This window comes from Lontra canadensis, unplaced genomic scaffold (genome assembly GCF_010015895.1).
Source record: "Lontra canadensis isolate GAN:19392208 unplaced genomic scaffold, GSC_riverotter_1.0 scaffold74, whole genome shotgun sequence".
NCBI classification, from domain to species: Eukaryota; Metazoa; Chordata; class Mammalia; order Carnivora; family Mustelidae; genus Lontra; species Lontra canadensis.
In genome coordinates this window covers 9,980,009-10,124,187 of record NW_022631068.1, presented here as the reverse complement: position 1 = coordinate 10,124,187, position 144,179 = coordinate 9,980,009, and the positions used below count along the sequence as shown (strand labels likewise).

The 144,179-nt window shown below is 38.2% G+C and overlaps 1 protein-coding gene and 1 pseudogene across 1 annotated transcript; both read right to left on the bottom strand.

Moving 5' to 3' along the window:
- Positions 1-44,349: 44,349 nt before the first annotated feature.
- On the bottom strand, positions 44,350-104,753 carry BBOX1 (gamma-butyrobetaine hydroxylase 1). Its single transcript, XM_032881239.1, has 8 exons — positions 104,499-104,753; positions 96,131-96,558; positions 94,759-94,873; positions 77,660-77,858; positions 57,768-57,873; positions 53,762-53,958; positions 46,612-46,778; positions 44,350-44,898 (listed from the first exon to the last, which is right to left on the bottom strand). The coding sequence occupies exons 2-8, from the start codon at positions 96,347-96,349 to the stop codon at positions 44,738-44,740; spliced, it is 1,164 nt and encodes a 387-aa protein (XP_032737130.1). The 5' UTR covers positions 96,350-96,558; positions 104,499-104,753; the 3' UTR covers positions 44,350-44,737.
- LOC116881470 lies at positions 82,225-82,336 on the bottom strand (annotated as a pseudogene).
- Positions 104,754-144,179: the final 39,426 nt, after the last annotated feature.

Below are 144,179 nucleotides of genomic sequence, written 5' to 3'. Positions count from 1 at the left end.
CCTTGATGGCTAGCACTGCCTGTGTCAGCATTCTGACTGACACACAAAGCTCGCGGATAGCACATTCTGGTAGCAGAAGAGGGAAACATGTGAAGCAGCTCGTTCACAATTAAAAATGAGAAAAAACAGGAAAACAAGTGAATGCACAAGTAGGCCAAAGATGAGTTCCTTCCCGATGAGTTCCTCCTGCTCCTGGCAAAGTGGTTTCCATTCATGCTTCAGAGGACTACAAGATGTCCAATGCCCCTGGAATTTCTAACACTGGGTTCTTTAACAATTCAACCTGATCACCAATATACGTACTGGTCAAGCAGTATACACACACACACACACACACACACACACACACACAATTGTTCTTTACAAACAACAGATGCATTACATATAATAATTATATTATATTATATTATATTATATTATATTATATTATATAGTAATATAAATAAAGGTTCCGATTGGGTTTATTGGGACGTTATTGGGCTCCTACATTGTGATGTGTCATTGTGCAGTAGTGGTTTGCAAAGCACAGTGGTAGAGGCTGACTGGTATCAGGAATGACTAAACCAGGCTCCATGCTTTTGAATTGCTTCCAGTCTCGTGGGAAAGACTGAACTGCTGTAAACAATTTTTTGGAATATGAGGCAGAATGAAGTAAGTGCTATAATGAAAAATTAAGTGTTGTGTGAGCCAGAGGAGGGAGAACTTTTTCCAACAGGATAATGGAAGACTTCAGGTAGAGGAGGGATTTGTGGTTAGCCTTGAAGGATAGTAAGATTTAGACAGAAAAAAGCCAGGAAAGGCATCTTGGGTTCAGGGCTAGGAGGAGGATAGGCTGGGATGTCTAAAATGTTCTGTTTCACCAGATGATGGCTATATGGTGAGGGACCTGTGAATGGCTGAGAGCAGAGCAAAGGGGCCAGGCATAAAAAACGAAGGTCATGGGGTGCCTAGGTGGCCCAGTGGGTTAAAGCCTCTGCCTTCAGCTTAGGTCATGGTCTCAGGGTCCTGGGATCGAGCCCTACATCGGACTCTCTGCTCCGCAGGGAGCCTGCTTCCCCCTCTCTCTCTGCCTGCCTCTCTGCCCACTTGTGATCTCTGTCTGTCAAATAAATAAATAAAATCTTTTTTTTTTTTTTTTTAAAGAAAAGGAAGGTCATAGAGGTGTTAGGAATTAAGGTGGGCTTTTTAATAGTTTCATGTCCAGGGACCTGGAAAAGTTTAGATCTGCTCTACCAGTCACTTCTCCCAATTGATTTTCCAGTGGAAATAGAGTCAAGAAATAACAGTTAAGTAGGAATCTAATTAGCCCTGGGAGTACCCAATAACCTTCAATGTGGAGGTCTTAGAAGAGTACCGACTTAGCCTGAAGAATAAGTTTTAGTCTCACGGAGTTGAGTCTGGATCCTTCTGACCAGCTCAGTTATATAGAGAGACAAGGGCCAGCATGCTTAGGCATGCATCTGGAGATACAGTTGATCTGCCTGGATCTATGCTTCCAACCACATGGAGGAGGTAATGGGTTTGTACCTTTAACATACAGTAATCTGATCTCAAAAAACATGTGACATGAAAAAATGATCTAGAATTTTGATCAGATTAGTAACTCTTCCTCTCTTGAAAGGTGAGAGAAGGAGCTAGAAGGGGTGGCAGAAGTTTGCATGGAATGAGGAGAGGGACAGAAACACTGCCCCTTTTATAGGCAGGGAGGAGGATGGATCTCCATGACAGGCAGACACATTCTGGTTGGCAGAACATAATGGGAAGGGGTGTGGTCCTAGCAAACAGTCAGGAACTGGAAGAATGGATGGAGTTCATGAGCCAGAAAAAGGTGATGGTCAAAGGACCAAGGGAAATAGGAAATGAGGAGCAGGGCAAGACCAATAGGAAGAGGCAAAAATGATACTAACAAGGCAAATGGAAACATTATTGTCCCAATGCCCTTTTCAGTCTTTGAGATCAAGTCACTGGTGAACTCAGGGGATGATGAGGGCAAGCAGCCCACTTGGTAGTGATGGAGTGGGATTATGGAGAAATCTCTGTGTAGCAGGCAGTAGAGACTTCAGCCCTTGTCCCCCTCCAACTCCTGAAAGAGCTGTTCTGCTATACTACACACTCACATGCCTATTTTCCAAAAGGGGTATTTCCATGCTTTGCCATGTTGGAAACCATTGTATGGCATAAATATTAGATTGGAATTCAGCAAACAAGGGTTTTAGACCTAATTCTGCTATTTCAGCTCCATGGCTTTGAGGAAGAACAACAACAACAAAAAACAAAACTATAATAAGACCATGATGATCTCTAACGGACAGTGTGTTAAGCCGTGTGTTAGGGACTGTATGTAATAAATACCTGACCATGTTCTACTTCACTGAATCCTCACGGCAATTCTATGAGGTAGGTATATTATTCCCATTTCACAGAGGAGGGAATGAGATGCAGAAAGGTAACTTGCTCAAGGAGATACATAGCTGGTAACAGACCCAGGCCTCAAACCCAGGTTTGTCTGATATTGACGTCTCTGATCTTATAGAACTCCTGCTAGTGTTCTCTATGATTTTCACTCCCACCTATAAGAGGTAAACAAGGATCCCCATCTACTCCCATAGAGTATGATCAAGGATCAAATGAAAGAATCTTGGTGAAAAAAAAAAAAGTTAAAAGTGCTTCAAAAATAAGTAATTATTACCCTACTCAAAGACTGGTGCCTTTAAATGCTTATTGAATGAATACATCCTTAACTGGGAATGTAATTTCTCTGTATATGTACAGCCCCAAATATGTCCCACTATTGAAAATTTTTTTGGTTCTAATTGTGTCAACATGAGGTATTTCCTAAGCCATGAGAAAATGATCTTTTAGAAAATCTTTTAGTAGAAGAGCTTACTTTCTCCCAAAATTTGATTGGTTTTGGAGGATCAAAAACTGATTGACCTGAGGGTGCTCTTTCATGAAAGGAATCACAAGAGAGCTCATCTTCTTGAGTGTACTACATACTAGGTGTACTTGTTATCTCATGGAATCTTCGAATGTGGACACTATTATTTTCATCTTATAGGTGAGGGAACTCAACTTTTAAGAAGTTGAGAGATTCACCCAAATTGATCTAGCTTGAAGTGAGATCATGAAGCCTGAAAACACTGGATGCCTTGGAATAGAAATATGGCCTTGGAGCCACAGCTTTAAAAGGACTTTCACTCCCTACAAAGCCAAAGGAAAAAAAAGAAAACAAGAAAAAGAAAATGGGTACCACTGCCTGTCAGAAAAGCACTTCCCAAAGGTTTGGATGACTACGAATATGGTTTCAGCAGCCCTGTGACCCTGAAGAGTGTGGATTGGTTCCTCCCCGTAGCCCTGGCAAGTATCTCCAGGTCTTCTCAGTAGCCTTGGCGAACACCCATCTGGCAAGGATCTTGTTTTCCTCCCCAGTATAGCTGGGCTGGAGTGTTTCTGATCGTGTTTAACTTCAGCAAGTCTCTGCCTGTGCCTCTGATCTAGTGTTGGAACAAAGCAACGGTGAGGGAGGCCTCGTTTAGAATGAGTCAGTCTGATGCCCTGTTTCTTGTTAAGCACTATTCCCCCTCCAGGTATGTACTTTTCCCCACCAGTCAAACTCTGTCCACACAAGTCTGGGCTTCCCTCTCCCCACGAAGGCAAACACTGTCAATAGCAGGAAAGGAAAAGAAGTCCATGGCTGGAATTAAAGAACTGTGCTTTTAGGAGGAGGATCAAGAGCCCTTCACCTTGCCAAACATTATTTGAATTTTGTAGAGCAAACACTGGAGTTTAAGTTACATCCTCGAATTCAATATTTGGCATATGGTACTAATCACTCCTGATTGTTTCCACTTGGTGTACCAGTTAATTGCTTTGAGATAACGTGACAGACCCTATCAGAGGATTTTAAGCATTTATTTTCATTGAATCACCTTTTTTTTTTTTAAACTAGTGAAAAGAAACTGTTTAATTTCTTCATCCAGGACTTCATAGCTACTTGAAGAGTTGGCTCTGTCAAACTGAGGGCACCTTTTCAACTATGTTAGACTTAATTGTTTTTGTTGGTATCAATATCCACTGAAATAAAGCTATTTGTTTTGGACCAGCTTGAAAACACATTCTTAAGAACTGATCTGCTAGTAACTAATAGTGTTTACTATTGCTACATATTCTGATTCCATTTACCAGCACCTCTAATGCTGTGGAAAGTCCTCTGGAGTCGGCTTGGGTTTACATCTGGGTTGTGCCATTTTTGGCTCTATTATCTGAGGAAATTTCACTGATGACTTTGCACCTCAGTTTCCCTCTCCATAAAATAAGGATACTAATCACTCCCACCTAACAGAGTTTTTGAGAGAGTCAGGTGAGACTGCACATATACAGAGGTCAGAACAGTGCCAGGCACATAGTAAATACCAAGTAAACATCAGGTGTCACTATAACATGGGGCTTTAGGAAATTTTAGTTTTGGCCCCATCATTAGCCTCTTATTCTCTGTGCCTCAGTTTCCTTATCTGTGAGATAAAATCTTTGTTGCTTCACCATTCAAGATTGAATGAATTAACTTGTGTGCTGTGGAATGGAGGTACTTATTCATTTGCTAATTTATTCCCTGATTAATGAATATTCATCGAGCACCAACTATGCCGGGCAAAGTAAGCCAAGAGAGAGGAGTTCTCTGTTTCCAAGGACTTTTTAGCCTGTGGGGAAGACAGAAAATTATACGAGCCATGAAAGTAAGGGCGATAACTGCTGGGAGAGTTGGGGTATCAATGCTGGAGACCCCTGTGTAGCAGGGAGTAGCGCAATCGTTAGAGGGTAGGAGTGGGGAGGTTAAGGAAGACTTCATGGGAATGATAAACTAAAACCCAGAGGATGAGTAGGAGTTAACCAGGTAAAGAGAGAGTGTTCTGGAAAGTAAGAGCAGAACACATGAGAGTCCAGAGAACAGAGAAAGCAACAGAATAAAGTGGTCCCACTGCATCTCATCTACTTTGAGACACCATTGATTTTAAGATGTGCCCTTATTTTATATATCCCCGAGAAAGAGAAAAATACTGCCAATTAACTATGGCATTAAGTTTTCTTATAACTTAGGGTTTAAATACTATTTGAAAGAGCATTTTTTTTTTTTAATTTTTAGGACCCTCTTAGTCCACCATCTTCCCAGCCTCCACGTTTTTAAAGTTCTTAATTGTATATACATTTTATCAAATAACATTCTATCAAACATAGCAAAATAATATATATGTAAAATACTTTGCTCTCAGTATTCCTAAACTTCACTTTTAGAGTCAGATTCTTTTGAAAGGTGTTTTCTTTTTTTTTTTTTTAATTTAATTTTATTTTTTCAGTGTTCCAAGATTCACTGTTTCTGTACCACATCCAGGGCTCCATGAAAGGTGTTTTGCATTCCAAAGCATTGACTACAAGCTTTTGCGCACAATATGGTGAAGAGCATTGGTGATAGAGCATTGGTGATAACAGCATTTCTTGAAAGAACTCATGGAAGAACTGAGCCATTGGGGCTGAGCCCTTAGGCTGGGTTTGCACATTTGAAAGTAGCCTCCTTTTGATTCCTCCTTGGATAATGTTGCTAAATGCGTCTGATTCACTACCTCCCCCACAACCTCCTCATAACAGTTAGTACTTAAGTGTTAAAGGGGTGGTCCACTGTTGTTTCTGGGATTTTCTTCCAAGCTAACACCCATTCTGATGGTTTTGAAACTGGTGCTTTTCATGCTTGTCCATACAAAGCCAGAACTATGAACTTTTCCTGCTTTACAATGATTTTCAGATGTGTCCCAACCTCAGGGGGATTATCATGTGAGAAAAAAATGTGAATCTCCAAGGACGATGAAATAGGGCTGAGGCAGTCTCGTGTGTGTGTGCGTGTGCGCGCGCGCGCGTGTGCTTGTGTGCACGCATGTACGTGTTGCAGGGAGCAGAGTGAGATGAGCAAATGGTAGCCTGTGGTCAGACGAAGGCATTTTGACTTAGTCTTAAAAGTCTTAGTTAATAAGGATGTCAAGCAGAAGATTGATAACCCTTGCTGCCAAGCGTAGAGCGCAATGGACAGGAGCAGATCCAGGGAAAAGGCTGGCTATAGAGGACTCCTGCTTTGTAGGTTACTGTAATAAAAAGAGTAAGAATGAACCTCATCATCTTGGAATCTTCTGGTGGGGGCTTCAGATGACTAATTTATCATAGCCAGCAAGTCCCCAATTCCCCAGAAAAGGAGGCATCCCAGGGAAAGGATCAAACACAGAAAGACTCTTAGCTTTTGACCTTGAATGAATAGCCCAGATAACAGAAACTTATCTCCTTAAGAAGTAAATTCTCTTTTAGATGAGACTCTCTTTCAATTCAATACAAATTTAGGTGCTTTCTTACCTGGGGATTATTTAATCTAATCTAATCTTTTCAAGCTGAGTGCTATCACTAAGAATATCAATATTCTTTGAACAGCAACAAAAAGAATATCAATATTAATAAATGAATGAAGCAGTGATGCAATGAGTTCTAAAATGCAGAGAAATTTGCCCCTGAATTTCTTTTTTAAGTGATAATACCTAATACTTAGTCTTCTTGCTATGGTTTTCAAAGGCTATTTGCATCCATGATCTCACTGATCCTCACAACATTCCATGTGTCAAGACAGGTCCTCCTGGGAGCAGAGGGAAAGATGAAATTAGAATTGTAAGGAATTTACTGAGGGGAATGCCTGCAAACAATGAAGGCGAGAGAGAATAGGGGTAGAGCCTTCAAGTGCAATGCAGGTCTGACAGCCCTGGAAGGACCAGAGGAGGAAGGAGATAAGTAGGAAGAGGTTCAGACTGTAATGTAGCTTTGGGTATGTCTCTACTGGGCTGATGGGGAGCTCTTGAAGAGAATGCTTGCTAGAGAATCCTGTGACAAAGCAGAAATGGTCTGGTTCTAGCTCCACTGCCATACTCAGTCATTGGCTAGGAAGAGCCAGGGGAGGGTGTGGTCCCAGAATGAATGCAATCACAGATGACCAAAATGCAGCATCTGGAAGTTGCTAGCTAACTGTACTCTCCCTGGCTGTTTTTCCTCTTTAATAAGGGAGATCTTCCCAGCAATCATCCATGGCTACCACACCCTGTGAAGTACACAAAGCAGCTGCCAGTAATCCTATTTTGAAGAAATTTCAGATAATTAGAAATGTTCAGTATGAGAGTGACAGATTCCCAGGATTCATGATTATCTTGTTAAGTAGATTTTTAAAGTATTTCTGAAAACCCAGTTGTGGTAGATGGTCTTCAAAATAGCCACCATCTGTTACTTCCGTTCCTGTAGGTCAGTCCTGCTCCTCACATTCAGAGGTGGACTCTCTTGCCCCTCTCCTTGAACCTCACTGGCTCACTATCTTGCCTTGACCAATAGAAGCTTCGATGTGGCTCTGCAGGCTTTCAGAAGACAAGCAGTTTCCTCTTTTCCCTCCTTGAAGCCAGACACCATGTAAGTAGTTTGACCACAGTCTCATTCCAGTTACAGAACTGGAGAAAACACCATACAGAACAAAAATGAGAAGTGTCCTATCAAATAACTGATGAGTACTTGTCAAAAGTGTCAAGACCGGGGCACCTGGGTGGCTCAGTGGGTTAAGCCTCTGCCTTCGGCTCAGGTCATGATCCCAGAGTCCTGGGATAGAGCCCCACATCAGGCTCTCTGCTCAGCAGGAAGCCTGCTTCCTCCCTCTCTCTCTGCCTGCTTCTCTGCCTACTTGTGATCTCTGTCTGTCAATAAAATAAATAAAATATTTTTTAAAAAAAGTGTCAATACTATGAAAGACAAGGCTGATGAAGTGTTACAGATTAGAAGAGAGTAAGGGGAAACAAGTAAGTACAATACAGGATCCTGGATAAGATCTTGGGTAGAAAAAGATCATTAGTAGATCACCCAGTAAAGTTTAGTAGTGTCTGTAATTTAGTTAAGATTATAATACTATGTTAACATCGCTTTGATGATGTATTAAGGTTATGTAGGAATTAAATATTGGTGGAACCTGGGTAATACGTATATAGGAATTCTCCATACTGTTTGTGTAACACAGTTTCAGGGTGATTTGCGGTGTATCAGTAGATACGTGGAACATCAGAACAGAGGCAGCAGCTCAGATATTCCCAACAGGATATTCCCAGATATTTCCTGTTGGAAAAAAGGTCTGATCTCAAGACTGAGGAGCTGATGTCTTTCTCTGTGATGTGATCTGAAGGGGCCAAATGAACTTTGGTTTCCAAACAACCTCTTCCTTCACCTATCTTGAAGCTGAAATTCCCATTCTTCTGGTAATTCATTAATTTAAGGCAAGTACCATAAAAGGTATCTTGTGTAACAATAATTCTTAGAGAGCAACCACACAAGAAGAACATTTGGCTAAATGTTTGGGAAATAATTGCACAGTTTATCTACTTCTTAAAGATTATCTATGAACCTTAGTAAATGAAAGACTCTGAGAAATTATCCAGGAAAGAAATCTATGTACTTTATTTAACGTAGCATTTATTCTCCACATTTATTCAACCACAGAATCCTAAATGTATGCATGCACAAATTTCCAGCAAAAGACACTTTAGGGAATGCCAGATGAAGTCATCATGAACTGCAAAGGATTTTAAGTGGTCAAGATAAATCCCCTTTCCCTAGATGGAAAAAAAAAAGAAAAAAAGGAGGCTCAATGTCAAAATTACTGTTAAAAGTTCTCTTACATTAGGAGGTAGTTCAAACTCAAGAACCTCTATTCTCTCCCACTTCTAAAGTCCGTCAGGTAGTGGAAGGGTGTATTAGCCAAGATTCTTAATGATAAATAACGGAATCCACTTTAGGAAAGGGATTTATTATAGGGCATTAATAAGTTTATTAAATTTAAATGAGAACCAGGGAGCTTGTATTGATGCTTCATAGCTAGAACATACTGAGTGGAAGCACCCCGCTACTATAGAAAGCCATCTAGAAGAAATTTTGTTGCCAGAGATGCCCCACTCTTAACACCTGTGATGCTGGAAACTTAATCGTAGCTACCCAGAAGAGCCAGGTACCTCAGAAGATCCTGTCTTGTGGAGTGTGACCACTATGTTATGTTGTGTCTTGTGTCATCTTGTCATCTGTGTCACTTCTGCTTCCCAAGGATTGAGAGAAGCTGTTTCTTCACAGACTGTAAATAATGAGTATCCCAGCCACAGAAGATTCTGGGAAATGTAGTTTTCCCCCATTTTCTAGCCCTTATGGTACAGGAAGGCACACAAAAAAAGGTTTTTGAACAGGTGATGGGTAAACCAATTTGTAGCATTAACCACAAGGTGCTGCATTTACTCATTTTTTTCACTTGACATATGAAACCATGAGATTGTTTTAATATCATGATTTACATTTTTTCCATCTCTACCCAGACCATTAAACTATTGCTAAAACACTAAACATGGCAGCAATGATAAAATCTAGAACTGTAATAATGATTAAATCATCACTGTAAAACCCAGTACTAAAATAATACACGCAACATTTGTATTAATGACCAGCCAACTATTGTAGTTAAACTAAACTTTAAAACTACAGTAATGAAATTCAATGCTAATAGAATTCATTATCAAAGTAAAGTAAAATTCAGTATTATAAAGTCAATAATACTTAATATTCTAAATAGATTAATTAATATGGGTAGAACTTCAGTATTTGAACTTTGTTCTTTTCTTTTAGTGGTTAAGAAAGTGGGTTCTAGAATCAGAGTGTCTGGCTCTACCTTGACTTTTTGACATTAGTTTAGTTGGTTAAAAAATTTAGTTTTCAGTTTCTCATTATGAATTAGAAGTAATGATGGTATCTCCCTCATAGAGATGATTGTGAGAATTAAATGAGAAAAAGCAGGACAGTATCCTGCCCACAGTAAGCAATCTATAAATGTTAGGTTGTAGTCAGGGAGAATGTGGGGAATGTCAATGAAACTCATTCTCTGCTTTCCCAGAGATAGGAAGCCTGCCTCTGTAATCTAGTCTTCTATGACAGATTCCCTGACATTTCCCTATTTAGCTATTTTCTGATGAGTTATCCATCACTACCATACTAGTGGGATGGCCACCCACTTCCAGTTGTGGATTGATCCCTACTTGCAAACATGGAGTTTGGGACCTACATTCTGTCTAGAGCCTTGTGGTACTTTCTGTGTCTCTGGCTTTAGGGAGTAGCCTTCCCTAGAGCTCAGGGTTCTGCATATACAAGGGCTTTGGAGCCAGTCATAGTTGGACTCAAATACTATATTCATCTCTTATTAATTGTGTGACCTTAAGCAAATTATTTCACCTCTCTGAACCTTGTGTTCACATGCGAAGTGATATTAATAATACTTTTCTCCAAGGTTTGCTATGAAAAAACAATTAAGTGATGGTGCCTGGCATAGGTCTTAGCACATAGCCGGTGCTTTGTAGTGAATATTCCACTCCCTGTGCACTGTATTGTCTGTTCTGTCCCACAGTGCCATTATTCTTTGTTTTAATAATGCTTGTGTGGTGGTAGGGGCTGGATGCTGGACCTTGAATTTGTTATGACCCCAGAAAACACCTAGATCTTGTTGTGATTTTTCTTCTAGTTCAAGAAAAAAATTCAGCTTTTTCCGTTGTGCGTTTCTTTCTCCAGAAGTGGAACTCAGCTGAAATTCTGGGAACAGAGAGTTCAGGTTGACTGGGTTCTGCTTGAGAGGTTTTGCTGTGTCTTTCCATTGAGCAGGTCATTCCAGATCTCTTGCTTGGTTGGGCAAGTACTTTACTTACTTTTTACTTAATAGGTTAATGTCTACATTTTCCTTAGGGCCCACAGAGACTTTGTACAACTTCTGAGACTATACGATGAAGTTTGGTATAATGGTACGATCTTGGTACAATCTCAGTATAATTATTATTACAGTGCTGACATTTACTATTTTGATTGTGAGGCAGAGAACAGAGATTGTAGAGTATTAGATCTAGGCTTAAGTCCTAGGCTGTAGGACACAGAGCAAATTATAGCCGAGCCTCTTGGTATGCCTTAGGAGAACAGTGCCCCTAGCTTTTGGGTGGCTGGACAGGGCCTATGGTGGCCAGTCTCCCAAAGATAATTTCTTATGGTTGCCTGCAATGTGCTATACAAATGGTATCCTTTTCTACTTGTGGTTTGATATGAAAAACTTTGAGTTCTTCATTTGTAAAATGGTTTCAATGACACAATCTATCTCAGAGGATGCTAAAAGGATTAAAATAATATTTACAAAATGTTTTGAACAGGACCCATGACATAGTAAGTAATACATGTAAACAATTATTATATGTATTATATATAATGTAACTATTATCTGTAAAAGGGGATTCATCAATATTTATTTTGTACTTCAGATAATGATCAGATACAGGTGTATCTCAAACATATTGAGGGTTTGATTCCAGACCATCACAATAAAGCAAATATTGCAATAAAACAAGTCAAATGAACTTTTTAGTTTCTCAGTGCATGTAAAAGTTATGTTTATGCTATACTGTAGTTTATTAAGTATGTATAGCGTTATGTCTTTAAAAACTATGTATATACCTCAATTTAAAAAATTTATTTCTAAAAAATGATAACCATCATCTGAGCTTTTAGGCAATCCTAATCACCAATCACAGATCACCATAACAAATTTAATAAAAATGAAAAAAACTTGAAATATTGCAAGAATTACCAAAATGTGACACAGAGACACAAAATGAGCCTGTTGTTGGAAAAATGGCACAGAGGGGCCACACACCTTCAATATATGAAAAAGACAATAGACTGTCAAACACAAAAGTGAAGGGCAGTAAGATGAGGTATGCCTGTGCTATGTTACTTTGTTACTCAAATTTTTCTGGCTCCACTGGGAACTTTTTCAAGTTGACTTCTGTTTACCTTTCGTGTGCCTCCATTCTTTTGTTTGAGCCCTTCTTTACTTTTTGGCTTTGCAAGATTCTCCAGACTTAACTTTGTATTTTCCCTGTACTAGCTCTTGAATTGTCCATTCCACCAAGGAATGCTAGTTTCTTTTATTGAAGAATGGAATTAGAAACTAACAAGCATTCACAATTGCACCCCAAACCATAAGATAACAAAGAATAAATCTAACCAAAGAAGCAAAGAATCTGTACTCAGAAAACTATAAAACACTCATAAAATAAATTGAAGAAGATGCAAAGAAATGGAAAAACTTTCCATGCTTGTGGATTGGAAGAACAAGTACTGTGAAAATGTCTGTGCTACCTAGAGCCATCTACACATTTAATGCAATCCCAATCAAAGTACCATCAACTTTTTTCAAAGAAATGGAACAAATAATCCTAAAATTTGTATGGAACCAGAAAAGACCCCAAATAGCCAGAGGAATGTTGAAAAAGAAAATCAAAGTTGGTGGCATAACAATTCTGGACTTCACTCTGTTACAAAAGAATAATCATCAAGACAGTATGGTACTGGCACAAAAACACATAGATCAATGGAACAGAATAGAGAGCCAAGAAATGGACCCTTAACTCTATGGTCAACTAATCTTTGACAAAGCAGGTAAGAATGTCCAATGGAAAAAAGACAGTCTCTTCAACAAATGGTGTTGGGAAAAGTGCACAGCCACATGCAGAAGAATGAAACTGGACCATTTCCTTATATCACACATACAAATAGACTCAAAATGGATGAAAGAACTAAATGTGAGACAGGAATCCATCAAAATCCTAGAGGAGAACAGAGGCAGCAATCTTTTCGACCTCAGCCACAGCAACTTCTTGGTAGACACATCTCAAAGGCAAGGGAAACAAAGGCAAAAATGAACTATTGGGACTTCATCAAGATCAAAAGCTTTTGCACAGCAAAGGAAACAGTCAACAAAACCAAAAGACAACTGACAGAATAGGAAAAGATACTTGCAAATGACATATCAGATTGAGGGCTAGTATCCAAAATCTATAAAGAAGTCATCAAATTCTACACCCAAGGAGTAATCAATTCAATCAAGAAATGGGCAGAAGACATGAACAGACATTTCTCCAAAGAAGACATACAAATGGACAACAGACACATGAAAAAATGTTCCATTTCACTTGGCATCAGGGAAATACAAATCCAAACTATAATGAGATACCACTTCACACTAGTCAGAATAGCTAAAATTAACAAAAGAGGGAACAACAAATGTTGGCAAGGATGTGGAGAAAGGGGAACCTTCTTACACTGTTGGTGGGAATGCAAACTGGTGCAGCCACTCTGGAAAACAGTATGGAGGTTCCTCAAAAAGTTGGAAATAGAGCTACCCCACTGACTCAGCAATTGTGCTACTGGGCATTTACCCCAAAGATACAGATGTAGTGATTGGAAGGGGCACGTGCATTGTTTAAGTAGCAATGTCCACAATAGTCAAACTATGGAAAGAGCCTGATGACAGATGAATGGATAAAGAAGATGTGGCATATATACAATGGAATATTATGCAGTCATCAAAAATTTGAAATCTTGCCATTTGCAACAACATGAATGGAACTAGAGGGCATTATGCTAAGATAAATAAGTCAATTAGAGAAAGACAATTATCATATGATCTGACTGATATGAGGAATTTGAGAAACAAGACAGAGGAAGGGAGGGAAAAATAAAAGAAGATGAAACCAGAGAGGGAGACAAACCATATGAGCCTCTTAATCTCAGGAAACAAACTGAGGATCACTGGAGTGGAGGGGGGTGGGAGGGATGGGGTGGTAGGGTGTTGGACATTGGGGAGGGTATGTGTTATGCTGAGCACTGTGAATTGTGTTAAGACTGATGAATCACAGACCTGTACCCCTGAAACAAATAATACATTATATGTTATTTAAAAAAAAAATAAATAGAAAAACAAACAAACAAACAAACCAATAAACACTTGCCGAAAGAAGACATCCAGATGGCCAACAGGACATGAAAAGATGCTCAACATCACTCATCATCAGGGATGCAAATCAAAACCACAATGAGATCTCATCTCATGCTTATTACAATCAAGAAGACAAGAAACGGTCAGTACTGGCCAGGTAGTGGAGAAAAAGGAACCCTCCTGCACTGTTTGTGGGAATGTAAATTGGAACAGCCACTATGGAAGACAGTATGGAGGCTTCTCAAAAAATTGAAAATAGAAATATCGTATTATCCAATAATTCCACTACTGGGTACTTACCCAGGGAAAATGAAAACACTAACCTGAAAAGATGCCTGCACCTCTCCATTTATTGGAGTGTTATTTACAGTATCCAAACACATGGAAACAACCTAAATTTCCATCAATAGAAGAATGGATAAGAAAAATGTGAGATGTGTGCGTGTGTATTTGTGTGTGTGTGTATATACATATATATGCGCCATATATATTATATATAAAAAAGGATGTGTGTATATTATACATAATACATATACATATACATGTTATACATACAAAATACATATTTAAAATACACATTTTAAATACATAATATATACATTACGTATTATGTATTTTTGTTATAACTTGTATAAGCCACATAACTACATTAACTTTAATAGAAAATTTGAGAAGGAAGGTATTTAAAAAAAAGGAAGAAGAAGAAGAAGAAACCAAGGTGGGGGTGATGGGTGAGCCACTAGATTTTGATCCAAATATGTCTGGTGTTATGTTAACGTCTATTAAATGTAACAGAATTGAGTTGGTTAGGGAGGCCTTGTAGGCCAGGGTATAGGATCATAATATCAAGCCAGGGTCAAAGAAAAGAGAGTGTTTCCTGGAGCTTGAGAAGACCCCAAAGGGAGCCCTGCTTCGGGGAGCTGGTAGAAGAAATTGAGCATGTGTTTATTGACCGCACGAGATGTGGCAATTCTGCAGTTGTGCTCCCATTTGAATGATTCCTGGCTTGTTCTGTATTGTTTTAAGCCTTTAATTCTGTTACACTTTCTACTGCTATGCAACAAATTCCTCCAAAACTCAGTGGTTCAAAGGGATAATTATTTTATTATCATTTCTGGTTTCTGTGGGTTAATGATTTGGGGAACTGCTCTGACGGATGATTCTGGAGTCTTTCATCCACTTTTAATCAATTGGTGGCTGCAGCTAGAGCAGTAGGTGTCTATAGCATCTGGGGGCCTGCCAGATCTCTCTCTTTTTATAACCTCAGGGCTTCTCTGTGTGAACTAGCTTGGGTTCCTCACAGCATGGCAGCTTCCGAACTGGTGTGCTGCTTACATGGCCACTGAGGGCTCCAGGGCACGCACTTCAGGGCACAAGGCAGGGGGAGCCTCCCCCTTTCTGATCTAGCTTTGGAACTTCCTTGCACTCCATTCTGTTGGTGCTAAGTGAGTCCTAGACCACTCAGATTCAAGGAAAGGGACACAGACCCACCTTTCAATGGGTGGAGAGCCAAAGTTATATTTAAGAAGAGTCTGTGGAATGAGAGAGATTGTTTTGGTCATCTTCGGGGAAAGAATCTTGCCACACAATCACCACAGCTATGCTACCAAGATTTCTAGCATTTGGAAATGTGTCATAAGCCCACAAAAATTGGAATCTGCTGCCTTAAAACTGATGGGCCTTTAATTGGTGTTTTTCTGAATCTCTCTCCATCCATTTTCACACTCTTGTGACTTCTTAGAACTCCTTTGCCACCCACTATCCTTCATCTGCTTTCCTGGGTTATGTTTTCTGATACTCCCCTGAGGGGCATAAAGATTTCCTTTAAAAACACCGTTTGCTCTCAGTGAGGCTGAAAGGAAACATGTCAAGTGAAAGAAGCTTATACAGGGAAAGACACCAGTGAATAATGGAAATACCAGTGGGAATGAACAATGATGAGGAAGCAGAGTCAGTGGCATGGCAAGATGTGTGGGCGCATGCAAAGAGGGGACTGAAAAACTCTGAAGAGTGCATGTGAGGAAATTTTAAAGAATGGGGAAGACCCTACCAGTGCTAAGAATTGTCATAGGCCTAGTATATATGGAATAATGAACTTAGAGGTCAGGGATGGGTTTTGGGGACATCCTTAAACCATCAAAATTGTGGGGGCACCTGGGTGGCTCAGTCATTAAGTGGCTGCCTTCCCCTCGGGTCATGAACCCAGGGTCCTAGATTAAGCCCCGCATCAGGCTCCCTGCTCAGCGGAAAGCCTACTTCTCCCTTTCCCACTCCCCCTACTTGTGTTCCCTCTCTTGCTGTGTCTCTCTGTCAAATAAATAAAATCTTAAAAAAAAAAAAAATCAAAATTGAGAATAAAAAGAAGTTCCACAGCACTTATCAGAACAACAAAGAGGTATGGGGGCAAAGCAGCTTTAAAATACCTTGGTAATGACGTCAGAAGCTCATAGGGAGAGGTACTTAATCAAAGTCACATGTTGATAAGAGCAGGGGAACTCTGGCCACCTGAGGTCGCTTGTTGAGGGCCAGAAACTAAATATCCTCTTAGATAATGTGTCTCATTTTGGTCACACTCTACCTCCAAGTCCCATGAGACACCATGCTTGCAAGTTTATATATTGTTGTTCTTGTTGTGCATTCATTCATTCTCCTGTTGTCTGACTTGTATCCCATTATCTCCAATTTTAGCAAATGCCTTTGTCTACTCTATTCCACAACTGGGTTCTTTCTCACCATACCCGAACCCAACACACATACACTGTACACTACACAATACACACTCACCCCCTTCTCCCACACAGACAGCTTTGTTCCTTTTGGTCATCAGGAATCATTTTTTTTTCTGTATGCAACAGGATAAACTAGATGTAAGACTTCCATGAGTGGAGAGGACCCAGCAAAATCTAGGGGCTAAGAAATCTACAGTGACAAAGGCACGGGATTCCGTGGGCTCAGGGAAAACTTTGCTGGGCAACAAGAGGAAACGGTTTCTCTATCTTCATGGAGTCTGTGAAAGGAAATTGTGTGTGTGTGTGTGTGTGTGTGTGTGTCTGTGTGTGCGCGCGCGCGCACATACCCGTAGAATAAAGACTGTGGGGTAATTTCTAGTGCACACCACTAGATGGAGTTCCTGCCTAAAGAACACGCTTGGATCCAGGACTCCAATCTGCGTATTTTCTCCTCTAGATGAAAACATGAATTGGGGGCACCAGGTGAAACCCCAATCTGTCTGAAAGGCTCTGTAATCTTGTTTTGTTGTGGAACACGCTGTCTCTCAAACTGCTTTCTCCATTTCTTCTCAAGAATTGCCCCAAATATGGGTCATTCGGTGCCACATGGCTTATTAAGCTTAGACCACTACTGCAGTGTTTACTTTTCCAATGGTTCTTTCCCTTTGAATGCCTGAACAGTTTTGTCTTTTTTTCCCCCTCCATTTCATGAGCTTTAAGGTCTGCCTGTCCTGTGAAGAGCTCTTGGTTCCTTGAAAGGAAACCCTGCAAACACAGGTAATTCTCCCAGTATGGATTTTGCATGCAAACGGGACAGTAAATAAACTCAAATCTGGGGCTAGCCAGCTTCTCTTTCTGGGGGTTGAGTTGAGTTTTTCTGACTGATACCAATTACCGCATAGCTAAAGAACTTGGGACAACTTTATTTTTATTACAAGGATTACTAGAAGCAAGTGTGCATTTATTCTACAAATAAAACTCCATTAATTTAAACACACGATAGATCGATTTAATGAGCTATGAACTCACAAATATTTGACATTTTTGCCAACAAAAAGCTTCACGCCTGAGATTTATGAGTGAACTGACAATTCCCAGGGTTTGCCTGTTTCCCATTTGTGGGTAAGAAAGCAACAACTTTGCACTTGACAAAGAATGATTTGTTTTCTAGCTAAACCAGATGGAGAATTAGGTTACATGATGTTAGCCTTGGGAAATCTTGATACCAAGTAGCCTCTGAATCCCTCTTGGCTAGGCTGACCAAGGTCAAGGTGGCTGAAGGAAAACTGGGGGCTGAAGATGTTTCTCTCCAGTGTCTTTGATGCTCAGTTTGCACCTTGCCCCTCTTTACCTCTGCATTTCTTGCAGTCCGTAGCAGGCACCATGTTTATCGCTCTGCCTGCTTGCTTCTACCCCTTGGTGAGGACTGGGAAGAGGGCAACATTATCCTACCATTCCAAACGACTAGACCAGGTGATTCCTGCAGGGTCTCCCAGGATAGCCTCAAGTACTCTGAGTATTTAAAACATAGGAAATTTAATGCGCATAATTGGTTATACAAGTGAGAGCCTGGCTGCGAAGACTAAGAGGGCAGGAAGGCAACCCAGTATGAACAACAGCAGGAAGTCATTGCTGCCTCTGGGCTTGAAGGGACAAAGGAAGGAGGTGTGACCTGAACCCAGGGGCTAGGATCACCAGTCGGAACTTGGAACTGTAGAAGTGCCCACAGCAGGACTTGGAGCCATGGGGAAGATGCATTCCCTACCTGGGATGCCACCCTGGCAGAGTAATAGGGGGAAATACTCTGGCATTCCCCTTCATTGGCTTTCCAGTCTTTCCGTAAAGGCTTCCATTGTCTAAACTCACCAGAAGCCAGCTGACAGGGATCTTGGGAAATACTTTCTACGGGGACCAGGCCCCTGGCTATAGAGCAAAGCAGAGAAAGGGCAAATGGTTCCAGGAAAAGTGCAACAGGCAAACATCCATACCAAGTGAGACCAATCCAACATTTTCATCCGGGAATCACGAGGGGCTATGGAAACTAGTGTCAGTTGCTTTTGAGTATTGTAGCTAGGAGGTCCTACAGGCTGGACTGTGGTCTCCTATTATGTTTATGTTTTTGCTAAAAGGGAGAAAACTAGCATGGGAAAAGTAAGGGAGAGAAGGGGAGAGGGCCGAGTGAGGGGGACATAATAGAAAGGTGTTTCTAAGAGGATGAGGCAGAAACAGAGCTGTTGGTGGTCTTAAGTTACCTGGAGATAAAAGTAGGAAGTCAGGGCCTGCCAAAGGACTAAATACTTCAAATAAAAGACAAAGCACAGGAGGAAGTAAATAATGCTTGGACTATCTCTATTGCAGAGAAGGGTCTTTTGATGGGACTTCTAATTTGAATTGAGTATGGTTATATTCTGTTCTAAAATGGAGTGAAAACAAGAAGGCCAACAGTTTTGTAGTATCTAAATCTGGTGACACATTTCAAAGAATTATACAATTTTTCGATCACTGTTGCCTTCTAATAAAATACTTATTAAATCAAGATATTTAATTAATTAATTTATTTAAAGATTTCATTTATTTATTTGACACAGAGAGAGAGAGAGATCACAAGTAGGCAGAGAGGCAGGCAGAGAGAGAGGGGGAAGGAGGCTCCCCGCTGAGCAGAGAGCCCGATGCGGAGCTCGATCCCAGGACCCTGGGACCATGACCCGAGCTGAAGGCAGAGGCTTTAACCCACTGAGCCACCCAGGTACCCCGATCAAGATATTTTAAATAAGAGCAAAAAGGGAGTATCTTTGGACACATTTGGCTGAATTTTTGTCCATTTAATAAAAAAAATATAGAAAAAAGCTAATATCTTCTATACAGCAGATTTTGTTCTGAGTTTTCTAGGAAACTCAGCACTTGTAGAGAAAGTATTTTTTAATTCAATATATGAGTCTACTGAGAAAAGTCAATTAAAGGTGCCAAGTTATTAACTAGAAAATGCAATTGTGAAGTTTCCAGACAATTTTATGAAAAAATTAAAGATAACATTACGTAACACAAGGCATTCAGTAGCACTCCAGTAACACGGTATTAGACACAGGTATATGTTCCAAAAATATTCTGCTCATTTTTCTAATTTTCATATTGTCAACTTAAGGAAGCTTTAAAAATTACTCAATGTACATGGACATATGTCATCTTAACTTTTTAAAATGAATTAAAAATAGTTTTAAAACAAATCTATTCTATAGATCCAGTAATGCAATAAAAGCAGTTTGTTGATCAGTAAATAAGTATTGAAATAAATAATCAGAACCACTTTTGCCAAGGGGCTGTCAGGCTCAGCGTGCTCTTTGTGGACTCTGAGCTCCCCAGCAGCATCTCTGAAGGGAGGACAGAGCCTCTCACCCCCTACTCCCCTTAATACATCCTTAGGGACACATTATCTTCCTGGTAGGAGGGCTTAAACCCCTATTTCTCATTGAGACTCTATATTGTACTTCATGTTCATTCTTCACCCTGACAGCAGACTGCTGATAGTTCTTCTTAAAGTTTCAGAAATTACTCATAGAACAAATTGGTTGGTCCCCTGAGGAGAAAATACTGTATTTTTTCTTGCTTTGATTACAGGTTATTCCTGCAGATGATATCCTTATGCTTTCCAATTATATGTTAGATAACCAGAACAGATAAAACAAACAAATAAAATAACTCCAGGTAGGAAACAAAAAAGAATGTGAAAGCATGAAAATTATGACAAAAACAGCGAGGATCAAACAATCAAATAAAATAAAACCATGATCAGGCCCTAAAAAGAATGAAGACAAGAAAGCTGTATAAATAATAACAAAAACACAGAGTAGACCAAGGACCATGAAAATATGGTAAAGAGTAAAAATGAAAGGAACAAAAGATTCAAAGGATAAATCAAGCCAAAAAAGAGGTGAAAGTAAGTTCAGGTTTTGATTTATAAAAACTAAATCAGTTGAAGACTGGGTGAGGAGTTAGCCGCATTAAGAGCTCTTTGTCTCACCCTGTCACGTGAAAATAATCTTGGCCTTACTGGCTAAACCAGACCTGGAAATTCTAGAGCAAAACTGCAGATAGAATGCTAATGCAGAGGACCTTCAGTGCTACGGGGTGAATTCCAGAATGCAGCTTAAATCTATAAAGAGAAACCTCTGAAGTTTCCATCAAAAGAGACATAGGGGACCTTTCTTGGCAATACCATCTGGCTAGCTAGCCTGTCCAATTGAAGATCCTACTCTCAGCACCCTTTCAAATAATCCTTTTTCTTGCATCTGAAATTTTAGGAATTGACACAAGTTTGCTTGATATGCCTGACGGTCCATCAGCCTACTTGACATCCATTCCCTGGGCTGACTATATTTGTGGGAGGGAGCTGAGCTGCACAGCTGAGATGTGTCCAAGAACAGTGGTTTCCCATCAAGGGCACAGAAAGCCCTGCTGGCCTTGGTGAGTCAAGGCTGATGCAGAGGAAGTGGGTAGAGGAGGATAGCCCTGCAGAAGCCTTGGCTGGATTTGGTGGAGCAGATGGAGAAAGCTTGGAAAAGGGGAAAAGGTTGCAGAGTAGACTGTGATCCTGGGCCAGCCCCAGCTTGGCTCAGCCACTCAGGTTGCGCCAGGGCTCTCTGCACAGCTGCCTCTGGTTAAGGGGCCCCACGAACAGACCCGTCGGGGTCAGAACATCTACCGTAAGACCCAGCTCTTACTTGCGCCGGTTCTGGAGTGAGGGGCTGTATTCATTCCCTATTACTGCTGCGACAAATCACCACACACTGAGTGGCTTAAGACAACACAAATTTGTGCTCTTACAGTTCTGGAGGTCGCAAGTGTGAAATGAATCTTATGGGTCTAAATTCAAGGTGTAGGCAGGGTGAATTCCTTTTGGAGATTCTAGGGGAAAATATGTTTTTTGCCTTTTCTAGCTTCTAGAGACTGCCTGCCTTTCTTGGTTTCTGGCACTGTTCTCCATCTTCCAGCAAGATCATGTCTTCAAAGCACCCCCCAACAGGTTCCCCTGCTTCTCCTTTTCCATTTCCCATGAGGACTTCCTACTCTAACCCCCCTACTTTGCTCTTATAAAGGCCTTCGTGATTACACTGGGCCAACTTGGACAATCCAGAATAATCTCCTTAACACAAAATCCTTAATTTATCAGAGCTAAATCTGGAAAATCCCCTTTGACATGCAAGATAACACATGCACAGAGTCAGGGGTTTAAGATGTGGATGTTTTTGGGGAGTAATTATTCAATCTATCACGAGAGCTTCTATCCCTCACCATGTCAGGAGATGGCACAGTGTCCTTGCAGAAACGCCCACATTGAAGATGCCTGGTGGTCAGCTCCTGGTCCTCACCACTCTCCTGGTGGGAGCTGAAAGCAGACAGAGCCTCAAGACTTGAGTAAATGGTAAGTGATTGAGACAGCTGTTTAAGTCTTAGCCTAGGACTCCACTTTCTCTTGCAGTTCTCTGCAGCTTAGGGCTCTGGTTGTTTAGGAGAACAGAGCGAAAAGTTGGTTGCAAACTTTTTAGTACCAGACACGTTCATTGAGCAAGGCTATAATCAGTACTTATTGGGTACTGAACAGTAGGCTAGAGAACAGAACTGGTGAATAAGACCAATTGCTCTCAGATTTTATTGATTTTGCTTATTGTCTCCACACATGCTAGAATCTAAGCTACAATAGGGCACAAATTTTGTATTATTTACTACTAAATGCTGATGCCAACTTTTCAGGGGTTTTGATGGCAAATTCTCAACAAATTTTTGCTGAAAGATGTGATTTTGACCTTAGTGAATGTATAATTCAATATACTGGACAAGAGGTTGGCAAGTTCTGGCCCTTGGGCCAAATCTCATCTACTACTTCTGTTTGTAAATAAGATTTTATTGAATCACTGCCATACCCATTTATTCAGATATTGTCTTTGACTGTTTTGTGCTACAATGGTGGAGTTGAAAGGCTACAACAGACTGCATAGTTTGCAACTTGGGGCTAAAATATTTACTAACTTGCCCTCTACAAATCAAGTTTGCCATCCCCTGGGCTGGTAAATGGTAATTGTGTTGAGTATAAGATCCATGATGGGAAATATACTATAGGATGCCTTTGGTTATTTTGGAGTGTCTCATGTTCCCAAGGTTGTGTCTTTAGAGAGGCCCTTTAGGGTATCAGTCATCTGTCCATGGTGGTTGTCATGAAAAACCCATGGCTTCAGTCTTCATGGTCCCTGCGGGTTTGTGATTTCATTACTCAAGAGAATCTTTGTTGAGGTGGGAACCCTAACACTTAGAACCTAGATTCCCTGGATAGGCCATTCTCCCTTCCTGTCCAAGGTCTCTCCACCTTCCTGCTATAAGGTGGGGGAGTAGGGCTTGGATTATTACTCTTCACAAACTTCTCCCTTCCCTGAAATGTCTTATGATTTTTTTGCTATGACCTCATCATTTCTCTCCCTTACCTTCCAGACAGTCTAACATAATCTAATGTCTTCAAAAGGTTTAGATATTTACAGAAAACTTAAGCTTCTCATTTTTTTCTCATCAGAATTCCCAAGGCAAGAAATTGCAAAGTTTGGTTACTGGCCTGGAAAAGGTATGGGTGGATATGGTGATAACAAACAAATACTGCTATTTTGCAGAATTATCCTGCCTTATTTGCATTGCTAAGTGGTTGGACTATACCCTGAAGGCAATACATTTTAAAGAGAATCAAAAGAGAATGGTTTTAAGGAAGAGAGTGACAGATGAGCAAAGGGCATGATGCTCAATATTTAACAAGTAGTGTATGTAATAACTATTCCCACAACTGTTATGGCAAGATGGGTACATAATGGCTGAGGATCAGCTGGATTTGTATGTTGGAAATTGATTTAGTTGTCAAGGGCAGAATAGATGAGTGGCATCCCTCCAAGATTAGAGGGAGGCTAGGGAGGACTGTATTACAGTAGTGTAGGAAGCAGGTGATGAGGCTTCTACTTGGAGGGTTGCAATGGGAATGGAGGGGGAGTGTACAGCATCTAACTTGATTTTAGATGTGGAAGCAAGGGGCTTAGGTGAGATAGATGCTGAGACTGAGGGAGGGGGAAAGGCATGGATTGCTCATAGGGCTTGGGTGAGGGGGCAGGTGATGGAGGGGAATATGTGAACATACCCTATATGTAGGACTCAGGCTAGAGAAGCAAGTGTGAATGGAAGGGAAGATGTGAAATTAACTTGCCTGGGGGATCGCACCTTCTGGCTGACCTCTGGAGTCCTTCCTTTAAATGCTTAGTGAATGACTTAGGCATCCCAGGAAAGAGAAGACCCCTTATGCAGGAATGGCAGACATCTCTGCCTCAAGGGAACCGTTTTGTTCTGGGCAAGCCCAGGCCAGGGGGGCTGGAAGGGGAACATAAATGTTTACTAAGTCTTTTTTTTTTTTTTTTTTTTTTTTTGCCATCCTGCCAGAATTTCTGTATATAGAGTTTATTTTATTAAATATGGAGTCCTCCAGTCTGATCTCTTTCTTCTCTATTTTAGGTCCAGATAGTGCTATGTAGCATTTCAGATCACATGAAATCATACACGCACACACACAAAAAAACCTTTTCACTCTGATTCTATTAGGAACTATGTTTCCTTTATTTGTCCCCCCTTCAAAATAAGTTTTGCAAACCCCATAAAGTACAACACACAATACAAAATGGTTTCATTTACTGTGATTCTACAGAAAGATCTCCTGGCAGGACAATGCAGATAAGGCACATAGCAAAATTGACATTTGGCCTGTATTTTATTCTAAACCTAAACATCATGAATAATCTCTCTCCCATAAGAGAGGATCTGACAATAGTAAAATGGCCGTTTTTAGGCTATCAAAGTATGATCTGCCGTGGAAGCAGAGGGCAAAGTAATAAAAAGGGAATATTTAAAAGTACTTTCTCCTCCCTCAGTTCTCCCACTTCTCCATTCTGTCCTTCTCTTCCTCCCTCTGTTCCTCCTCCTCCTCCTCCTCCTCCTCTTCCTTATTCTCATGGGAGTAAGCACTGATGACCATACAATAGCCTAAACACCCTTCTTGGCCTACCGTTCCCAAAATAGAAAATAAGGAGAGGTTAAGGTTTGCATTTACAATGGAAACTATTCAAAAATTTTCCAAGTAAAATTTAGTTTTTCATTCAGTCCAAATTCTTTTTAACTTAAGTGGTTGGATCCAACTTAGGATCTCTTCAGAGAGTAAAGTAAAATATTAAAAAGTAAAATACTTCTGGTGATTTAGCAATACTAGAGCCTGCTGTCTTTGTCTTTCTATTAGATCCATAGCCAGTGGATAGATGTGCTGAATGTGTAAATGTGCTTATTTTATAATGTGGTCTTTTATAATAAGACCACTTATTTTCATTTTTTATTTTTTAAATTAATAGCCTAATTTTTTAAAGAGAAGTTTTAGGTTCACAGAAAAATGGAGCTGAAAGTACATAGAATTACTGTCATGCCACGTACTTACACGTGAACAACTTCTGATACCATGAGTGGTACATTTGTTATAATCCATGAATTGACATGGACTCATCATCCCCCAAAGTCTGTAACAGATTCCAGGAGCATTCAGTCCTGGTGTTGTACATTCTGTGGGTCTGACAAATGTATAAGGACGTGTATCCACCACTGGACTATCACACAGAAAATTTTGCTGCCCCGAAAATCCTCTTCCAGAAACACCTTCACAAACTCACCTAGAAATAATATTTTACTAGTTGTCTGGACATCCCGAGCCCAGTCAAGTTGAGAAATAAAATCTATGATCACAACAATATTTGCTTTAAACATTTATGTGTGTTTTAAAGACATTAAGAAAAGAAGCTTATTTTTTAGTTTACTCTTTTTACAATTTTGGATACTTTTTGCTCATTCTTAAACACCTGTATTTACCTATGCTACAAAATCCTTTCAGTCAGAAGAACTTTAGTATTCTTTGTATAGATTTGCTGGCAATCTTATTATAAAATTATAATTATTATATCTTATTATAAAATTATAACTTATTATAAAATCTTTTTTTTATGTTCAGTTAGCCAGCATCTAGTAGTACATCATAAGTTTCTGTTGTAGTGTTCAACGATTCATTAGTTGTGTATAACCCCCAGTGCTCATTCCAACACGTGCCTTCCTTAGTACCCATCACCCCTCCCTTCCATAACCCTAAGTTTGTTTCCTGAAGTCCAGAGTCTCTCATGGTTTGACTCCCTCTCTGATTTCTTTCCATTCAGTTTTCCCTCTCTTCCGCTGTGGTCCTCCACACTAAGTGAAATAAGTCAGGCAATCTATTCTCTTAGTTTATTTTACATGAAAGCAGCTTTTTTCACTTTCATTCTTGAAGATAAGTTCAGTGTATCTGTATTCTAGATTGATGGTTTAAGCAATTGAAAGATGTGATTCTACTGTTTTTTTGGTCCCTATAATTCTTGATAAGAAGTTCATGGTTATTTGAGTCCTCGTGTCCCTCTGTGTAATATGTTTATCTGTGGTTGCTTTCAGTGTTTTCTCTTCATCTTTAGTTTCTGCAGTTTGATTATAGTATGCCAAGATATTATTTTTATTCATGCTTTTCCTGTTCAGTGTTTGCTGAGGTTCTTCAGCCTGTGGATCGATTGATCTATATCTATCTATCTCCTCTACTATATTTAGGAATTTTTCAGTATTCTTTCTCCAAATAGATCTTTCTTTCCATTCTCTCGTTTTTCCTTTTGGACTTAAATGACCCATATGCTCTCCATTTCCTTGTTCTTCACATTTGAATGATTTTGGATTGTGAGTTTATGTTTCAGGACTCTGTATACTGTTTTAATGCTCCAAAGAGTGTTGATATTTTTGTTCTAGTGGGCAGCTGCCTTGGTGAAACTCAAACTGGAAAGTCTGTCTTAACTGTGGTGAAGTTTAAATCTCAGACTAATTCTCTTGGTTATAGGTGAGTTGTCTGAATGTGTCCAGCACATAAAGTTCAGTGTTTTTATGCAAAACTTGGGGCCCCTCTTTCTTTAGACTTCTCCCATCTGAGATCTCCTCTTCCCTTTCTGGTGCCTGTGGTTTCTCTGGGCTCCACTACTCAGTTTGTCTAGGGAACAGGATAGAGGGGTTTCTATGAGTGGGCTAGTCACCCTGCATCATGTTGTGACTGCAGCTGGTCCACAGGCCAAAGAAGCAAAAATGGAAACACTCATCCTATTCCAGTCTCTCCTCCCAGGCTCTGATATCCTTTCAAAATTTGCCTGTCTTTTTCCTTCTGCAGACATCTCCGGTAGGTTGGTTGGTTTTCTTTCTTTCTTTCTTTCTTTCTTTCTTTCTTTCTTTCTTTCTTTTTCTTTCTTCTTTCTTTCTTCTTTCTTTCTTTCAAGATTTTATTTATTTATTTGACAGAGAGAGATCACAAGCAGGCAGAGAGGCAGGCAGAGAGAGAGGGGGAAGCAGACTCCCCACTGAGCAGAGAGCCTGATGTGGGGCTTGATCCCAGGACCCTGAGATCATGATCTGAGTGGAAGGCAGGGGCTGAACCCACTGAGCCACTCAGGCGCCCGGTTTTCTTTTTGACTCCTGTGTTTTCCCATGTTTATGGTCATCTGTTAGAGAACTGTTTTATTAGGGGCTTACTCTACCATAGAGAAATGTCTCTTCCCTCCATTTGACTACATTATGTTTTTCATTCCTTCAAGGATTCACTAAATCCTGTAGCAGTTTCTTAGAGCACCAAGAATCAAAAGGCATAGGAATTAAAATACAGACTTCGGAGTAGAAAGACTAGATTTGTACAGTGACTCTCCACCTTAGTCACCAATGACCTTGGGCAAAATATTTACCATCCGTTTCTTAACCACATTTTCCATTAATAATTTCCATTCCAAATAATTTCCATTAATGATGGAAAAACGGTGTGAAATGCTAAGCAGTGCCTTTCACATTGGAGGTACTCAGTAAATGCTAGTGTCTCTCAGTTTGGGTAACTTCATCAACTAGAAGAGATTAAGTATATCAGATAAATATAATGCAAAGTGAAATAACTTTTGATAGAGGGCTGTATAGGGGAGCTATACAGGGGACCATCTCCCATAGCATGAAAAGAAATGGGAGAGCTTTCTGAAGCTAAGTTGTAATTTAAAAACTAATTTGTAGCTTTTCATTTTTTCTCTGTAATATCATTTGTTAAATATTTTTACAAATATTTTCTTTCAGTCCATCATTTACTTTTTTGTCTTTATTTATGTTGGTGTTTGTTGTATAGAAGTTTTACATTTTTGTGAGGTCCAGTCCTCCCCTTATCTTCTAGGCTTTATATCTTGTCTATGAAGTCTTCCCTACTCCTTGATTATAAAACATTCTCTGATAGTTCGTATTTGTACATATATAATAACTCCAAAATCTGTTTGAAGGGCTTTTCTGAGTATGTGTGTGTGTGTGTGTGTGTGTGTGTGTGTGTAGAGAGAGTGAGGTCTTGTGATAGAGATGGTCTGAATTTAATGCTTTCAAAATGGATGGCCAATAGTTTTCCATTGGAAAGAACATCTTTCTGTACTGACATAAAATATCACTTTTATAATAAATAAAACTGTGGATATGTTTCTGGGCTCTACATTATACCATGAAGGAGTCTTCTATTCTTGTGCCAACATCATGGTTTCTGTTATTACAACATAGTTCTCTTTGACATCTGGTAGGGTAGAAGACCCTTGTTCTTCCTTTACTCTATTTTTAATGTTCTTTGTTATTCTTACACATTTTATCTTTTATGTGAATTTTAGAATAGCTTGTCAGAGTTCATAAATGATCCAGATGGAGGGGCACCTGGGTGGCTCAGTTGGATAAGGGTCTGCCTGTGGCTCAGTGCCTGTTCCCAGTGTCCTGGGATCAGCCCTGCATGGGGCTCCCTGCTCAGCAGGGAGTCTGCTTTTCCTTTCTCTCTCCTTCTGCCCCACCCTCCTGCTCATGTGCGTGCTCTCTCTCAAATAAATAAATAAAACAAATAAAAATGAATTATGGAATTATGACTCTAACTTCATTTTATTATGAATTAATTAACTGAAACAGAACTGACATATTTACCACATGGAACTTTTATACCAAAGACCATGGTTTATCTCTATACTCTTTAGGTCTTTCAAAGTATGTTAGTAAGGTTAACATTGCTTTTTGTTTGAATCTTTTACATTTGTTGCTAGATTTATTTATTCCTATATATTCCAGGTTTCCTTTTAAATTGCTTCCTCTAATCAGTATTGCCAATCTTGTTTTGGCAAGATTTTATTTGTCTTTGAGAAGCTGATTTGAGTCATATAAGATTCTGTTATGGTGAATAATATGGTAATATTAATTCTAACTAGAAAAAAATGTACTAGATTTACAATCACAAAAAACGGGATTGTGCCCCACTATTTATTATATATAAATCATTGAACATTTTTATTGTTCTCTGTTCTCATCTGTAAAATGGAAGTAATCATTTTAACTTCATACAGGGTGATCGTAAGAATCCAATAAGTATCCATTTGGGAACATGCTTTATAATCAATGTAGGTTATCAGTAGAATTCTTACTTTTACTAAAATCCTAAGATAAAAGGTAAGAGTCAACACATTTGTGGATTTAAGAAGCTCTGGGAGATTCCTATAACTGAAATATCCCTACATGCTACAATATCCTTGTAAGTTAAAGAGAAATAAAAAATTGTCTGAAAACTTTTTAAAAAAACCCATTAGATCCACTGCAGAGATATATTTTGAGAGCTCTAGGTTGTGAATAGCTCTCCTTTATTGGACACCTTCTATGCTTGAGTTACAGCCCTAAATGCTTTACACATATTATTTAAATCTATAAGGTAGACATTATTACCTCCATTTTAAAGATTCTTTCCTTTCTCCTTTAAACTTACTGAAAAGTTGCAAGAATAATAAAAAGGATTTTTATATAATCTTAACTCAGATTCTCTAAAAGTTAAAATTATATATTTATATAAATATTTTATTTATTATATTTGCCTTTTCATTCTTCCCCTCCACATACTTAACCTTAATTGTTATGATTGTATTATTATTTCTCAAACTTTAGAGAAAGAACAAACTGAAGATAAAATGCCTTATCGCTCTTTAGAACTTGAAGAACCCTCTCCTGCAAAATCCCTGGACAGCTGTTAGAGGCAAATAATATCGATATAATACCATTTTTCAAACCCAGAGCCCACTTAAATTTTGGCCCATTGTCTCAATAATGTCCTTGTAAACATATCCATTTCTTTTTCTCTAGGAAAAAGAAATGGATGTTTCTCTGTTGCATTAAATTGTCATATCTTTTTAGTCTGCTTAAATCAGGAAGAGTTTTTCATTTTTTTCTCTTTGTTCATGACCTTGACATTTTTGAGAAGTATAGGCAATTTGCTTTGTAGAATGTTCTTCAGTTTGGGTTATCTGATGTTTTCTCATGTTTGAATTAATGTTATACACTTTCTTCCTTTGGCAAGAATAGCACAATGATACTGTGTTCTTCCTAGTTCTTCCTAAGGAAGCAGATGGTGTCTATTTGAACCATCACTTCGGATGCTGACTTTCATTAGTTAGTTAAGATGGTGTCTGCAAGATTTCTCTACATTAAAGTCCACTTACTGTGTTTTTTACTTTTGTACTTGTTAATACATAATTATATTAATAAGTAATAGTTTTATGGGCAGCTACTTTGAGACTATGCAAATATTCTTTTCCTCAACAAATTTTCACCTACTAGTTTCTTTCTGTTTTTGTTTTTTTTTTTAAGATTTTATTTATTTATTTGACACAGAGAGAGAGAGATGACAAGTAGGCAGAGAGGCAGGCAGAGACAGAGGAAGAAGCAGGCTCCCTGCTGAGCAGAGAGCCTGATGCGGGGCTCCATCCTAGGACCCTGGGATCATGACCTGAGCTGAAGGCAGGGGCTTTAACCTCCTGAGCCACCCAGGCGCCCCTATCATGGCATTTTAATTCCATTATCTCTTCCACACGATTAATGAGCATTCTACTGAAAGGTGGAGCTTTTCATTCACCTCCATCCATTTATTTATGTTAGTTTGGACTCTGGAATGACTCTTTATGCAATCTGTAGCCATAGTCATTTATTTGAGATTCAAATTGTCCCACATTTGGCCAGTCGAATACCTTCAAGGTGGCTCTCATTTATTTATAGAATGTCAGTTATATTGGGATTATTTTTGCCATCCTATTTTATTAAAAAAATTTACTCTATTGTCTTTTTAGCTTGCTCTAATCTCCCTAATGATGAATTTCCTAATCCATTCTTAGCTGAACTCATCCTGCTATTTGTCTCATATATTTTACTCTTTATTTCAACATTTTTTATGTTATTTTCCCTAACTTTTTAAATAAATATTTATTGTTGCTTCATATTACTATTGTCTTTTCTTATCTCCTTAACAATATGTTTTCATGTTTATTCTAAGTTATTGGCCCCTCTGCTCTGGCTGGTTCTTTAGTTGTTTCTTTGCTTCTCTTTCACAGTGGTCATATCCTTAGGTGAATTGTTATTTTGTCTTGTGAGATCACATTGCCCTAAAGGTAACAATTACTCTGGAAATGAGTGTTAATTAAGGGCCAAGGCCAGGCCTTCATCTCTGTCTACCTCAGTGAGTTTGAGGAGGAAAGAATGAGGACTTGTACCACTTTTAACTCTTAGGAAAAAAATAGCATCGTGAAGAGGTGAAGGCTATAGGTTGTAATATTGCCAATCTTGGGGATTTTGGAAGTAGAGGGTAGGATCTGGGCAGTGGTACCCATTTTCAATTATTCTTCACCTTGTTAAGGCTTTTGAGCTGACGCCTGTTGCTCTGGCTATCGTTGATTTGGGTGCTGAAGGAACAAGCCATGATTTCCCCAGGGTTAACAAGGCTGAGACAAGAAGAAAATTAAAAAAGATTTTCCCGAATGGATCTCCTCACTGCCTTCCAGACCATTCAGTGCATGCTGCATTTACCCATTTCCTACCCAACCCTGGTCAAGATAATCATTTTTCTCTCCAGGGCTTCTTGCATTTTCTTGATGGTTTTGGGAACCCATATTTCCCCACTTATGTCTATGGTTTCATCAGGATTGACATTTGGCAGGGAGCCAGCAGCAGCCCCTGCTGGTTTGTATTCAGACAAAAAAGTTGCAAAAATTTGTTCCATATAGTCTAATGGTTATAATTTCTATTTTACAACTTCAAATTTTCAATGTAGATTATACATGCATCTCCTAGGTATATCTTCAAGATTTTATTCTTTAAAAAAAAATTGAAGTCATTCATCTCTCTATAAGTTATTTTTGTGGATGGTATAAAATTGGGATGGGGAAATTTCTTTTTCTTTTCTGGGATGGGGAAACTTCTGTTTATTTTTCCAGAAAGATAGCCTGCTATGTCATTCTCAATAAATAACCCATCCTTTTACTTAAGAATTGAACTACAGTATTTGTCAATACAATAAGGTCTTTTACATGGTAGGTTTTATTTCTGGATTCCCTATTACATTTCACTGGTCAGTTTGGCTATTTCAGTACCAATACCATAACAAATAGATTAAAGAGGATTTGTTATTAAGGTCTTGAACCACTAGTGGCGCAACTGTAGTTACTTTCAGGACTCATTCTGTCACAAAGAATGAGACACATACCCAGAGTCACCAATGATGGCTATGGCTCCCTATCTTAATTGGAAATATTTGTTGAATCACTTTTTGTGTGTGCCAAAATATAGAGGGTAAAATTTGCCAAAAATTAGCATTCAGTGTAGGGGCGGTCTGGTTTGGTTGGTTTACTAAATAAGTAAATCATGTTTTTTCCTATTTTTTTTTGTAAATACCACACCGTTTTTCAAATTTATTTTAAAAGGCTACATAACTGGTGGTTGCTGCTTAAGGAAAGCAAATGGCATCTTAGTTTTCCTTATGAGGGTTCCACTTGGATCTTGGTTCAGTTTCTTCAGCAGATAATGCCAGGGGGAAACAATTTCGTGGTGGTATCAGATGTAGTCTTCAGACTTGAGATCAGGTTTCCCTTGGTTCCTGGGAAAAAGGTACATTATTCCTCACCAATACTTCCCATTGTGCCCAAGAAAAAATACAAGACTTTTGGTGGATTGTTAAATGTTAGCTTTCACCAGAGTTCCATTTGAATTTTTGTTGAATCCAGCATTTCAAAGACATTGCTTAAAATTTAAAAGCAAATTGTATAGGGGAAAAATAGAAACCACTAAATGAGATTACTTTAATATGCATAGCTATATTCATTGCTTCTTTTTTTTCTCCCATCTGGTCCTGCCCCACCACTGGTCCAAGAATTAGGTCTCTTTCTGCATGACTTAACTCAAAACAACTAGGATTGCAATTTTGCCCCAGTGTATTAGAAAGGAAATGCTGTGATTTATGTCTCACAATAAAACCACATATCTATATGCATTGCATCTTCTTTACCCTGCTTCCCCACCGCTAGCCGAAGGATTAGGTCTCTCTATGTATGATTTAACCCAGGACAACTCTGGTGGTAAGATCTGTAATTTTGCACAAATGTATTAAAAGGGAAACCTTGTGACTTATGTCTTTAAATATATAATGGACACTATGCAGCTCAGTCAGCATTCTGATATTTCTTGGAGAGAAATCATAGCAGTGTTTGGGTTTATCAAGCATCATTGACAGTGATTGTTTCCATATGGCTTCCTGAGAATGTAAAGCTCAGGCAGGGCCACTGCTTACATCATACAAAAATAAGCCAAAAACACCCTTTATGCACTCAGTGTAAGTGTTTTCTCATTATATTCATTTCAGTAATTTGAGAACATTTACCACCAGCATCTTCCTGGGCACATTACAGTATGACCATTGGAAAAGCCACTTTCTCCAAAAATAAAAGGAAGGAAAACATTTCTTCTCTTCTACCAAATGTAAAATTTGAATTATTTTTAAAAGAAAAAAAAAATCTATGCCCAAAGGTGATACTTTGCCTCTTTAATCAGCAACTATTCATGGAGTATGTCCTGCCTCCCAAATGTACTGCATATTGTGAATCTAACAATGTCCAGGGCAAAAAAGAGACCCTGGTTAATTAATTACCCAAAAAACCCTTTGATTTCAGTTTGTAGGGAGAGTTGGTGACCCCTAATAATATACAGTAGTGTAAGGAGACCCTCTCTAGGATGTCTCCCTTTGCTACTCCTGTACCAAAGGAAAAGAAGGGATGTCTTGAGCAAGGAGAACAGAGCAAGTTTAGACAATACATGGCTTAAAGATTCCAGAGGCTTTTTTGGTCAGGACTGGAATGCTTCTTTGGGATCATGTGATCAGAACACTGTTTCTGAAAGTGTGGTCCGTAGGCCACCTACATCCCTATCCCTGGGATACCTGTTAAATGTCAAGATTTGTAGACTGAGCCTACTGAAACCAAAGGGAGCTATATCAGGAGTCCGCATTTTAAATAAGCTTCCAATGTTCTTCTTCTGCACTCCATAATTTGGTCACTTTTGCACTAATTTAGATCCTCATGTTTATTAAATCCTCAAATGACCTTTGTCACTTTTGTCTCTGAATCATTTCTGGGATGACTTCAGAGGGTCAGAAATTTAGAAATACCAAATAGACAACCCAATTCCACAGGAAATAGAAATACTCATAGTGTAGAAAAGTGGAAAGAGGACTGAACTGGAAATCCATACTTGTGTTTGAATTGTTCATATAACAATATATGAACAATAAAACATTGTTATATATGATCATGAAAAGTAATTTCTCTTCTTCATTCTGCTTGCTTGTTCATAAAATGATCAGCATTTTCCAAACTTTGGCCAATGTGTTACCACCTTCAAAATAGTACCACCTATAATATTAGAAATATTTTTCTTTTAATAGTTACTTAAGGTTCATTTTCTAAAAACTTTATCCTATTGCCACAAATGGAAGTCAATCATCACTTACTATAATTAGAAAGTCATAACTATAAAATATAGAACAATTAAAGAATTTTAAAAGTCTATCCCTGAAGCTCTAAAACAATTGTACCTAGTGTTAATGATATTGTCATGATACTTTGGGAAACAATGAATTAAATACTATTTAAGACTAGTTTCTGCTTTATAAATCTACATGTTTATTAGACTATCATGCAAATGATTATTTCATTATTTCTGGGAGAAAAGAAGTCCAAATTTATAAAGCAACCTCTGAAAAATCAACCATAGGTGATTATCGGACAAAAATTCTATAATAAAAGCTGAGAAAAAATTATCTTTCTTCCTCAAAAGAAATGGCACTTAATGTTACTCAAATATTTAATTAAATGATTATATCAGGTACATAGTATTTAAGCAAGAATATTACATTTGCTAATTCCATCTGTTTCTTTTTTCAAATCATTAAAACTATAATGGAGTTATAAAAAATATTACACTTTAAGCAGAAATGAAATTCCAAATCTGTTCATGCTATACTTATAGTATATCATTTTTTCTCAAATTTATTGAGATATAATTGACATATAACATTGTATAAATTTAAGATATTCGATGTTTTGATTTCTTGCACTTATATTTTGTAATATGATTACTACCGTACTATTAACTAACACTTTTATAATGTCACATAATTACTATTTCCTTTTGTGGTGAGAATATTTAAGATAGCATCTCCTAACAAATTTCATGTATACAGTATAGTATTATTATCTCTAACATACAGTGTTTGTCTTTCTTTTCTGACTTATTTCACTTAGCATAATGCCCTCAAGGTCCCTTCATGCTGTTGCATATAGCAGCTTCTTTCTCAAGGCTAAATAATATTCTGTTGTATATATACAAATAATACAGATATATATATAGCATATATGTAGATATATCTTATATGAATGCAATAGAATATTATCTGTATTATTGTTTTTATATATTACTATATATTATGTATGTGTGTGTATATCTATATATCTATATCTATATCTATATAAAATCATCTTTATCTGTTAATCCATTGATGGACTTATGTTGTTTCCATATCTTGGCTATTATGAATAATGTTGTAATAGACATGGGGGTGGAGATGTATCTTTGATATCCTGCTTTTATTTTCTTTGTATATATACCCACAAGTGGAATTATTGAACCATATGGTATTTTAATTTTTAATTTTTTGAGGAACCTCCACACTGTTTTCCATAGTGGCTGCAACAGTTTGCATTTCCACCAACAGTGCACAAAGGGTCCCTTTTTTCCATGTCCTTGCCAAGACTTATCTCTTGTCTTTGGGTGATAGCTATTCTAAGATGTGAGCTTATATCTCATTGTGGTTTGATTGCATTTCCCTGATAATTAATGATGAACATCTATTCATGGACCTGTCAATCATTTTCATATGTCTTCTCTAGAAAAATACCTATTTAATTCCTCTGCCCATTTTTCAAATGGATTGGTGGTAGTGGTGGTTATTGAGTTGTCCGAGTTTTTTATATATTTTGGATATGAACCCCTTATATGAATCACAGCACCTAGATACACTAAGCAGATACTAAAAGCTCTGAAACAAGAGATAGGCAATAATACAATAACAGTAGGGGGCTTCAATATCCTACTTCTAGCAGTGCATAGGCTATCTAGATAGAAAATCAAATCAATTATATTCAAGTTATAGCTGTCCCACAGTCCTTGGATGCTCTGGTCTATTTTTTTTTTTTCTTTTCAGTTTTAGAAATTTCTACTTTCATATCCTCAAGTTCAGATATTCTTTCCTCATCCAGGTCTACTTCACTTATGAGCCCATCAAAGATATTCTTCATTTCTGTTGAGTTTTTTTGATCTCTAACATTTCTTTTTGATTATTTCTTAGAATTTCCACCTCCCTGATTATACTACCCATGTGTTATTGTGTGTTGTCTATTTTTCTATTAAATATCTTAGCATATTAATTATAGTTTTTTTTTTTGTTTGTTTTGTTTTGTTTTAGAATTACTGGTCTGATAATTCCAACATGCCTACCATATCTGACTCTGATTCTGAGATTTCTTCAGTCTCTTCAAGCTCTGGGGTTTTTTTTTTTTTAATCTTTTAGTAAGCCTTATAATTTTTTTGTTGAAAGGTGGACATGATATATGAGGTAAAAGGATTGGTGATAAATAGTCCTTTATAAGGTAGTGATAAGATGTAATTGGGGAAGGGAAGTGCTCTGTAATCCTATGTTTAAGTTTCAGTCTTTTGGACGATGAACTTCAATGCTTCTCAATTTGTTCCCCTCTTTAGGTGGCTCAGGATGGCTAAAGAAGTCTAGAATTGTGTATTTTATATCTTCTAAGTAGGTTAAGCTCTGATATAGTCTGATAGGTTTTTTCTCTTAGACTTGTCCATATTGAGCCTTCAGCAGTTTACCAATTATAATTCAGGTCTTCCTACCCTAGCACTGGTTCCTATTGAAGTTTCTATTCAGGTATGTTGTGATTCTGTTTGCCTTCTGTCTGTGCAATTTTCAGGGCAGTGATTTCCCCTATAACCTCACTTATCTGACAGAGCTAAGAGTTGTTGATTTTTCAGTGTGTTCAGCTTTTTTACTTGCTGTAAGGATGGAGCAAGGACTGGAAACTGGAAACTATCAGAGTATTTTAAATTGGTGAATGGACTGATTCTGGGAAAGAGTGGGAAAAATTGGGAAAGCTTTTGAGGCTAAAATTCGGTATGTGCATAGATAAAATGTGTTACCCAGTGGAGGCAGGGAAAGAAACGAGGTCCCACCTGGCACAAAAAATTGAGACATTTTTTGGATGAGATCCTGAGGATGGAACTTGATTTCATTGAGGATGTAAAATAGAGAACTCCAAGAAACAACCACCTTAGTTTCCCTCATTAATGCCACAAACATTTAGGTACTGGAGAGACACAAATGAAAATATCTCTGCCTAAAGAGTTCACAATATATTAGAGACTGTTGGTTGCCTACCTGGCTTCTGGACTTAAGGCCTTCCTTTATTTCTTCAAGGCACCATGCTGCCTTCCATATCAGAGTCCTTACTCTGTTTGCTCTCTCTGGCATGCTCTCCCTGCCTGCTTCCCCTTCCTCTAGACAAGTCTCTCCTAACTAGCACACACACTGGTGATTGCCCACATGCCATCTAACCTTCACGTTCAGCCCAACTTTTTAGTTATTCACTCCTTCTCCACACAACCTTGTGTACTAGAGATAGAAACCATCTCCTCAGCCCAAGGGCAGGCCCTGGGTTGTTTAAGTTTGTCGTGGAAATCCCATTTCCTTCTACCAGTAGTTAGTTTAGGAGAGTGTATTTGACCTAACTCTGGTTGAGAAGGCATGAGGAGAAGTCTGTCAGAGGGGTTCTGGGAAAGTTTTTTATGCTTCAAAGAAGGAGACATAAGAAAAGTCTGTTTCTTTCTTTTTCTTTCTGCAGTTGTGTCTGAATGTGAGACCTGGAACTTCAGTAGCCCTTTTGCCAGCTTTACCAGAGGATGAAGCACACTCTTGAAGTAAGATAGAGCCAAGATAGCTACACAGAAGTGGGAATGGAGATATACAGTATGGGGAAGTTTTTGGACTTCATGTTTTGTGAGGTAAGAATTTCCTTACTGGGGCATCTGTGTGGCTCAAATGGTGAAACATCTGACTCTTGATTTCAGCTCAGGTCAGGACTCAGGGTTGTGAGATTGAGCCCCGTGTTGTGTTCTGAGCTCAGTGGGTAGTCTGTTTGAGATTCTCTCTATCCCTCTGTCCCTTCCCCCACTTGCTCTCTCTCTCTAAATAAACAAATAAAATCTTTTTAAAAATTTTCCTTATTGTTAGGTTTAGAGTTTCTGCTAATTGAGGCAAAGCATCATCATTGTATATCATTCTTCATCAAACAGCTCAAAAGCTGCTTCCTAAGGGAAGACTTTCCTCAGGCCCACTTTCTTTTTATTAGTCCTATCCTCTTATTCTATGCTCCTGTAGCTTCTTGGGCTTTCCATCCATAGCATTTGCCATAATTCAAAATTATTAATTTCTGTGATCATTTGATCAATGCCTGATATTCCCACTAGACTACTAGCTCTAAGAGAGCCCTTATGTCTGCCTTGCTCATCATGGTATTACCAGTGCACCAAACATTGTCTGGTACACAGTACATCATGCTCAAGAATATTGCTAGAATGAATGGATAGATATACAAACATGTATGTAAGGCTCAATGGAAGCCAGAGGAAAGGGGATACTTAAGCCATACTAGCAAAATAAGGAAGGGTCTCACAGGGGAGGTGAAACTTAAACTGAATTTTGAAGGAGGAAGGAGAACTTTCTAGGCTTAAAAGATAGTAGGGAAGAGTATTCCAGGCAGCTGTGCAGAGACAGAGAGGTATGTTCCAAGCCATTAAGTCCAACCAAATCCCATTTTCTTTGCAGGAGATTTCAGTTCAAATGTGTCCTCAAAATAATATTTAACATAAAGGGGTACTTTTGTTTATGAAATGTTTCCTCATTCCCAGTTTAAATTCCTGAACAGTGAAATTACCCTCAGTGACACTTAGTTTCTCCATGGAATTCCTTTTTTGTATAAATTCCCTGTACCAGTATTCACTTACTCACCTTTTAGTGGTTGGCTAGAGGGATAAATAGAAACCAGTGAAGATACTCTGTGACATGTCATTCTCGTGACCTGTGGAGTTATTCCAATTCACCAGCCAAGCAGCTAATATTCTCCAAGTCAAATCAGAGCAATGGAACAGACAGTAAGAATCCATGCTGCCAAATATGGGTAAATTCCATTCCAAGTTACCTCAGATCTATTATGAGTTTGGGGGAAAGTCAAATCTTTAGACCATTATATCCAGGAAACCCATCATCTTTAGTCGACACCAGCTGCCGTAGCCCATAATATGTCATGTCCTATATAACACTTTAGAAATTGTTGCAACTGCATCCAATCCTTCTATCCCTCCTTTCCAGGGCAGAAATAATTCCTGACAGAGAAGGAAACAGCCAGGCCATGGGGTGCTGGCTTGGAATGCTGTCTTCTAACAACAAAATACGATATGTAAGAGGTCTAGCTGAGTTTGAATATAAGCCACTGCAGATTCTTTATGTTCAAAGTGTAACTGATTCCACAAGCTAGGCCAATATCATTAGCTTATCATCCTACCATGAGGCTTGTGACCTTGGTCACAATCACTAAATATCTCCAGGAAAACAAGTGATGATTTCATCCACCATCTATATACTTTCCAAATGGAGCACTCCATTCCAGGTGTCTGTCCCGAGCTGTGTGTGTGCCTATACATCCAGCTGCCAAGTGGACTAACTCGGGGGCAATTCAAATTCAGTCCGTTCAAAAGTGGATTTGTTTTCTTGCCCATGAGCTTGTTTCTGTTGTTGTGGTTTCTCTCCTTGTACTTGGAATCACTGTTAATGTATCTTTCCCAAGTAGAAACCCAGGAGAGTCTTAAACATCTCCCTCCTTTACATAGGTCCTCTAGATTTGGCTTCTAAATATCTCTCCTCTCCTTGTCCCTCTCCCAAGCATTCTCATTCAATCCTTCCTAATTTCTCATCCAACTTCTTGCAGTAAGTAGATTCACAGTCTCACAAGTGGACTTATGGCCTCTAGTCTTGCTCATTTACAATTCTGTCCACAACATAGCCAAATGCATCTTTAAATAATGGATATCTGGTCAAGGCACTTTAATGCTTAAAAACTTTTAAATGGCTCCTCATTGCTTTCAAGATAAAAATAACAGCTCTTTAGCGCAACATACATTTCAACATTTCTTTCTTTTTTTTTTTTAAAAGATTTTATTTATTTATTTATTTATTTATTTGATAGACAGAGATCACAAGTAGGCAGAGAGGCAAAGCAAGAGAAAGAGGAGGAGGCAGGCTCACCGCTGAGCAGAGAGCCCAACGTGGGGCTCGATCTCAGGACCCTGGGATCATGACCCAAGCTGAAGGTAGAGGCCTTAACCCACTGAACCACCCAGGTGCCCACATTTCAACATTTCATGACTTGGCCCCATCTCTGTGTCCATCTTCATATATCTCTTTTTATCCTAATCTACCCTCTTCTTCTACAACCTCTGTTATTATAACTAATAATAGTTAACATCCATTGAGTATTTTTCACATAGAAATGATACTAAATGCTTTTACATCAATATTTTTCAGACTTTTCTGATGAGGTATATTACCTGAGATCTTTGATAAAAATACAGTTCCTGATCCTTATCCTAGACCCACTGAATTATAATCCTTAGGGAATGAGATTAGGAAGTTGTATTAAAACATGCACATTTGGGCACCTGGGTGGCTCAGTGGCTTAAGCCACTGCCTTCAGCTTGGATCATGATCTCAGGTCTTGGGATTGAGCCCCGCATTGGGCTCTCTGCTCAGCAGGGAGGCTGCTTCCCCCCACCCCCATGCTTGTCTCTCTGCCTACTTGTGATTTCTCTCTCTGTCAAATAAATAAATAAATAAAATCTTAAAAAAAAATGCACATTCACAGAACTAGAACAAATTCTTAAATTTGTATGGAATCACAAAAGATCCTGAAGAGCCAAAGCAATCTTGAAAAGAGAAGCAAAGCTGGAGGCATCACAGTTCCAGACTTCACGTTATGTTACAAAGCTGTAGTAATCAAAACAGTATGGTCCTGGTGTAAAAATAGACACATAGATCAAGGGAACAGCATAGAAAGGCCAGATAAGAACCTACAAGTATATGGTCAATTAATCTTTGACAAAGCAAGAAAGGATATGCAATGGGAAAAAGTCTCTTCAACAAATGGAGTTGGGAAAACTGGTCAGCAACATGCAAAAAAAAAAAAAAAAAGAAAGAAAGAAAGAAAGAAAGAAAAAAGAAAGAAACTGGACCACTTTCTTACACCATACACAAAAATAAATTCATAATGGATTAAAGATCAAAATGTAAGACCTGGACTCATAAAAATCCTAGAAGAGAACACAGGCAATAATTTTTTTTGACATCAGCCATAGCAACTTCTTTCTAGATATATCTCCTGAGGCAAGAGAAACAAAAGCAAAAATAAACGATTTGGACTTCATTAAAATAGAACCTTCTACACAGAGAAGGAAACAGTCAACAAAACTAAAAGCCAACCTATGGAATGGGAGAAGATATTTACAAATGACATACCTGATAAAGAACTAGTACCCAGAATCTATGAAGAACTTCTAAAACTCAACACCCAAAAGCCAAATAATCCAATTAAAAGATGGGCAGAATACATGAATAGACATTTTTTCAAAGAAGATATCCCGATGGCCAACAGACATATGAAAAGATGCTCAACATCACTCATTATCAGGGAAATGCAAATCAACACTACAATGAGAGATCTCTTCACACTTGTCAAAATGGCTAATATTAATAACACGAGATAACAGGTGTTGACAAGGATGTGGAGAAAAAGGAGCTCTCATACACTATTGGTGGGAACATAAAGTTGTACAGCCACTGTGAAAAACAGTATGGAGTTTCCTTAAAATGTTGAAAATAGAATTACCTATGATCCAGCAATCACCCTAGTGGGTATTTACCCAAAGAATACAAAAACACTAATTTAAAGGGATACATGCTCCCCTATGTTTATAGCAGCATTATTTATAATAGCCTAGATATGGAATCAGTCCAAGTATACAAAGAAGATGCGATATGTGTGTGTGTGTGTGTATGGAATTTTATTCAGCCATAAAAAGTAAAATCTGGCCATTTACAATGACATAGAAGGAGCTAGAGCATATAACGCTAAGTGAAATAAGTCAGTCAGAGAAAGACAAATACCATATGATTACACTCATATGTGGAATTTAAAAAAACAAATGAGAAAGGTAAAAAGAGAGACAAATCAAGAAACAGACTCTTAATTATAGAGAACAAACTAATGGTATGTTAACTGGAATTAAAATAAAAACTTAAAAAGCCAAAAAAAATGTGTGTGCATGCACATAAACTTAACTTAAAAAACTTAAAAACAACACACACACACACACACACCCACATATACACACAAATCAACGTCTGACTCATCATTTGAGACATTTGGGAAAACATTGCTTTACATGAATTTTCATTTAATGCTTATAAAAATTTAATGAGATAAGAACTGTTACTAGTCTCACTTATAGATAGAAAAACTGAGGCCTCAGGGGAGATGATTATATGTCCAAGCACACAGTTAACTATCATCATTAGAGTTTGAACCTAGGCATCCAGTCCCAGAGTTTACACCACTGCTATTCCATGATTTTTCACTTTAAGTCAACACATGGACTCTGTTCACTCTCAGTTCTCTGTGCCTTGTCTGCCCTTCAACTTGGACAGTCACGTTCCCTTCTTTGCCTGAAAAACTACAACTGATACCCATTCAACTGAGACTGAAGCTTCAATCAATCTTCCCAGTCTGGCTTCGTTGCGTTCCTGTGAACCAGATCATCATCTATATCCTTGTTTGTTCCCCTACCAGACTATAAGCAGGCACATCTCAAGTCCTTCTATGTCCTTAGTCTAGCAGAGTGCATGACATATACCAGCTATATGATACATATCTGCTGAATGAATGAAATTATAATAAGTCACTTTAGCCTGGCAAGTGCCTAGGGTTTAGATGCTGTAAATGGATGAAGCTAGGTCACTCTGGAAAATTATTTTTAGGTATTGGATGCTGCCTGTTAGAATCAAGCCATGCCTCTATTGAAATCACCTGTTCCATAAGAGTGCCTTACGAGAGATGGGATTGAGAACCCAACGATTCCTTTCGAAGTTCAAAGACATTAATCATACATGATATATTACCATAACCTTGATCAAGACCAGATGATAGAAAAGGACAATGAAGGCCCAGAAAAAGGAAGTGTTGTCAGGGAAAGTGGAGTCTGAACTGGTGATGTGGACTCAATACCAGAGTTTAGAGAATCAGAGAGGTGTGCTGGCGTGGGCTCATAGCACCTGCGATCTAGCCTCCCAGTACCGTGGACACCCAGTGGGGTGCAAAGTAGAAGTAACACATGGACAGAAGTAGAGTTTTCAATTGGTCTTATGGCAACAGGTAGAACTCTTCAGTGGTGACAGTCATTAACACTTTAAAAATAAGAGAACTTGTTAAGTCTCCACAAGTATTGACTAAAAATCTATGTATTACCAGGATTTCAGCAAATGGTAATTTGCTTCCAGCAGGGGTAGTGAGGGGAGTGGGCACAACAGGAGCGGGACTTCCATGGCTAACAGTGACATATGTGTTCCACCATTGGAGATAAGGAGTGGTCATAGAGGAAGGCAAGATCAGCAGGTGAAGCTGTCCCGAGGTTAGTAGTTATTGTGTCTGTGTATGGAGGGTTACATGCACTTTGCTTGTGTATTTTTAGTTGAAGGAAAGGTTTTTAGTTTCTAGTTGATGGCAAGCAATGAGAACTGATTCACAGACAGGTATAAGCTATTCTGGCAATCCTTAGGAGTGTTTACTTAGAGCAAGAGAAATTTAGGGAGACTAGGTTTTCTCTTAATTTGACATGTTTGGGTTTGGTGTCATAATTTAGCTGTTAAAGTAAATGTTGAGATCACATGTTGTTGAGTTCTGAGAATTTGGATAATATATATCTATAATAAAAGTGAATAAAACAGGTCTTTGAAAATACAAAGCCTTTTTCCAATCATGCCAAGGACAGTCACATGCAGTCATGAAAACTGAGACTCTACAGACAACAGAGCAGAAACATGTTTTATTTGAGACAAGTTTTATTTGAAACACAAGCTTTATTTGAAACAAAATCTTTTTTTAAAAAGGGGTTTATTTGAAAAAGTTTTATTTGATACAACTATTTGTAGGCATTCTGGAGACTCATATATAGGCAAAAGAAATTAGATCATACATGCAATAGAGCAGAAGAAATGCTTTGTATATAGAAAGAACACTGCTAAAACACCTAAAAAGTTGGCATTATATATGATTACAAAGAAAAGAAAACCCGTCCAAGAAAGGTGATATGTTCAATGTGAAAGAAATTAATGTAGAAATGACATGGATCATGGTCTGTGAAGACAACCTTGCCATATCTTATAGTTGGAATCTTACTGAAATTACAGATGGGAGATTCAGTTTCTATTCTGGATTCTCTGCCTTAAGATACGAAGCCTTGACATGACCACATCCCAGTCGGCGTAAGCTCCTTCTAGATGGCGGGTTATCTCAGTTCCCGCTTCGTAGCTACGTCGGCCATGAAGTAAACGCCAGTTATCAAAAGTAATCACATCACCTAGACAAAAGATTTTTTTCAACGTGAATAATCATGAGTTTAAATGATTTGCGGAGCTAGAAAATGTAAAATGTAAGATAGCATTGCTACTTTGTTCACATCAAGAAACAGTGTGCACAGACATGTACTCCTGGGGCTAATAATACATTATATGTTTATAAAAAATTTAAAAAATTATAAAAAAAAAGAAAAAAGAAACTGTGTTTCTTTGTCTCATTTTGTGGTTTGTTTCAAGTTTTTATCTAAATTCTAGTTCGTTAACATATAGTGTAATATTTGTTGCAGGAGTGGAATCTAGTGATTCATCACTTACATAGTGCTCACCACAACAATTGCCCCCCTTAATAACCATCACCCATTTAGCCCACCCCCCGCCCACCTCCTTCCATCAGCCCCCAGTTTGTTCTCTATAGTTAAGAGTCTGTTTTATGGTTTGCTTCCCCCTGTCTCTTTCTCCCCTCTATATTCATCTGTTTTGTTTCTTAAATTCCACAGATGAGTGAAATCATATGGTATTTGTCTTTCTCTGGCTGAAAACTGTACATTTATTTTTTCACAGAAATCAGACCATTGGACGCAAACTGCTTTAGACCTTTTGACTTTTAAAGTATAGGCATTCTGTATACATTTTTATAATTTCTACTTAAAATATTATCTTTGTGTAAAACTTTGAATTGTTCTTCCTGGTTGTTATTTTGCTCTTACTTAGAAATATTTATTTCCAATTAAGCAGCTTCAGATAATTATAAGGATAGTGACTTGGTTTGTCTTCTATGTTCCTAGTATTTTGTGTACATTATTTCTAAGCCTCATAAAAGTCCTGAAAAGAGCATTAGCTCATCTTTTCGTGTGAGAAAACAGAGGCTCCAGGAAGCTGAGAGATTTGCCTGAAGCTATACTACCATTACATAGTGGAGCTTAGATTCCAACTTCTATTTTTTGTTATTTTTCTTCCTGGTATTTCAATTTTAAATGTTACTGCTCTTAAAATCAGCCTGTGGTGACTGCATATCAGTGGATTTATAAAGATTTCTAGTATCACTTTATCATGCCAAAGATCAATTCAAAAAATAATCAGAACTTAAGAATATCTTTCACTTGGCTACATTAGTAGTAGAGAGAAATTCTGCTTTTTACTATAGATACGGAAAGCCTCAAGTTTGAGGTCACTTCACTGAGTAGAGATGGTCCAGAACAAACACAATGCTTTCTGTTCCTTTATTTCAAGTAGCTGGACTACTTCAAATACCGCTTTATTTCAGGTAGCACTGTCTCTTCCAGATCAGATAAGCTAAATGAGTAAACATGACTCATGTACTTCATGAGTGAGAATCATGGGGATAATTTTACTTTTTTACTGGGATAGAAGAATTAAGTAGAATCTGCAGTTCATATTGTCTGGTTATCAGGACAGAAAGTATAAGTCCTCAGCCTTGACCTCAGACATGACATTTCATTTGGCTTGTAGCTTGTCTTTCACATATTTCTTCCTTAGGTTGGAGGTTATTAAATTTTGGTGTGCTTAAAGGTTATCTAGGAGTTTGCTAAGAACGAATATTTTTATGTCTGGAGAGGCAACAGAGCAGGGGCTGGGGCTGCTCACAAAATTCTGTGTTTCACATGCTGTATTTGAGAGAAACTGCTCGAGATCTTGCTCTACACGGTTAAGCTTGAAGAACATCCAGTTGTTTACGAAAATGTGTTTCCACTGACCTGGATTCATCTTGAAAGTAAACTTGGATTCTTTACAGTTCATGAGGTCAACAAACTCCTTCAGAGCAGCATAGAAAGGCTGAACTCTTTCAACGGGTGCATCAAATACCGTGTCTCTGGTTGCATTATTGAAGTTGATGCGAACCACTTGGCCTTTATCATCTAATCTGTTTTTTAAGGAGAAAAAAAGTTAAAAAGCCATAAGGTATTTATTTACATTTCCAAGGGTCGATTTGTCTTGGAAGATGTGTCTGAAATACAGTATTAAAGAATCCAAAAACATGTACAAAAGGTAGTAAGACTATCTGTGGTATGATATATTCATTTATTCTTTATTCATTTAGCATTTTTTAAAAGGTTTCCAACTCAGTATAGTTAACATACAGTGTTATATTAAGCTTCACGTGTATAATATAGGGATATGGCAGTTCTATCTGTCATCCAGTGCTCATCAAGGAAAGTGTGCTTTTACTGGGTATGGTGCATAAACAATGAATTCTGGTGCATTGAGAAACAATTAAAAAATTAAAAAATTAAAATTAAAAAAAAAAAAAAAGAAAAGTGAGCTTTTAATCCCCTTTACTCTTTCCCCCATTTCTCCACCCCTTTCCCCTCTGGCAACCATCAGTTTGTTCTCTGTAGCTAAAAGTTTGTTTCTTCGTTTGTTTCTTTCTCTCTCTTTTTTTTTCTTTGTCTTGTTTCTTAAATTCTACATTGTGGAGTAATTCTATTTTTAACTTTTTGAGGAAACTCCGTAGTGTTTTCCACAGTGACTGCACCAGTTTGCTTTCTCACCAGCAGTGCACAAGGATGCCTTTTCTGCACATCCTCATCAACGCTTGTTGTTTCTTGTGTGTTTGATTTTAGCCATTTTGACAGATGTGAGGTGACAGCTCATCGTGGTGTTGCTCATTGTGGTGATAGCTCAATTGTGGTGTTGCTCAATGAGGTGATAACTCATTGTGGTGGCATTTCCCTGATGATTAATGATGTTGAGTATCTTTTCATGTTTTCCATCCATTTAACAGGTATTTTTTGAAGACTTACTACGTAAGTGCTAGAGTGATTCAAATTAATTTAAAATAACTGTTGCTGAAAGATTCCAGTTAAATTTTTTTTTTTTTTTTGTATTTCAGGAAATGAATTCATTCTTCACTCTTTAAAATAGCTTTTATGTATCGAAGTATTTTTAATGTTACAAGTTCATGGGTCAACCCTTTATTAGGGTTTTAGGTATAATTTTTTTTGAAGCATGATTGGGAAGAAAAATCTATTTTCTAAAGTTTGAAATTCACTGTTCTAATTCAATCCCTAGTTTACAGGTAGGGAAACCAAGACACAGACAAAAGAAGAATCTGCCAGAGATATGTTCTTCGTATCTCTCTATCTATACTCTGTATCTTAGTATATAGGCTTTTAGAAGACCAATACTCTATCTCATTTAATATTGTATTCTCAGAACAACATAGAGCCTGCATGTAATAAGCAGTAAATATTCATTGCATATGTGACTCTCTAAACTTTTTTTAGTTCCTTGGGAGAATACCAAGGTCTTTTTAGTACTTTTGAGATAGTATATTGTGATCTCTCTATCCTTCCTTAGAATATGCATCATGATCATGACAATGTAAGGTAATATTATTTTTGATGTAAAAACATACCATTATGTTTTAATTTAATCTTTGCTTATTATCATTAGCACAGCATGAGCACTGTCTACACACAAAGCAAAAAGAAGATATATTTTTAAGCTTATTGGGAAGGTAAACTTTGAGCCAGTCCTAAAACATCTACTAACTCCAAAAGAAAGGATGGATAAAAACTGAAGGTGGGCAAAGATGGTGGCAAAGTGTCTAGAGTTGTTTCTGGGCCAGCCCAGGAGGTGGTACTATGACCCTACAGCTGTAGGGGACCAGACCTGATGGGTCAAACCAAAGAGACAGTCACACGTACCCAAGGGCTTGGTGATACTGATTTGGGGTCTAGATCACACTTAGCTGACCAATGACACAGAGTAAACCGTTATCAACAAGTCAGGGTATAGGAGGAAAATGTGATTGTCCGTGGTATATAAACTGTGGCTCTCTGGGTCCCTGTGCTTTGTCACTCAGATTAATATTCAATCCTCAGAGCCAAAGCCAATTGTAATGGTGAACTCTAAGAACTGGTCATTAGCGCTAACTCTTTGCTTTTTGATAGTGATGGAAAACTACCTATTGAACCCACACTGGGGAAAGAAAGGAACAGGTTTTCAATAGGGCTCTTGGATTCTTAAAATCAGAATTTATATATATTGATTAAAAAGCAAATATGTCTGAGTAGGCAAGGAGTGCGCTCCCTCCTTCCCCCATCCCCTCCACATAGATAAAGAATGCTCTGTGACCTGTAGGTTGCAGCTTGATGAACAAAGAGTCAAGGAAAAGGTCAGTCAGCAGAAGATATTGTGGGCCTCTGGTTTGAGTGGCACAAGGGCCAGTGTCTGACATTTCATTTGCTCTGTTAGCATTTACACTGCGGGTTTCAGAACCTTTCAGTCTGAGGCAATTTTGTCTTCTAATCTTAAGATTCTAGCCTTACTGCTCTTGGTTCACTTTCCCTCCTCTCTCCCTATGCTATTTTCTATACATCTAATGATCAAACCCTTTGTGCCATCCTCTGTGTCATTGACAAGGTTGTCATGACTTTGAAACTTCTTGGAGATCTACACAAGCCATGCTGGCACTCTGTTTCATTTTTTATTAACACTCTAATTCCTTGACGGAAATGGTTATGCTAGTAATAACTCTCTTTTAGAGTCCATGTGTATATCCTCACATATGAAAGGAATATGATGAAAGGAATTTTGGGACTCATCAGTTTAAGGAAAATCAGAATTGTGTGCCCCATGGACCATTGTATTACACTTTCATTTCTAAAGAGTTCAGATATATAGATAATAATAATCAATATTTTCTCTTTCTTTTTCTCACAGTGAGAGAGAGATATATATATCAAGAGAGAGACATTCTCTGTCTCCTTTTCTTGGTGTTTACTATCTGAGAAAAAAAATAAGATACAAATTCATAATTTAGCATTTTCAGAAATGATAACAGGAGAAGTAGAAAAATTTAGTTTTGAGGTCTAGGGAAGACATTCTAAGGATGAACAGTGTTAGAGGAGAAGATTGGTTGACATCTCAAAGATCAACCTAAAATGCAAAATTGAGTCTCTGTAAGCATTCTGTGTGCAGCCAAAGAATGAAGGGGAGGTCCCAATGCAGCGTTACATGCTAAGGAAGGGTAAAATGTCTCCGAAGACAAGGAGTAACTGGTTACATTATAGCAATGCATAAGGGGCAAACGTTTAAACCTAAACGAGCATCCTACTGACTGCAAATCAGCAAAAGCAAAATGTCATCAGTGATGCCAACAAAAAAACCCAGTAAAAGGACTGCAGTATCCTTTCCTGAAATCAGAGTTGGTGCCATGAATACTCCTTGTTAGTTACACTAGTCTGTCTCATTGAGAGAGGTGATATTTGATGGAATCACTTGAATTTGTTGTGGAGATATATGTATCACTGTGGTGTTGCCTACCACATCGCATTGTACTGGGATCTGCAGGAGAAATTTATTTCATGCTTTAGAAGTGTTTTGAATCTTGCAAATTGATTATGTTCCCTCCTTGCTTTGGTCTGTCGAAGCTCAGAGCTGAAACTGAAGTCTATCACTAGTAGTTGTGTTGGAGTTTATAGAATTAGCAATTTATTCTGCTCTTTCAAAGCCAGACACTGTGGTAGGGGAGCCTATATATTGTCTCTAACTCCCGCTTTGGTTGTATGTGGTAGGCACTAATATTACTCCCTTTGTACTGGCAAAGAGACAGTAGCTTAGCAAGCCTGAGTTATTAGACCATGACTGCACTGCTAATGAGGCAAGGAGTAGGAACGGTATTCATAGGATTGAACTTGTAACCAATGAGGATGCACTGCTGTAGCTTAATCTCACCATTATTATTTTTTTCCTACTTTCTTTATCTGTTTGTTTTTCATTTTACTTCATTGTACCCTAACTTTGCCAGGAGATCTTTTTGTGCTAGATAGAACATAAACATCTCAAAGGAGTTAAAAATTTAACAATGAGGAATATTAAATTAACCCAAACACCCAGGTGACCCAAATCCCTCAATTAATTGAAAACCCTATTCATTTCACCCCCCTGTTGTTAAAAATACATTTTTGAGTGGATTAACATTAACCCCTTGATAATCTCTGGGGATATCCCCAAGACCTGAATACTTGACAATGGCCAAATTCTGGAATTCTACTACAAAAAAATAACAAACACATATTATGATTCAGATGAGGAGCATTCAGTTAATCTCACTCAATAACTAAGGGTTTATTTGCTTTGCCTCCATTTGCCAGCCTTGCAGAATCTGCAATTATATTCTGCCACAACAAAATTATGCAATCTGTTGTGAATTTTTAAGTAATTTTTGAACAGTTGAAACTAGGAATCCAAGAGTTATTTCTTTTCTTTTCCACCTTGGTGACTGACCTCTCAAGAGAACATTATTCTGAACTAGAATTTATTTCTGATGGCTGTCTCTCTCTCACACCCTTCATCCCATCTGTAAGGAAAATACGCTGTTTCAACCTACAAAACACATCCTTAAACACTTCACAACACTGCCCCTACCGCCACGTGAACTACTCATATTCTGGTTACCCTCACCTCCAGCCTGTCATCCTGCAGTGGCTTTCAGGCTGGTCTTCCTGTTCCTGCCCTTGCCCTTCCTCACACAACAGCCAGGGTGACCCACTTAAAATGTAAATAAATTTATGTAAATACAAATGTTTCTCTTCTGCTCAAAATCTCAGAGCACCTCCCCATTTCCCTAAGAGTAAAAGGCAATGTGTTTTTAAACAATGCATAATAAGGGTCGCATGATCCTACTCCCATCTGACCTCCTCTCTTAAAACTCTGCTCCACACCAGCCTCCTTGCTGTCCTTTGAACATACCGGATGTGTTCTTAGAGCCTTCTTAGGACATTTGCTCTAGCTGCTTCTGGAAAATGCTCCTCTTCTGGACAAACTCCTTTACTCTTTTAAGTTTTTGCTCGAATATCACCTACTCAGGAAAGCTTTTCCTCACCACATATGAATAATGCAAGTTCCATCTCCCCTAAGTCTGTGGTTCTACAGATTCCCCTTATCCTGCCCCACTTCTCCTTTTTTCTTAAATACTTAATTTTAAGTATTTTTTTCTTTTTAAAATTTTTATTATATTTTATTATATATAATAATTATTTTATTTTTTTCTTAAATACTTAATTTTAAGTATTTTAAATGCTTAAAATACTTAAATACTTAAACAAAATCAACAGTCAGTGTAATCTACTCATTTGTTTTAAATCTCTGATTTCCTCCTCCCTCACTAAACTTTAAGCTTCATGAAGGCAGGAATCCTTGTTTTGTCCATGGATGTATCCCAACCACCAAGACGAGTGGCTGCTTTCAATAAAAACTTGTTGAATGAATAAATGAAGGCCATATGATATATAAGAAAGATGAGTTTGCATATTGGGGATTTCATAATTTGTTAAATGAGTTAATTTTCATATCATTTGGCTGTTTCTACTAAAAGAAGAATACAAACTCAACTTTAAAATTAGAAACCCCCCTATGACCCAGCACTTACACTAATAGGTTTTTACCCAAAGGATACAAAAATACAAATTTAAAGGGGGTAAATGCATTATTATCAACAATAGCCAAACTTTAAAGAGAGCTCAAATGTCCATTGACTAATGAATGGATAAAGAAGGTGTGGTCTATATACACAATGGAGTATTTCTCAACCATCAAAAATAATGAAATCTTGCCATTTGCGACAACGTTGATAGAGCTAGAGTGTATTATGCTGAGTGAAATAAGTCTGAGAAAGGCAAATACCATAGGATCTCACTCATATGTGGAATTTAAGAAAGAAAAAAGATGAACATATGGGAAGGGCTGGGGATCAGGAAAAGAGGGAAATAAACCATAAAATACTCTTAAAGATAGAGAATAAACGGAGGGTGATGGAGGTAGGTCAGTGGGGGATGGGTTAGATGGGTGATGTGTATTAAGGAGGACAGTTTTTCGGATTAGCATTGGGTATTGTATATAAGTGATGAATTACTGAATTCTACTCTAGAAACCAGTATTATGCTGTATGTTAACTAAGTAAAATAAATAAATAAATAAGACAAATAAAAATTAGAAACACCCTCATTCATGAACTGAGGTCTGATTAAATAAATCATGTCCAAGAAAGACAAGGTAAGACAATTCTCAAATAGAAGGATAAATTTGTGGCCTTCATAGGTACTTCAAAAACGTATGATAAAATAATGTTGAATGAAAAAATAATAAAATGTTCTATGCAGGGAAATATGATTTTCGTTGGCTTCAACTTAGGCAGACATTCCTGTTTCATTCTCAGTCCATGTGGTTCAAATGAGACTGAGTTTGTTCCAAAGATGAATGTGTAATCCAGGATTGGCCAATTGGAATTTGCTGACTTCCTGGCCATGGTGATTGCTTCAAGGATGGACTCAAATACAAATCTGACAGTGAGTCATCTAGTTTTGTTATAACTATTAGGAAATAAGGGTTTTCTGTGTATGTGACTCCAAGCTCTGAGGACACTGCAAATGCAGAGCTTCTATTGACATCTTAGAAGAGGAAGCCAACACAGAGGATGACAAAGCTAAGAGATGTAGAAAAAAGAGATCAATATCAGATGACATTGTTTGTCTATCAGATTTACCTGATTTGAGTTAGAATCTTTTCCCCTTCCTGCTGAAAGGATTCTGACTACTACAATCATACTGATTATAATTCTGTAGAATTTGTATGTAAAAAAAAATCAAGTGTATCTTATGTCTTAATTATTTCTCTTACACTAAGTAAGAAGAGAGAGTAGAGAGAGTTCATGGGATTTGATAATGATTTTTTTTATGGTGAAAATATTTCTTTTTCCCTCTAAAGTTGGATTAAACTGCTAATAAAAAGTAAGTTCTGTAGTTAATTGAAGCTTTCTTCTGTTTAAGCTTTAGGTTTAGGGAAATGAAGCTTTTGCAGTCAGCTATTTAATTGCTTGAGAAATGTATAAATGGTACTTACTCTATAATTTTGTGTTTGGATTGCACAGAGAAATCACAGTAATCCACTCCAATGTCTGTAAAGTCCACAAAAGTGGAGGACAAAATCTGGAATGCTCGAGGATTTTTTTCCCTGAGCTTTCGGCATACGTTAAACCCATCTACGATTTCTGAATCACCCCCAGTGACTGTTTGCTTTATGCAGTGCAGAAACTGAACCTGTAAAAAGAAAGAGAGAAATGTGTTTTAAAATGGTAAACATTTACATTTTTTGACATTGTTAAAGATTCAGAAAGTTATGAATGCACTAAAGTCAACAAACCTCTTAAATCTCTTTTGTGTCAGCAGGGAAAGGGATTGGAGAAAGAAAGTTGCTTTAGACACTATTTCAGTGTGAGACATGAACACAGGCATGATAATGTCCGTTAGTAAACAAAAGGCACAGATCAAAATAGCTGTAGGGAGCGAACACTTCATGTTGGAGTATTTACTCACTTCATGTTGACTTTACAGTGGAGGTGGGATTTAAACTGGGCAAAGGAGGATGGGTAAGATTTTGGATATGCAGAGCAGAATGGAGAGAGCAAATCAGGTGCAGTCATAATGGATGTGCAAAAATGCACACCTCACTATGTATCAAAAAGTTTGGTCGTGATAGAGGTTCATGACTGAAAAGGATAGATCCAGTTGAAAAGGTTATTGAAGCACTTATTATAGAGTCTTGAATGTCAGATGAAGAATATTGGATTTTCTCTTCTGCACAGAGGGGAATTGTTGAAGGGTTTTACATTACAGTTGTAATGTAGCCAAGACTGAGTTGAAGAATATTAGTCCAGTGGTGTTACATAGGACATATTTTTTTAAAGGAGGTGAGACAGTAACTACTCGAGAGTTAAATGAGATAGTTGAGGTATAAGGATAAGACGGGAATGGAGGTTGGGTGGGGCTATGAGGATGGATAAACCTAAGAAGCACTGGAAATAAGAAACCAAAAGGATGGTTATTTTTACTAAGATTTAGGGGGAAATGTTCAACATTATTTCATTTTGAAAAGCAAAACAATGTAAAGTCTGTTTATTTCTTTCTTTACTATTTTTTAAAAGCTTTTATTTCTTTATTTGTCAGCGAAAGACAGTGTATGTGTGCGACATAGCACAAGTGTGGGGGAGCAGCAGGCAGATGGAAAAAGAGGCTCCTCACTGAGCAAGGAGTCCAGTGTAAGACTTGATCCCAGGACTCTGGGATCATGACCCAAACCGAAGGCAGACACTTAACCAACTGAGGCACCCAGGTGTCCCCCAAATAGTAAAATTTAGAAATATATTTTTTGGATGGGGTTTCTGTGACTCCTTTAGTTAGCATGAGTGAGTGATTTTGAATAAGTTTGAATTTGTTGAATAAGCTTGAATAAGTTTAGACCCAGATTTTCTACTTAGAGAAATGAACACTATCCAGCTGTGAAAACTTTATTCTCAGTTAAACAAAAATAAGAAAGAGAAAAACATCACCGAACATCCAGATTAGGGGGAATATGAGTGGAAAAAATATCCACTTGGTTATTTCCATAAATCGTGTAGAACCGTGCTGTCCATTCGAACTTTCTGCGGTGACAGAAATGTCCTCCTCTACTGCCCAGTAGACACTAGTTCCACATGGCTATTGTGAGCTTGAAATGTGGTCAATGTGACCAAAGAACTGCATTTTAAATTTTATTTAAATATAATTAATTTAATTTAAAATTTAAATGATCATATATGGCTAGTGACTATATATTGCGTAATGCAGATCTAGAACACAAATCCTGCCTTCTTCCTCAAACTGTTCACATTTTCTTAATATTTTAAATCTCACACATACTTGTTCTCAAGTTATGATTGTACATTTATCACTTCCTTACAACAGTCCTTAGAATGTCAGACTTTCCTCTCTATTTTATGGTAGAAGAACCTAGACCCAGAAGTGAAAAAGTTGGCCCCTAGTAAGAACTCGGCTACACATGGTGAAGCTGTCATTCAAACCTTTGTCTATTTGCCTCAAAATCATCATACAGCAAGTTCTTTTCCTTTTAAAGGGGGGAAATTCTTTTATGGGACTCTTAATAGTTTAGTATCATGAGTTGTGTATATATATATATGTGCTTTGTAAACTCCAATTCCTGTTTCAGGTTGATTATGCCTTATTTTCTGATGTTAGGAGAGAATTGGTCTACATTATTAATGGTTCCAACCTTAAACTGGTGGCAATTTTTTAAGCTCAAAAAAAAAAAAAATGTGCACAAGCTGACCAAGTCGCTGTAGAAAACCATCTCATCACCAGGGCTGTGAAAGGTGAAGCAGCATGATTAACAAGAGGATGAAATGGAAACATTTCATGTCATTCATTAAGAACCAAAACTATTTCCTTTCTAGATGTTACTTCATCTACCCATCCCAAGCAGCATGAGCATTTTGGCCCAAAGATAGTGAGCAAAGGAACATCTGTGCTTCTTTAAAGATGTGTCACCTCATCCTTGCCCCACATGATCCAAATTGATGAAATTCAACTCTCAACAGGTAGCTCATTATTTAGATCATTTCATCTGCATTGAAAAGAAAAGTGACTTATTCTGTTTGTTATAAAAAAGCTCAAGCTTTGTCACAAAGACCCCTGAACTATTCCAAATGGAAACTTGACCAATAGCAGAAACAGCTACCTACATTCTAATTATTCTCTTGCAACAATCTAGACATTTTAGGAATCATCTGTCACTTAAAAAGCTTCTGTCAGGTCATTTATCTTTGAATATGTCTTTTGCTGATGGAGACAGGCACAACTTTGTGGTATTTCTTTGCCTTTTTTATATCATATCTGTGACGTCCTTGTTACATGAAATGTGCTGCGCTAAGCCTTAGTTTGTAATGTCTGATGATGTCTATGCTCATCGCATTATATAAATCATGGTAATTAGAAAGTCTAACTCAAGGCCAGCACGGTATGGTGAAAAACCTAACTAGACAGAGGCCTGGGCTCCTTTTTAAGTGTCCTATTATTCGGATGTCACTCAGTGAAAGCATTTAACGTTGCTGTGTGTCATTTTGTCATCTAACATAAAAAGGCATGATCAATCACCTGCCTTACAGGAATGTTAAGAGGGATCAGACAAAGTAATATATATAGCATACTTTGAAAAAGTATAAAATGCTATGAAAATGTCAAGCATTATATTATACTTCGAGAATATTTACAAAGCCATGTAATCACTTTTCCTTAGGCTTTCAATTTTAACCCAGAAACAAAACCTAACCTCACTTAAAAACAGCAGATAATTAAAATATTAAATTCGAATTTTTAGTTTTCTAGTCTAATTTTTTCAAAAGATTTTATTTATTTTTTTGAGAGAGAGAGAAAGAGCAGAAGTAGGGGGAGTGGCAGAGGGAGAAGCAGGCTTCCGGCTGACCAAGGAACCTAATGCAGAACTTGGTACCAGGACCTGAAGTTCATGACCCCAGCCAAAGGCAGACCCCACCCAGGCACTGTGGTGCCTGGGTGACTGAGCCACCCAGGCACCCCAGTGGTATTCTTTCAAGCCAATAAGTTATGAAGTGGTTTTTATGCAGTGATAGCTAACTGATATGAATGGTAGTCATGTGACTTTATGGGAAAACCCTACATTGTGTTCCCTGGTTTCATTTTCTCTTTTAACTCTTTTGGGAATGGTAAATATGCAAAAGGACCTGAAGATCTACTGCTATCATAAAATTTGTCTAAGCAAAGCAAAAAGTGCCAATAGTTATTTCCAAAAGGAAACAAAGAAAGTTTTTTGTTTTTTTTGTGTTTTGTTTTTTTTAAATACACAAAAATCTTCTATCCCTTGGAAATCTCAGGCTATTCAGGATTTAGGTACAGAGATTTCATGTTTGGATTATGCTTGAAGAAGGATCTATGTAGGACAAGTTAGCTAGTGAAACCTAGAATCACTTAGACTCAAAATACAGGCGGATACTGGTCCTTGGCTTGTCTTGTGGAAAATATGTTGAGGCTCACCTTACCCCAGGTGGATGATGGAGGGCTGGATAATCAGTGTGAAAGCTTAGCTTCCCGGTTGTGTAAGCCACATTGTTTGCGTCAATTTTGTCTTGCACTTGCCAAGTATGTCTGTAAAATACAAGAAGCATATGTTTAAACGGTCTGTCAGTAATCCAAAGGAAATGTGTTAGAATGAACTGGATACATGGGGGAAATGGAAACTTTTCATTTTATGAAATAATTACCATAATGATGTGAGCCAAGAAGAGAGCCTGGCTTTTCCTTGTCCAAAGTTACCATTTGAGAGTATGTACCTCCTCCTTTCTTCTCTCTTCTCCAGAGAAAAATACATTTACACATTCGTCTATCCCACAGAGCTTATAAAGAGGTATGTGTGGGATTATAGGTTAGGTTTTTTTTTAATAGCTTAGTGCATTTAAAATCATTTATTGAGGTGAAATTCACATAACACAAAATGAACCATTTAGTGGACAGTTCGGTGGCCCTTAGGACTTTCACAATGTTGGTAAGCATCACCTCTACCTATCTAGGTGCAAAATATTTCCATCACTCCACACGGAACCTCTTACCCATGAAGCATTTTCTTCCCATCCTGCCCTCCTCCCAGTCCCTGGCAAACACCAATATGCATCCTGTCTCTAAGGATTTACCTACTTGGGGTATTTAATATAAATGGAATCATACAAAGTGTAACCTCCTGTGTCTGCCTTATTCTACTTAACAGAGTATTTCTGAGATTCCTCCATGATGGACCATGTATCATTACTTCATTCCTTTTTATGGTCAAATAATATTCTATTGTATGGCTATTCCATAATTCGTTTATTGACTCATCAACAGATGGACATTTGCACTATTTCTACTCCTTGGGAGATGTGATTAGTGTTGGCATAACCATGGGTATGCATATACTTATTTGAGCACCTGTTTTCAATTCTTTTGGGTAATGCCTAGGAGTGCAATGATGGAATCATATCCTAATTCGACCTTTAACTTTTTGAGCAGGTACCAAACCATTTTCCATAGTAGTTGGACCACTTTACATTCCCACCAGGATTTTTGAGGCTTCCAATTTTTTCACATCCTCATCAACGTTTGTTATTTTCTGGTTTGTTGTTGTTGCTGCTGTTGTTGGTTTTAACCATCCTGGTGGGTGTGAGGCGGTATATCATAGTTTCTTTTTTTTTTTTTTTAAGATTTTATTTATTTATTTGAGAGAGAGAGAGAGAGAGCATGAGAGGAGAGAGGTCAGCAGGAGAAGCAGACTCCCTGCCAAGCAGGGAGACCAATGTGGGACTTGATCCTGGGACTCCAGGATCACAACCCGAGCCAGAGGCAGTCGCTTAATGAACTGAACCACCCAGGTACCCCAAAACTTGTTTTTTTAAGATTTTATTTATTTATTTCACAGACAGAGATCACAAGTAGGCAGAGAGGCAGGCAGAGAGAGAGGGGGAAGCAGGCTCCCTGCCAAGCAGAGAGCCTGATGCGGGGCTTGATCCCAGGACCCTGGGATCATGACCTGAGCTGAAGGCAGAGGCCCAACTCACTGAGCCACACAGGCACCCCCAAGGTATATCATAGTTTTGATGTGCATTTTCTCAGTGGTTAATGATGTTGAGTATCTTTTTATATGCTTGCTGGCCATCTGTATATTTACATTGGACATATGCCAATTAAAGTCCTTTGCTCATTTTAAATTGAGTGGTTTGTCCCTTTTTAATTTCTATGAGCACTTTAGATAGCCTGGCATGTGATCTGTAACTATTTTTACCCCTTTTGTAGGGTTGTCCTTTCATTTTCTTAGTAATGATATTTGATGGTCAAAAGTTTAAATTTTGATGAAGTTCTATTCATCTATTTTTGTGTTTGTTTGTGTTTTTGGTGTTAGACCTAAGGATCCATTGCCCAATCTAAGGTCATGAAAATTTACACTTATGTTTTCTCCAAAGAATCTTACAGTTTTATATATAGATCCTTGATCCATTTGAGCTAATTTTGAATAATATGTGAGGAAGGGGTCCAACTTTATTCTTTTTGCATGTGCATATGGAGTTGTCCCAGCACTGTTTGTTGAAAGGACTGTTCTTTCCTCATTGAAAGGTTTCAACACCCTTGTTAAATATCAGTTAGCCATAGATGCATGGGCTTCCTTCTGAACTCTGAGTTCTATTCCATTAATCTGCATGTTTATCTTTATCCCAGTACCACAGTATTTTGCTTACTATAGAATTGTAATAAGTTTTGAAAACAGGAAGTATGAGTCCTCCAACTTTGTTCTTGTTTGTTATTATTATTTTGGCTCTTAAGAACCCTTTGCAATTTCATATGAATTTGAGCATTGCTTTTCTATTTCTACAAGAAAACCACTGGAATTTTGGTAAGCATTGCATTGAATCTGTGGACTGCTTCAGGTAGTAATCACATCTTAACAATATTCTGTCTTCCAATCCACGAATGCAGGATATCCTTCCATTTATTAGGTCTTCTTTAATTTCCTTCACAATGTTTTATAGTTTTCATTTTATAAGTTTTTCATCTCCTTGGTTAAATTTATTCCCAGGTATTTTATTCTTCTGGATGCTATTATAAATGGAATTTTTAAAAAAGTTTCCTTTTCAGATCATGCATTGCTAGTATGTATAAGCACAACTCATTTCTGTGTATTGCTCTTATATCCTGCAAATTTGCTGAATTCATTTATTATCTATATTAGCTTTTTTGTGTCAATTCTGGGGGGGGTTCTATATATAGGATCATGTTATCTATGAATAAAGATACACTTGCCTCTTCCTTTCTCATTTGGATGCCTTTATTTCTATATTTTGCCCAACTGCCCTGGCCAGAGCTTCTAATACAATGTTGAATTGCAGTGGTGAAAACAAGCACTCTTATCTTGTTCCTGATCTTAGAGGGAACTCAATGCATATTTATTTTATTTTATTTGAACTTAATGAATTTTTAATTATACTCTTATAACTATTACTCAGATCAGAAAATATAACTTTAAGGTTATATGTCTTGTCCCAGCCATAATCTCATCTCTCTCTTCTCCCAAGTAACCATACCATGACTTCTGTATTTATAATTTCTTTGCATTTCTTTATATTTTTACCCTTGAATCTGCATCCTTAGACACTTTGTTTAATATTAGCAACAGTTGTTATGTATTTTAAGTGTCTTCATCTACAGGTTTCCCTTCCAGCCTGTTCTTCCTACAATTTATTGTTTGAAGAACTTAGGGAGTTTGACCTCCAGAGTTCCTCACAGTCTGGACTTTGCTGATTGTGTATCAATGTGTGGTTCAACATGTTTCTCTGTCTTCTGTGTTTCTAGAAAATTTACAACTAAATGCAGAGGCTTGGACAAAGTCTTTTCTCTCTTTGGCAAAACTATAGATGGCATTGTGCTCTTCTATTAGAAGACACAGAATGTCAAGATGTCTTTGTTTTTGTGATATTCGTACATACTTATGCTCAGTGGCTAGATCCACTAATTCATTGGGAGTCCCAAATAGTAAAGTGCCAAATTAATAATTTCTTTTTCATTTGTCAGTGCTTTTAAAAATATCTACTTTCCTTCATCTAGTATTTGGTTACCCCATGTAAGAGCTACATAGGGATACTGAGATAAGAACTTGATCCTTTCCCTTTATTTACTATTTTATTATGAAATGGATTAGTTTTCTACCATTCCAAGATGAATAATTAATTTTCAAAAAATAATATTTTTGATGAAAATGCATTAAAACTAGATAGTGGTAATGGTTTCACAACATTGTCAATGTACTAAATAACACAAAAGTGTATGCTTTAAAATTGTTAATTTTATGTTATGTCAATTTTACCTCCAGTACCAAAAGAAATAGCTTGCCTTTATAGTTTAAAAAAATTAATAAATGAACTAGGGATTACTTGCAACTCTGTGTCAGGAAAATAAACCAGTATTCAGATTTTGTAAGACTTTTCCCTGAGAAGATTGAGAAAATGGGTAATTGGAAGAAAGTTGTGTTTTAAAATAAGGCAAATCTGGTTTGAAAAATGTATCACTATAAATGCATGTCATTTTATTGCTGTCATAATGTCTATTTGTTAATTTATATTCATATTCATCAAATCATTTTTCAATAAATTATATTGAGCCCCTATTCTATGTCAGGCATTGTTTTAGCATTAGAGATATAGCAGGGAACAAGAGAAACAAATGAACAAGTAATTACCAAATATAATAACAGAAATAAGTGCTACAAAAGAAATAAGGCAAGGCAAGGAGATAAGGATTGGGGGCTAGTAGAATATCATGGCAGAGATAATGCTTTGAGAAGTGTTCCAGAAGACCTGGAAGAAAAGGAGAAATGTGAATTTCTGGGGGATGTATTTTAGGGATAGGAATCTGAAGTGAAAGATAGGGTGTCTTCCCCATTCTCTGGGATTGAGGATGAAACTAGCTATTTGGCTCTGTTTTTTGGTCTTGTTTTGTATTGTATTTCATCTAAGTGTAAAATGGAGGGGCTGTAGAGTGGCTCAGTCAATTAAGCATCTGCCTTCAGCTAAGGTCATTATTGCAGGGTCCTGGGATAGAGCCCCACATCAGGCTCTCTGCTCAGTGGGGAGTCTGCTTCTCTCTCTGCCTCTGCCTGCTGCTCCCTCTACTTGTGCTCTCTCTCTGTGACAAAAATATAAAAAAAGATAGGGACACCTAGGTGGCTTGGTCATTAAGTGACTGCCTTTGGCTCATGTCCTGATCTCAGGGTCCTAGGATCAAGACCTGCATCAAGCTCCCTGCTCAGCGGGGAGCCTGCTTTTCCCTCTTTCTCTTCCTGCTGCTCCCCCTGCTTGTGCTCTCTCTCTCTTTCTCAAATAAATAGATAAATAAATCTAAAATAAATAAATAAATTAATTAATTAATTAAAAATGGAAAGCCTGGTAAATCTTCCACCAAAGTTTAAGGAACCATCTCTATGTGGCTATAAGCTGGAGAGAGAACCTGTGAAAGAGAAAGTGTTGCCTGCTCCAACTAATTTCAAATATGAATCCAACAATCCATTATACTGTAGTGACTGTACCCAGGAAATACATATTCTCCATGAACCTCATGTCACTCCATGACCCAAACCTAATGAAGATTCTGCCTGTTGTCACCATCAGCATTCCAACAATAATCAACATGTAGGAAAGGATGTAAGGACAGGAAAAAAGTAATTTCATCAAGTTGTAGAATCTATAGCATCTTCTAAGAAGATGATGCTTTTGACATTGTTAATAGGAAATGATTATATTTAGATTTTTCTTTTCAAGAGTGATGATGGTTTTGCATTGATTCACGTACCTTCCCTTTTGTGGTGTCTCCTACGATCAGGGGTAGGCTCACTGAATTTTCATGCAGCCAAGAGCTGGCTGAGATTCAAGGTGCACGTTTTAGCCGGGGAACGGATCTTTCCTTCGTTTGACATTAACTGGCTTCTACAGGGATGGGGCCTGTGACTTGGCATCATCAGAGAAGTTCTCCAGCCCTCTGCGCTAACTGGCAGGGGATGATTAACATTTTTCAGCCCTAAAGTGTCTCAGGCACGGTGTGGGATACATAGCCCAAAAGTCTATGCTCGCACATAATGATAAATCCCAGGAAAGGGGCTTGCCAATTCCAATCATAAAACATTCTCATAACAGTCATAGTGTAAGTCTGGAAAAATCCTAGAAATGTCATTTGGTCTACCTTTCTACCTCCTTATAGAAATGAATCATGCCAAGAAGGCTGCTGCTGATTGTTTGTGACCCTAAGCTTTTATGCATCCTTCTCAAATCCAAAGGAAAACACACCAGAAATAAATGCAAATGTGATCCATGGGCATGTGGAGAAAGTGTTTTTTAAAAGCCCACTTGTGGGGCCTTAGTGAGATGAGGGTGTATTTACAGGCATCTTTCATTAGAAACAGATTCTAACGCTCCTCCAAGTAAAGCAACTCAAGCAGACTGTCAGAAATTATCGTGACCAAAGCAGAGGTGCAGGACCCAGGTTTTTCTAAAACTCAAGAGGCAGGCTCAGCATAGCATCTTAACCACTGGTATAGACCTGCCTGGTGTTGTACTGGGACAGGCGATTGGAACTGTGCACATAATCCTGCTTTTGCCAGCAATGCTATTTTAAACAAATCTAGGGATTTCCACTGAGCTACTTGTGTCATTCTCAAAATTGGATAAACCAAAACACGGACTCTTAACTCTAGAGAACAAACTGGTGGTTACCAGCAGGGAGGTGGATTGGGGGTGGGTGAAACAGGTCAAGGGGATTAAGAGTCTGCTTACCATGATGCACACTGAGCCATGTATAGAATTGTTAAATCACTATACTGTATACCTAAAACTAATACAGCAGTACATGTTAACTCTACTGGAATTAAAATTTTAAAAAAGAAATGTCTTTTATATTTTCCACTTAAGGATTTTGTCAAAAGCTCCTGTACATTAAAATCATGATTTTTAGAGACTATTTTGTGGGCTTGGTTTGAATACTTATTCATTAAATCCACCCTGGTCTAGATGGCCAATCATAGATACTCATGATATTTCATGAAATTAATAGTGTTTTGTGACAAATTTGAATCCTTTAGTGTTTATGGAGTGTTTAAATATTGTTTTTGCTAGATTTGTTCTTATACCCTTGGTGATAGATTTTATAATCTTTTGGTTAGCGGATCACACCTGGAAAGTCATGCTGGATTTATTTTTAATCTTTTTCTTTTTTGAAGTACAACTTATATGAAAAGATGTTCTACAATTGCAACCTGGATTTCTTATCACCAACAGCTACACTCTCTAATCTCAGCCTACTGCAAGCTGCTCTCATCAGGTAACAGAAGCGTGCCTTCTTTTGACTATCATCACTTGTCCTGTTGGACCTAAAACATAATGTTCATATGTCATTTTTATTTTTTAAGTTTTAACATAGACAATTATCTCTTAGGGGTGCCCAGGTGACTCAGTTGGTTAAGTGTGACTCTTGATTTTGGCTCAGGTCATGATCTCAGGGTCGTGAGATTGAGCCTGTGTTGGGCTCCATGCTGAGTGGAGACTCAGATTCTTTCTCTCCCTCTCCTTCTGTCTTTCCCCTCCCCTGCTCTCACACACACATACATGTGAGCACATGCTCACTCTCTCTCTCCCAAATAAATAAATCTTTAAAAAAAAAAAAAGACTTCATTTATTTATTTGACAGAGAGAGACACAGAGAGAGGGGGAACACAAGCAAGGAGAGTGGGGGAGGGAGAAACAGGCTTCCCACTGAGCAGGGAGTCCCATGTGGGCCTCGATCCCAGGACCCTGGGATCATGACCTGAGCCGAAGGCAGCTGCCTAATGACTGAGCCACCCAGGTGCCCTCAAATAAATAAATCTTTAAAAAAAAATGATCTCTTAGCTAAAATAAACAAAAACATTAATAATCATCCAAAGGAATATTATGCTGTATATCATTTGTTTTCTATTTCTTTTTTATTTTTTGAAGATTTTATTTATTTATTTGAGGTTGAAAGAGAGAGCAAGAGCAGGGGGAGGGAGAAGCAGGCTCCCCACTAAGGAGGGAACCTGATACGGGTTTTGATCTCAGGACCCTGGGATCACAACCTGAGCCGAAGGCAGATGCTTAACCAACTGGGCCACCCAGGGGCCCCTAACATTTCTAACCGTAGTTATAACACATCTACCTATAACTTCCCAGATGCAGTCACCCTTCTGAGCTTCAGATATTTAATTTTCCATCATCACTTATTAGACACACTCACAATGGGCCAGGAACTGAGGATACAGACATGAACAGAACCGACATGGTACTTGCATCTCATGGAACGTACAGTCTCTGGGGAAGAAAAATCAGTGTGACTTACCTTCAAAGCTAAAGTACAAGACATTATGAGAATAAGAGAGTAAAGATTAGGCGGAGACCTGAAGACTGAGTAGGTTTTACCTAGAAGGGTAAAGGTCATTATGGGCAGAAGGCCCAGTGGAGGGAGAGAACATAGCCTCTCAGGGGAAGTGAGAGAAGTCCAATATGGGCTGCAGTGGGGACTGTTTGCTCTGTGGCTATTCTTGGTTTTGTTTCAAATATCTGTTTCCCTTATTGTACTGTAAAGTTGTACCAAAAAAAATCTCATTACATGAGGGAACTGAGCTGAAACATACTTTTTATCTCATAGCATTTAACCCACTGCCAAAAATATTTGTTGAATGAAGGCATGGACTGTAAAACAATAAATTGTGTTATGTTCCTGATTGTCTAGCTATTAACTTTAATCCCGGCCAAAGCTATATGTTTTAGATATATTTAAATCATGAATAATTTGGCCACCAATCATTTCTGTTGTCTGATTCCTAGGGGAAGTGTTACAGTTGTTTGCAAACAATACTTGGCAGAACTGCTAGGCTGTGTTTTAAAAAGCCATTATCTTTTCAGTTCTAAATTATATTATGGACTCTCATTTACATTGCATTTATTCCTGAAAATGAAAAACTCCATTCCATTTTTGATAAGAATATCCCCACTATAAAGTAGGAAAATGAAAGTAAACTGTCCGATATCTAGCATTGCTCTCACTCCATCCATTAAACTCATATGGAAATCTCCATGAAGCATGAAGATACAAAGCAAACAAGGAGGGTCCTGGGATAATCATGGTGACATAGTTCTTAATCTCTCTGAATTTTCTTCATGGGACATCTAGTGTGCAAACCCCAAAACTCGGGGAAAACATCTAAACCAAAATTAGGTGACAGGATATATCCATGAGGTCCAAAATACGAGTGGGTATAGAGACAGACTTTCCAAAGCCACAACATGCCATATCAGAAATGGTGCAGAGGAGGAAGCAGAGTGAAGCAACTAGGTATTGGATGGATCCGAAAAATTCCCAGATCACGAAGGGACAGTTTACTGGCGCCTGGGAGGGTATGTTCACATTTCAACGTAGCTGCCTATGAGGGGTCTGTGGTAAGGGACTGGATTAGTCTGGGCTCGGGAATTCTAAACACTCAACAGACGAAACACTCATCCATGAAGAGACTCCAAATTGAGCAGTCCAGGAACAGTAAGGACAAAGGAAAAAGAAGTTCCAGATAAAAGTAAAGGAGAGAAACCAGGAGGTCTGATAACCAGAAGGTTATCATCCATAGTTTTGAAATACAGTTTAAAACTGTAACAAAGTTTATGAATCATATCTCCTTTTAATAATCAAGAAAAAAGTTCACATGAAAATTAGAAATATCACATGGTTAAGGTTTAGTTTCCTAAAGTTTATTTTAAGAAAGAGAATGAATAGCAAAATAACATACCTATAGATAATACATGCTGGAAGGATATGCCCCAAAAGATAAAAAATATTCTAGTTTCTCTAACTTCTATTTTTCTGCTTATACCTACTGATATTGAGTCCAGAAGATATTAATCAAGTGATATAATATATGAAAGAATAACTTACATCAGAGATAGAAACCCAGAAATGGAGTGATATACTCAGAAAGGAAAAATTTTAAAAATCATTAAAAATGAAGACTAAGCTAGAAGGGATGCAATATTGAATAAGTACAACAGATAACACATTTGGATAATGAGAAGATAAAAAGGAAAAAAACTTAAATATCAAAAAAGACAGAGATAAGAGGGATTTGAGAGAAAGTAATAAATTTTAATAAATTTTAATTAACAGATGATTTAATATACACATAATAGGAGTCCTCAAAAGAAGAAATCCAGAATAAAAAGAACAAATATTAAGAACTATAATTTAAAAAAAATTCCTGAAATTAAAAAAAAAAACAAAAGATTTGAAACACTGAAAGACCAAACCATATGGTCCCTGAAAAAGTTGCCCCAGAATAACCAACACCAACATAGCCTGTAAAGTTACTGATCTTTAAAAAGAAAAATCTTTTGGGCATCCAAGTAAAAATATCAAATTATTTATAAGGGAAGGAAAATTAGATTACCAATAAAACTGTAGAGACATATTAAAGATGTTGTAAGCCAATAATTTTATATTTAGCCAAATTGATTTTTCAAGTATAAAGATCTTAAATTGCTGTCAACATGCAAGAATTTAGAGAATATTGTTCTCATGGGGCCTTTCTGAGGAATTTACAAGAGAATAAGATTCAGACAATCAAAATGAATAGAGAGATGTTCACAAAGCACTGGTGCTAAGTAGTAAATTTTATTTACTAATAGAATTAGTAAATAAAAAAATAGAATAATAAATAAATAGAAAAAAATAGAAAAAAAGATATAAATAAATCTAAAAAATTGAGAAACCAAACTACCACTAAGGAATGAACATTTTGGTGCTAATACTCGACATCAGGAAAACAAGATAGTGAATACCAAAAAATTCAGGAGGGCTGTTACATTTGGGGAGAAAAGAGAGGTTTGTGATTGCTTAGAGTATGTGGATGGGTTCCAGAGTAGTCACTGTTCTATTTCTTGACCTGGATGGTGTTTCAAGAGCATGTGTCTTAAAAAATTCATTAAACTATATATTTGTCTTTGTGATTCTTCTGTGTCTGGATTGTATTTTACCACAAGAAGTGGCTTTTTAAAATTTATTTTGAAAGGTTAGTAATACTCCCAATAATAAAAGTAAAGATGGGTAGTGATGGAAAGATGGCAACCACCTCTAAAAACACAAAGAAAAAAGTTACAGCAATTTCCTCCAAAGTTCCAAAGTCTTTCATTACAAAAAACTAAGAATACAGTGCATTGCAAAAAAAAAAAAAAAAAGTTTCAGAGAATTCCACATTAAGCATATTTAGTTTTTGGGTGGTGGTAGGTCAAATTGTGCTTGATTTATCTCAACAGAACAGGAGCTAGATGCTGGTTTAGATTTTAGATGTGCAAGGTTAAAATATAAACCTCATTTTCTCTTGTCACAAGTTTTCTGATTCCTTGTCGATCGTCACTTTCCCTTTGCATAAACAGTTGGCTATAATTTCAACTTAATAGATGGGATGGGAATGAATATTCTAGTGCTGTTGTTATGACTTCGTTTGAGAAATCTCTCTATAATCCTATTAAGTTGTTCCCTTGCATCTGAGCTATAAATATGAGTGGAAGCCCCATTTGGTAGTTAATAATTCCTACGGCATTAGGAACTATGGGGGGAGTGCTAGATAAACCACCATTCAAGCACAGTGCCAAGGAAAGACTGCAGACTGTTGAGTCAAGTAAACCTGGGTTTGAAGTCTGATTTTTCTGCCTCAGTTTCTTTATCTCTAAAATGGGAATAATGGCTCTTATTAGAATTGTGAAGATTCAAGATAATCACTGTAAAGCATTGAGTTCAATATTTAGCACGTCAAAGGTGCTTAACAGAAAATTATTTTGTCCCATCCTAATGCTCAGAGAAAACCGAGGAGGTAATAAGGAGTCAGGGCTTGTGGAGAAGCAAATGGTTTACTAGGGTCTCAAAAATTTCCTCAAGTGATTTCTAGGAGAGCACGAGACAGAGAAATTATTTTTCCTTTCATTCATGAGATGACCTCATACTCAAGTGGTTTTGCTGGCCACAACTTTAATTACTGCAAAACTGAGTATTACAAAGGGAACACCAGGGACAGTCTCTTGGCTGATAACATAAGCTGGGGTTCACCATGGCTGAAAGAACACAGCTTGTTACTCTGCCTGGGAACCCCTAAAACAAGAATACACATTTTAAAGGTTCTCTTCCCCCCTACTGAAACACTTGGGTCAGTACTGAATCTAAAACAACTCATTAAGAAATCCCAGTGTGAATTTTTTACAAAGTAGGATGGAATTACAACTAGATTCAGAACTCAAAGGTTTTCTTTGTTTTCTTCCCAAGTCTAAATTGCTTTTAGGTTGGTTTTTCATAACTGAGAGCCATTTTTATTCAAGAAGGGCTATTTGGTTTTCTCAAGCAATTTCTTGTCTAGAAACTTCAACAAAATGGATAAACTTGTTTTTTCTTTCCCTGTTAAGTCTCCACACTTCACAAATGTTTTCTGGTAACATGTATATCAAACAAGTAGCTCTTTCAAAGTCAGATTTGGAGGCAGTGCTAATGGTCGGAGCAATTTCTAAAGGGCCAGAAGCCAAGGAATAATAATATTTTTTTGCTCATATACCCTCAATCTCTAATACAACCAAATGTGTGAAATGCTGCTGGGCTGGCTTACAGAAATGCTAGCAGAAATCCAGTGAATGCTGGAAAGGATATATTCTTGTACTCCCCAGAGGCCATTTCAATATTGTTAATTCTTAACCGGCCTGGCTGGTGTATTTGACAAACCGCCCACTAGAAACCTTTTTGGTTTGACATGATTTTATTCCTCTGACGAAGCCCACATGCCAGGCACTCATGCAGATGCAAAACTGGGCAGCAGGAGTCACCTCCTACATTTTCCAGCAACCTTTCATCTAAAGATTTCATGCCAGGTATTAAAACAGTTCCTGTAGAAAGAGAGAAGCAAGTCCTCAGTATAGGAGAATCCTAGAGTTCCAGGAAATTACACAAAAAGCTTAGATCCCCTTTTCACCTACAAACAGCGAGTGTGGAGCCATGATTCAGCTGTGTTTCTCTATTGGTCCTACGGGCAGCTCTGTGGACAGTAATGAAGTGCAGATGTTCTGGGATACTGGGTTCTCCACCCTCCCCCAGTTTTTAGGAATGAAGTGTTCCAAAGTATTTATTTAAATTTTCCCACTACAATTTGTAACCTTGTAAGTTTTATTCCGTAATTGTACAGCTTCCATGCTTGTCTCCACAAGATAAAATTTGACTACTACCAAGATCCACCAAGTTCCTTTCATCCCTTCTCCTTGTTGCCACTGCCTATTTTACTCCTCATGTTGGTGTTTCAGAAAAACATATTTTTCATTTTCACCTCATTATTCTTATTAGTCTAATCCCTGCTACATGTGTTAATGCAATTTGCTTATGCCAGCAAATAAAACATTCTTAGAAAGAAGAAAATCTGAAACTACTCAACTGTGTTCTGGAAAAGAAGACAGTCTTGCTAGCTAAGGTTGAAATTTGTATCTTCTTCTGCTTGACCTTCTGATGAAGAAGGGTCCCTCAGAGTTGCTCACAAGGTTAATATTCTCACTAAAGGGCTTATCAATGTCAACAATGCTAAGAGAGAATTCTTGACCAAATGAAGGCCTCAATATCTTAGCATATATGCCCTTTTATTAAAATTCCCTGAGTGCTCACTGTGTGTCAGACACTGAGCTAGTACTGAAGGCATCATCCTGATTAGGCCACCATTTCAGCCTTTAAGGAGATCAATGTGACACCGATGATAGCAATGAGATATGCATGCCTTATCCTGTTACATGCAGAACAGCTAGTTAATACACAATACTGGTGGTTAATACTTTAAAAAATCGACACTGAATCTCTTCTTTCTCTCTGTGTCACACATGTACACACACACACACACACACACACACACCCCTTTATATGAACTTACATAAATAACAAAACCCTGACCCAGCCAATTTATTTAGTTGTCCAACTAGTTGGAAAAGGAGTATTTTCAGAGTATGATTTTGCCCTTTTAGGGAAGAACATCGGATCTTCTCAGTGTTTCCTTATCAGAATTATGGTTTCAAAAGCCCATGACCGGTAAGCATTACTGTCACCCAGCAAATAGACAGTAGGGATATTATACAGCAGGGTGGTGGTTTTCTTCCACACTGCATACATCTCTGTTAAAAGCAGAATCTTAAAAAAAAAAAAAAAAAAGAAAGAAAGAAAGAAAGAAAGAAAAGAAATTGCCTTACTAGATGTTATGAATATGCAGAAGAGAGGAGAATTTCCACTTCTCTTTTTGAATAGGTAATTCAGAACGCAAAACAGGCTCATTTGGGTGAGGAGTAAAATGCTTATTTTGTTTTATTTATTTGCCTGGGCTTGGAGATGAGGTGCTGGCAGCTCACAGAGCAGAGCTGGGAGAGAGTTGTCTTTCCTAGAGCTACAGAGACTACCAGATGAAGGGAGTCTGTCACAGAGGTGGTGGTTGGGAAGGAGGGGGGAAAATGCTAGTATATCAAGTGAGAAGAGCAAGAAAGGCCAAAAAGTAGCCAAAAACAGAGGAGGATTTGGGACAGGATATGCTGTCTGTAGGCAGAATAAAGGCCAGGAGAAGGAAAAGCAAGGGTGATGCATGCAGGAAAGGAATTAAGTAGGATGGGAGGAACACAATCTTGGACAAACAGCTGAGACAGTGATGGTGCTGTAGTTGTCCCTTAACAGCGCTCTTTGGTGGGATAGCCAGGAAGGAGGAAGAATAGCCTAAAAAAAAAGGCTTTCACCTGAACTGAATTAGTATGGGGATGGGAAGAGGGACTGTCCAGCTTTATGAAGCCTTAATTAAATATACATTTATTCCTGCTACACCTATTTACACAATGGTAGCCTGTGTACATTTTGAGGAGCCTGGCTTCATTTTCTCAAGCAGCCATGTTTGCCCATCTTTACTGTACTTTCATATGTTGGAGGTCATCACCCTTCACTGCCTTTTAACTGCCATTGGCATGTATTGACTGCCACATTTCCTCATTTGGAATGTCAAAAGTCCAGGGTTGCTTTCCAGTCTGTTCCGTGATTTTATGGAATTTTATTGGCTCCAATTATTTAGATGAAGTCAACTCAAGTATTGGTATTTGCCCACTTACAACAGTGACAAAAGATACTTTTCCATAAAGTAGAAACCCAAATCTAGGTCAGAACAAAATGCCTAACACAATGCCTTGCACAATGTAGCATACAGAAGGGTAAAACAATAATACCACCAATCAAGACATTGAGTGTGATCTATAGTGATTATACTTCCTTTCAGATTTGTTCTGCTGGTTGCATTCTTGAAAACATTCTAACTTGGTATAATCATTGAAGATGGCAGTATATAGAAAACGTATAGTTTATAATGACTCTTTCCCATTGGGCTAGATTGTGTCATAAATTCAGATAATTTCTTCAATTAAGAAATTATTATCAACACTGCAAGGAGATATCATCTCATGCCTGTCAGAATGGCTAAAATCAAAAGCATGAGAAACAACAAGTGTTGGTGAGGATGTAGAGAAAAAGGAATTATGCACTCTTGGTGAGAACCCAAGTGGGAACACAAACTGATGGTAGGAACACAAATAGATGAAGCCACTGTGGAAAACAGTATGGAAGTTTCTCAAAAAATTAAAAATAGAACTAACATACAATCCAGTAATTCCTCTACTGGGTATTAACCCAAAGAAAACAGAAACATTAATTTGAAAAGATACATGCACCCCTATGTTTATTATAGCATTATTTATCATAGCCAAGCTATGAAAGTAGCCCATGTCCATCCATAGGTGAATGGATAAAGAAGATGTAGTGTATATACTATGCTATAAAAGAATGAGATCTTTCCACTTACAATAGCATGGATGAATCTAGAGGGTAAAATGCTAAGCAAAATAAGTGAGTCAGAGAAAGACACATATCATATCACATGTGAAATTTAAGGAACAAAACAAATGAACAAAAAAAAGGAAGAGACAAGGAAATAGACTCTTAAATACAAAGAATAAATTGGTGGTTGCTAGAGGGAAGTGGATGGGGAGAGCATGAACCAGATTAAGGGGATCAAGAATACACTTATTGTGAGGCACACTGAGTAACATGTAGAATTGCTGAGTGTTATATTGCACACCTGGATTAAGTATAAGTCTGTAAATTAATTATACATAAATTAAAAAAAAAACAAAAATTTAAAAGAGAAATTATTCAGAAAGATATTTTTATTGATTTTTGGGGGAGGAAGTTAAGGGGCATGAGATGAGGCTCTTGACCCTACCCTGTAAAAACTATATTGATCCAACTTTAAGGTCTAAATCCTTCTGAAAATGTTATCTTATTACATAGTGCTGTAATTACCCCTTACCAGCTATCTCTGGTGGGACAAAATTGGCAATGAGAGCTTCTTTACCAAGTCTTATTCTTTTCTCCCAGGTAAGCTTTCATCATCAAGCAGTAAGGTTGCTGAGCATTTCACAGAGTTGCATGAAAAAAATATTGTCTAGATGATGCACTGACAAAATAATGATAATCATCTGAGAAAATATAGACATGGAAATGACATCTACTTTTGTCCTCAAAGCTATTACCATTTTGATTTAGTATTTTAATCTAATTTTATGGTTATGAAATGCTCTAATAATTTTTGTATTCACTTGCTGCTTTATAGTTTTTTGAAAACATCTAGGTGTGTATCTATCATTAAATATTTATTCCTTACCTACTATATGCTAAGACTATGCAAAATGCTGGGATCCACTGTTTTTGTTTATCCAATCAATGCTTTAACAATTGAGATGACAGCCAAGAACCAAAAATAGATGTTATAATTCTCACTTTAGACCCATGCATTCAAATTCTCCAAACGAGTAATTCTATTTTAATGGGAAAGTGCTAGGTGGATATTTGTTTCCCAAAGCTATTTATATTTTTGGCATTTAAGCAAAAGTAGAAACCAGGCTTCTTGAAAAATCTACATGGGACGCAAAATTAGCCTTGAGCCTTCTTCTTCCCACTTTCCTTTCTCCATCCTTCTATCTATGGCAATCCCTCCTCTCCATTATTTATTGCCTTCATTTATTCATTGCATTCTCTCACTCACCTGCCAATTATTTTTGGACAATAGTAAGGCTCTTTGCCAGTGGAGAAACAAAGCTATTAAAGAAAGGACCACATTGAAGGCAGCTACTGAGTCTCTTATAAAGATAAGTCATGTCCAGGCATTACCACACCACAAAGAAGAGCATGAAAAATGACACTTGGTGTACATAACTGTGAGAGCTGAGAGAGTGTAAAGCACCCAAATTCTACACCAACTGAGACCTGCCTTCTCTTGAAATAATTCTCTTCTCAACTAGAGGTTTGTAACCTTAGCTACACACAAGAATCACCTGCAGGGTTTTAAAAATTCCTGATAATCAGGTCAAATCCAAATCCTGTTTTGAAAAATCCATGGAGAATGGACACAGGTGTCAGCATTTTTAAAACTGGCTATTCTCATGTATAACCTCAGTGGAGAACTATTGCTCTAAATACTCCTTCTTTTGAATCTCCTGTCACAGAAATTTTAACATCATTTTCCACATTACATGGGAGGAGGCAGAAAGGGGAAATCACTTCAGGAAAATATTCGTTTTTCTCATTCTCTTAAAAAGCACATAAGCAAACAAAAACAAAGCAACAACAGCAAAACTGCCCTCTTCTATAAGTTCTTGAGGTAAAGAATTAAAAATTAAAATTGAAAACAAACAAACCAACCAACCTATAGAATCTTGGTAATATGTTGTAGAAGTAGCAGTAAGGTTGTCAGAAAGGCCTTTCTTGGCCTGTGGTATAATCTGAGAGATTCAGGAAAGAAATGTGATCCTCTGCATGGAAGATGAGATTGAGTAGGTTAAACCTATCCAGTTAGATATAAAGGTCTTGGACAAAGGAAATGCAACGGTAGTAGGAGGTCTGATTTGTTTTTGACAACAAACCTTGAGTATTTATTCCAATAAACTTCACAAGATAAGATCAATTAGATCAGTGGCAAAATTATAATAAAACAAAACAAAATTCAAGTCATAAATCAGGACTAAGAAGCTGACCCTAAATGTGATGGGTGAGGGGGAGCATTAGGATACTATAACAAAGTGACCCCCCCCCTCCAATTTGGCTGTTGTTGTGAAATTGTGACCTGTGTTGCATAGATACAAAAATCTCATTGTCAGCAGATAAAACTAAGCAGAAAAATATAGAAGAGATTTATTTTGAAGTATTCTGTTTACTTCTGGTGACTAAAAGCATCCCCCCATGTTCTTCCTTAATATCATTGATAGTGAGGTGGATTAGGAAGCCCGTGGATAAAGCAGCCCCAGATTCTAACTCTGGTTCCTTTTCTACTACCTGTGAAAACTTGGGTTATAGTTTAATTCTCTGGAATTCAGATTCCTTATCAGTGAACTGGAGGAAATTACCTATTTCAGAAATTATGAATGATAAATAAAAAACAAATAATTAGATGGAGGCTCTTAATAATTTCAAGACTATCTCCAACTCTTTATCTATTGTTACTTATACAATCTGTAAAACAGCTTAAACTTAAAAAAAAATTATGTATTTTATAGAGTGAAAGAGGGCGAATGGAGTGCAGATGAGTGGGGGAAGGGGCAGAGGGATAGAGAGAATCTCAAGCAGACTCCCATGATCCTGAGACCGTCACCTGGGTCAAAATCAAAAGTTGGCTGCTTGACCAACTGAACCCCAAACAGCTTAAATTCTTGCAGATGTAGGGAAGATAAAAATTCAGTAGCTCACAGTGTGCTAATGGTAGCAGTAAGTTCTTGGGCTCGGGGTGGCGGTGGGGTCATCTAAGTCTACACACGATAGAGTCTTCTGCCATGAATAAACTTGATCAAATCATTGAGGGCAAGAGATTAGTTATTTTTGATTCTCTGTTTATCTACAGACAGGGTCTTACTCTAGATTAGGGGTGGCAAACTCAAAGGCAGGCAGGGCTCCTGCAGGTCTGAGTGGGGGTGGGGGGACCACACACAATTTGTGCAACTGGAGTGTGAACACATGCTCGTTCAAGGGGCAGCCTCCACTTACACCAAACAGGCTCCTGGCATGCGGGGATTGAGTCTCAGTTGTTGCCAAATTTGATTTTTCAAGAAAAGTCAGATCCATATTTAATGTAAAATCTCCCAGTTTTTAAGTGTTGACAACTAATTCTTTTCTTTCAACATCCTGTGCGCCAACCAAAACATATCTGAATACAGCCTGTGTGCTACCAGTTTTGCAACCTTTGGATTTTAAAGGTCCTTTTCACTCCCAGTGCCCTCTGCTCCATGAGCCCAAGAATAATTATATGCATCCCTCACGAGGGTTCACCCTACAGTTTAGAAATACACTCATACCCCCCACTTCCAAATAAGTGTTTCCTGTTGTTAGAGTTTCATTATCCATAATGAATGTTACCTCCCAGGCAATTCTTATGCAAACAGCTTCTTGTTCCAAAGTTAAAATCAAATACATTTCCTGTTCCTTGCCGAAGTGCATAGACCTAATTTTCTGCATATTAGTTTTATCTTTTTTAACACAGCTGGTGGCTGTTTTCAGTTCCCCAGGGCCCTATTTTTTTTTTTTTTTTTTTGCACCAAGTCTTGGGCAGTAAAACTTTAATGAACTTCGCATTTATAAAAGTCTTGGAGAAACATGGTCTTCCATGCTACCTGCTATGAACTGAAGGGCGTTCTCCCCAAAATCAAATGTCAAAGCCCTGACCACCAACGTGACTGGATTTGGAGATGGAGCGTTTAAGAAGGTGATTAGGTTAAATGAAGACTTAAGGTTGGGGCCCTTCTCCAACAGGACTGCTGTCCTTATAAGAAGAGGAAGAGATACCAGCAGTGCAGGGATAGACAGGAAAGGCCATGTGAGAACCCAGTGAGAGAGTGGCCATCTCCACGTCAGGAAGAGGGCTCTCACTGAAACAAAACCTGCAGCCACCTTCCTCTTGGACATCTGGTTTTCAGAAGTCTGAGGAAATGACTTTCTGTTGTTTAAGCCACCGAGTCTATAGTATTCTGTTATGGCAGCCCTAGGAAACTAACCTGCCATCTATAACTAGCCTGGCTTTGATGTCTGATGTCTTTTGGATTTTAGGATCCTTTAAAATCCCAGTTATTCTCAGAGAAATCCCACTTTTAGACATGTCTTCTCATCTGACTTCCTGCTCAGGGCATTATGAAAATTTTGTTATCTCCAAACAAAAGAGTCTCTTCCTTCTGGGAAATATACCAAACTTTATACTCAGTGGCAGAATACAAAGTCTTTGGTAACTCACCCATAAAATGTGAGATAAAGGAAACCGATCCTTTTCCCAAGTTTTAAAACTTGTCCTCGTTTGTCAGATGCTCCTGTGAGTCGTACTATGCCTACTTTCTTGAGGGCGGAGAGCCACTTGTAAGCATGTTCATCATTTTTTAAAACGTCTTCAAAATCCAGTGTGGGTAGCTGGAGCTCGGCGCCCCAGTACTGACATTCTGTGAATAAGAAAAAGAAGAAACCAGATGAGATTACATTGTTTCTATATAAAATGAGAACCTCAGAGAAGGGACTAGTTCATTGAAGTTGAGCTTTCATTTCTCGTAGGATTTACGAAATTTCTGTCATATTCGAATTGCTCAAGCTACTATCTTTTCTTCCCTGGGGCCATGCCAGTTTACTATATACCTCCTGCCTACCACTGCCAAACCCATGACAGGTATATATTCACTAAGCTCATTTGTCAAGAGAATGTTTAGCTCATGGATAGCTCTTGAGCTATATATCCGTAGGGCTTCTTTGCCTGGACTCTGCTTAGAAACGTCTCTACTGAGATACTGTGTATTTTAATGGCCATGTCACATTGTTCAACTCCAAATAGATGATAAAATCTGGATGATGGACTGAGAATAGTATATGCACATTCTTAGAGGTGGGAGGAGTGTTTGCCTTGGTGGGTACAGCTCCGTCTTCCTCTTATTTCACCTGATCAGAAGCTTTCTCTGAGGTCAAATCATTCTTTGGAGTAAAAACAAAACAAAACAAAAAAACCTATTCATGGGGAAGAAAAGATGAAAGCTGTGCTCCTGGGATGCATAGAAAATGCATTTTGCATAGATCCTTTGATGACAACATGACCGTAGATGAAGTCAAGTGCTTTCATTAGCTTTCTGATTCCTCATGATCAAATGCTCATGAGAAAAGTTTACTTGAAGAAAGAGAAAGGAAATGAAATGGAAAAAATAATTTGCTTTGCAAACCAGGCTCTCCCCAAAGGAGGCAGAACACAGAGATATCATTTTGCCAAGGGAAATAACTCAGATATTAACAACTGCATTCAGGAGAGACCTAGCTCAAGCTAATCCATTTGATTTTTTCAGTTTTAGAAGAAAGAATCTGCCTTAGGAAGGCAAATCTTCTGAACAAGTGACAGAATGAGATCTTATGATCTCAATGTCATCCTAAGCAAGCCTCACTTCTCAAACTGGGGAATATATGTCGTGTTATGGAAAACAGCCCCAAGCTCCCAGTTTAAGAATGAGGAATGGATCAGTGTTCCAGTGTAGTTGTTGTAGACTGGAAATCATTCCCTTCTCTTTGATGTCCAACAGGGATTTCTTAGGAGTCAGTAGCAATAGATAGTGAAAAGATGCCTGCAGGTTCAGGAGGCCACCTCCTGCTCTCCCATCAGCTAGTTAGCCACCAGCCAAACAGCCACATGCAGCTGGTACCATATGGACCAGGATATTAATAAGGTCAAGAACGGAGGCAGAGGGGCCTGGATTTGAATCATTGTCCTGCATCTTACTAGATAGTTTCTTGGTGTCCTTTCTGAGCCTCCATCTCTTAATTTGTAAAAGAGCCATAACTCTATTTACTGTGCAGGCCATTTGTTGATCAGGCAAAGAGCCTAGTATAGTACATAGTACATAGTAGAAAACCACTATTCTCACCACCTATAATAATAGTCAGTATTTACTGACTCCTTTCTAGATGTTAGGCACAGTGCTAGGTGCTTTCCATATGTTATTTCTTTTAATGTCCACAATAAAAATACCCACTAGATGCTTTCAGCATTCCCAAGTTATAAAGAAGGGAACAGCCATCCAAATCACGCAGAGCTAATGATTTGCAGGGCAAGTTACTCAAATCCAGACAACCGATTCCAAAGTCTATAATTTTAACAACTACGCATAAAATAAACGAGTGGTGCCTTGAAATACTGTTGTCACATGTATTTTTATGCCTTATGTCTGCATGTCCATCATTTATTCTGTCCCTTACAAAGGAAATCTACTAGATAAAAAAGAAAGCAAAGCAAGTTACACTTAGGACCACTTTGTCTGAACTTGCTCAGGTATGGGTATTTAAAGATAAACCTTGAATATAACACTTTATATATTCAAATATAAACCTTGAATAAAACACTGAAATTATACTGGAATTAAAAAAAATACTACACTTGATCTGAGCCAAAAAGCCAAGAAATGATGGAATTTAAAAAAATGAAAAATAAAGCTTGGTTTCTATTCAGGATTTTAGATGCAGAAAAAACATGATGAGTAGGTTTCATTGTACGACATTGCTGTCCACTTTTTGTGTAATGAACCAAGACTGAAAAATCAGCTAGCTTCACTTCTTTAATTTATGCCAGTGTATTTCAGGGCTTCAAGCTGGTTTGGTTTTACTTAAGGCCATTATCACTTTTCAGAGAGTGTCAGTGACTGTGAGTCAGGGAAGTAGAATACACAGATTGAAAAAACATTTTCCAAAATGTGAATGTTTTAAAAACTTTGAGTTCATATTTTGACTACTTTGTGGCTTCAAGGAGGGTCTCCTTAGGACACAAACTACATACATCTATAACATTTTTTTTAAGATTGTATTTATTTGAGAGAGACAGTGAGAGAGAGAACACAAGCAGGGGGAGTGAGAGAGGGAGAAGCAGGCTTCCCGGCTCGATGCCGGGCTCGATCTCAGGACTCTGGGATCATGACCTGAGCCGAAGGCAGATGCTTAACGACTGAGCCACCCAGGCACCCCCACTTATAGCATGTTTTAATGAGTTTTTGTTTCTATATGATTCGTTTTCCCATTATAGGACAACACACGCGTGCATACACATGTGCACACACAGTATTTTTTTGTTTTAAAGTCGCAGAATGACTTAGCTTCTTTCAATAAACATATTACTCTTTCCATGTATAAAATTAACCATATTCACACTGAGACTCCAATATAAAGCAAGGCTCTCAGTACTACACACAGCGTAGTCTCTACCGTAAGTAATTTCAGATTTATAAGATTTTACTATCAGAGGGTGGTTACAGTGCCTTTTACGTTCTGCAAAAGTTCACCATTTTCCAGCTCTAGCTCTCATTCTGGCATGCCCCGGCAGGGACTTTACAGAAATCAGCAAACGAGGGCCACAGCTCATTATAGAACCTGTGTCCTAATACCAACCACTCCTCCGTTCAGTTGTGCTAAACGTGATTTTCCAAGAGAGTACTATGACTACCCAGTTTCTAAACTCAGCTTAGCATCCGCAATATAAAATGTTTTAATTTGCGGGGAGAAATAAACTGTTTCAATAAATCTACCAGTAAAATCACTTCATGTACCTGCACAGAAAATTTAACATTGAAAAAGTGATTTTGAAGCACCTCCCCTGTTCTCCCCCAACCATAGAACAGAATTACTGTGGACTCAAGAGAAAACACATTTGACAAGAGTAAATCATTGGTCAGGTGAACACATTAAAAGCAAATTTAAATTTCACACTTGGGTCTGGATACATAAACAGTATGGAAAATGACGGAATATTTAAGGCATGAACCACCCTTTCTAATTTAACTTACGGCCTACTAATAAATACTTCCTTGAACATGTGCTTCACACATCATAAAATTTATGAACACTCTCCATGCTGGCTTTCAAGGAACAGTTTGTACAACGTTTCCTTTTCAGCATTAGGCATCGCATTCCTGGCTCTTGAGTTGTATTTCAAAAAGGAAAAGACACAAAGAAGCTCTTTGCTTAAAGATTCCTGAAGGCACCAGGCTGAGTTGCAATATGTTATTTTGGATTTAGAACCTTCAGTCCACCTGCACTGAACTGTGCTCTTGGCTCTGAAGTAGCAAGTCTAATACGCTAATATGGCCGGCCAATCACCTACTATCTCTTCCTGTGAGTACTTTGCAGGGGTCCAGCCAAAACCCAAATCCACCCTCGAGGAAGTAAACATGCCTGGCTGGTAGTAGGGCTTTGAGTCTCTTCCCTGGGCTAAGGGGATCCTGTCTCTTCAAATATTCTTTTACTTCTTCTCTAGTGAACTTGGCATATCTTAAGAATATGATCACTTGTTCTCTTCTAGACTGAGATATTCCAGAAACTGACCTGAGATGAGGATCTGAATGCAAGCAATGTATAAGGGAGGGATCCCTGGAAGAACTAATAGGAGGTGGGGAACTAAGACAAGAAAGGAAGCCTCTGGAAATCATTTTAATGAATGGCGAATTGAACTGCTGGGCCTTCTGGCAATACTGAAGGCTGTATTTCAGAGTTGTCCCACCCAGGGGCAAGGGAGCTGGGATGCCCAGGCTACCTAAACCAACCCCACTTCTCTGGGCACCTTCGGACACCTTCTCCATGTGTAAGCCAAGGCAGAGAAACCCCTCTAGCCAAGTGGCAGTCTGTGTTAGAAAGTGGTGGCATGCACAGGCAGAATACTGGGTGGGGGTGGGGAGGGGGATGGGCTTTGTGTAGGCACAGCCAGCCTCTGAGATGCCCTCCTTTAGGCTCTGTAAGAATGAATTAGATGGCTGTCTTCTGTGGCCCCCCAGCACTGAAACACAACTCCAGCCCAGTGCTTGCCATGTTGTGTTGAAATGATCTTGCACTTATTCCACACATACTTGTAGAAAGCCTTGCGATTCTAGTAATGAACTATAGAAATGATCCCTGAAAGTATAGTCTTGAAAGCCTTGCTAGTCTAAAGAGATCACATTAGTGAATAAAATTGATGTGATTGCACATCCATTTTGTGAAGGGAAAAGTGAGTAAGCAAGGAAACAAACAAACAAATACATAAGAGCAAACATTGTAGCAAGTACCAAGTTACTGCAAGCGGGTTGGGGAACCTGTTTAGACATGGCAGTTAAGAACCGTCTAGCTAAAGAGATGCCTCTCAAGCCAGAGGCCAGGGTGTGGGAGAGGGCATTCATGCAAAGGGCAGGGACAGGAGTGTCTTGGTGGGAGGGACAGTAGGAAGAGGGGGAATCTCTTATATTGCTGGGGGAACTCAGAGTCTCTAGGGCTAGAATCCAGGCAAAGAGAAGAGTGGCAGATGAAGTGGAAAAGTAAACAGGGTCCATCAGGCAGGACTTCACCTCTCTTTCTTGCACTAGACCACAAGTTCTTCTTTGCAAGGGACGGAGAGCATGTCATGTATATTTAATTCCTCACATCTACTGCTCCCTTCTCCCACCACCCTCTAGCACAGAGCCCAAGGCTGGTACACAGCAGATTTCCAGAAAACTATTATGTTCTGTATCATAAACAAATCTTCGCTTATTTTCTGATGGGGACTAGAGACTGGAGGCAATCCCTGAAAGGTGAGATTATGTCTGAACACTCTAGTATTTTAAAAGATAGAGAAATCCAGGACGCCTGGGTGGCTCAGTTGGTTGGGCCGCTGCCTTCAGCTCAGGTCATGATCCCAGGGTCCTGGGATGGAGTCCCGCATTGGGCTCCTTGCTCGGTGGGGAGCCTGCTCTCTCGCTGCCTCTGCCTGCCCTCTGTGCCTGCTTGTGTGTACTTTCTCTCTCTCTCTGACAAATAAATGGAAAATCTTAAAAAAAAAAAAAAGATAGAGAAATCCATAAAACCTTTGCCCTGGGTGATAATCCCACCAAACTCAAAAAGTCTCCTCCTCAAGGATGTATAAAACACACTTCTAGGGGCGCCTGGGTGGCTCAGTGGGTTAAAGCCTCTGCCTTCAGCTCAGATCATGATCCCAGGGTCCTGGGATCGAGCCCCACATCGGTTTTCTGCTCAGCAGGGAGCCTGCTTTTCTCTCTCTCTCTCTCTCTGACTACTTGTGATCTCTGTCTGTCAAATAAATAAGTAAAAAATCTTTAAAACACACACACACACACACACACACACACACACACACTTCTACACAAGTTTATGTTGCTTGAAAGGAGAGAAATATATTTTGTTGTGGACTATTAGGTACTTGGCATATTCTATATGCTTAGCCCTGTGACAACAGTGGCTTTCTCGTTGGAGAATCCCAGAACACCTGAGAAAATGAGGCAGGGACTCTAAAGGTGATGAGTACTTGAAAAGCAAGAACGACCATTTATGGAGCCGCTAGGATTCTGGGTGCCCTTCTGAGCACCTGAGATGGATTAATTAATGTAATCGTCACAAAAGCCCTGTAACAGAGGTCCTACCTAGTATTGTTCCCATTTTATAGACAAGGTGACATAGGCGTAAGGATCTTAGATAATCTATAAAGAATTACACAGCTCCTGCTCCTCAGAGCTGGGGAACAACACAAATAATTTGATTACAGTTTTTAGAAGAAAGGAAAGCAATCACTTAAGGTGCCAGGAAGGGAGATGATAATCTCAGACTTCCTTAGAGTTTGAGGGCAAACAGAAAATTCAGTTTTACCTTCTGTTCTTATTGTGAGTGTCCCCTTTGACATCCATGTAAAGGTTATGGAACATCCTCTCGGTCACTTTCAGTTATGTACACTGCACACATCTTCCTATGGAGCAGCACTTGCTGGTTCCAGAAAGCTCCAGTTGTCACAAGTTTCCTCCTTATGCTAAAATACAATCTACCTCTCTCACCTTTCTTTTAGGCCCGAATTCTGTGTGCCATAATCCCACAGAATATGACAGTCTTGGAGATGTATATAAGGAACTGTGCTCTTTTTCTTTCTAAGTCCAAATAGCCTTTTAATTCCCCATGTTTTTCATGTCTTATGGCTTCCAAGCTCTGCCCTAGGCTCTGCTCTCTGTTCTCCATTGTATGATGTGTTCAAGTCTGCTGACACTCTCCAACAGCACTGATGTCTTGAACCAGACATAGTACTATAGATGTGGTCTGGCCCATGCCTGCATGGTGGGCTCGTTACCACATTTTCATTTATGCAAACTAAATCTCAATCTTTTTTGGCTGTCTCGACTCTGTTGACTCAGATTGACTTTTCAGTCAATGAAAATGTGTAAAAATTGTCTGTCACGTCTTCATTTCCGAAGCTAGTTTATTGAGAATGTGTGAAGCATGTGTAGAGATGGGGATACAGGTTTGATAGGAACATTGTGTCAAAGTTAATAACTTGAGGTTTGAAGGTGACTCAAACCTGAATTCTGAAACTTCCCATCTGCAAGAACGTCAGAAAATGATACAGTCTCTCGGTCCAGTTACGGAAAATGCAAGAACGTCAGAAAATGATACAGTCTCTCGGTCCAGTTACGGAAAATGCAGGATGAAAATGACTTTGCAGGGTTGTTATGAAATTTAAATGATATGCTATCTATAAACAACTTAACACAGCGTATCTGATTAAATATGCCCATGAACCAGAGCAGCTGAACCTGACTGAAGGAAAACACACCATGATGACTGGTCTCATTGCATGTCTACTATTGTCTGCCTCATTCTTTCTTATCAGCTGACCATTTCTTACGTTCTCTATCCTCAACCCTTTTACCTCCTCCTCCTTATGCTCAGCTGACAGCTTTGCCTCTTATTTCAGTGGAAAAATAGAAGGACTCAGGAGAGAATTTCCATACATTTCCTCCACCACATCCACCAATCTGCCTGTGTCTGTGTCCTTCTTTATGGCTCTTGATGTGTTGTAGACATACTTGTAAATTTATATCTTATACATGGTGTGTCCATATATATGTATTTTTAAAAATTATTAATCTCTTTCTCTAACAGAATGTAAGCTCCCTATAGATAGTCTTTCTCTGTTTGGTTCAATATGGCATCCCTGACACCTAGAACAGTATCTGTTCCAGAACATGGAAGACACCTGAATATTTGCTGAATAAATTCAAAGTGCATGGGAGGTATTCAATAAATGACACCTTTACTAATACTAATTATTTCCCTGGATTAGCCTCAGATTGGGGAAGAGAGTCAAATACACAATGACTCTCCAGTGTAATAATTGCAGTGACACAGAGAGTGAAACCCACAGAAACTACAGCAACCAGATGAGAGCCATGGAATGGCGTTTACTAGAACAGATACTCTTTAGTCAAATCTTGGCCTCGCTACATTGTCTTCGCTATATTGTCTCTTTGACTTTGGACGACTTACTTAATTTCTATCATGTGTAAAATAGTTATAATATAATGCTCCTGTTATGAGGTTGTTGTTAGTATTAAATAGAACAATAAATATTAGGTGTTGAGCTCAGTGCCGGACATAGAGCAATGTTTTTAAAATGTGAGGAAGAAGATCGGCGAATGAAGCCGGTAGTTCAGACAGAGGTTGGTGGTGGGGGTAGTAAGATGGGGATGGATTCTAGATTATTTTGCTGATAGGGCTAGTAGATTTTGTTGATACACTGGATGTGTAGTAAAAGAGAGAAAGAGGAGTCAGGCATGATCCTGCTGCCAGAGAGATGTAGTTGTATCAACTAAGATGGGAAAGAGCGGGGCAGGATTCTCTAAAATCATCTGTTCCTCAGGATGGCTGTTTTTCTCTGCTTTCCTCATTTTTTTTTTAATTGCTCCAAGCAAATCACTTTTAAATCCCCTTTTTGTTGTCCATTGTATATTTGGCTTGATGAATTTATTCTTTTTTTAATAATCAGATTTTAGGAAGGACACATCTCATCATAAATACACATATTTTAGTCAATGAACTTGGAAAAGAACAGATTTTGATAGAGCAAACCAAACTTAGGAAATGAAATTTAGCTAAGTCATCTAAGACTGGTCTAAGTTTAGCTACAGTCCCATAATTCTTGTATAAATTGGCTGGGGCTAATGTCAGAGAAAGAAATTGGTGTTTTTTTTTTTTTTTTTTTCTTTTTGATGAATTTATTCTGGGCTAGAAACTTCTATTATGCTCTATTAAAGTTAGAGCTTAGAGACTGTGCTTCCTTCATGCATGAGCACACTGTTCTTTTTAGGGACCATCCCTTTATCTTTGATTATTGAGATTATCTGTTTTTGTACGATCATGAGATTGTAGCTACTTTGGGCCAAGGATTTTTTTCATTGAAGTATTTAGCTCATATATGGAAAATATGTCCGCTGATGGTTGGTATACTCATCTGTAGCAATTCTTAGCTAATAGATAACACAGCCATTTTCCCCAAAGTTTGCTGATCACCCCAGCTTCTGCATCCCTGATGGGAATTAGGTTCATAGTTGACCAGTCCTTTTATGGACTTCCTTAAATTTATTTAAGGAAACTATCTGCCACGTAGATAAATTTTTGGCCCAGACTTCAAACCAATATCTGAGCGATTAATATCCTTTTCATGACAACAATTCACCTCTAAGCCACTCTCATGTTTTTAGTCAGGAACAGAACATGATTATTCTCCATGTAAGGGAAACTCAACATAAGATGTTGTCATGTCACTGCTGTTTATTTCTTCTTCCATTCTTTCCCAAACACTATTTGCTATACCTCTGCTCCTATGTTTATCTATGTTCATGGTTGTCTAAATTGGAGGGAAAAGGGAGTAAGTACTTAGGTTTTATCATTTACCCTTCAAATTCCCAAATTGAGAGGTCTTGCCTTTTTTTTTTTTTTAAACATATGGAAAAGTGAGGTACAGGTCATTTATGAAACAGTCAAGTTCACAGAGCAAAGTCAAAGCCAGCTGTGCTGATTCCAAACCTGCTCTCATTCCATAACACAATGCTGTTTCACAGGTGAAGAGTTTTCTTGACATACCACACTTTGCTTTCTCTCCTAACACATTTTCTAACAACATTCCTTCTGAAAGATGTGTGTGCTTCCATTGTTATGTTACAGCCTTGCCCTTTAGTATTACCAGCGAAATGAGATCTGTTTTCGGGCTTTTTTTCTTATCTTTGTCATTCGGCTTAAGGATAATATAAAAGTAAGGTAGAAGTGTTGGTAAAGGGTTTCACTGGGATGTGAGGTGGGCCTTGCAGAATGGATAGGTGAAGTCTGGCCAGACAGAAAGAATGGACTAAGTGATCCAGAAAATAGGCAGAGTTTGAACAAAATCTACATGGTCATGGAGGGGGCACCAGATTTGGGGATGACTGGAAAGCTCCGGTGAAGACTTAAGACTTTATCATGCTGCAGTGAGATAGCAGAGCAAAGGGAAAGAGAGAGGAAGGTGGGCATCAGGAAGATTACCCTGCAGGATTGTACAAGCAGGTGTGAACTGAGGCCACGTTATTTCAGTAATCTAGAAATGAGATGATAAAAAGCTCCAACTAGGTTGTTGGCAAGAGGGACAACCCAAACCTTTCTTCTTATAACCTGTTGAATATCAATCTTCTCTGGACAATGTTCATAGGAACAGGCCAGGTCCATAGAAGCCTGACAGCCAGAGGGAGTAAAAGAGAAAGAATTTCACTAATAGAATTCTGGATTTTTCATTTTAAGTTTAATTTCTTTGTAAACTGATACACTGTTTAAGAATGTCAGGCCCCTCTCAGGGCTGTTCTCTAGTCATTTATATTGCTTTCGAGGGAGTGGTGTAAAGATGAAGGGAGTTTATATGAAAAGTGTGACAGTCCTTTTCACCCAACCTGGCACTACTTAGAGGTAATTAGGTGGTATCTCTATCATACAGATAAAGATTTTGGGGTATAGAAAAGTAAGTTGCTCAAAATTGCAAACCTAACAAGGCCTAGGTTCAAGAGCACTCTGATTTTAGCGCTATATTGCTCTTTTGATTAAGAGCAAAGCTGCAGATTGAGAAAAATATAAAATTTTGAGAAAAATAAAAAGTTAGAATAATGAATAATAAATAATAAATAATAACATAAATAATAATAAAATTAGTTTGAATGGAGTAGAGCTTAAAAATTATATTTTTTGATTTACTAAGTTAGAAATTAGACAAATGAACAGAATCTATAAATAGCACATCACTTTTTGAAACTTTTTGTTCCCCTACGGGATAGAAACACTGAAAAAAAAATTTAATTTTTTCCATGGGCACATATAGAAGTTTGGGATTAGAATTTCAAGGAAGAAATTTAAGTGTAATGAAAGATCTATTATCCCGGAAGTGAAGTTGTGTATTTCAGTGGTCTGCCATCTTGAAGAAACAAAGTAGAATCAGAAGTGAGAATAATTGTTTTTTTTAATCAGTTGTCCTCTTTTTTTTTGACTGGTGAATTTCCTGATGTGTAGGCACTAGCAAAGATGACAGGTTAAATATATAACTCTTGTAGGTTTCGTAAAAATGAAGCCAGCATATAAAGTAATCCAATTTTACTTCTTGAAATTGCCACCATTTGGAATTTTCTAAATTTATAAATTAAAAATTTGCTGTCCAGCTGCGTTATGCTATAAAGTCCATTCCTGCGCTATAAGAAAAAGCAAGTTAAGTTTGTGAGAAACTGAAGTTTTTCACTCGTTGAAGAAAGCCCACTCTACTTTTATTCTCTTTGGAAAAGAAAAGAGAAAATGAGAAAGAAAAAGAAAAGGAAAAAGGAAAGAAAAAAAAAAGGAAAAAGGAAAGGAAAGGAAAGGGAAGGAAAACAATAAATTTACTTTAGTATAATAATAGAAAATTACTTTTCCAAAAGTAAAATCTTCAGTATATTTTCCTTAATTTTGGATGTGGTATACTTACCATGAGAAGACATGAAAAAGAAACATCCTGCAATAATTCTTCCTTAACATATATTTGCTTTAGGCTCTCAAATATCCTTAGCACCAGCTTTTCAAGGTCCTGTTTAGCATTAACTTTGGATGATGCAATGATACTTTGTTTTAGGAAGTTGTTAAGTAATTAAGAAATCATCTTTTGATTTCTTCAAAAGAATGTAATTAATGTTTCTTATTTTAAGAATTCTTAAAAGGAATAAGGATATACAGGCTTTTTTTTTTTTTTTTGCATTTCTGTCATGTAACCAGTTGTAAAATAGATTTCTCTTGAATATTTATCTCTGAGAATATGGTTATGTGTTTTCTTGCTGGAAGTATGGATGGAGATAAGGGTGAAAGGAAGAAGTTTTTACTTAATGTTTAGAAGGGATCCCAAACTAGGCAGAGGGCTGCGGGAACAGCCTCCACGTCCGTGGTGTCTACCTTATGGAGGGCCCTGCAGGGCTTTTCTCAAGCTGCTAGTCTCCCACCTCGGATACACTGACGGGACAATCCACGTAGGGACCTTACACTCTTTAACCATTATGCCCGTTTGTCAAGCACAATGCAGACATTGAGTGGGCTAATAAATGACAGATAATTTGGAAAAAAAAAAAAAGACATGGGAATACATATGGCACAGAAGAATAATGAATACCCATTTGTAAACTCACAGACATTGAAGATACCTGTATTCATTTCATCAACACCCCAAAGACACTTCTCTGGAACTCAGTAGGTCCATTTCAGAGAGTACAGGCAAAACAGAACAGAGACTTGCTTCTTAAACAAACGAAGACTCGGAGCTTGTCTCCCACCTGTGCATCAGAGTGTGAGCCTGGATAATGGCAGGTAGGGGATGTCGAATAGGTCTTTCTTGGGAAGGGAATACATTTGGGTACATGACATGGTGGCTTGATTGTTCTGACGCAGCAGGTTGCTTTGTTTTGTTTGTTTTGTTTTTAAATATTTATTTATTTATGAGATTGAGAGAGAGAGAGAGAGAGAGAGAGCATATGAGCCAGGGAAGGGCCAGAGGGAGATTCTCCAGCAGACTCCCCACTAAGTGAGGAGTCCCACACGTGCTCAATCCCACAACCCCAAGACCATGACCTGAGCCCAAATCAAGAGTTGGACACTCAACCGACTAAGCCACCCAGGCACCCCCGATGTAGCTGTTTTCACAGAGCTTTTCCAAAGTTGAAAGGACCTGGCAGCCCTGATCCAGTTGGAGCAGGCTGAGGCATCCTGAAAAAAAACAAGCTCCCAGCCCTTTTTTATAATTACCAAGTAATATATGAAGCAAATACCCTCCTGGCTCCATCCCTGACTTGCACGGCAAACTCCCACCTCTGGGGGTTCAAGGATGGGTCAAGTGTGCAGCAAGGCTTAGCAACATGGGTGAATTAGCAGTTGGAGTTAGACATACTGTGCTCATTACTTGCTAATTTAAAAAAAAATAGTGATTTTTTGTTTTGTTTTGTTTTGTTTTTCACAAATCTCTATAAAAATAGTCTCTGCACCAGACCAACTCTGTTCTTTGTGCCATGGGGTGGCTGGGTGATGGACAAAAATAAATAAATAAATAAATAAATAAATAAATAAATAAAATTGAAAAAAATCTTTATTTTCAAGGAAATGCATAGCAAGAAAGGGGGAGCTCTGCTATTCCCCTACTCCCTCCACTATGTGAGAGACACAGAGATTTTTAGAGGGCCCTAACAGCTACAGGAGAGTTCTGACTCCCTCTGTGGTACATTCCTCTTGTGAGGCAAACATGATAACCACTACACTATGGAAATGGCACATTCCTCTTGAAACAAAAGAGGGGTTTATAGCTGTGGACCTATGGGTGGTAATCCAATTAAATGCAAGGGTTGATTTGGTTTGCTATATCAAATTGAGGGGAAATGTTCTTTTCTGACTATGCAGTATACTCAATCCCTGGACTGCTGAGAAAAGTGAGTAGACTGTTTCCATGGGAAAAAGATTTTCTTTGAATTATAATCTTTTAAACCTCAAGTTGAAATTACAAGTATTATTAAAGTCAGAGAACAGTACATAAATATTTTAGTACCAACTCAAAAAGATAGGAACACCAGCATTCATTCTGACACTGAATGTTAGTAAAAAGGACAAATATTTAGGTTCCTATGTATAAGATCATACGATATATGGATTTATCTCATTTTTAGTTCTATCAATTATATTTTGAGAATTTTGCATCTCAAAGTGAAGCACATAAATGAGTGTATAATCATTTCAATTTGACATGGAAGCTAAAATACAACTACATTAATAAAATTCTTCATATTTCCAATGTCTTAAATTTTCAGTTTTCATTCATATGTTTGGAAACAGTTACATGCTAGGTTTCAATATTTAGCTTTTAAATTGGTGGAGCATATAGAACAAAGCTAGCAACCTCCTATCCTACTGGTCAATATATGTTTCTCTTGAATACAAATTCTTCCCCATCATCTCTGCTCGTTCCCTAGCTTAAATTCTCTTGTAGTGCCTCTTGTAGGACTATTTCTAGGCCATGCTATGGTTGCCCTGTTCCCTGTCCTGCTCCCCACATCAGCCCATCCAGTACAGATGACCATGACCAAGAAATTGCAACACGGATCTGATTGTTCCACCCTCTTTTGGAAGATAGATACAAACCTAGAACCAAAAGGATCTACTGGGGGAGGGGAGAATGCAACCAGAGAAAGAGGAAGCAAAGAAGATATTCACAAGAGTGTAAGCATTTGAGAAATTATATACATCTGGTCAAAATCAGAATGATATACTGAAGATGAAAAATGCATTCAAAAGAAAATGAAGCAATCTTCTTAAACATAAAAATACTGAGCTCATTTCTCTGGCCCTATAGGAAGAGAATCAGCCTGGAAAATGAATGGAAGGGAATATACCTGAGTTCTATGTTGAGAAAACGTCTTTGCAGAGTTTTGGCCTGAGCTCCTTAGTAGGGCATGAAGCTGCTTCATGGTTTGGCCCCTTCCTTCTTCTCTGCTGCCTTAACAATTTTAACTTAACCCATATTAAACAAATTGAAGTTTCCAGGCATACTCTCCTATCTTACACATCCATGATTTTCTTCATGCGCTTTTCTCTGTCAAGAATTTCCTCACTATCTTTGCCTGACAAAATGATTCTTCAAAATCCAGCTCACGTGTCACCTGCCTTCTAAGGATTACTTTCTTGTCTCTTCCAATTCCTTCTTCTTTGTTATAATTAACCTTCTCTGCGGGCTTTCATGCACTTAAAATAAAATATTATATATATATCTGTTTTCATGGCTCGGATCCCCCTCTTAGACATGATAAATGCTCGAGGACAGAATCTGTGTCTTTTTTAAACTTGGTATTTCTTTAGAGTTTCCAGCACGAAATAGATGCCCAATATATGTGCAACTTAATAGAAATTTATGAGGGAATGAGTGTTATCCATGTCTTTCCTTCCAGCTGTGGCTGTCCATTGACAAGAGTTTTTTTCTGGCTGATCATCACGGGTCTTTTCATTTTTGAGTTCAACAGCTAGTGCCAAGGGAAGATCAAGGAAAAGTGGTCTGCATCTTGATGCCAGATTTTAAAAGTCTTTCTTCACTCTAAGGAAAGAGCAGTAGGGGCAACATGGCCACTGAGTATGAAGAATAAAACCCCTTCGCAAACGTAGCTGAGTTTGTTTTCATGTTCTGGAGTATAAATGTTTGGAAAATATGCAATGGTAGGACAATAAGGTGTCAAATTCTACAGGCAAAAAGCCATAGAAGCAATATTCCAAAAATGGCCCCCTCACTTTCCCCTTTACCCCACCAACTGCACAGCTTGAGAATATGTTTTAAAAATCTGATCTTATTTTAAATCATTAAAGTATTTTCCAGTGTCTAAATAGCAGCCAGGTCTCCTTATATTATTCATGACTGCAGCCCATGACTGGTTTTTTCCACTACTTAACTGAGTGTAGCATCATTTCCATTTTGCTACTGCCTGATAGTACGGAGAAAGCTAAGCTACAAAGCTACATTCATCAAGAAATATTAATGGTGGAGGGTGGCTGTAGCTTTTTATAATGCTTAAGAGCTTAAGCTGTAATAATAAAAAGTTGGCTTTTGTTCCCTGAATTAATCAAAAGAAGAACTTGAAGGAAATGAAAGAAAAATCCAACAGGATTACAAAATTAGGGCAGAGTTAAGGAAAAATATTTTGAGCACCAGAAGAAGTCTAAGATAAATAAAAAATAGCAATACATTCGTGAAACAGCTATTTGACCCAGATAATTGCTACTCAGTTATGTAACTGGAGACTCCTCGAAGACTCTAACAATTCCCTCTCTGGGGAAAGGTAGGATAGACATCTTTCCCTGGATGCCCATCTGGATTCCACCAACTAGCTAGATAAAGAAGGTGGATTCCTGGCGGTTTAGACAGAAAGCACTAGAGCAAAAACTTGTCCGTTGTTGGAATGATGAGACAAAGCTATAGAGGAACCTAGTTCTTGACAACACTGGCCTGTGCCTGAACAAGAAGGGGACAATATCATGCCCTATTGATAACTGTAGGACAAGGCAGAGCTGTGTGGTTCAAGCTAATTAATTAGTAATATCTCCATACCCAGGAAACTCGAATTTAAAACCACTCACTATATGTATTTGAGAATTTCAGTTCTGAAAGCAGTAGGTGAGGTCCCTGTCTTGGTGTGTGACCCAGAATTCTCAGAAGGGATGTTACAGAATTCAACAAGGCTGGTCCAATATATCTGATTAACAGTGGAAAAGAAAGTTGAGGGGCACTTGCCTTGTTAGTGTGTTTGTAGAAGTCAAAATTCCAGTAAATACATAAGAATCGTGACATTTATAGAATTGCCTTTGACCCACATAGTCTTATGATACCACTGTTCAAATTACAGAGGGTAAATAATTAACTTTTTACTTGTATTAAGTGTTTCTTTTATTCTGTCTCTCAGCTCAAGAATAAAGTCTTTTTCCACTGAATCTAACTATTGCGGTTTTTTAAAAAAAATATTTTTGTGGTCACAGATTTTCTTGAGACCCATTCTTCTCTCCCCGCACAAACCTGCTATGCACACACATGCACACATGTGCTCATACACACGCTCCTGTGCTCACTCAGTGCCGTGTATACCATTCCATTGGGTTCAGGGATCACGTAATTTTCTCTGTGAATACCAGGTTAGGAACTCTGCTTTGTTGATTTTGTGTTGTGGCTTTAGATAAAATTAAGAAGCCTTCCTCGTTCACCCTACGCCTTTGCAGCAGTCACTTAAGGAGTATCTGGTGTTCCAGGATTCATCTACCATGAATTGGTACACCAAATTTTGCAATACCAAAAATTGCACTTTTTTCTCTTCCTTAAGAATGTCTATATTTCCTTTCATCTCTACCCAAACGATTGGTGCTGGTAAATCATTAAACATCCTGCATAAATTACATAACGCTTTAACCAAAGCACAAGGGTTTGAATTTGCTTCTGAGCAAATTTCTTACCATACAAGTTTTAAAAGACATTGACGACCGCAGCAAGATTACCTGGCAAAAATAATTCTCTTTGGAGTTTTTCTCTGGCCTGCTGTGAAAAGCATCTTTTCTTCAGCCAGTCAGCTTCAAATTCACTGTAATGCTCATTTGGCCACGTGATACAAACCTTGTAACACAGAAAGCAAATATCATATGTATATGTATATTACGTATATGTTTATCATGCTTCTAGGTACTTTGGTTTACTATTGCTCTGCTTTTGAGAGTCAATGTAAGATATTCAGGGGATCCAATTAGTCCTTAGTCTTTTATTTTTTATTTTATCTTATTTTTACTTATGTACACATAGACATAGAATACACTTTTAGAAAACAAGAAAACTGAAAGCCAAGGGGATACATCTGCAGTTTGAATTCCCTTAAATACTGCACAAGAAATAAAAACTGGTCTGAAGTTCTTTTGCTTGTTCTATGTCCTCTAAACCTGTTGTTTCCAAACTTTCTATGATGACTTAAAGTCAGGTATCATTGAATATAATATTCCTTCCAAGAGTATCAGAACTAGGAATGAGGATGACGAGACAGACTGTCATCACCATAAGTAAAAATGGCAACAGCATCCTGGGTGATGAGCACTGTAGACATAAGCCATCTAGCCTGCATATAACTCTAGAAAGAAGGTACTGCTAGCATTCACATTTTTCAAGTGAGGGACGTAAGAGTTAAGTAACAATGCTAAGGTCACACAGTTCGCAAGCAGTGAACCCTGGGAGTAAAGTCCTTGAGTCCAGATGAAGACAAGAGGGGAGAGAGACCCAGCTGTTCACACCTGCTCCTCTGATAACTATCCTAGTGAATGTTGAAGGCAGAAACACAGGCTGGTGGTGGCCGCATCCAGTTTGCAGTTTCGAGAGCTCTGTTTTTGGGAATCCTGCAACAAGGCTTGCATTTGACTCACTCATTTGACTAAAAATACATTAATCAATACACGTTTCTGAGTGCTCACCAAATGCCAGATACCATTTTGAAACCTTTTTACCCATATTATCTCATTGCATCCTCATGTCGTCTGTACGAACAAGTTGCCAGTATCCTATTTTGCAGGTGAGTAAACTGAGGCCCAGAAACGTTCTTTTAATTATAGAAATCGTCTGATTGTGTCTTCAAGGCTGTCCGTGTACTGAAGGAATAATGAGCAACACTGCAATTTTTCTTCAAAATAGTAGTAATACAAATAGCGATAACAGTAACAGAAACTCCCATTTACTGAGCATGCTGATTTTGCACCAAGCATAACACACCCGTGGTGCTAGCTGTAGTTATGCATACGATCAAATGAAATACAATTCATTATTGAGGTTATCAGAGACTAGTCCCTTCACTGAACTTGGGAGAGAAAGGAGAGATCATTTAGAATGGATTACCTTTTTCCTGTCAAACGTTAAGCCTTGAATCCCGATGTTCACATCAAGAGCTTCGATGAGGAGCTTCCGCGCTTTTGCAGAATCCAGGTAGCAGTCGGGGCACTGGCAATTGTCTCGCAGCCATACAGCTGGGTAGAGAGACTCCGTGCTGTCCTGCCAGAAGACCTGCATCAAATGAGCCCCGTCCAGCACGGCTGCCTTTTGGATGGCACAGTGCATGTTGCTGGTCCTTGCAGGGAAATCTCGTCAGCTACCTGCTATGACAGATCCTGGGCAAAAGGAATCTGACGCAGATCAAGCCTGCACTTGACTTCTAAGCATGTGAACAATGCAGGTGGACTCTGGCTCCTGTTCTTGGCTCAGCCGCCCAAGCTTGAGGTTTGCCTATCAGCGCTGGGACCTTTGTTCTGGTGAAAGTGTTTCACATGCTGTAAACAGAAACACAGTGACTAAAAGTAAATAAGATAAACATGCTGAATCAGGATCCAGATGAAAAGAATTCTTTTTTTTTTTTTCCCAGAAATTTTAGATAATGAGTTTGGAACCAATGACACAGGCACTTTATAATTATGTTTGCATAAAAGGCTCTGAAAATTTTTTAAGGGAGAAAAATGCTCCACAGATTGAAAGTGTCACTAATGATATCTGTGCTATTTTAACACATATAATTGCACCTGTCTTTTGGGGAAAAATGTTTTTATGAAACTAAATTAGTAAACTTGTTCTACTGAGGGAAATTTTAATGCTATTTATTTATTTTAAGAGGTGCTATAATCCAGTACATTGTGCTATTTCTATTCCATCATTTACTTTCTTACTTACACAATTCATTTTCTAAATGCAATATAAAAGTTCCCAGGCTCAGCAAGGTCCCCATTCTTGTCTTGCTTGATTCGTTCTCTGGGATTTTCTGTTTTAATAGAGTGTGCCTCAATAATGCACATCTAATCTAAACCTTTACAGAGTATTTTCATGAAATTTCACCTTACTTGGGAATACATACATTCTTTTTTTTTTAAGAAACACACCAAATGTTGAGGGCATGAAGTATTTATAGGAAAGGAAATCAAGTGAAAAAAAAAGTACAAGGTATTACAGACTGAACACTTCAGCGTTGATTATGATTCTATTAATGACTACATGGGGGGCCTTCCGAAATTCTGTCAATGTTCTAAATCTCACTTTCTTCATATATAATTTGCCAGGACTCTAAACATAGATGGAAGAAATAGAACTTAGCTGGAAAAGGTAGAATTTATATGGAAGAAATAGAACTTCTTAACCTGTTCCATATAATGATTAATTCATTAAGAGAAGGTGACATGTGATGATAGAAACAAGACTTCACTGTCTTGGGATGAAGGGGAGGCATGCACACATGGGCATGTACATATACTCACATGCACACACACACACACACACAGAGTGACTGTTAACCACATTCCTTCTATGTATCGGGCACTGAAGTAGACACTGGAGGGTTCCATGACAAGACGGACAAAACAGCTCCTGGTCTTTCTTAATCTTACAGAGAGGAAGACTTTATGTACCATTAGCATAACTTTAAAAAATATACTACATTAAAATAAAACAACTTTTAGGTGATTATTTTACATATACTTCCTCAAATCATTAACTTGGATGATTTAGTCAGGTTATGAAGCCAGCCAAGACAAGAAAAGATTGCTTTCTCCAGTTAGCTCAACCACACTGAAGTTACCTAATGATAAAATAGAAACACAATTCACAGGGCCCCATGCCGATGCCTACTCAGGAACTCTCGTCCGTTTTTTTCTTAATAATTTATATAGCATCAGGGCAGCACTACTTAGAAAAATCATCGAAAATATTATTTAGTTCAAACTTGGGTGTTTACCTCATAGATTTTGAGTAAGGGGACTTCAGAAAGTTCAAACATAGTTCCTATGTGGAATAGGTAGGATGTTTAATTTCCCTGATAGGAGAAGGGAAGGCTGGCAGGTTTTTTCTATATGTGGTTTAAGGGACAGTGATGGTTCCAGTAAATATAGTATAATCCAAGCAGATCCTTAAATAACATATGATACACAAGGACAAAAAGGAGAAATGTAGTAACTCTTTAAGTCAGGGTTGACAAATATTTTCTGTAAAAGGGCAGATGGTACATATTTTTGGCTTTCCAGGCTATCTATAGTCCCTAGCACATATTCTTGTTTTATTTTTTAAAACCTTTGTAAGACTGTAAAAACTAGTCTTACCTCATAGGTTAGAAAAAGCAGTCTGTAGGCCATACTTGGCCCACAGGCAAGAATTTGCCTGGCCATGGGGCACCTGGGTGGCTCAGTGGGTTAAGGCTCTGCCTTCAGTTCAGGTCATGATCTCAGGGTCCTGGGATCAAGCCCCGCATCGGGCTCTCTGCTCAGCAGGGAGCCCGCTTCCCTCTCTCTGTCTGCCTGCCTCTCTGTGTACTTGTGATCTCTCTCTCTGTCAAATAAATAAATAAAATCTCAAAAAGAATTTGCTTGTCCTTGACCGAGTTATGTAAAGCATGCTTTTATTACAGTGGTAGACAATCATACTTACATACGGAAAATAGTTCACTTCTCCTTATACATGAGGTTAAACCTATTCGAATAATACTAAGCATCTTCTTTTTGCCTGAAATGCTGTATCAGAAAGTTCAAATTTCACCATGAAGCTCCAGAGTTCAAGAAAAAAGTAAGATAATTATTAAAGTAAACAAGGAAATAAGGCTGGAGACAAATAGCATGGAGAGTCGTCTGAGAAGCTCCTGGACACCTGCTTAGAGAGGATATCTATTTGAGGAAGTCTTAACAGGATGTGATCAATGCTTCTGAATGCATATAAATTCCTTGTTCCCATAGATAGCCATGTGGAGATGTGGATATGTTTACCAGACGACTATAACAAGTCGTCTTAGTACAAGGCTATGGTTTTTCAGTGGGTGGCAAGCTGATGAGAGACAGAAAAAGTTCTGGTTTCACAGCAAATAAATATCAACATGGATAATGGAGAGCCCACAGGCAAATAGAAGCAGGAAAAAAAATACATGCATATATCCTAATTTGTTTATCTTGTTATTTATTTGTTTTGATACTTAACCTGATCTATTTATAAAGTGATGGATTATTCACTTGCTAAAATCACTTGCCAAGAATCAAAGGCAAAAATACCTCGGAATATCTACACACACGAGATAAACGTATGTAGTTTTCAAGCTCACTGTTTTCATATTGAGAACATAGCTACATGTTTGGGGGGAGGGCAGAGGGAGAGGGAAAGGGAGAGAATCTCAAGCAACCTCCACCCCCAGCACAGAGCCAGATGCAGGGCTCAGTCCCACAATGCTGAGATCATGACCTGAGCCAAAATCAAGAGTCAGGACACTTAAGCCACTGAGTCACCCAGGCACCCCAACCTAGCTACGTTTTAAAATACATTTGACATAATTGGCCCTGGTCTGATTTCAAAACAGTGTAGAATGTATTTATTCCATTGTAATAGTCCTTCACATACAGTGAACTGAAATCACATGTCTCCTTCATTCCCTATCCTCTCTAAATCTACTCCATTTTCAGACTATTCTTTATAATATATGATCTCTTGATTCTATACTTTTCAGGATGCATGGTTACTTTCCAGTTTTAAATGTCTTTCAAAATGTGGGGCTTCAAATTATACATTATAGCACAGATATAACATTTATAGTATAAGGAAAAGGGGAATTAGTACCTTAATGAGGAAAGAAATGTTTTAACTTTTATTTATTTATTTATTTTTACCTTGGGAGTTTGGAAGAATAGTGGTAACTGTTTATAGGTCTTAAGAAAGACTAACTAGCTTGGTTGTACAATAAGAATACTGGTGTTAATTATATTGATGGTAAGATTACAATACTAGTAATAATAGTAAAAGTTTACATTTACCAAATGCCTTCTCATGCCAATCATGTGCTAAGGGCTTCACATACAAGCTAAGGGCTTCAGATACAATAACCTATTGAATCTTCATCAAAATCCAATGAAAAATACACTGCAATTACCTGAATAAGCAGCAGAAGAAAGAGGCTAGGGAATATCAGCATACAGATGGTAGTAGAATCCATTGTAAGTTCTCCAAGGGAGAAAGACAATTAAGAGGAAAGATTCTTTTCATTTATTTTTATCATCACAATTCCATGTATGTCAGTGTATATTTCAGACTCCACTCATTTCCTATTTGTTCATTAGTGGGTTTGAAAAGGTTTTGGTTGAAAGGATTTTTATAAAACTTGAAACTTGATATATATATAGGTAATGGATACATTGTTTTCCCCTATAATATACATTGTCTCTGTACTTAAAGATGGCACTGTGTCCATGTCCCATTTACCATTGAAGTGATCACACCTTAGAGACATCTGTACCAACCAACACTAATTATATTCCAACCTGTATCAGAAGCTTTCCATTTCTCTCTCTTTTTTTCTTTCTTTCCTTGTTCTATCTAACATGTTTGAACTGGAAAGGAAAAAGCGTACTTCCAGATATAGGGGAACCTGACTCTTTCCCCCAGCCTGCTTGGCCAAATGGAGATCCTTTGGAGGGTATTTCAAGAGAGGAGGTGCCATCAGGACCAGAGCCTGATGGGAGCTGCCAGAGGCACCAGGGAGAGTGTGGAAGAACTGGAAAGACTTGGGTGTTGCTCAAGTTAAATTGTTTGGGTATCTATCAAGGAGCTTGTTGGGTCATTTCTATTCTTCACAATTCCTTTCTCAGTTTATGGTAAATGTGAATAGTTTAAAAAAAAAAAAGCAGAGAGAAATGGGAATATGGTTCCCTCTTTAACTTAACCTTGTTTTACTTAAAGCTCTACTGGGACAAATGTGATGAACATTCAAAAAGAAAGAATAATCAAGAATCATCAGTATTTAAAGGCAAATTCTTTCTGAAAGTTTATAGGTTTGTACATAAGTGTGACTTGTTAAAATCCATTTTTCCATTTAATCCAAATGACCTGTTAAAATTGAGCCCTGTTGAAGCATCATAGACTTGTACCTATCTGATAAACCACTGTGTTTCTTTGAAGAGAAAAAAAGAGAAAAAGAAAAGAGTAGGTATTCCTAGGGGTGTGTGTGTGTGTGTGTGTATAGAGAGAGAGAGAGAGAGAGAGATCTCTATATATAATATATATTTTACCAGTGGGTCCTCTTTGCTAAATTAAAGGGCACCTATAAAACAAAAATGCTAATTTATTTTAGGACTTAATTATTATTTGGCTTCTCCTTATTCACAACTATAATTTTGTTTTTAAAATATCAGATTGGTTTGGGTAGGAGGGAGTAGATTTCCTTGTCCTGGAAAACAAATCTTGGGTTAGGGGGATTCTAATCTGATAGGATAGAGTTCTTTTAATTTAATCCCATCACTTGTGTGTGTGTGTGTGTGTGTGTGTGTGTGTGTGTGTGTGTGTTCCTTCCTAACTGACTCACTGTATTTTTCCCCTTCAGAGCTACGGAAGTTTATTTGGGACTCCTGTTTGGCACAACTAAATTGTCTGTTTTAGAGATTATCCTACTTCGGCAATGGGTGTGGTTTTGTCTTTTTAAAAATTTTATAAATTCAAGTTCTTTCAGCTGGTTTTCTCTAGCACTGTTTGGAAACTCAAGAAAGTAGTTCTGAAAGTTATTTCATGCATTGATCTTGGAAATAAAAGAACTTAGAACGAGAACTCTCAGAGCCTGAAAGAAACAACTCATGCTATCACTGGGCTGAGTGCCCTCATCAGACATGCAAGGATAATGGAAGCTCAGAGATGCTGGGTGTGATTTGTTCAAGCCGGCAATGCTGGCTAGTAGGAGAGGTTGCTCCAAACCTACGTTTGCCAGTTCACTGTGCACGTATAAAGTAAACATTTCCTAGTTCTAATAAAAGAGAGCACAAAATTTCCTCAAACACTAATTAATTGTATTAATTTGTACCATGGGTTTTGGATGGGATTCTCAAGAAATTAATGTAGAAGCTCCACAATTACTATATATAAAAATTAAATTGAATGGAAATTAATAATGTAAATCCAAGATGCCTGATTCATCTACGGGATTACTGACCCCTAAAACAAAAGGCTATAATTTTTTACTTATTTTTTTTTTTTGTAAGAGAAGGAAAGACTAGAGTAGACTCATGTTATCAAATGTCAGTATCTGTTAATTTCCATCTCCTCTTCCTTAGGTAAGTCATCAGACCTGCCAACAGACCACAGGATTCTCTTAATGTGTCTGTCCTCCTGCTTCTAGGTGGTAGGATCAGAAAATGATCACAATGCAAGAAACATGCAGAATGTATGGGAATGTGTGTGTGTGATATGTATGTATAAGATCATTTATTTAGCACTTATTATGTTCTGGCCCCTCTGCTAATGCTTTTGATTATATTAATTATTTAATCCTCCAGAAACACTGAGTTCAGTGCTGTCACTGCTATGTTACAGGTGATCTTGAGCTTGGACAGGTGAAATAACTGACTTGAAAGCGGAGGAAATAGGAACCTGACCACTACACTGAACTACATCATGGAGAATCTGTGGCTAAATAATTTCCCAGGCAATAATTTTAATTTACCAAAAATGTACTATTAAAATAGTAGCCAGATCTCAAGTTTGTTGGTTGTTAGTTGACCTCACCATCCGACCACTGGAAGAACAGGACAGGACGTTTTCCGGACATTCCACCATAAAAGCTTAGGAAGTATTAATATTCTTTTATATATCAACCTTTAAATCATAAAACTCAACTCATTTCCATTTGGTAAGGTAAAGGTTGACCAGGCTGTATTTGAGTGTTTGTGTGTCTGAACTTTAGTATCATTTGAATATATGCACACTCTACTCATTACACCTGCTACCTAAGGGCCTTCAACTTAGAACCTGTTGTTTTTTATTTTTATAATCTTGATTTAGTAAGTGGCTGAGCTACTTAATAATTCACAAATATACTCCTGTGGACAACGAATTCTACAAAGCCGTTAGAAAAAACTCTCCATTCTTGTGAGTACGTTTAACATTCTGCCTGCTACCTTGTTTAAAGTATCAAATTTTGTGTAAACACTACCTTCATAAATTATAAAAAAGAAAACTTTTTATAAAAAGCCTTATTCTGGTAGAATTACCACATTCAGATTGAAGCTCCTATATCCAAGTATCTGTTGACTGGTGTAATGAAGCATACTGGGTCTAGATTTTAAGATTTCTAAATCTTTGAACCAGGACCTATATTCATTATGGGAAATCCTATGTTTTATAATAAAATCAATTCCAAATACCTGTTATGTCTCTTCTTGAGCTACATTTGGGGAATAAAACAACTGAAAACGCACACCAACGTCAGTCTTACTTGACCAGTATTCTTGAGAAGCATTTTCATTAAGTCTTTGGACTTAACAGAGGGCCAAGGTATAATATGCAGTCCCTTTCTGTGGTCTGGATTGTGGCTTATTCAGTGAATGTTTCCAATCCAGCCAGAGCCCTCCCTTTCCCACTACCAAGTCTGCTTTTGAGACAGTATCCTTTCTGTCCCCTCTGTAGGCTTTCTAGATCAGCTTAGGGACTGTAAAGTAACTTGACTACTAGACTAAGCCAAACATAATTGGGAAAGGAAAGCTGCCAAGAAGCAATCAGATCCACTGCATTCCAAAATCAAGCTTACTACAATGCCTGATGGACCATCCCCTTCGCAGCCCGCATGGTTGTGAGACACATGTGCCTGGATTTCCAATTAGATGCTCCCCCCCACCCCCAATCCACAGACCTAAAGCTCTTCCAACAAGGCAAAGTTGAGCTCAGTCCCTACCTGTTCTCAGATGTGCTTCAGGCACCAAACCATGCAAAACTTACCGAGGACAGAAAACGTCAGCTTTGATCCTCGGGTCCTTTGGGGAGGGAGCCTTCTGGTAACCAGCACATCCCAGTTGATCTGCCCGCAGTTTCCCTACATCAGACATGTGGTGTAGCACTATTACTTGGGAGCCTTTCTTTCTGCTCCTGGCAGCTCCACGGAAGCCCTGCCCCCAGACACAGCTGAGGTTTGCAAATGAGGAAGGATGTCCCAATCTGAAGGTGTAGCAACTCCTGAAGGGAGCTTGGAGGTAGAAAGAGAGAGAGAGAGAGGTGGTGGGGCAAGAGAGAGAGAGAGGGAAGAAAGGAAGGACAGCAGGAAGGAAGGTAGAGGAAGGGAAAGGAAAAAGAAAGAATTTTATGGCTCAGAGGAGAAGCAGTTAGAAAGAGAAAACATTTGATTTCCAATTAGTGCCTGAAGCCACAAAACCCCAGGACTCCGTGCAAAGCACTGCCTTAGTTCAGAGTCTTTCCTGGTAGAAGGTAGAGCAGTTCTCACCTGTTTGTTCTCCTGACCCCGAGCCAGCAGCAGCAGTGGAAGCCAGTGAAGGAGACTCCTGTCTGATTGGTTCACAGTGGCAGTCCTTTCAAGGTCAAGCTCCCTTGGAGAAAAGACACTGAGATGCACAGTTAACAGGGAGGACCCACCAGCCCCCACCTCAGCAGAGGTGAGGTGGTATTTGCTTGCCCATAGAATATTCCATTCGAACCTCTCTGAAGGATGCTGGACTACTTCTGGGACTGGGAGGAAGGTTGGGATGAGTCCCCTTAAGCCCGATGCCCTCCTTTCAGGGCAGCAACAGCTGAAATGAACAGTAGCTGCCCGAGAACACGGGTTTTTTCTGAAGGCACCCGATTGCCCAGTGACTTGACTCACAATTACACAGGCCTGAAGACAATAAAAGGGAAAGGCGGAGGTGGGCGGTGGGCCAGGGACCCAAAGCCTGGCTGCCAGACATTCAGATGGAGAGTGCCCAGTGCAGAGGAGGGCTGGAAGACAAGTCTCAAGTCGTAGTTCCTATCAGAGTGGGAGATTCCACTAAAAGGAAATCTGCAGGTGGCAACTGAGGTCCAGGAGAGAGCCACAGGAGCCCTCTGCCCTCCTCCCACAAAACCACCCTACCCACAAGACACTGAAGCAGTCTCAGCCAGCAACTTGTTGCTTCTTGCCTGAAGGACTCTCACAGCTGTGAGACAGGCAGGAACAAAAGAGCTAACCCAGGAGAGAGAAAATGCAGCCCAACTCTCCCATAGCTTCTGCTGTGGGTTCCTGCCCAGGACAACTGCCCCTCCCAGAACTGCAGGGTCCCCTTCCTCCATGATGCCCTGTCGGTTCCTTTCACAGGAAAAGTTAAACCGTGTCTCTTCATCTGTGTGGTTCCCTCCTCCATCTTCCTTTTTCCTTTCCCCAAGTCCCTAGGTCAAATTACTGACACCTAGCGTCCAGTGAAAATAATAGCAGTTTTTTGTTTGTTTGTTTGTTTTTTTCCCCAAGGGTGGGAGGAGGGTATGTGCAAGTGAGGTGCCCCCATACATGTTGCCAACGTTTTAAAACCCACGGTAACTGAGGCTATAGGTGTGCCAGAAGCAGTGGGGTTAATTACGTTCTAAACATTCAGATGACATCACAGAAACACATTGCACTAATTTTTCTTTCACACTTTGTGCTTTCGTAACCATCACTGGAATAAATTAGGTAAACTCAGCTCTAGCTTTAAGAAAGTTGTTGAAAAAATGTGTTGCACGTACATAGCTTCTAATAGAAGAGTAAAACCAAACAGAACAACAAACACACCTGTCAACAGTTCTAGTTTTAAATCCTGCACCTAAAGAATGAATTCCCGCACTGGAAATGAACAACGAACAAACAAATCGTACTCTTGACTGCGAGAAGCCTCTTTAAGATTAACAAATAAATAAATAAATGAACATTTCTCGAGGGCTCTCTCCTATCTGTGTCCCTCCTTCAGAGTCTTCAGCTTGCTTTCACATATGGCTGTTTAGGGTTCTATCTGGGAAGTAGCAAACCATATCACGAGTCCGGATTTTAGATGGAGGAAACTAGACCACAGAGGCTCATGAACCACAAATGGTGACCAAATGTGCAAGAGGTAGCATTGGTTCCAGAACCAGAACTGTTGACACTTTGCCCATCTGTTTCTTTCCTTCTTTCTTTTTTCATATTTAAGAAGATTATTCTTTTTTTAAAAATTTTTAATTTTTTATTAACATATAATGTATTATTAGCCCCAGGGGTACAGGTCTGTGAATCGTCAGGCTTGCACACTTCACAGCACTCACCATAGCACATACCCTCCCCAATGTCCATAACCCCACCGCTCTCTCCCTACCCCCCTCTTCTCGGCAACCCTCAGTTTGTTTTGTGAGATTGAGAGTCTAAGATTATTCTTAAAATTAAGTGCATGTTGAGTGCAGTGAGTTGAACTTAAGTACAGCCAGTGTGTTACACAGGAGAAACATGGAAATATATGATGAGCGTGCACCAACAAAAGCGGCTCTGGATTTCTTGAAAGCCTTCTTCGGTATTGCCCCTGCGGAAAGACTGGATGGGACTGAGCATGATCCCACTCAGAGATATGAAGGTGGGTGCTGTTTCCGGGGGAGAAAGCCTGGTGACTTCAGCGGCGGCAGACGTACATCGTGTTATATTTAACATATGGTGATGCTCAGGGAGTTGTCCTGGGCTTAAGAAACTACTACAGATGGCAGGACTCATTAGTGTCAGTGAAATCCAGGACCTATGGAAAAATTCTGCAGCTTACACAATTTCCTATTTGGAAGAATGAAAAACAGCAGGATTTATGAAAAATATTTACAGTATAAGCAGTTGATATATAGCATCATTCTTTTTGTTTAAATTTTAGTCATTTTCAAAAGGTTTGCAAAGCTCAAAAAGTGTTTCAATGATATGAAAAAGACTGGGGTGCCTGGGTGGTTCAATGAGTTAAGCATTCGTCTGCAGCTCAGGCTATGATCCCAAGGTCCTAGAATCAAGCCCGGCATTGGGGGGGGGTCCCTGCTCAGTGGGGAGTCTGCTTCTGTTTCTCCCTTTCCTTCTGCTCCTGCCCCCTGCCCCTGCTCCTGTTCTCTCTCTTTCTGGCTCTGCACTCTCTCACCAATAAATAAATAAGATCTTTTTAAAAAAAAAAAGACTGTAATGATTTATAATTTTATATAAAGAAGGAAACCAAGGCCCATAATCCGATTGTCCTCACATTATTGAGAAAAATATAGAAAAATTAAATGAAAATTAAGTCTGTCTTCTCCTTCTTTTGGATTCCTTTTCCCAAATATAATTACTGGTTTTTTGTTTGTATTTGGCCTATACTGAGGTGTTTACTATAAAAAAGGGAAACTAAGCAGTGTGCTATTAAACAATGAATAACCAGTTCTTGGTGCCCACATGGTCCTAATCCTTAGATAAATAACAAAAGTGTTTTTATCACCCATGCTGACAGGTCCCATGAGTAAAGAGCAAGCCCAGTCTGGAATTTGCAAAAGGATTCACCCAGGTAGGTTATAAGAACATTTGCCTTGAGTGGGAAGCTGTCCCGAGTCTGTCCCATAACAAATACTGTGATGCTAAATAAATATTAGGAATCATTTTGCTAACTAAAATCAATAGCTAGAAGATGGTGGAGGAGCGAGAGTCTTGAGTTTCTTTTGGTCCCAGGAATTCAGCTAGATAGCTATCATGTCCTTCTGAACACCTGGGAACTCGACCAGAGATTGAAGAAAAGAATAAGTGCAACTCCACAAATAGAAAAACGACCACTTTCTACAAGGTAGGAGGTGGGAGAAGTGAATCCAAGGTGATATATGGGAACACAAACCGTGAGGGGAGGGAGCCTTCACAAGCCGGTTTACTGGAAAGTGATAGAGCAGCGGAGCACAAAATCAGAGCTTTTAGTTAGAAGTCTGCTCCGGTGAGGGACACCCCTGCCTGAAAGGTGTTCAGGTGGCAAAGCGGGGACGGAATCATGGGTGGGACAGCGTGGTTTCAGGATCCTTTGGGTCACAGGCAGACTGGGGGTGGCTGTGTACAGCAGAGCTTCCAGGCATGGGAGTGGGGGGCTGGCTGCAGAGTGTGCCCAGGAGTGGGCTCTCAGCTCACTCCTCAAACCACGGCAGAGTTGGGTGACTTCTCTCCTGAACAGGGGCCCAACAAACACTGAACCAGTGAGACCCCTTCTTCTTCCCCAGGAGGAGTGGTGCAGGAGCACACCACAGGAGCGTGCATGGTTTGGAGACTTGAAACGAGGTCTTGTGCATGAGATAGAAATGCTCGGTCATAGGCTGGGTGAGCACGGAGTGCAGCCAGAGGCCACGGAGACGGGAGTGTTTGCTTTTCTCTGAGGGTGCACTGAGGAGTGGGGCCATGAGCTTTCGGCTCTGGGGCCAGAAATTGGGTGGCTGCCATCTTCATTCTCATCCTCGAAAGCTATGCAGAAAGCATTCAGGGAGCAAACCTGAGCAGATTACTGAGCCTGGCCCCCTGGCAAGGTGGTGCAATTCCACCTTGTGCAAAAACACCTGTGAATCAAAGCAACAGGCCCCTCCCCCAGAAGATCAGCAAGAACATCCAGACAAGACCACGTTTACCAATCAGTGAGAATTGCAGAACTCCAGGGCCAGGGGAATACAGCACATAGAATTCATGGCTTTTCCCCCCATGATTCTTTAGTCTTTCATTTAGTCCTTTTAAACGTTTTTTTCTCTTTCCTTTTCAACCAACTTTTTATTTTATCAACTCTTTTAAAAAATATTTTTAATATTCATTTTTTCATTTACATTCTATCCCTTCATTGTATTTAATTTTTTGTGTGTGCGTGTGTGTGTATATATATATATATACATTTACATATACATATATATATATTTTTCTTTCTTTACAACTTTGGGTGCAGTTTCTTCTAACAGACCAAAATACACCCAGAATCTAGTGTATGGCTCTGTTCTATTCACCTGTCTGATCATGTTCTCTTTTTTTCTTCCTTTTTTAAAATTTTATTTATTTTTTTTGTTTTTTGTTTGTTTTTGTTTGTTTGTTTTGTTCTTTTAAACTCTTTTTAAATTTTCATCCTTAAAGTTACATTCTATCTTTCCAATGTATTTAATTTATATATATATACATATATATATGCATATATATATAAATTTTTCTTTCTTTACAATTTTGAGATGTAGTTTCTTCTAACAAAGTGATCAAAATACACTCAGGAGATATTGTATTGCTCTGTTCTAGTCACATGTATGTTTATATCCCTTCCTTTTTATTGTTGTTGCTTTCTCTTTTGTTTTTTTCTTCTCTTTTAATTTTCATTTTTACAGTTGCAGTCTATCCTTTCATTGTATTTAATTTTATTTTTGTACATATGTAAGTTTTTCTTTCTTTACAATTTTGGGATCTAGTTTTCTAAAAAACAGATCAGAATACACACAGAATCTAGTGTGTTGCTTTATTATATTCACCTGTCTGATTAAATTCTCTTTTATCTGTCTTTCTTTCTTTCTTTCTTTCTTTCTTTCTTTTGGTTTTGGGTCCTTTCTGATTTGTTTAGTGCATATTTCTCTGGGCTCATTTTTGCCATTTTAGTATTTTGTTCTCTTGTTCATCTATTCTTCTCTAGACAGAATGACAAGATGGAAAAACTCACTCAAAAGAGAGAACAAGAGAACATAGTGACTGCCAGGGACCTGAAGAGTATGGACATTAGTAAGATGTCAGAGCTAAAGTTCCAAATGATTTTAAAGATACTAGCTGGGTTTGAAAAAGCATAGAAAACACTAGAGAATCCCTTTCTGGAGAAATAAAAAAAAAAATCTAACCAAGTTTAAATAAAAAAGGCTATTAATGAAATGCAATAAAAAATGGAGGCTCTAACTTCTAAGATAAGTGAGACAGAAGAGAGAATTAGTAACATAGAAGGCCAAATTATAGAAAATAAAGAAGCTGATGAAAAAAGATATAAACAACTACTGGATCATGAGGGGAGGATTTGAGAGATAAGTGATACCATAAAGCAAAACAATATTATAATAATTGGGATCTCAGAAGAGGAAAGAGACACAGAGAAAGAGACAAAGACAGAAGGTATATTGGAGCAAATTATAGCAGAGAACTTCCCTGATCTGGGGAAGGAAATAGGCTTCAAAGTCCAGGAGGCACAGAGAATTTCCCCCAAAATCAATAAAAATAGATCAATACCCTGGCATATAATAGTTAAACTTGCAAATCTCAGAGACAAAGAGAAAAATCCTTAAAGCAGCTCAGGACAAGAGGTCTGTAACTCAAGGGTAGAAACGTTAGAATGACAGAAGACCTATCCATAGAGACCTGGCAGGCCAGAAAGGACTGGCATGATATATTCAGGGTGCTAACTGAGAAAAATATGAAGCCAAGAATGCTTTAACCAGCTAGGATGTCATTGAAAATAGAAGGAGAGATAAAAAGTTTCCAGGACAAACAGAAACTAAGGATTTGTGATCACCAAACCCGCCCTACAAGAAATATTAAAAGGGATCCTCTAAGCAAAGAGAGAGTCCAAAGGTAACAGACCAGAAAGGAACAAAGACAATATACCAAAATGGACACTTTACAGATAATACAATGGCACTAAATCAAAAGACACAGGGTATCAGACTGGGTAAAAAAAGCACAAGATATTCATTTTAGACCCAAAGACACCTCCAGATTTAAAGTGAAGGTGCTAGAAAAATATTTATCATTCTAGTAGACATCAAAAGAAAGTTGGGATGGCATTTCTTATATCAGACAAATTATATTTTAAACCAAAGACTGTATTAAGAGATGAGGAAGGACACTATATCATACTTAAAGGGTTAGCCAACAAGAAAATCTAACAATTATAAATATTTATGCCCCTGACATGGAAGCAACAAATTATATAAACCAATTCATAGCATAATTAAAGAAACATACTGATAATAATAAAATAATAGTGGGGACTTTAACACCCCTTCACTGCAATGGACAAATCATTTGAGCAGAAGATCAACAAGGAAATAAGTACTTTGAATGACACACTGAACCAGATGGACAGATATATTCCATCCCAGATACATCCCAGATACATTCCATCACAGAGCAATAGAATACACATTCTTCTTGAGTGCACATGAGTCATCCTCCAGAAGTTCACATCCTGGGTCACAAATCAGGTCTTGACTAGTACCAAAAGATTGGGATCATTCCCTGCATATTTTTGGACCACAATGCTTTGAAACTGGAACTCAACCACAAGAGGAAATTCGGAAAGAACTAAAAAACATGGAGGCTAAAGAGCATCCTACTAAAGATTGGATAGGTCAATCAGGAAATTAAAGAAGAATTTTTAAAAATAATGGAAACAAATGAAAATGAAAACACAGTTGTTCAAAATGTTTAGGATACAGCAAAGACAGTCTTAAGAGGGAAGTATATAGCAATAAAAGTGTTTCTTAAGAAACAAGAAATGTCTCTCAAATGTACAAGCTAACCTAACACCAAAAGGAGCTCAAGAAAGAGCAGTGAATAATGCCTAAACTCAGCAGGAGAAGAGAAATAATAAAGCTTAGATAATTAAAAATATGAAGTCATGAATGAAAAAGGAGAGATCACAACAAACACTGAAGAAATACAAACAAGTATTAGAACATATTATGAGCAACTATATGCCAACAAATCTGACAATCTGGAAGAAATGGATGCAACCCTAGAGATGTATAAACTACCAAAACCAAACCAGGAAGAAATAGAAAACCTGAACAGACCCATAACCAGCAAGAAAATTGAAGCAGTAATCAAAAATCTCCCAAAAAACAGGAGTTCAGGGCCAGATGGATGCCCAGGTGAATTTTACCAAGTATTTAAGAAGAATTAATACCCATTCTTCTGAAACTATTTAAAAAAATAGAAATGGAAGGAAAACTTCCAAACTCTTTCTATGAGGCCAACATTACCTTAATCCCCAAATGAGACAAAGACCCCACCAGAAAGGAGAATATCCCTGATGAACACAGGTACAAAATCTTATCAAAATACTAGTCAATAGGGTCCAACAATTATGTTAAGTAATTGAATTTAAATTTAAAAAAATTTTAAAAATCTATGTTAACAATAAATAAATAAATAAATAAATTTTTAAAAAATAAAAGCAATAACTAGGCTCTGAGTTTTTAGTCATTCAGTTTCCAAGAATTTAGTAATTTCTGAGTAAATAATAAACTGTCAACAAATGATGAATATTAATTTTTTTTCACTTGGGCTGAAAAAAAGTGGTCATAATATAGCCAATTTGATCTTGGAAATAATTTGTTTTAAATACGTAAACTGTTATACTTCCTCTTAGTGGAACATGAACTCTGTGAGGACTTTGGGACTTCTGTATTTTGTACCATTCTTAGAATAGGCAATAATGCCCTGTGTTTTAGGGGTCTCTACTTTGGCACTCCTTCATCTGTACCATGTGTGATCCATCTGTGAGACCAAGGGATCCACCCAGAGCCTTCACCATCCTTCCATCCTAGATAATGCTCTAAAGCCCAGGCCCTAAAATTTCAGACCTGCAAAGACTTGGGTCTTCTTCTAGGTTCTGTGAGTGACCTCTTCTCTTTCTCTAGGCCATGAAGGTTGTACTACTGCCCTGGAATATATACACTGAGGCCAGTGGGATGAGCCAGTGGTGGCAGTGTATGTGTGTAGGATATATGGATAGATGAAGCGTGGATGTGTATTCTGGAGTATCCACACTGTCTCCCTCCCTGTGCAGGGTGAAACTGGGTTAGAATGAAAAGTGGAGGGGTCTGTGGCTCTTGGGCTGCAGGCTGGGAGCTACAGTCTAGGGACTGGCTTTCCCTCCCTTCCCAAATTCTGGTATGAAACAACAAGATATCTGGGAATTCTATTTGTGTGTGTGTGTGTGTGTGGTCGTTGCTTCAAGTTTTTATTTAAATTCTCGTTGGTTAGCATATAGTATAATATGGTGTCTGGGAATCCTAAGTTCAAACTTGGACTTCTAGGTATATTTTTCAAGGTTGGAGGATAAAACATTTTATGCAACAGTCAGATTATTATAAGCAGTGGTATTCTGGTAAGAGTTCAACAAGATGCTGCCTGAAAACACCACCCATCACCACCCCATTTGTAGCATTTGCCATTTGTTTTCGTGTATAAATGCTCCTGCCATGGCCAATTTCAAGGTATAATGCAACATTACTGAATGTGAATTTGGGAAGAGATAAATACAGTTGGCTCTTCTGAGCTGAGAAAAGCTGGATCCAGCACATCACTGTTTATAATTTTAAATATATAGACATATGATATAGTGGCTTCACTTTGTACTCTCATCCTTGGCCCTCTGAAAGTTAATGACACACCTCAGTGCATGGAAAATTGTTGGCATGTAGTAGAACTTTAATAAATACTTCTTGAATAAAATAAGCCCTGTTAGTTGTGTGACTTTTCAGATAAGCCATTTATCTCTAAGGTAATCTGTACTCTCCAGTTCCTGACCAAATTATGCAGTTTATGTGAAAACATCTGGCATAATTCTTGGCACCTTATACACAATCAATAAATGTTGTTGAAAGAATGAATAATTGGCATTCAATAAATTTTAATATCTTTTTTATTATCACATTTGGGAAAAATTCAAGGTTTTTAGTTTAAGCTATTCTTAGGTGTTTGTAATTTTCTGCAGTTGTCTCTAGGTCAAGACAAATGCCCATTTCTTTTAGGGTTTTTCTTGGAGAACACTTTGAGATAGACATCTCATTTTTACACAGTTCCCAAGGGAACAGTGCTCACACAATGTTGCTCATTTTAGAAAGTTTGGTAAAATTCCATTTGGCTACAAATCTGTTATCTGAGCCTAGGAGAGAAAGGCTATGTTTTTTATGTTCTGACTTTGTTCTCAGCTGTCTTTTGTATCCTGGGATAGTAGAGAGAAAAAAAAAATGGCTTAGAATTAATACTAAGATTTAGTCATCCCATATGTTACTCTCAGGGAGGAATATATTGAGTTTTCAGGATGAATACATGAGAAATTGGAAGACTAAGGGGTTCAGCAGTGGCATTCTCTCTCTCACTTTCTCAGTTAATTAACTGATAACTTCTGATAATAATTTCTACTTGAGAATGCTGTCACCCATGAACATATTCCATTGGCTGGTAATTGATATATTTAGTATAAGAATTGTTTATTTTCAGTAATTCCTAAATAGCAGGTATCTTATTTCACCTGAGGATGTTTTCTTCCTCCCCAAATATTTCAGTGTTGCTACTGTGTGCTCAATGAGCCATTTTCCTCCCTCCTCAACACATTTTTAGAATTCGATAGACATCTTTTTCCCTTCACAGGGCCACAAGTAGTCTTTTGTTTTACCTACCAATTCCTACCAAAATGTTGCTTAGTTGAGCTCTGTTTCTATGAACTCAAAACTTTGGAAAGAAATCTCTTGTAAACATAGAAAAGATCTTGTCTGGGAATCTTCCCTTACACTATTAAAAAAAGATCTTCAAAAAGGAGTATTCTATGATCAGACCCCAAAAGAATGGAAAAACTCATCTGAAATGCAGTTAATGAAAACACAGATTCATCGATATGACATCAGCTTAAAGGCAGAGCTCAGGAAAATCAGTTAAATGTAGAGCCTAATTTCCCATTTGGAAGAATCTTAGACATCTTCTGATCTAATAATCTTATTTTATAGATGGCGAATCTGAAACATTTCTAAGCGAAAAACAAAAACAAAAACAAAAACAAAAAAACAGGATAATCATCAGGAGATACTCCAGAGATGTTCACATCTTTATTAGTGAGAATAGGTTAGGTTATCATGCATAAATAAATAACTGCAGAAGCTCGATAACTTAACAAAATAGAGGGATTGGTATTTCTTACATGTGACATGCCCATCACGGGTAGGTGGTGAGGTGTACTGCATGAGCTCAAGGATCAGGATTGATGAAGTTCTGGAACATCACCAGATACTATGGTAGAGGGAAAGTAAGGTTGGCTAATCATGCCTAGAATTTAAAGGTTCCCACCTGTCAGTGTCACATATCAGTTCCACCCATGTCATCAGCTAAGCAAATCAGCAGTCATGTATCCCCTCAAGGAGGTAGGGAACTGCAATCCGGCTATGTTATTGGAAGGAGGAAACTGGAATATTTGTGAACAGCCCCAATGTGTACAAATCATTATTACTCCTATAGTCATTGACATTTTTCAAATGTGTGAACTCAGTTATGTGTATGAACTCAGTTATTCCATAAACATGGAATATACTAGAGTGTAATAAGATCTTTAAAAAGGTGATTAGAGAATGCAATTATAGAAAATTAATTCTAGAGAATTACAATGGAATTTAATGGTTAACTGGCTGAAAGTTTCTTCCATCTCTCACCTAGCTAAATTAGTAAGACAATGAGTTGCAGGAAATCGTTGTAAAGATATCTAAGGAAGGGATCAGTTGAAAGGTGAGGGAACATTAAAAAAAAACAGAAATTAGAAGAGGAAAACTGATATCGTCCCTCCAACACCATCAATGGGTCTGGCAGTACAGATGGGTACATTAGTGTCTGGTAGCATGTTCTCCATAATATTTGACATGCATGAATAGTTTTCTTGTTCACCAAGCCAATTTTATATCAAAACTTGATTCTCTTGGATTTTTTTCTTAGAGGGACTTCTCAGACTAATGTGAATATTTGACATTTTGAACTTAAGAGTTCTTATTCTTTTTTTCTTTTTTAGATTTTATTTAGTATGTGAGAGAGAGTGTGTGGGCATATGAATGGAGGGAGGTTCAGAGAGAGAGACGGGGGGAGAGAGAATCTCAAGCAGACTTCACCCTGAGCAGGAGACCCAAGACTGGTTAGATCCCACCACCCTGAGATCACGACCTAAGCCAAAATCAAGAGAATGCTCAAGCGACTGAACCACCCAGGTGCCCCAAGATTCTTATTCTAATTCAACAAGTTGGCCTCTAGTTTATATGCTTTAGTTTGGATATTGCAAGCCTGCCTCACTGAGTCTTATCAACTTGGGAAATTGACATTTCTGGATCTACAGGGCTAATAATTGATTGAGGGAAATTCACTCAGGAAATGCTACTGGATATGACTTTCTACTCACCAGTCAGGTAGTCTGGCAGCATCTGACCTCCTGTCTCAGTCTTCCAAAGACAGTTCTTGCCCTCTCCATTGGCAATATTCTCTTCAGAGTATGATGTGAAGGATGCTAGCTAACTCGTCTTCTTCATATGATCTCCTTTTTGCCCAAAGAAAGTCCAGTTGTGGTGTGACCAGGTAGTGAATTGTACAACTCCTCTGTCCTTGACTTCTTCAAGGATAGAATCCAGTGATGAGACTTGAGAGTTAAAGAGAGTTAAAATGGTGAAGGTTTTATTTAGCAATGTGAAAATACTCTCCAGTTGTAGGAGCAGCCTGACTGGGAAGGTATGCTAGCAGCCTGTTGAATTCTACATTGGGTTATTTTTATGGGGGTCTATTGGGTCTTCTCCTTCCTATCTTGTCACTCTCATGCCACCCTATGGATCTGCCCGTGTTTCCTTGCCTCCAACCTTTGATGCAGGCTCATGTACACTCTCTTCCCATGAGCACCTAAGCAAAACCACTGGGGGGTGGGGGGAGGTGGCTAAAACTGCAAGGTATACGATATTATGATGTTAACACAGCATTTGGGTTACTAGCACACATGGTTTTCCTTAAGTGTACATGCTCCAAAGTTGGGCCACTCCCTGCAGCCCCTATCTCCTACCTACCAAGCTGTGATAAACCACAAAAGGGGTTTGGTCTAAGGGAGACAGGGTAGTCCCTGGGCAGAGACTGGGTAGTCCCAGGCAATCTCCCATCTGCCATTTGGCTTTCTTCCCTCCTGCTCAGGTCTAAATGCCTACTCTAACAGTAGGTGGTGTCCTACTGTAGGCAGTAAGATTGTTAAGATTGAGTCTCTTCCTGATCTTTTCAAATATGCATGTCCTTTGAGAGAAATCCAACGTTGTCACTAATGTTTACTGAGCAATTTTTACAGAGCAGAACCTTTGGTATGTGTTTGTGCTTTATTTTGTTTAATCTTCATAAAACTCAGTGAAGTAAATGCTATTATTCCCACTTTACAGATGAGTAAACTGAAGCTTAAAGAAACTTGGTAAGTGGTCCAATTACTAAGCTGATAATTAGCAAGGGTAGGATTCGAATGTAGTTATGAGTTCAAAACCTCAGCTTCTTGGGGTGCCTGGGTGGCTCAGTCATTAAGCGTCTGCCTTCCACTCAGGATATGATCTCAGGGTCCCGGGATGGAGCCCCGCATTGGGCTCCCTGCTCAGCGGGAAGCCTGCTTCTCCCTCTCTCACTCCCCCTGCTTGTGTTCCCTCTCTCACTGTGTCTCTCTCTGTCAAATAAATAAATAAAGTCTTAAAAACTAAAACAAAACTGAGCTTCTCATTACTATGTAGCAATGGAGAGACTAAAAGCAATTGAAATAATCATTTACCCATTTATTTAACAAGCATGTTTAAGAGCCCACTATGAACTCTTCTAGATGCTCCTCAAGGAGCTGTTATTCCACTGAGGAACACATGCAATAGCAAGTAAGTTAATGAGATGATTTCAGTTAGTGGTAAGTGGTATAAAAATACTAAACAGGGTAATTGGATGGAGAAATTTGAGTGAAAGGATATTAGTGTGCTGGTCCAGGGAAGCTTTTTTTTTTTTTTTTTTTTTTTTTTAAGTTTTATGGAGAAAATGCTTAAGCTGAGACCTGAGTAATGAAACGGAGTCAGCTTTTGGGAAAGGGTGAAAAACCTTCCAGGCAGAAAGAACAGAAGGATAGGAGACAGTGTGAGAACATTCTAGGCAGGGGGAAGGGCAATGCATAAATGTTTGAGATAGAGGGGAGGATGGTGCACTTGAGGAACAGAGAGACCCTTGCAGATGCACAGATAAAGGGAAAGTAGAAATAATCAAAGTTAGACAGATGGGTAGGAAAAGAGGGGAACGACATCCACTCTTGGATGTAACTAAAAGGCTCAAGAGCAAAAAGGTGAAGAGTCTTGGAAGGCAGAAGTTTTTACATATAAATGTATTTCTTTCCAGGGACTAGCCCTGCTGCTAGGAATGCTTAACTTTTATCCCCCAAGGCCCAGAGGTATATACCACAGTTTTGGCTGTAGATATGCAAACCATTATATTCCTTCAAACACCTGTTGAACACAAGACAGGAGATTATGTACAGTACTGACAATAGTTGGGTCCAGCAAACATTCTTTTTTTTTTTTTAATTTATTTTTTAGAAGATTTTACTTACTTATTTGAGAGAGGGAGAGAGAGAGAGTGTGCGCATGTTCATGAGAATGCGGGAAAGGCAGTCTTCACGCTGAAAAGGGAGCCCTACGTGACCTGAGCAGAAGGCAGGTGGTTAACTGACTGAGCCACCCAGGGATTCCTCCAGCAAACATTCTTACAAACATCTGGACCTCAGCCACCTCCTCCTCTCTGGAAGTTAGTGCTTAGAATTTTTACATTTAGAAGGATGTGTAACACACTGATGGTGGCTGAGGTTAACTCAAAAAGCTAGAAATAAGACTAAATGAATGTTACCTGTGGATTTGAGTACAGTAGCTGATACACTGTTGCCTTCCCAAGGTTATCAAATGGCTCTCAAACCAATATCATAACTTTGGTAATATTGGCCTGAATCCTATTGGCCTACCTTGAAATTGATGACTTTCTTTTGAGTCTTTGTACAAAGTTTCACGTGATCTTAATGATGGATCACACTTTTATTCTTTAGCTAAATTTTAGGAGTGCCAGTGGGACCCAAGGAAATTTTCCATGCTGTTTTCCTGTAAGTGTATCTCCTGCTTGAACCCTTTCTGGAAACCAGCAATCAAATTACTTCAACAAAGTAAAAAATAATTCTGTTTGCTGAGTTGTTGTTTAGCAAATGAAGTACTCTCCAGGGTGTTTGAATATCTCAACAAAACACTTCAACATATGCCTGGGAAAATGGATTTAGGATTTGATAATATGTTGTGGAAGATGAATTTAGAATGTGACTGGGGAAAAAATGCTACATTGAAATCTCTTCAAGAACATTGTCCAAATGTGTGTAATTCATGGGCAAACTTGCATTCGGGAAAGCATATTAATGTCTTTTGCACATTTGAAACCAGATCCTAAATCTTATATTCTTAGCCAGATGTATTTACAATATGTTTTATTTGTTCTTAACTTTATAGGGTTCTTTGTTTTTCTTTCATGATCATTTTTCCAATTAGCTCACAAGGCTCTGATTGCATTTTTGGCTTACAAGAGTGTAACTCCTTACTCACTGAATGACTGAAACAACGGGAGAAGAGGATACACTGTTTATATAAAACATGTGAGAAACAATGATTTGTATGTTCATTATTTGTCTAGCCAAATATCAATTTCTCAAAATATTTGATTTTTTTCCTACTTCAGAGAATATGTCATCTTGAATATCAAAAGCCACTAAAAAATGCTTCATCCAGACATGTGTACTTGATTTGCAAATATATGAGTAAATTTCAATTTTGAGATGCTTTTAGGTAGATAAATTAGAGGTATAAAAACATCTCAAAGGAGAAATTATTTTAACTAGAGGATTAAGTTGGTCCATTAACAGCTTCAAAAAAAAAAAAAAAAAGAAGGATAAACACAGAACTCTGAGACTGAAAACCTCCTGAAATACAAGTGGAAAACTGGACTCATTTTTAAAAGATTTTATTTATTTATTTATTTGAGAGAGAGAGAGAGAGAGAGAGAGCACATGATTGGGGATAGTGGCAGAGGGAGAGTGAGACACAGGCTTCCTGCTAAGCAGGGAGCCCAACTCAGAGCTGGATCCCAGGACCCCAGGATCATGACCTGAGCTGAAGGCAGATGCTTAACTGACTGAACCACCTAGGCATCCCTGGGCTTATTTGTTTTAGAGTACGTTAGCACTACTTTGTTACTCCCATGTGCCTAGTTTAGTGATATATTTATCACTAATTAAAAATTGATTAAAATTGAAATTAAAAAATTTTAAATTTTCTTAAAAACTAAAAAAAATCAATCAGTAATTAATTAATATCACTAACTAATCACTAAATAATTGATCACTAATTAATCACTTGATTAAAAAAATCAAGATTTTAAAAATTTTGTCCCTCTGTAATTAGTAAGAGGATAATTACTACTGACTGCCTTACCAATAAATAATTTTACATAAAATAAAAATATTATTTAAAATAAAAACTTAAATAAAATAATTAAATTTAAGTTTAAATAAATAAATTTAATTAAATAAATAATGTAATTAAAATTTAAAATAAAATAAAAAAATTTTTAACTTACTATATTTGATATATTACTAAGTTGAATAATATTAACGTAAATGTCAAGCATGCAAGAATTGTGATATATCACATGACTCAGCTAACTTATTTCTCAGTGAAGAAAAAAAAATCATTAAATGGAGATTATAGTTGCATAATTAGGGAAAATGAAGATTTTTGTTTTATAGTCAAAGAAACATTTTTATCTGTATCATTTCTTCTGTTATAAAATTTTTTAAAATTTTATTTATTTGACAAACAGATCACAAGTAGGAAGAGAGGCAGGCAGAGAGAGAGGAGGAAGCGGCTCCCTGCTGAGCAGAGAGCCCGATTGGGGGCTCGATCCCAGGACCCTGAGATCATGACCTGAGCTGAAGGCAGAGGCTTAACCCACCGAGCCATCCAGGTGCCCCTCTTCTGTTATAAAATCTTACATGATCATAAAATTTTAAACAACGTGGAACTAATGAAGTGCACAAATTCAAGTTTTCTCTTTATTCCCTTGTCCTCAAACCACTTTGTAAGAGAAAATCATGGTAAGAGTTTGGAGAATGTTTTTCCATATTTAAATGTCTATATAGACTTACATAAAGATATGCCCACACATGCACACGTACATGTGCACACATTTATACATTTATACATGAGGCATGTATATAGAAGAAATAAGATCATATTACATATTATTTTGCAACTTGATCTTTCACTTATGTTGTAGAAACCCTACCATGTGTGCACACATAATAATGCTTTGCTATTTTCAACTGATGATATTGAAACAATGAGATTTACCCCCTCTTGGTATGGTAAAATTGGAAAAGATTGTTAAGGCCTGTCCTTAGGAGGGCATGGAAAAATAGGTCCTCTATTGGCATGCCAGTGGGAGGGCATGTCAATAGTGATGATATGAATAGTTACAATAGCTTTCCAGGTAATTTTGGCAATGTATAACAAAGTCTTAGTGTGCAATATCTTTGAGCAGAAATTCCTCTGCCAGTTCTCTAGCTTATAGAAATAATCCCTCATATGCACAATGATATATGGAAAGATGTGTTCATTGAAGCAAATTCTGAATTTAAAAAAAATGAAAAGAAAAGACCTAATGCTTATCAATACTGTAGAATGGCTAAATTAACTCACATCTATCCAATTATTTCTTACATTACACCAGTTGGCTGTGCTCCAGCTGTACGAGACAGGGTTTGCTGTAGTTCCTGAGTTGTGTTCATGTCCTCTTCATGCGTCTTCCATCCTTTTTGGACCAGTGACCAATTGAGGCATGTTCTTGTGGTGAAAGGCAGGAGTGAAAAGGGGCCAGCCAATCCACATAAGCGCTGTTTAAGTTCTTGCTTATACCAAGTCTGCCAATATCCCATATCCCATATACCAAAGCAAGTGCCATAGCCATGACCTAATGAATGGGCAGGATTCATGTAATTCTCCTCCAGCCTATGGCGGAGGTCAAGGGGAAGGGAGTGACCATTTGCAAATAACCTAATGACAACTATTATATTAATAATCTAAACTACTTTAGACAGATCTGAGAGGTTTCCAGCAAACTTTAAACACAAAGAAAGGCAATCCAATCTAGTTTAATTTAAGGACCCAATTTGTTGCTTTTGTCCTGCTCTTTTGCATCCAACTTCAGATTGACTCGGGGCAAAGATCTTTCACTTTTCTGTCTTCCTTTTCTTGGTCTCTCTCGTATGGAAGAAGGTGGAATAGGGCAAGTGTCTAACTTAGCAGGTCACTTCAATTCTTCATGTCTCTTGGCAGTCTCTGAGTGTCTGGCTAAGACCGGCTGGCTGCTGATGCAAACATTCAATGTTGGCTCTATTCTGGGATGTGAGAGGGCCTTTGAGATTTCCTTATTGCATAGTTCTCTAATATGAGATTATTTCTAGTTTAACTTTCTTGAAATCATTCAATTTGTACTCCTGGCAGTTTATCCCACAGCTTCTTGATGCTCTTGGTATTTACTGAGTGCCCAGCCCTCTTCGACATATGTGTTACCAGCAAGGTATTTCTGTTTAACTACTTTTGTAATGTCCAAGTAACCTTGCTATTTTCACACGCCTTTGGAATTCTCACCATCGATGTGCCTATCTGCTTGCTACCTTCTTTCCTTAGTCCCTTTCCCATGATGAAGTAGGTAGATTAGCATGTGTATTGCTTAAGAAAGTCCAACTGAGGGATGAGATGACAATTTCATACTACTGTAGGTACCCCCAAGTTCTAATGTGGTTCCCCAAGTGCCCTTATGATTTGGTTTGGGGTGAAGTTAAGGGGCACTGTCTCCCAGCCCAATGACTCCTTACTCCCACGCACCTCTGCTCTAATATTTTCTTTATTTGGGCTGGAGGTTGGAGGGAATGGGGAGAGGAAGATGAATTCATGTAGCTGAGACATGGTTGGGTTTGGAGGAGCCAGGTCTATTGTTTCTAAGTAAATCTTAGAGAGAGTCTGGCTCTACTTTGTTTTTCTTTCCTTTTTTTAAAAAATCTAATTTAATTTAATTTGATTTTATGTGTGTGTGTGTGTGTTCCAAAATTCATTGTTTATGCACCGCACCTAGTGCTCCATGCAACATGTGCCCTCCTTAATACCCACCACAAGCCTCGCCCAACCCCCACCTCCTTCCCCTCCAAAACCCTCAGTTTGTTTCTCAGAGTCCACAGTCTCTCATGGTTTGTCCACCACTCTGATTTCCCCCAGCTCACTTCTCCTCTCCTTCTCCCAATGTCCTCCATGAATTCGTTATGCTCCACAACTAAGTGAAACCATGATAATTTTCATTCATTTAAAAATGTCACGTTTTCACCATCAGCACTTAGTCAATTCTAAGGAAATGAGAAAAATCCCATTCAATTTCATATTACATAGTATATGTAAAATGGATTTCCTGTCAAGAGCAGCCATGCTACTAAGGAAATTGTTCATCCTGAAGGATATAACTTGAGTGTCATCGAAAATATCCCGTATTGTTAGAAACACACATTCTTAGGGGTGCCTAGGTGGTTCAGTTGGTTGAGTGTCTGATTCTTTTTTTTTTTTTTTAATATTTTATTTATTTGACAGAGAGAGAGAGATCACAAGTAGGCAGAGAGGCAGGCAGGGGAGGCAGGTGGGTGGAGGAAGCAGGCTCCCCGCCAAGCAGGGAGCCTGATGTGGGGCTCGATCCTAGGACCCCGAGATCATAACCTGAGCTGAAGGCAGAGTCTTAGCCCACTGGGCCACCCAGGTACCCCGAGTGTTTGATTCTTGATCTCAGCCCAGGTCTGGATCTCAGGATCAGTGAGTTCAAGTCCCATGTTGAGAAAAATGAGCCTAGGGATAAATGTTGTTTCCATAAGGACTAAACCAAGAGAATATCTCAATCTTTTCTATTTTCAATTCAGCTGTCAGGAACCCTGTTTCTTGGGTGGGCCAGAATTGGGTAGATAATTGGAACAATCTTGAGATACAAAATGCAAGGATATTATCTATACTCACCATATATAGTACCAGCTGTAGCCTTCCCAGTAGAAAAACTTGCATCAAGATAAGGAAACTGTTATTCTTTCCAATACACTATGGATAACATTACTGACTCAGAGCTAGACTTTTGACTGCTTATCATGATGGGGAGGAATAAAGGGGGGCTGGAATGAGAGAAATCTGCATTATAATCCTGATGTACTGCTTCCTAGCTCTGTGATTTCAGGCAATTAACCTTTCTAAATTGAGTATCTGCATCTGAAAATTACGAATCCTACTAACTACCAGATGACATAATTGTGGTTAAATGGCGCAGTGTATATAAAGCTCTTTTTTTAAAAAATTTAATTTAATTTAATTTTTTCTAAACATATAATAATTTTTATCCCCAGGGGTACAGGTTTGTGAATCACCAGGTTTACACACTTCACAGCACTCACCTTAGCACATACCCTCCCCAATGTCCATAACCCCACCCCCTCCAACCCCCCTCCCCCATCAACCCTCAGTTTGTTTTGTGAGATTAAGAGTCACTTATGGTTTGTCTCCCTCCCAATCCCATCTTGTTTCATTTACTCTTCTCCTACCCCTTTAACCCCCCATGTTTCATCTCCAAAGTGTATATAAAGCTCTTAGCACACAGTTTTTGCTTAACAAATGGTTACTACTATTATTTAGAACAGTAAGAAAGCAGATAACTCATTGGGTTAGTAGGACATGGACATGCTTAGCTGGACAATATCTGCTACTGTCTCCCAGTAACTTAGGCTGCAGAAATTGTTTGAGAAGGCTTCTCTTTTTATGTCTTAATTTTTAAGAACTTATTTAATATTGATAATTCTTGAGTGCATTAGACTCTAATTGACTATCTGGCCAAAACTAAAAAAAAAAAAAAAAAAAGAAAAATTCTATATTTGGTGAAGCAATTCCCAGGAAAGGTGGTCTTAGATGATAATGAACATACACTGATATTCAATGTTATGATTATTTCTGTTGCTCATTATCTCCCTCTGTTCATTCCCATACTCACACACATACCACCTCAGTGTGGTTTCTTCTACAAGTTACTAATTCCAGGGTGACTAGTTCTCTGCATAATGCAGCTGGTTACTGGGCATCCATGGATTCAAGCATAATAAGGAAGCTTGTGGATATGGATATAAATATGGATATAAATATGGATATAAAAGTAGCTATGGATATAATGTGGATATGGATATAAATATGTGGATATGGATATAAATATGGATATAAAAGTAGCTACGTCCTACAGCTGTAGGATGATATGAGTGAATGGCAGAATTTGCTGCCTGACATGAGTATTCATGTTTTCAGAATCACCAGTCAATCATGGGGCATAATCAGGGTGCTGTGGTCTAAGCCTTGGGGTTAACTAGAATCGATGTCACCTTAAGTATTTGTCTAATGCTGGTTTCCATGGTGCTTTGCAGGAGGCCAGCTCCACAACTGGGAGATCAGTCTTCGAATTGATCGCATTTTGAATTGGATTGGTCTTTGAAAGTAAATCTTTACCTCTCAATCCTATTCATCTAAATTTTTCTCACAATTGGTCATTGTTAAACATTAACATTTTCATTTTTATCATTTTGTTTAAGTTGCAATTTGTATTTTCCAGATATCTCATGAAACTAAATCTTTCTTCTTATGTATATTGGCAATATATTTCCTTTATCTTCAAGTGCTTGTTTGTGCATTTGACCGTTTGTTATTCTGTTATGTGTGCTTTTCTTATGATTTACGTATTAAAGATACCTTCCAGTTTATAAGATGAATTTTCATTTTCCTTAATGTGTCTTCTCATTAGCAAAGTGGTCTTGATTTTAAGACAGTTAAATTCATCCCTTTATTTCATACATGTTAGCACATTTTGTGTTTTAAGAAATCCTTCTCTCTCTTAAGGTCAGAAATAAATTCACCCATATTTCCCACTAAAATGTTCACTTTTGACACTAAGATCTTTAATCCATCTGGAACCGATTTTTGGTGACTGGTAGAAATCTAATTTTATTTTTTCTTTTATGGATAACCAGTTTTTGGTGGTTTATCTATTACATCATTGGTAATCTTTGGAATATTGGTAACCCATATTCTATGGGTTAAACTTATGCATGGGACAGAAGAGACCACCACATCTTTTTTTTTCCTTGAGACAAAGTCCCTGTTATTACTCTAACCAAAAGAGGGAGGGTTGTCTCCTCACAAAGGCTTTTGTTTTTTCTATAGTGAACCCAGTTGGACTTTCTTTCTTACATTTTTCTTAGTGGTGAAATTATTTTATTTGTTTTGCTTTAAGCCATTTTTCTTAAAGAAGTTATTCCAGGGTGATTTTCCTGGACCTGGCTAGGTCCTGGACCCCCACAACCTCCCTCCCTAATAGTCATTGGTGACTAAAGATGAAGCATGTGTGCCTTGGGTGTCTTAGTTGATCCTACTCCCTCCATGGAGGTTTCATCAATGACATTCCAGGGTCATTTTGACACTTCAAGGCTTGAGTGTTCTGCAAAGTTGGGGAAGGATGCACTGGGTTGGGAATGAAAAACTGCTGAGATGGTACTGTTTCCATGGCATTGTGTGCCTGATAGAAGCATGGGGTGGTGTCTAGTGAGTTCTGTGGCCTTACTGATGAAGCTCAGATCTCTGTGGATAGCAAGAACTGGTGGTTTTCAATGGCAGTTCTCTTCAGGGAGGGAAGTTCATAGTCGGGAGGAAGTAAAAATACTACTTGACAAAGTTAGAGCATAGTCTTATTTTGGTAAACTTTTGAGTCACATAAATTCTTGCCTTTTTTTCTTTCTTTTTTTTTTTTTAATCAAAGTTGATTCTTGGGTGTCTGGGTGGCTCAGTGGGTTTAGTGTCTGCCTTCAGCTAAGATGATGATCTCAGGTCTGGGATAGAACCCCACATTGGGCTCCCTGCTCAGCCAGGAGCTTACTTCTCCCTTTCTCTCTGCCCATCCTCCCTGCACTTTTTCTCTCTCAGATAAATAAATAAGATCCTTTTTTAAAAAAGTCAATTATTAATATTTTTAAAATGTATTTTACTGAATAAGTTGCTTAAGAAGAAGTTTCCAGGAACACAACTGCGATCTCTCATTTTTATTAAACAGACTTTTGCACAACTGCCAAGTAGAATTGATATAATGCTGGATAAGGGAGGTACTATAGAAATCCTGTAACAGAGGGAGAAAACAATTTTTCTCTGTGCTTCAGAAGGGAAAAACCAACCCACACTATTTTCTGAAATTCTGATTCAGCATACATTCTTCCATCTGATTCTGCAAACCAATGTCACTATTGAATCACAGTCTGTGGTGGAAACCAAAGGCCCAGACTAACTGCACAGTCCCTTACAGCCACTTCACGATGACACACTGCCAGCAAACACACACAGTTGCTTTGGAACAACATGACTTGTAGATAGAACCTTGCCAGAACTCCTAGTAACAGTGAAACACATAATTTGTCTAAGAAGTGTTTAAATAAAGAGTTGCTGAAATTTTATTTGTCAGGATTCCAGAATGTAATCTTGTGAGCAGTTTTCTCAATGGTGGTGAAATATTCTAGTTTCGTTGTTGCTATGGGTCTGAGAAAAGCCTGTTCAATTCATTTCAGTTCAATTCAATTCAACTCTAGTTGCTGAATACCTAATACATAATAGGTCAATTATACAGACTTTATTGAGCACCTATTATGTAAAAGGTACTGTGCTGGGGAGGTGATGAGAAGCCATTTTGCTGCTTTCATAAAGAGACTAAACATTTCTTGGCAGCTAGCAATAAAAGCGCAATACTTGAAGAAAATGAATTTAGTAGAAGAATTTCAAGAGATCATAGAATCAGAATTATTTTCTCTTATCATTTATAATGCCCATATGAGCAAAGCCATATAAACAAAATTCATATAACCACTAATGACTTAAATGTACATTTGTCATTGTACATCTCTCCTCCTCTCCATATATTCATTTTTATAAGATGTAGGACAAAATAAACATAAAGTTTACAAAAACAATTTTGACTATAGGCTTCCTTGTTTCTACTTTGTAGAAGCCAGACAAAAAATTTGAGAAAACATGAGTAATGGTATATAAGTGTTATTATCTTTGAAATAACCTGAGTAATATTACTGAAGATCTAATAAGCAGGGGACATGGTGTAGAAAATTAGTCTTTTGTTGTTTTCTTCTGTGAAAAATCTATTGATTTGTACTGTATATTAAATATTTATATTCGATTTGTTTCAGTGCAAATGAGATTGTAAGATATGAACAACCAAATAAAGTGTTGAAGGGATTTATAGTTTTGATAAATCCCATAGCTGGCAATGGAGTTGTTTTAGAGAACTCTGATTTCTAGTGCAAAAAGATTACCTAGCCAAGGCTTCAAACTCAAGATACTTATTCAAAGTGTCCTCAAATGTGGGGCCTCTGGGTGGCTCAGTGGGTTAAGCCTCTGCCTTCAGCTCAGGTCATGATCTCAGGGTCCTGGGATCGAGTCCTGCATCAGGCTCTCTGCTTGGCGGGGAGCCTGCTTCCCCCTCGCTCTCTGTTTGCCTCTCTGCCCACTTGTGATCTCTGTCAATTAGATAAATAAAATCTTAAAAAAAAAAAAAAGAAAAAGAAAATGTCCTCAAATGCAATGAAAGTGTTACAATATTAAAAAAAATATATAGTAGAAAGACAAGGCTTAGAAATGGTAGAAACCAATGTGTAATATGTTATGACATAACCTAATGTAACATGTATTATAATAGATATAATACATAATATGTAGTTTGTATATTATATACTTTGCATTTATTATATATGTGTATGTTTATATAATACACATTATATATACGTGTACATACAAATATCAGTCTACATATATCAATACAGAAACCCAAAATGCAGTAAACTTGGACTATTTGGCAAAAAGCTGCAGCATTCTGTATGACATTGTAGTGACTGCTATTCTGTCCTCCCCTATCATAAGAATGCCCCTGAAAATCCCAAAAGCTTCTGATTGATTGAGATTTGGCCACATTCCTAAACTGACTGAACAAGAGTCTGGTCCATAGTTGGAGGTAGGCATTTGCAAGGCAGGAATTAACCTGTGCCATTGAATTTGGAGATGAATTAGAAGACTATTACTGTTGGTGAAAGATGAGATAATGATGAGGGACCCTCTAAGTACACACAGAAAGTGAAATAGGATGGCCACGGAGAGTGAAGCCATAAAACAAGGACTTGAGGTTTGATGGATCAGAGAAAAGCAGGGTTACATAAGAGACAATTGCTGCCCAGGCCAGTTAGACCGGACTGAAACCTGATTGAAGGCATTACCTTATCAAAGGAAAGAATGTGTCATTCAGAAGGATGTTGGCCAACAAGAGAGAAGCAGACAGACACAAGCCAGAGAAATGAGTGCCCTGATTAGACAGTATAAACATCCTTTTTTGTTTTGTTTTGTTTTACAGGCAGATGCCTCCTTATCCTGGAAGCAGACACCCTGGAGTCATTAAACATTCCGATCACTGGAGTCGACTACAAGAGATCTAGTTCTTTGCCTACTAATGTACCTTCTGATAAACTGGCTTCCATGTGACTTTTCTACTGGGAAAGAACATGCAAAAGAAATAGTTTGTTCTATTTCTCTTTTTACACATATACCCTGGGTTCTACATCCAAATCAGCATGAGTCATCATCACAAATGTAATCAACTTCGAGAAACTAATAAGACCAAGCTAGCTTATGAGTAACTTTGAAGAGAGGAGTCTCGGAGAAATGATGGCCAGGTAAAGCCAGATTTCAGGGGGTTAAACCATGAAAATATCTTAATAAAACTTCTTGTATGCGTTCCTGGTGTCATAAAGTTTTCAGAACACTTTCGCTTACATTATCTCATTTGACTATTTTGTGAGGAAAGAATTTCAAAACCCACTTGAAAGTAAGGATTCTGGCTTTTAGAGATGATATAATTTGCAGGTGAGAAGTGTGGATAGAGAGCTATTTCTTCTACTATTTTAGTGCTTTCCCTTTGGTCTACACTTCCCATAATTTCTTAAGTATTGTGGTGATCACCGTGGGATTGTAAAAAGTGGGTGAGACAGTTTCTGGCCCACGAAGAGCAGGCAATACTACAAAGTTACGTGCTTACATAGTTTATTTTGTATTTAAACCTGAAGAGGGATCAATTCAGTCATCTACCAATCCAATCTAAGCACCAGAACTGTCATGGAGAATACACAGATAAGAACTTGCCCTCATCAACTCTTCAAACATAGAAGGTATGGGGTTTCTACTTCCTGCTTGCTTTGGAGCTGAGGAGCTTAGAACTCTAAAGTATTGAATGTGTATGACTATGCACAGTTGCAGTGACATTGTATGAATTATTTTACAAAATTCTCTTACCCACTTTATAAGGGAAATTTCCCAAATGAAAATCTTTTGTGGGGATTCTCCGCTCACTTATCATCTTCTTTGTAAACGTGTCTCTCCCCAGAAAAACTATGAACTCCATGAGGGCAGTGGCTAGCTGTCCTGCCCACAGCTGTAGTCTCAGATGCTAGCAAAGAAGGTACTCCATAATATTTCTTGAACTGAATGGAAAGAACTTGTCTTTCAGAGATAAATAGCTTAATAAATTTCCCAGTTTCTAGAGATTGCAAGTGGTGAATCAAAGATTCAAACAAAAATCCAAATGAATCCAAAGTCTGTTTACTTCTTGATCTGAATCTTATCTCTCCGTATATTAAGTGACAGTATTTTTTGCTCAGACTTAACTCAGAGTTATATAAGTATGAATATCCATCCCATTTATGCTAAACAATTTACCTAATCTTCTGTTAAGACAGACAAAACTAAGCTTTGAGTCAAGATCAAAACAGTGATTTATTAACATATAATGTATTATTAGCCCCAGGGTACAGGTCTGTGAATCATCAGGCTTACACACTTCACAGCACTCACCATAGCACATACTTACTCTCCCCAATGTCCATAACCCAAACACCCAATCCCTACCCCCCACCCCCAGCAACCCTCAATTTGTTTTGTGAGATCAAGAGTCTCTTATGGTTTGTCTCCCTCCCAATCCCATCTTGTTTCATTTATTCTTTTCCTACCCCCAAACCTCCCACGTTGCCTCTCAATTTCCTCATATCAGGGAGATCATACGATAATTGCCTTTCTCTGATTGACCTATTTCACTAAGCATAATACCCTCTAGTTTCATCCACGCTGTTGCAAATGGCAACATTTCATTTTTTGATGGCTGCATAATATTCCATTGTGTATATATACCACATCTTTTTATCCATTCATCTAAAACAGTGATTTAAATAAAAATTTTAAGACAAATAGAAACCCAAGATGCATATATGTATATATTCATAGATATTACATATATGCATATATATTTATATATATATGTTCACATGTATTTTATTTGTATAAATACATATATATAGATAAGTATGTATATATTTGTATGTACATGTATATATATTTATATATATTTATTATATGTATGTGTGTATGTATATAAAACCAACATTGATGGGGCACCTGAATAGCTCAGTCTGTTAAGTGTCTGACTCTTGGTTTCAGCTTAGGTCATGAACTCATGGTTGCAGGACTGAGTCCTGCATTGTGCTCTGTGCTCAGCATGGAGTCTGCTTGAGATTATCTCTCTCCCTCTGTCCCTCCACCTGCTCACACTCTCTCTCTAAAACAAACTAAATCTTTAAAAAAATTATAAAATACATAAAAGTATAAGGAAGAAAATAGTCTTATTTAATTTTACCACCATCCCGATATATTTTACACACACATCAAAAGAGACATTAGCTGCATTATTTCCTTTTCACTTTAATTCTTTTTCTCTTTTTGATCTTCATTTTCTTATCTTCATTGTTTGGCTTTAAAGGAAGGGTCTTAGCTGCTTACTCAACATCTCACTCACAGCCCTGAGACAATGTGTCCACAGCGCTCTGGTGTTTGGATCACTCAACTTTGGACCTCTTCTGCTTTCCTCTTTCCCAGCAAGTATTTTCTAGGAAGAAGGAGGAAAGATATTTCCATGTTTCTCTCTTGCTGACTTCCTCTTTTAAGAGCTCTTTCTTTGGGGCGCCTGGGTGGCTCAGTTGTTAAGCATCTGCCTTCAGCTCAGGTCATGATCCCAGGACCCTGGGATTGAGTCCCACATTGCCCTTCCTGCTCAGCAGAAAGCCTGCTTCTCCCTCTCCTATTCCCCCTGCTAGTGTTCCCTCTCTCGCTGTCTCTCTCTCTCTCTCTGTGTCAAATAAATAAATAAAATCTTAAAAACAAAAACAAAAACCAACACCACTTTCTTTATGTAAAGAAATTCCCAAATGAACTCTGCTTTGGAAACAAAATGCTCTTTTAAAAACTTTCTTCACACTTAGAAAAAAGTATTGCTTCAAATTGAGCAAAAATTTTCTCTTTAATTTCAATTTCTAGTGGAGTAATAGAGCAGATTCTACATCTTCTTTTCCTGAGCAATTTTTGTAAAATGAATTGCTGATAGCTTAGGGGATTCCTTACCTACTTAATTAATTAGTAGCTGTATCCTTAGAAGGTGCTTTAAAAATAGTTTTAAAATATTCTAGGCGGCACCTAGGTGGCTCAGTGGGTTAAAGCCTCTGCCTTTGGCTTGGGTCATGATCCTAGGGTCCTGGGATCGAGCAGCACATCGGGCTCTCTGCTTAGAAGGGAGCCTGCTTCTTCCTCTCTCTCTGCCTGCTTCTCTGTCTACTTTTGATCTCTGTCTGTCAAATAAATAAATAAAATCTTTAAAAAATATTTTATATTCTGCCTCAATAGAAAGTTTAAAGTGATAATATCCCTTATGAGATAACAGTTAATTGAACAATAAACTAGGAAGAAAATAATCCCCACTCTCCTGCTGGACATGATCATGTGAAGATTTTATCAAAACAAGTCATATCTTCTCTGACTTCCCTCACCAGTTCTAATCCATTTATTTGTTTATTTACTTAATGAATTTTAAAGATTTTATTTATTTATTTGAGAGAGAGAGAGAGAAAGAGCATGAGCAGGAGGAAGGGCAGATGCAGAGGGACAAGTAGACTTCCCACTGAGTGGAGAGCCCAATGCGGGTTCCATCACAGGACTCTGGGATCATGACCTGAGCAGAAGGCAGACACTTAACCGACTGAGCCACCCAGGTGCCCTTCTAATTTCCTTATGTAGAAACTGTTCCAGCAACATCTTCTTCTTAGTTAACTTCATCTATCCTAGTTGCAACTGTCCATCTATAATAAATGTAATATAAATATTTAATATTGTAATATAAATATTTACAAATATTTATTGAGCATTCAGTTCTATGCCAGGCATTGCTCCAAGCACAAGCGTTACAGCAAGAAGCAGTACAGGCAAAGTCCCTGTTGTCAGAGTTTTTCTCTTGTTGTGGGAGACAACAGAAAAATAAAGAAAATAATTTTAGGTAGCAATTAGAACTTTAAAGAAAATAAAAAAGGGTAATGTGACAGAAGGAGAATGTGGTAGAGGTCTACCTTAGATATGATGTATTTTTGCTATCACCATGCAGCAAATGACCTGCATACTTTGTGGTTTAAACCAATGGCAATTTAAATTTCTCACAAGTTTTTGGGTTGACTGGGTTCAACTGGGTAGTTTTCCTGTTCCACATTGTGAGATGTGTTTGCTGATGTGGCTACATTCAGCAGGGAGATCTTTCTGCCCTGCTGTGATCAACACGGCTTCTCACCTTCCCCGGTCTCTCTCCACGTGGGCTCCTTTATTCAACGGTCTAGACCAATATTCCTCACCCCTTGATGGCTAACTTCCAGGAACAAGGGTGGAAGCTGACAGGTTTTTTACAGTTTGAGTCCAGACCTGGCTCAGTGTCGCTTTCAACACATTCTGTGGATAATAGTAAGTCACAAGGCCATCCAGATTCAAAGGGAGGGAAGTAAAACACCACTTTCTGATGAATGAAGTAGTAAAGAAATGGGACTGTTTTTAATTCATCAGAAGTTATATGATTATTTGATTACTGATTTGTTTTACTAGACTTTAAGTTCTAAGAACACAGAGATAATATCTATTGTTGTTCACTGTTGCTACATAGATATGTAGCACTGATACCAAAAATGAATGACAATGTCAATAAGTGTCAGGAAAGGATAAGGAAAGCCAATATTGGAGTCACGTTACCTCCTCCCCATCTTATAATCATGAAAGGCACTACATTATGAACCATAGAATTTTTTCTCCTCTAACTTTAACAAGACTTTGATGCAGTGATCGTAGTAGCTTTTACCAATCAAAGTTTTTATGCATTATATATAACACTATTGACAGGATCGTCAGAGAAACTTTTATGGAGACTTTTATGGGTTGCACAAACTTCCCATGAGTATAAGGAAACTGAGAGCGTATTTGGATAGGAGCAGTTACAGGGAAACATAAATGAAGGTTATTCTTGAGTCCATCATTCTCAATTCTAGAGCTCCCCTTTCTTATAAGCAATGGTCTTTCAGGTTGAAGATTCATACCTATGATTCTTTATTTTAGGACCAGTTCATTCTACCCTGTTATTATCTGGGTTTACAATGATGACTAGCAAGTATCCAACAATGATTATGATTCCTTCATGTCAAAACCACCAAGTGAAGAATGAAAGCACCAATCAACCAGATGTTTTGTCTACATCATGCCAAACTATTAGTTAGACTAAATCAACACCTCTCATCCCCTTTAATTGTCTTGCCAACGTGTAGAGGAAGCCCTTTTCATTGGTTAAAATGGAAAGAACAGAAATCTAGCCTTTTTGTCTATAGAAGCCAAGGAGTTAAATTTAGCCCGTTGAAAGATGCTTTCACTTTTCAGCTAGGTGTTGGGGCATTATAACCATAATACTATCAGTCTCATAAAATATATGAATTTGCATCAGGATACTTGGTACTCTCTGGTGTCTCTGTGCCCTAACATATTAGACAAAACTTTGTAATACACATCTTGCTAAAATTCTATTTTCTTCATACCTTGAATCCTGTAATACACCCATTACATTTGGGAAGGATTTTAGTCTGATATTCAAGATCTTCGGTCTAACTAGTACCTCCCCCCACACTCCCTCCCCTGATCCCACTATATCCTTAGGTTCTACATGTTATAGGTCAGGGTTTCTCAACCTGGACTAGATAATCCTTTGTTGTGGGGATTGTTCCATGCACTGTAAGATGCTTATCAGACTCTTTAGTCTCTTCCCCCACTTTTTTCCTGTGTCACATTTTATCCCTCAATGCATGTGGTTCTTTCACTTTGATACGATTTTGTTGGGAAGTGGGGTGGATAATGTGTCAGTGCCGTGTTTACTACCAAGAGCCTGGAGAGAGATAGGAGGAGGGGGAGGAGAGGTCAAACAGCCAAGGAACAGGAGAAAGAGTATGGATTCCAGGTATTAATTATTTCAAGCCCATTATACTAATAGGACAAAGGTTGATTGCTGTATGTCACTTTACACCTCATAAAATGGTATAACACCTGTGTCACACCATATACCAAGCTGGATTCTTTTATTTGATCTTCTTCAAAATCTCAGGAAGTGTCAGTCATTTACCACAGATAGCCCTGATAATCAAAGGATGAGCCATGACCAATGCAAATCAGGTTGTCTGTTGGTCTCTCCTCGATGCTATGCTAAACTTTATAGTGATTTAGGAGATATGATCCTGGAGATACTTTGCTTTGGTTTCATCTTCCTGTTATTGCAAGATGGATCACCTGGGAGAAAAAGCCAATTGAATTCCCATCTTCCCTGTGTATTTCCATTCCAGGCTTTCATTTGCTTTTAATGGCTTTCTCAGGCCTTCCTCCTGAGAGTGAGGACTTCCAGGGCTGAGCTCAGCCCAAACATGAAACTTTTGGGAAAGGGTTAGGAAAGTCTGTTCAGCTGTTTTTGTAGAGGGGGAAAAAAAAGATATAAAGTACCTTTTCTCCCATTCCCAAAATAACTTCATGTTTGGGCTTTCAAATTAGTATGTGGTCAGACCTTTATAGAACGTCCAGAATCAGTTTAAAAAGACTTGAATTTAAGACTCTTCCCTCCTCTCCCCTTAATGAGCAGAGTCATGAGCATGAAACACACTGCTCGTTAGATGGCTGATGAACTTGTGATAGAGTGGCCTGCACAGAGAAGCTTGTCAACTGTGGCCCCTTTGGGTTCTCATTTCGGTCTTTCTCCTTTATATTTCCTTTGGCACTCTCCACCACAGGGAGTTCTTCAGGTTTGCTATTCATTCTATAAAACTTCCTTATTAGCCCCCAACCAGGAGTTCATTCATTCATTTAAATAGATTTTGAATTCCTATGAAGTGTTAGATACGATGCTTGGAGTTTCATGTCTAGCCTTTCATTTATTCACCCCAACAGCACTTTGAGGTGCATATTGCCATCACCGATTTACATAAAAGGAACCCATGGTGTGGTTATAGGAAGTAAACTACCCTTAGATACTGATGTTGTAAGTATAGAACAGATTCAGCCCACAGGTTTATCTGTTTGCAAAGCTCATGCTTTTAACCATCGTAAATCCTTGTTTCTTGTAAAGCTAGGAGAACTTGATTATTGTTTAAATTACAAAAGGAAAGGTTGGAGGAACTTGGGATATTGAGCCTGGCCCAAGGAGCTGCCAGGTCTTTGATTAACTTGACATGGAAAAGGGATAAATGGGGGCTATGGGTCCCTGAATGAAGAAAGCCACATGCAGAGAGATTGCAGGTCAAAATATGGGGGGACTTCAGAAGAGTTGGGACTATCCAGCAGATGAATGCACTCCTCCAGAGATAAGAGAGTGCCCCATAATTTGAGGAGTGCAAGTGTGGGCTCTATAATCACTTGGCAAGGCTGTAATATTGTAGGGAAGATTCAGGCAGCCAATGACCTGGTGAATATTGAGCTTGGCTCTCTGGGTTGTAATTTTGTGTTACCCTGGCCTTAATACCATGAATTTATCTGACCCGGAATATGTATCTTTACCTGTTTAGACTTCAGATTCTCCATGTGTGAAGGTTATTTCCAGTTCTGAAGTTTTCAGCTCTCAGGGCCAAAACTATATATAGGGATACAGTTACAAGTACAGTTTTATTACTCTTTTAACCTGACAGAGGTTAACATAATGTTGAAATCTTGGATTTCATTCTCAGGTTGGCCAGCTCAGTCCTGGGAACTTGAGCCGGGGGTCAAGGTTCTCTTTTGCTAATTTCCTCTCATTTTGTTCTCAGTTAAATCCAAAGTTTATTTTATTTAGCTCCCTGGGTCACTGAGGAACAACTTTCTCCAAATATTCCTGAGCTCCTGATTTAAAGACTTCTTGGTACTTTCAGAATAAGGTTCCATTAGAGGACAAGGTGGTCCAGAAGAGACTGGTGGTCAGCGAAGGGACTGTGGGAAGGCTGACAACAAGGGTTGGCACAGGCATCAGGTGGCATTCTAGAAAGGTTGCTGAGCAGTTTACAAGAAATACTTGTGAAGGTCGTTACAAAGATTACCTGTGTTATATATATGTGAGATGTTCAGAATAGTGTGCTGGGCACATGGTAAATAGCATAAAAATACTGTATGGGTTTTAATGTTATTGTTATTGTCTTGCTTTATTGTTATTACCATTATTATTACAATTATCACCCTCTGAATCTAGTCCAGTAATTGTACATAGTAGGTACTCAAGAAACATTTGTTGAATGAATAGGAAAATGAATGAATAGCTTTGAAAAACATGAAAAAAAAATGAAGGAATAACTTTGAAAAGCAACAGTTGAAAACTGCATGTTTTGGTAATGGTAAGGCTTTTACAGAGGAAATGGGAAAGCCCTGTAAACTCTGACATCCTGTTAATATTATGTCGTTATTGTGAACTGTCAGTCCAGATTTTTCTCTGTGATTCTTTTTAAGGTAAAACTCTTGGAAATTAGAGGGTCTATGGAAAATGTGATTTAGGATAAGTATTTATCATTAGTCTGCCCTTTGCCAATTTCTAAGCCTGAATGAGTTTTTGTTTGAGCCAAACAGTGAAAAATTGTTCTGCTTCTGAAGTTTTCCAAGGGACCAAAATGCCTCTAATTGGAAAAGAAATATTGCTTATTCCACCCCTGTATTTATTGCTCAATATATGCACATATTAGTGTTCACTGAGCCAACATGTCTGCTTTCTTATTGAAGAGGATGTAGGTTCAAGTCTCTTCTGGGCCTGAGTTGCAGGGGTCAGCGTGCCTTATCCTGAGTCTGTGTTCAGTTGAGTCAAGGCCTCTTCCCTCACAGACCGGGGAGAGGTTGCCCAGGAACAGGAGCAGGTGAGTTACAGAATTATGAAGCTGCCTCCTTACTTCAGAAAGTCAGCAAAACTATAAATGCCCCCAGGGAAGCCCAATACTGGTCCAGGGGGCAAACATACAATGTCCAAGGTTTATTTGAAATACATTTTTTTTTTTAAATTCAACTTTCTTAAAAGATTGTCCCTTCTCAAAAGATTGTCCTTTCTCAAAAGAGGATTTTCAACGAGATCTGCATGGTCAAACAGTGTGGGATGATGGCACTTGCTATTGTGCAGGATTATGGTAGCTCCTTTCCATACATGGGCTCATCAAATCTTCACAAACACCATGCAAACTATGTGTCATAATCCCCACTGTAGAGCAGAAAGAATGGAGGCTCCCGGAAGTTACACAATTTCCTTTGGTCCTGCAGTTAATAAGTTGCAGAGGCATTATGGGAAACAGAGTTTGCTGCCTCAACTTCCCATGCTCCTAACACCAAGAAGAGAGAGAGAGACCAAAGGAGGAAACAGGAGAAGAAGAGCTTGGCTATGGCAAGCAGGAGGGGGAAACCAGGACAGAGAAAACTGACACTTGAGGGGTAGAGGGAAATATAATTCAGAGCAAAGCAAACCCACTAGGTTTTCTGTTCTTTATAATTTAATTCATAGTAGAATCATGTGGAAAATGTTAGTGGTTGACTCAGTGGGACTGCCAACAAAGCATATATTTTGAAAGTTGAGTGGAGCGCCCACATTTGCTTGGTCTTGGAATGAACGCTGGGCAAAGATCAAAGCAAGAGAAGACAGTAAGGAAACACATTTCTTTAACTGCCTGCAGGAGGAAACTTTTCACAACTGGAAAATGCATGCCATTACTGCCAATCTTGGAGCATGGAGGTTTTACTTCATTAATCACAACTGTCAGGTTCCTCTCTGTAAACAGCAAGCTGTTGACATACAAAATATCTTTTGGTGACTTTCTGGGTTGTGTGTGTGTGTGTGTGTGTGTGTGTGTGTAATAGCAAAAAACAGGAAATGGTGCATTGTACAAGCCTTCTGAGAAAATGCTTCCTAGAGTCAAAATAGGATACTCTGTATCCTAATGTACTGAATATATGGCAATACAAAATTCTGAAATCATCAGAAAGCCTCAAGAGAAAAGTTTTATCTTTAGATATAGGTTATCTACTTAAAGTGTCTGTGAGGAAAAATGCAGAAATACAATGAGGCTGCTTGACATCATTAGTAAAAGGAAGATAGGTATTTAAGTTTAGTGCAATCACAGTTATTTTTGTGTACTTGTCAGTCATGTGAGGCATTCCTCATGACATGGTTGAGTGCAAATCTCCACCTGCAGAGTGGTGTCATCCCAGGCCAGCAAGTAGGTTAGACGGGTTTGGGCTGGTGGGTCCGAGTTGGGGCTTTGAGTTAGAGGGGTCCACAGGGGTCCGAATATATCTTGATGCAGTCAGGAAAGCAGCTGAATTCAGTTCAGACGTATCCAACTACCTTGGTGGGGGAGGGAAGGTGGTCAAGAATCTGAGGGATCAGTGCTGTCAAATCCAGAGTTGGGGGAAGAGAAGAAATGAAGGTAAGAGTTAGGGAGTTGGAATAATATATAAGAAGATTGAGAAGAATGATGCACATTCTTCTGGGGCAAAAATCAACAATGGGACATGTGGAAGATTGAAGTACATTTCTGTCACCTTCACCACCCCAAACTTAGAGCAAACCTCCATCATCTCTTTTCAGATGACCTTTCACCAAACCATATGGTCTTCCTGCTTCTGTTCTTGCTTCTCTACAGAGAATCTTTCCCAGACTATATGTAAATGTCTGGGAAAAATGACTATCTTTTTTGGATATCAAAGTGATCAAATCACTCCTCTCCTCAGACCTCCATGTACTGAAATTAAAATGAAAATGAGATCGTTGAAATTTGAATAATATCCAAATATTATTCATTAGTACTCAAATATATTAGTTACATATATTATATAAAATATGTTAATTAGTATCCAAATATGTCTTCTCCTTAGATTCTCCAGTGTATTAAAATTAGAATTATATCCAAATTTCTTATGATGGCCATCTAGTTCCTATATTACTTAGTCCAGATCTCCTCTCTGACTTCAAGTTCACTAATGCTTTCTTTGATTTGCTCTGCTATAGGCCCATTGTTTTTTCGCCCTCTCTTCTCAAACATAAGATTGTCTCTGTCTGAAGGAATTTGAATTTGTCTTCTGTCTGAAGAATTTATTATTCTTTTACCAGGAATACTCTTTCCTCTAACATTTATTTTCTTGGTCTTCTACTCAACATTTAAGGCTCTGTTCTAATATCTCTTATTTACTCAGAGAGGTCTTCCTAACTAAAATAGTATATATCACTGCCTAATATCCCATTCTATAGATATTTTCATTTATTTGTTATCACCCCACAATAGGAGTCCTAATGATTCATTAAACTTGTATGTTTCAATATAAGATTGAGGAGAACATGGATTTTGTCTGACTGCTGTATCCTGAACAGGGCCTGATACCCAGGAGGGATTCAATGGCTGTATTTTTTTTCCATTTTTAGTAAACATATTAGCAAGCACTCAGTGAGTGTATTTTGAATGGATGAATGGATGCATGAAAGGCAGACCTATAAGGTACATGGTGCCCAGACAAGGAATCTTTCCATCTGGCATCAGTCCTGACTGAGTAACTTGTCTAGATATGAACACTGGGCTCCCATCACCAAATGCTAAACACTACAAACTGTCCTGGCCAGTTCAGCATCGATAATCATTTGTTGTCAAATGTGATAATATGGCTGGAAGTGCTTGGAAAATACAAGATTTAGCAAGAAGCCGGTTGCTCTTAGGCAAAGAATCGTGGAGCGACACATGCGTGTGAAGGAGATTCTTCATCCAACATAAAATTAAACAGAGAAATAAGTTCTTTGAGAAAAACTGGGTTTGCATTTTTTTTCAATTAAGAAAATCATATTAGGAAAATGTTCATTTCATAGGCCATTTAGAATAGGTAGGGAGTGAAGAAATCATGTGTCTCGTCTCCTACCTTTAGAAAGGAAAAGACTTTCATCATTAGTGGTTAGTAGAGGAGACAACCCGTCTGCTTTGGAATCTTGACTCCATTCCTGTCTGGCTAGGAGACCTTGGGTAAGTCACTTAACTTACTCTTTGTGCCTCAGTCTCTTTATTCAAAATTTTAGAAAATATAACAGCTACCTAAAATATAACTCTGGGAAGATTATGTCAGATAATGTATCAGAAATACTTTGAGCTGTGCTTGTTTAATAAATATTGGCTATTGTCTGCATTTTGCAAACAAAGGATTGGAATTTCAGATCACTTAAGGGATTTATTCAAAGCTGTACAACTAATACATAGTAGGACAAGATCTAGAAACTGGAACCTCTGCCTCCTGAAGTACCGTGGGGGAGATTTAAGCATTTTTAAAAGATCTATGCTACTGAACATAATGAATATCTAAAATAGATACATGCTACAAAACAATGTATTACTAGGATATCATTTTTCCCCAAAGGAAAATACAGTTATATAGGTATGCATTAAAAAATACTAAAGAAGTAAGTACGCTAAAATGCAAATAGTAGGTGTATGCTGGGGGAGTTTGAGACTAGGAATGATTTTGTTTTCTTTGTGTTTTGCTGTTTACATGTCATTAGAATACAACAGCTATGGCTTGTGTAGTTGGAAAAAAATGTTATTTAAGAGCAGAACAACAATAATACCAACAACAATGACACCCTTATATCTTTTGAATGTATGATTATACCAAATCCTTATTTTATTTACACTGTTTTACATTTCCCAAACAATTCTAGATTACATTCTTGCTAAGCTCCCATAGAAGCTTGTACTTTGCCAGTCCTACACGGTACTATGATCTTTCGTCTAGCTGTCCTTTTTCTCACATGTCTACATGCCATTTTCTATCGTGGGTACCTTATATGGTGGCTTTTTAAAAATGCTGGATGAATGACATACCCATCGGGATCTTGACTCTGGAGATAGTATTCCTAAGGATAACCCCAACTCCAAAATTGCTAAGATGATGTACAGAATCTCATTCTCTAGATCAGCGAATTGTGCTTATGCATTTCTGTATTCTATTTCTAACCAAGACTTGTCTCCAGTTGTTCCTTATGAAAACACTGATTTTGTATGAAAACACTGATAAACCACAGTTAGCATTTATATTTCACAACCGATTATTGTTTCTTATCAAGAAGATTTTATTAACTTCCTCGGAAAAATGTCCCAAGGGAAGCATCCTAACCATTTAGAATGATTTCTTATCTTTAGTGGTTTTCATGGACATTTTTATTACTTGCTAAAATAGTTTATAATCTATGTTTCAAGGCTTCTCTCAGAAAGCTTTGAGCATATTTCCTTAGCAGAGTTATAAGAAAGAATTTAAAAGACAATGAAAAGTATGTGATCTGTGGCACAGCCTCTCCCTGCTGCCTTTCATAACACATCTCCACCAGCAGGCTTCTGCCAGCTTCTAGGAGTGTGGCTTGGTTGGCTAAGGCTAACACAGAGGCTAACACAGCCTGGTGTCCTTTATCAATAGACTCTAGACAGACAGACACCTATGGAATGTTTCAAAGTAGGGATATGGAAATTTTCACATGATCAGTTTGGGAGAGTGGGGAGTAGTGGTATTTAACAATGCATCACACAGAGAAAGTAGCAGTGAGAAATTCTGTAAACACAGGAGCCACTCAGCTTCTGACTGACAGAGGTCAGACATCTGCACTGTTGTGGGATGTCAGCAGACAGACCTATATGGACAACATTTGCAGTAGACAGCTGGTGGCCCCAGGGTACCCCCACCCTCCACGTTCTTCTTTTATTTGATCTATACTCCACTAGATAACCATCAGTTTAAAAGGGGAGAACATAGTGAAATATATAAGACACAGTTCTCACCTTGGGAAAATTCTCTAGGCTTTCTGGGCTCAATTACCAAAATAATCATAATAATAATGAACATTTATCGAGGATTCACTCTGTGTCAGGTACTGTTTGAAGCACTTGGCATGGAATAATTCCTTTTCTATGATACTTTCTTTACACAGTTTGTTGCTAGAATTAAGGGAAGTATTTCAGGCAATGTTCTTAGCACAGGCCCTGAGTTCTCAAAAAAGTTAGCAGTTTTGTTGTTAAAACTAACCAAAACTTGGGATACCTGGGTGGATCAGTCAGTTAAGCGTCTGCCTTCGGGTCATGGTCCCAGGGTCCTGGGGTCCAGTCCTGTATCAAGCCCTGCATTGGGGGTCCCCACTCAGTGGGGAGTCTGTGTCTCCTTCTGTCTCTTCCCCCATCCCCTGCTTGTGCTCTCTTTCTCTCTCTCTCTCTCATTCACTCTCTCTTTCAAATAAGTCAATAAAACATTAAAAATAAGCTAACTGAAAACTATAACAATAATAAAAATGTCTCTTACTCAAATAAAACTCCATGAGGCTTTTTAAAACTTTTAGTTAGATTAAGTCCCATAGCTTTGTGGTATCCCAGAATTACCCACAACCTAACTCCTGATGCATGCTAAGGGATGCATGCATCCCATCCCTTAAGAGATGCAACCTCCCTGATGCAAGCTAAGGGATTGGTATTTATAAAAATAATGCATATCCTAAATTATGTGGATATTTTTGTCAGATTTCTCAGGGAAGAAAGTATGTAGTCTTTTTCAGATTCTCAAAATATTATTTCATGGTCTGAGAAATAAAGAAGCACTATTGAAAAGAATCTGTCACCTGGGGAGTAAGGAGGTCCTAATAAGCATAACAAGGTAGTCCGGAGGAAAGAGCTGAGTGGGTCTGTTCCCCCCCCCCCCCCACCACCAAATAAGAGGATTTGGAAAAGACTTGAGATGTTAGTCTCTGGGTTGGTATCTAGGGCGGCTCACTCCCCCCACCTGGAAATTCTCATTTGCCCTCTAGGGC

Excerpts from the sequence above, each read along its gene's own strand:
- BBOX1 (XM_032881239.1), bottom strand. The coding sequence starts at position 96,349 with ATGCACTGTGCCATCCAAAAGGCAGCCGTGCTGGACGGGGCTCATTTG. Across the intron at positions 57,874-77,659 it reads CTTTATCTCACATTTTATGG|ACATACTTGGCAAGTGCAAG; the intron begins GTGAGTTACCAA and ends TGTATTTTACAG. Across the intron at positions 46,779-53,761 it reads TCCAAACACAAAATTATAGA|ATTAGATGATAAAGGCCAAG; the intron begins GTAAGTACCATT and ends CTTAAAAAACAG.